This window comes from Sceloporus undulatus, chromosome 6 (assembly GCF_019175285.1).
Source record: "Sceloporus undulatus isolate JIND9_A2432 ecotype Alabama chromosome 6, SceUnd_v1.1, whole genome shotgun sequence".
In the NCBI taxonomy this organism is placed as follows: domain Eukaryota; kingdom Metazoa; phylum Chordata; class Lepidosauria; order Squamata; family Phrynosomatidae; genus Sceloporus; species Sceloporus undulatus.
The window spans coordinates 8,211,453-8,355,631 of NC_056527.1; the positions used below are offsets into that span (position 1 = coordinate 8,211,453).

General features: G+C 40.5%; 4 protein-coding genes across 9 annotated transcripts in view; 2 read left to right on the forward strand and 2 right to left on the reverse strand.

Moving 5' to 3' along the window:
- Positions 1-3,031: 3,031 nt before the first annotated feature.
- TTC21A (tetratricopeptide repeat domain 21A) lies at positions 3,032-47,646 on the reverse strand. 5 transcript variants are annotated; one of them, XM_042474525.1, is made up of 29 exons: positions 47,616-47,646; positions 45,604-45,733; positions 44,616-44,729; positions 43,419-43,585; positions 42,082-42,204; positions 40,649-40,806; positions 39,417-39,501; positions 37,471-37,569; positions 36,334-36,529; positions 34,576-34,673; positions 33,413-33,613; positions 32,892-33,021; positions 30,956-31,113; positions 28,910-29,122; positions 27,154-27,392; positions 25,885-25,957; positions 24,803-24,913; positions 23,369-23,507; positions 21,567-21,673; positions 20,222-20,410; positions 16,999-17,109; positions 15,490-15,571; positions 15,041-15,191; positions 13,740-13,904; positions 9,734-9,929; positions 8,935-9,159; positions 5,422-5,542; positions 4,254-4,321; positions 3,032-3,199 (listed from the first exon to the last, which is right to left on the reverse strand). In XM_042474525.1, the coding sequence occupies exons 2-29, from the start codon at positions 45,635-45,637 to the stop codon at positions 3,122-3,124; spliced, it is 3,831 nt and encodes a 1,276-aa protein (XP_042330459.1). In that variant the 5' UTR covers positions 45,638-45,733; positions 47,616-47,646; the 3' UTR covers positions 3,032-3,121. The 5 variants fall into 5 exon arrangements, with proteins under 5 accessions (XP_042330459.1, XP_042330454.1, XP_042330457.1 ...); XM_042474520.1 differs by lacking the exon at positions 47,616-47,646 and adding an exon at positions 47,389-47,489; XM_042474523.1 differs by lacking the exon at positions 47,616-47,646 and adding an exon at positions 46,810-46,913.
- A 143-nt stretch (positions 47,647-47,789) lies between these two features.
- Positions 47,790-64,465, forward strand: GORASP1 (golgi reassembly stacking protein 1). 2 transcript variants are annotated; one of them, XM_042474526.1, is made up of 9 exons: positions 47,790-47,952; positions 53,616-53,696; positions 56,174-56,377; positions 57,393-57,479; positions 58,453-58,583; positions 59,570-59,714; positions 60,766-60,901; positions 61,779-61,931; positions 63,027-64,465. In XM_042474526.1, exons 1-9 carry the CDS (start codon positions 47,887-47,889, stop codon positions 63,287-63,289), a joined length of 1,266 nt encoding a protein of 421 aa, XP_042330460.1. In that variant the 5' UTR covers positions 47,790-47,886; the 3' UTR covers positions 63,290-64,465. The 2 variants fall into 2 exon arrangements, with proteins under 2 accessions (XP_042330460.1, XP_042330461.1); XM_042474527.1 differs by lacking the exon at positions 47,790-47,952 and adding an exon at positions 53,375-53,507.
- Positions 64,466-68,014: 3,549 nt separating this feature from the next.
- WDR48 (WD repeat domain 48) lies at positions 68,015-103,983 on the reverse strand. The gene is made up of 19 exons (XM_042475074.1): positions 103,821-103,983; positions 91,728-91,868; positions 91,098-91,176; positions 88,821-88,903; positions 88,247-88,376; positions 87,130-87,218; positions 85,551-85,652; positions 85,069-85,293; positions 84,377-84,451; positions 83,744-83,846; positions 81,749-81,846; positions 80,287-80,394; positions 79,251-79,347; positions 78,431-78,526; positions 77,302-77,407; positions 75,404-75,491; positions 71,235-71,311; positions 70,932-71,124; positions 68,015-70,261 (listed from the first exon to the last, which is right to left on the reverse strand). Exons 1-19 carry the CDS (start codon positions 103,866-103,868, stop codon positions 70,166-70,168), a joined length of 2,034 nt encoding a protein of 677 aa, XP_042331008.1. The 5' UTR covers positions 103,869-103,983; the 3' UTR covers positions 68,015-70,165.
- An 8,566-nt stretch (positions 103,984-112,549) lies between these two features.
- Positions 112,550-144,179, forward strand: part of LOC121934317 (sodium channel protein type 5 subunit alpha-like) — a 40,579-nt gene continuing 8,949 nt past the window's right edge. Inside the window, exons 1-23 of the mRNA XM_042474698.1 lie at positions 112,550-112,575; positions 113,980-114,258; positions 115,863-115,981; positions 117,443-117,532; positions 118,826-118,954; positions 120,725-120,816; positions 121,998-122,201; positions 122,786-122,861; positions 123,899-124,043; positions 125,319-125,513; positions 127,404-127,586; positions 128,621-128,723; positions 129,307-129,536; positions 130,256-130,414; positions 132,145-132,555; positions 134,186-134,617; positions 136,313-136,417; positions 136,516-136,624; positions 137,747-137,901; positions 139,384-139,557; positions 139,843-139,974; positions 142,898-143,125; positions 143,776-143,832. Coding sequence (XP_042330632.1) covers positions 112,573-112,575; positions 113,980-114,258; positions 115,863-115,981; positions 117,443-117,532; positions 118,826-118,954; positions 120,725-120,816; positions 121,998-122,201; positions 122,786-122,861; positions 123,899-124,043; positions 125,319-125,513; positions 127,404-127,586; positions 128,621-128,723; positions 129,307-129,536; positions 130,256-130,414; positions 132,145-132,555; positions 134,186-134,617; positions 136,313-136,417; positions 136,516-136,624; positions 137,747-137,901; positions 139,384-139,557; positions 139,843-139,974; positions 142,898-143,125; positions 143,776-143,832 — 3,810 coding nt within the window. The 5' untranslated portion in view covers positions 112,550-112,572. The remainder of the gene's footprint in view (positions 112,576-113,979; positions 114,259-115,862; positions 115,982-117,442; positions 117,533-118,825; positions 118,955-120,724; positions 120,817-121,997; positions 122,202-122,785; positions 122,862-123,898; positions 124,044-125,318; positions 125,514-127,403; positions 127,587-128,620; positions 128,724-129,306; positions 129,537-130,255; positions 130,415-132,144; positions 132,556-134,185; positions 134,618-136,312; positions 136,418-136,515; positions 136,625-137,746; positions 137,902-139,383; positions 139,558-139,842; positions 139,975-142,897; positions 143,126-143,775; positions 143,833-144,179) is intronic.

Below are 144,179 nucleotides of genomic sequence, written 5' to 3' on the forward strand. Positions count from 1 at the left end.
CTGGATGACAAAATGCCCCCAAGCCCTTGCAAACAAACCTTTCTTCTTATCTCAGTGGCCGCAAGCTAACATTCAAGTTTAAAAAAGAAGCACTGGACTACTGTTACGGATGCTTATGAAAACAGCCCATGATTTCTCCTGAGCCTCTCTAAAAAACTCTGAACCTATAAGATGATGAATCTGGTGTGAACTAAACCGGGCAATGTGCAAAAACAGAATTAGGTTTGCTTTGCTTTGACAAGGAAATGTACATTTTTGTTTTATAATGTTGAATTTGTTGTACCTGACATCAGTGAAGATATGGAACAAAAGGATGGCCAAGTAACGGACAGGAACTGGCCTGTATGCTAACTCTTTTTACAGCAAGGGAAAAAAAGGATGAATATAAAAGCTCCGAAGCTAATTTGGGGCCTGAGGGCCTCTTAGCTGAAAAATTCCTATGGCTCTTGGGAGCTTTAATCCTCTTGATACACAGACAACAATCTCTGCTTTCTGTCAGTAGCTTTGGGCTCCTAAAGCTACTGTCTGATTTTCTTTTAGCAGAACATGCGGGGATTGTGCAGACTGAAACCGAGGTTAAATGGTCACACATGCAAAATAAATCATGACGGAATTTGAAAAGATTTTGTCCCCGTTGGCAATGAACTGGAAGGCAACACAGTCAAGTATCAACTCGTAACGTCCAGTTCTTCTATACCTTGGTGATTATTCATCCAAAGTTAAGCACTTTTACATCACATTGTGTGGAAGTGAAACACTCGACGCATGGTGCACTCTCTCTGCTGAGAACTAGAAATGTGTCTACCCTGGTCTTTTTTGTAATACTCTGAAATCTAACAATAGTCACACCATAAATGGTAGCGGTACTCTGTGTGTGTGTTGAATTTATAGATGATGATGGTAATAATAATAATAATAATAATAATAATAATAATTTGTAACCCTAGATAGACAGATCTTTGCAAGCAAATCCAGACCTACTTGAGAATTTCCTCATAATTGTAGTCCTAATGTACAGCAGAGTAAGCAAATTGTGGCTCTTCTCCCCATCTGCTGCTCCTGAGACAACTTTTTTCCCCTCCCTCCTCCCCAGAGTCAATTGCCTTTCTGAGGCTCCATTTACACTATAAAAATAATCCAGGATGAATCTGGGTTATTTCCTTGGTGTTCACACTCACCTTGAATGCACTCAGTGCACTTTTGGGGGAGCTATAAAAAACCACTTAACCTGGGATATTTGATACTGGGTCCCCCCACCCCCTGAGTTTTCCTGAAAGATCTGCATCTTTGGCAGTGTAAATACGCTTATGAGTCAATTCAGATTGCTCTGTGTCATTCAAGGGAATGGAGGCGGCTCTATTTTACCCCGAAATGATGGCATGTGTGAATAACAGAAGGGTTAAAATGACTTGGAGAGATTCGCAAACCCAAAGTGTAATGGGAACAACGATCCAGATATGCATCAGCACAGCGATCTGCATCTCCTGGGGACAAAACACTGAGTGTGAGTGCTCCCCAGAAACCTCCATGAAAGAGGCAATCCACCTTTCAAACAGACAGCTGTGCCTCTCTGCACTATTTAACATTAAAAAAACACAAGCAAAACCCAAAGAAAAAACCAGAAGTAGACTTCTAGGAGCTTCGAGGTTTGTTTGTTTTTTCTTTTTGGCATTTCTGGAAGTCTGTACAGCCCTCAAAGACAGAAAATTGGCCCCATCCTGCATGTACAGGATGTACAGCTGCAGTTGCCCATCCTGGATGAACAGGAAAGATTGGTCAGGCAATTACAAAGCTCTTGGGGGTTTACTGTTTTCCCCAGCCTCCCCCGTCTACTCATTAAGCAGGAACACCTTGTGCTTTCATACATAAAAGCCAATGTCTTAATACCTAGTGCAGGTACTTCAGGAAAATGGGGGGTGACAGTACAGTATCTGCAAAACCTAAGGCTTGGAGCCAGTGATATCCTGAACCCATGTAGTTGGGGGATGCAATAATATGACCCTGTACCTATCGAACACCTGAACTGTTCTTTTACTAAGCTCTAGTTTAGTTGTGGGACTTTCAGAACTTGGAAAGGTTATTTTTGACAAGAGAGGTTATGGGCGCTGTAGAATTCCAAGAACTGCAATTACAAAAAGTAACTTTCCCCAATCATTCCTTATGCGTTAAGAATGTCCTTCTAACACCCATTTATCTGAGCATTTTTAACTAAGTCAATTTTATTATGGAGTCTCTTATGACGTCTTGACAATAGCCCCTCCGTCCTCCAAGAATGAGTAAAACAGAACTTAAGCACCGCCATAGATAAGGCTCTACTTACCACTGACCTACGTCACTGGCCCACTGAAGCGATCAGAATAACATGCTGAGGGTGTATATATGCTAACCAATTTGATGTGCCCTAGGACCGTGGGTGTGATTTTTTTTCTTAAATGGCAAAAAGCCATTTGTGTCCTTGCAAACTCATTTCTGGCTATTGCTTCAGGGTGCAATATTCATTCTAAGTCCACACACTGGATGCTCCAGATGTGACCACCTGCAGTGAGTAAGAGGGGAGAAAGACCCCTGCCGCTCCTAACTTTGCCCATGCAAAAAGGCTGCTATGTGTGCGATCTTGACTAGGCTCTCTTGTCCTTTCTGACAGACCTTTAAAGGGGAAACCCCCAGCTACAATACATTGCCTTACTGCATTCCCTGTACAAGCCCTTGACCATCTTGTAGGGGGCAACAACTCACTCTCCAAAGACTGCAAATTGTGAGGCTCTGCCAATGCTCACTAAACTCAGACTGAGATGGCCAGGAGTAAGGGTAGGGGCTGGAGAGAAAAGAGTCCAATAGAATCATGAATTTCATTACATTTCATTTCCATTTCATTTATGACGGCAAATAGCCAGCATAAAGCGATGAACTGAATCCCAACAGGGCATTGCTATTCCAACAAAACTGCAGCTAGGGCTAATTTCTTTCCCACGAACCCACTCAAGCACAGTTCTATAGCTGCTTTTCATGCTCCCAGTTATGGAATTTAAAATGGTTTTAAAACAACTTTATTGAAAATTATGCCCTTATGTTCCAACTCCATCAACAGATTTTTTCAGATGCCAGAGGCACATGACATAGTCTATGGTTTAATTGCTGCTTGGGCTTTTTCCAAAATTTCTTCTCTAATCTTTGGATAATCTGGGCATGTCTTCAGAACCTTTCATAAAGAAGAAGAAATGATTAGCTATTTTTGAAGACATATAGCAAGAAACCACCACCATCTGTATCTGTAGCTGCCATAATGTAGTTTGGCTGGGATTCTGTAGAGATTTATCAGGATACACTCAAAGAGGAGATCAGCGAAGACCAAGAAGCTCCCTCAAGAGTCCTGATATTCGCCAGCAAAGTCCTGCTTCAGGGCTGTGCCAGATGTCATAACCACAAACGAGAACCGCAAAATGTAGGACAGGCAAGAAAAGTGTAGAAGGACATTACCAAATAAAAGCTAAAAACACTCTTATAAATCAAATTTCATTTCATATGGTTTGTTCACAGCTATGTTACATATGCTGTATTTTATTATGCACTCAACCATATTTTTCTGATCAACTTATCTTCGTTAAAATTCCTCGTTGGCATGCAATACGCTTACAGAACTCTGAACAAGACAAGTGTTTTAATATGGGGAATTTTATGCAATGTATTTTGTATTTTATCGTATGTTATAAACCGCCGTGATTGCAGGAACGGCGGTATAAAAATAAAGTTTCATTCATTCATTCATTTAAATTGTACTTTATGAGCAACAAACCCTTGACTGAATCAACATTTAAATTATTCCTTTCACTTGTCTGTTGTATTGAAATTAAGGGAAAAGGCCTTTCAACATTTGCATTGTGTCCTCAAGCAACCCATTGCCTAACATTTTTGCTGTCCTTTCCTCCTCCAAGAAACACATGTGCCCTGAGCTCTGTGGGCAGATCTTTGTTGCTGCTGCTTCTAGGAAAAAGAACTTTAGAATAGGAAAGGAGGATGTCTGGTCACCCTGGGTATGTTGGACATATTCTAGGGCATACTAGCAGTTTGCCAGGGTCCTTGCAGGCCTAACCTGAGAATTAAAAAGAATCACTTATATTATACAAAGATTCCTTGGTGAACTCACAGGGGTTGTGTAACTGTAAGATCAGTGAGAAATAGGTACCTTAAGAGCAAAAGCACTGACAACTCTGATCTATAACACAGAACACTGAATTACACTTTAGATGACTTACATCATGGCATACATCTATTGCTTCCATGTATCTTTTATCTTTTAGATAGTTGAAAGCAAGCTTAAATCCTAGAGGAAGAAAAGAAAAGGTCAGTGTTCCGTGTAATATCAAGTGTTCAATAAAAATGAAACTGCAACAACCATTTCGGAGCATAGGCGCTTGCTATTGTTGAACTAGAGTTCTATTGATTTGCCAGGGATTGTGGTCCTTTTAAAAATCTTTTTAAAAAATCTTTTAAAAGAAAGAGCTGAAAATGATCTCTATGTATGAACAAAATGAATACTTAGGTATTGACTATATTAAAGCAGCAATCCTCTACATATTTATCTGGGAATAAGCTGCACTGGACACAAAGGGTTTTACTTCTCAGAAGTTATGTATAAGTTACATAAGAATCTGAGGCCATACAAGTTAAACTTGAAAATAAACTACATCACAAAAGCACATTTAGTGAGCTGGAGAGTTTTAAGGTACATGCAATACCAGTGACTACCATGACAAATAATATTATTGATATTTTGCAAAATTGATATTTTGTACCTCAGCTTTTATTTTTACAGTACAGGTTTCCACAAGTGGTGCAGAGCACACAATAAAACAGAAGAATTGTGATTTCAGCAGTTTTCCACAGTATAAAGGGCAAAACGAACAAAGGGACTAACTTGTTAAATACAGAAGTGACCTCAAGAGATCAGAAGGAAGCAAAAGGCATAAATACACCGATCCGAGGAAAAACTTGGGGGGGGGGGGGGAGGCTGTATGAACTTGCTAGCTCCCCACTGTTCTCTCTCCCACCCATCATTTTATACAAGTGTATAAGCCTGCATTGCTTCCAACATTCCTCCCATCACAGACAACATTAGAAACCTGCGAGGAGGCAGAAGAAAAAGCAAACGGCCACCAGCATCACCTATGTTTTTATAGTCTACTGTTTTTATAACATAATTTCATTCTTATTGGCCTATGAGAGCCACCCTGGAAATCTTGTTGGCTGAAGAGTGTGATTAAAATCTTTAAAGAAAGAAAAAAAAGAGAGAAGAAAGAGTTGGATGCAGCTTAGTTCTCAGTAGACACATTTAGGATTGCACTGCACAACCCCAAACATGACTCTCTGTTCCTCCCTCCATCCAAGGAAGTGGGGCCACCAAACAGTAATGCCTTTACTTACCAACAGCAGGATTTGCTTGATTACTATATTTCCAAGCTAATTCATAGTTAGTTGCAGCATCTTTGTAAGCATGTTCCTTTTCTGAGATATATCCCAAGCACTCATAAGCTTTAGCACACGACTGAAGAGAAAAATTATAATGTAAATATATATATATATATATATAGAGAGAGAGAGAGAGAGAGAGAGAGAGAAAGAAAGTAGTAGTAGTTTACCAGGGCTTTTTAGTTCTTAATGAGGAGCCAGAAGCATTAAGAAGCTACAATGCTCAGCAATTTCCTTTCAATAAAACGTTGGCGCCTAAAGATAGTCAGGGGGACAGTTCTGTTCTTTGTGACTCCAAAGATTAGTTTGGAGGAAACAAGTGAAAGCTGAAAGGGTGTTGTAAAGGGGCCAAGAACCTCAGAAATTAGACCTGAAAATTAGGCCTGAACAAGCATAAAAGTAAAGCATGCTAAAAGTAATTGAGGAAAAGTAAAAGATGTTGGCCCAAATTCTACATTACCTATTTAGTTATACAATATTTCCTGGTCCAGCTCCTCCAAATCTACTTTAACAGGCAGTAGTCACACTGACAGATGGATGTCTATTCACCTGATGACCCAGGTGCAAGTGGATGACATTTCCACCTGTTCCTGCAGTCTAGGACTGCAACAAAAAATTGTGATGGGATCTTGCTTCTGATCATCTCAGCCTTGCTTGCCAGTAAGGGAGGGAGCACAAATATTATCCTCCTGTACCCCAGTCACCAGCTGAACAGACCTTCATTTCTCAGTCCAGCTGCTGCCATGATCCCCAATGGTTCTCCCAAACCTACTTTACCAGGCAGCAGCTGCATTGAGAAATGGAGGTCAGTTCATCTGGTGGTTGTTACTATGCAGTGTTAGTGAATAGGGAGTATTTACAGATATGTAACTCAAGGTTTCCTGTCCCATAATTGCAATACAGAATACTGGCTGTTGTATTCAGAAGAAGTGATTCTTCTAAATATGAGCTAAGTATTATATAGTTTGAACACCAGAGAACATTCAAGAGCAAGCCATTCTGAAAATATTTAAAAAAACAAACAAACAATAATCAGGATCTCAATCTAGATTTTGACCATGAATCACTCTAGTGTCTAAATCAAGAGTTGGCTGTTTCTCTTTAAGAGTGGGAACTTCTTGTTCTACAATAAAATAACATCTCCTCACAAGGACGTAGCCAGGATTTTGGGAAGGGTGGGGTCAAGACTAAGTGCCACCATTTTGAGAGGCTAAGAGCCCCCCCCAAGACACAAAAAGAGGGTCGAGCGTTTACCCGCGACACCTTGATGGCACCACTTTAACTTCCGTTATGGCTTCATGCAATGGAATCTTGGGAACTGTAGTTGAGTCATCTGTCAGGTGCCACAACAAACTACAAATCCCAGCATTTCATAACATGGAGCCAAGGGCAGTTAAAGTGGCATCAAACTGGATTATTTTTTCAGTGCAGATGCAAACTGAGTCCTTCCTCTGAAGGTGTTTACATCAGATAAATTCAGCTCAATAAAGCAAAGTGCAGCTGCTCAAGCAATGAGCGGCAGCCACTCTGTTCATGCTCAGAGACACTCTGCTCATGCTTTGAGACACTGTATTCCAACATCTGAGCTGAGCTGCGAACCCAGGCTGCATCCACACATTTCATTCCCACTTCCAAGAGGGATTTTTAATTTTGAGATACACACACACACACACACCTTTTAATTCCAAGACCTACCTACCTATCTATCTATCTATCTACCATAATTTTTAATTCCAAGCCTTTCTTTTTATATTAAACAAACCCCTTTAAGAGAAACCTATTTTGGGAGAAAGGCAGGGTATAAAATCAATCAATACAAAATTATTGTGCAATAGTCCATCAGTGCATGGCTTGCATTATAAGACTTTATACCTTTATACATTTAAAAACAATTAAAATCACAGTAGGCTCAGAGTGCTACAGAATCATGGAATCATAGAGTTGGAAGAGACCCCAAGAATGGCCATCCAGTCCAACCCCATTCTGCCATGCAGGAACTCCCAGTCAAAGCATCCTCAACAAATTATGTAATGGAGGTGTCCATCTACATTGTAGAAAGATATACTGTAGATTAATACTATGGAAAATCACCACCTTGAGTCTGTATATTGGGAGAAAGGCGGGATATAAGAAAATAACAACAACAACAACATCTGGGTATTGTAGTTTTGTGAGACATTTAGCATTCTTTGTCAGAGAGCTCTGGTGGCACAACATACTACAAATCGCAGGATTTTCCATAGCATTAAAGCAGTGTCGAAATGGATTATTTCTGCAGTGTGCAGCCTTATTAAACTGCAGTTCCCATCAGTCTGTGGTGCTGCTGGATGATAGGACTCCACAGCCACGATTCATCATCTTAGATTGATTCCATATATTAATTAATTAATCATAAAATCATAGAGTCAGAAGAGACCCCACGAAGGGCCCTGATCCAGTCCAACCCCATTCTGCCGTGCAGGAACTCTCCATCAAAGCATCCCCATTGACATGCTGAAAAAGGGCCAGCTAACTGTATTTTATTCTATTTGTCTTTTAAAAAAGAGAAAAAACAAGGCTGGAAGGAAGCCTCTTGCCTTTTTGCATCACAGACCCACCTCTTTTTTTGTTGTTGCAAAAATCCAGAAATGACTGTTTTTGAAAACCTGAGTCCATTCTCAGGAGAAATGTCCAGAGCAGAGTCTGAGTCTCCTTTCTCTGGACTTCCAAAACCCCAAACTGACCCTGAGAGCATCTGGTCTGACCCCCAACTCAAGGAAACTTGGGAATCCTGAAGGTTTAGATCAATGACTGAATTATTGAATTATACAAGGCATAGTGGTCTCAGGGTTTTGCTGAAGCTCAGTATGCAGAAACACAACATTATTTTAAAAATATAGTGCATTAAATTACCTTCAGTCTATGTCTATGAGATGCATATGAGACATACATGGATCCCATCTCCCAGTATAATATCCCATTAGACATAATACTGTATATCAATATACCAAAATCTGAAAAACTCCAAAATCCAAAATACATCTAGTCCTCAGCATTTTGGGTAAGGGACATTATTATTATTATTATTATTATTATACTATATTGTACATGGATATAACAGCTAAAAGTTAGAAGTCACCATTTCCTTCTTTTATTCAGTTCTCCCTGAGGGAGGAAGGGGGGGAGGAGGAGGAGGAGGAGGAGGAGTGGAAGCCAGACTCTGAAGGAAACGAAAGCGAGTCATAGGGACTCCCTCTCCCTCTCTCTCTCTGTCTGTCTCTCTCCCCCTCCCTCTCTTCCTCCTCCCTCCCCCCTCCATTAAAGCCACGGAGCAGAGGGAAAAGAGGAACTTTTGTTTTGTCTTTCCTCTGTTCCCTCGCTGTGGTTTTAATGGAGGGGAGGGAGGAGGAAGGAGCTTGAACGCCCCCAGGACCTGATAGGGGGGGTTCCGACCCCCCAACCCCCCCTGGCTACGTCCTTGCTCCTCACCTTATTGTACCGTAGACACCGTCTCACTTGCTCTATTGCAAGGTCATGCTTCCCAGTAGAGCAGTAGATATCTGCTAACAAAATCCAAGCCTTTTCTAACTCATCAGCATCTCTCAAAGTCCAGTTCACCTTAGTCAAGCGCTTCAACTGGGTCCTGGCTTTAGGTATATGTTTAAGAATCACATTTGCCTGAGCCATTGCCAAAATGGCTGGAACACTGTCCCTCTGTTAAAAAACAAACAAACCAAAACCAAAAACAGATTGTTCACAAGATTGTTTTTGAAGCCCTGATTTTAATTATGATTTTCTATTTGGGATAATGTTTTTCATCTCTGTCTCAATGAAAACAGAGTCCAGCAGCAGAATTTCACAAAACATGTCGTTCAACCCTCGGTAGTAGATCTTTTTGTAGTTTCTACAGCCCTTCCCCTCCTGATTTTATGCCCCTTGGTTAAATGAACATGTTTAAAATACTTTTGATGAAACAAATATACTCTGAGCTTGCCGAGGGTACCTTCTCCTCACTATTACTGCCAGTCTATACATATAAAATTAAAAAGCAGAATTCGCTTCCAGTCAGAAAGGGCATAGCTTCCAGATAGATGGAAGCAGCGGCAATTTCTGTTTTTAGTAATTTAGCATAACTGCCATTTATTTGATAGCATTCAGAGAACATTGTCAAAGCTCTAAGAAAACTCATTCTTTGATGTTACCTTACAGTGGTATTCCTGTACTGTTACAAAACGTTTTGCTGCTATTTTGCACCAGTTGTGTTTGACCACCAATTTTCTTACTTTACCTCATTTTGGCCCATTTCTGTGAATACTTTCAGGGCCTTCTCTACATTATGTCTTTCTTTTGTGGCCATTAAACAGTAGCTCTGCAACATCTCCACTTGATTCTGACCCTCCTGGGAGTGAGGGTAAAACTCCTTCAGAAGCTTCTCAGCTGTGCGTATCCCATGGTGTTCAGATTCTTTCTTTTCCTTTAGACTACTGTGAAAAGAAAGTGTGTGAAGTTTCCAAGACTATGATGTGCTGGATAGCATTAAGGAAAACAGCATTGACCTCCACTTAGTTTGATAAAGGTAGTATTAGAACATGACTTGGATAACTCCTGATCAATATACAAAGTATAATTTTCAGAGGTATTAATCCTAGGATAGGGAACTGCTATATGTCCTGTGGAAGGTAGTATGCAAACTGCTCTCCTTTTGGGCAGCTACTCAGAACAAGTCACTATAGCCAGCTCTGAATGAAAGAAAATAACAGGTTGCTGATCTGTAACTAATTCTTTCAAGGGTCATAGAATCATAGAGTTGGAAGAGACTGCAAGGGCCATCCAGTCCAACCCCATTCTGCCATGCAGGAAATCCAAATCAAAGCATCCCCAACAGATGGCCATCCAGCCTCTATTTAAAGACCTCCAAGGAGGGAGACTCCACTACACTCCGGGGGAGTTTGTTCCACTGTCGAACAGCCCTTACTGTCAGTAAGTTCTTCCTAATGTTGAGGTGGAATCTCTTTTCCTGGAGCTTGCATCCATTGTTCCGGGTCCTGTTCTCTGGAGCAGCAGAAAACAAGCTTGCTCCCTCCTCAGTGTGATATCCTTTCAAATATTTAAACAGGGCTATCATATCACCTCTTAACCTTCTTTTCTCCAGGCTAAACATACCCAGCTCCCTGAGTCGTTCCTCATAGGGCAAGGTTTCCAGACCTTTCACCATTTTAGTCGCTCTCCTTTGGACACATGGCTCCAGTTTCTCAACATCCTTTTTGAATTGCGGTGCCCAGAACTGGACACAATATTCCAGGTGGGGCCTGACCAGAGCAGAATACAGTGGCACTATTACTTCTCTTGATCTAGACACTATACTTTTATTGATGCAGCCTAGAATTGCATTGGCCTTTTTAGCTGCCGCATCACACTGTTGACTCATGTTCAACTTATGGTCTACTTGGACTCCTAGATCTCTTTCACACGTAGTTTCATTCAGCCAGGTGTCACCCATCCTATATCTGTGCATTTCATTTTTCTGCCCTAAGTGCAGTACCTTACATTTCTCTGTGTTGAATTTCATTTTGTTAGCTTTGGCCCAGCTTTCTAGTCTATTCAGATCATTTTGAATGTTGGTCCTGTCCTCTGGAGTAATTATTCCTTCTAATTTGGTGTCATCTGCAAATTTGATAAGTGTCCTCCCAATTCTGTCCTCCAGGTCATTGATAAAGATGTTGAATAACACTGGGCCCAGGACAGAGCCCTGTGGGACCCCACTGGTCACTTCCCTCCAGGAGGAAAAAGAGCCATTGTTGAGCACCCTTTGGGTTCGGCCGGTCAACCAATTACAGATCCATTTAACAGTTCCTTTGTCTAGCCCACATTTTACAAGCTTGTTTGCAAGAATATCATGGGAAACCTTGTCAAAGGCCTTACTGAAATCAAGATATACTATATCCACAGCATTCCCTTCATCTACCAAGCTGGTAATTTTATCAAAGAAAGAGATTAGGTTTGTCTGGCATGACTTGTTTCTCTGAAACCCGTGTTGACTTTTTGTGATTATGGCATTGTCTTCTAGATGTTCACAGACTCTCTGTTTAATGATCTTCTCTAGAATCTTTCCTGGTATTGATGTCAGACTAACTGGATGATTATTGTTGGGATCCTCTTTTTTCCCCTTTTTGAAGATGGGGACAACGTTTGCCCTCCTCCAGTCTGCTGGGATCTCTCCTGTCTTCCAGGAGTTTTCAAAGATTATTGCCAATGGCTCCGATATTACATTTGCCAGTTCTTTTAATACCCTTGGATGGAGTTCATCTGGTCCCGGAGACTTAAATTCATTTAGATTAACAAGGTGTTCCTCTACTATCTCTTTACTTATTCTGTGCTGAAATTCCCCTATTCTGTCCTCTGCTCCATTATCCTCAGGTTGAGCACCCTTTGCCTTTTCTGAGAAGACTGTGGCAAAGAAGGTATTGAGTAATTCTGCCTTTTCTCTGTCTTCTGTTAGCATTTTGCCATCTTCTCCACGCAGTGGCCCTACCGTTTCCTTCTTCTTCCTTTTGCTGCGGACATATCCAAAAAAGCCCTTTTTGTTGTTCTTAACCTCTCTAGCAAGCCTGAGTTCATTCTGTGCTTTAGCTTTTCTGACTTTACCCCTACACATGCCTGTTATTTCTTTGAATTCCTTTTTTGTGATTTCCCCCTTTTTCCATTTCTTATACATGTTTCGTTTCAAACTTAGCTCAGTTGAAAGTTCCTTAGTCATCCATCCTGGTTTCTTGAGACATCTCCCATTTTTCTTTCTCACTGGAACTGTTTGAAATTGTGCCTTCAGTATCTCTCTTTTGAGAAACTCCCATCCGGTCTGAACTCCCTTCTCTTTTAGTATTTCTGACCATGGGATCACCCTCAATACTTCTCTAAGTTTACTGAAATCCGCTCCCTAAAGTCTAGAATGCGTGTTTGACTATGCCTGGCTTCTCCTCTCCATTGTATAACAAACTCCAGGAGAACATGGTCACTTCCACCTAAGGATCCCACCACTTGCACCCCATTAACCAAGTCATCCTTGTTGGTTAGGATCAGATCCAAAATAGCTGCCCCCCTTGTCATATATGAACTTACACATAAGGATTTTATACCTGTGCAGCACTACAACTGGCACATTTAGAGTTGTGCAGAGGTTTGACTGGAACTCCACCCCGATTCTCCATATTGCACTTCTAAATACAGGGTAGTTTCGTCCCATCCTCTTTCTTTCAGTCAGTTAGTTAGTTATATAACTTAGTTATGAAGAGTGAGTAGGATATAAGAGGAGGTTGTTCCATAGCCCGGAGCAAAGGAGCCATAGAAAGGGCCTAGGATGGTTGTTGAGGAAGAGGAATAGTTGTAATGTGAAATTTGAAAAGTGGAGAACTGGTGCCGCATATACAGTACCAAGGAGAGAGGAGGCACTGAAACATGGGCAGAAGGCAGAGCTGACATATTGTAGCTATCAATCCTGAGCTTGATGTCTTATTAGTTGGTAAATGTAAGAATTTACATGTACATTTTGAAGTCCCTGCTTGGTGAAACTCCAAAAGATAAAGCAGTTTTGTTATGGTGGCATCTGCCCAGAAAAATAAGGTACTGTGAATGTTTGTGTGAAGGTGTTTATCTGCCCCATGCAGAAAGTGTACAGCTTAAACAGGGCCTTAGAAGACATCACCATTCAGGCTCAAGCTTTCTCAGGGTTAATGAAAAACACAGAAGTAGAAAATTACAGAAGACAGATGAAAATAGCTTAAAATGAAAGGAAAAAAAGAAGTAATCAATGGCAAAAAGGTACAAAGAAACTACTCAGCATCCAACGCTGTTCATGTGGCAGATAAACAGGGACTGAGGGGAAGAGGCTGAGGGGCACCTAGATGTGTGCTGTGGAGTTTAGGAGCTGGGTTCTCACCACAACTCTACTCAGATCTAGAATGTTCTGATTATTGCTCTGCACAGGTGCAAGTCCCATATAGTACCTGTCTCTCAGAGAGATGACATAAAAGAACTTAGTGTTTCATACATGCTGCATTCATTCACAGATATTAATGCTTGCCTTATCTATAATAGTTTGGATGGAACATAACCCTAGAACAATAATAAAAGTCTGAATGAAAGAGATAGTATTACAGAACTCCCTCCCCCTCTACTTTCACTGATACTTGTTCTCCAAGTATATCTGGAGAAGAAAAGGAAGATCATTTCCAGACTGTTAGTGTTAAATATATTTAGGAATAGGAACATGTTATTCCACTTTAGGACTTTTCCTTTACCTGGCATCCATGGTATTCTGATTCTCAAATGTTTCTCCACCTATTATCTCATTATCAGGATTTAGACATATCTGAATCATATAGCTAAGGGCTTTCTGGCCCCAGTCACTATCCTTGCGAGCTTTGTTGAAGAACTTCAATGCCTGATTAGGTTGCGTCATATGCCTGTTCGTGAGGAGAAAGTATTTAAGACAGAAGTGCCATTTGAGAGTTTTGGAATCATCAATTCTGCTATCAAGAATGTATCCACATGTTCTATTTCACAAGGGAATGGCCATAAGTCAGTACAGAATCAAGTAGGCTTAATCTCATGCCAGTCATTGAGTTTAGCTGCACTTAATTTTGTATTGAAGCATGGGTGATAAATCTGGAAGAGGCACTCTATTTCCTTCTATGAGTGTAGAAAAGAACACATAAGTCTATTCAGATTAAAGACACTTACTGAAATATGTGCACTTGCCAAGATTTATAAACTGTAAACATTACAGGATATCCTAGAATTTATTTGGACATGAGTTGGAATAAAAATCTGATTCATTTTGAAATCAAGAGATGACACTGCAATAAGCTTCTTGGGTCTACTTGCCTCCAGTTCTTTTTGAGCTGGAATCCGGAAAGTGAGGCCCTTGAACTGCATATGTCCCCAAGGACATTTTTAAAGGACTTATCCCTCCCGGCACTAGAAGAAAATAAAAATTCAGCCAAGATGCTCCAAAAGTTGAAAGAAAAGAAACCAGAAGTGGATCTCTGGCCTCTTGGAGTTTTGATTTTTAATTTCTTTCCAAATTTCCATCCCTGATGTGAGGCCTGGGGGTAAAAATCTCTTGGATGATTCCCTTCCTGTTGTACAAGGGCCAAATAGACAGTTGCAAGGGAGAAAGGGAATCAGATTAGGATCATGAGATTGGAATTTCTTCCCATGCTGTTGTGCAGTTGCTAATGGCCCTCCCAACACTATTTACCTCATGGGGAACCTTACAGATATATGAACGAAATATATGCATGATATGTGTAAGTTGTATGTATCAAAACAGAAGCTTGGACAAGGAGAGCCTTTCTACTGGGAAAAAATTCAGTAGGGAAGGTCTATTCCTGCCTCTTTGCACTTCCATAGTCTAAATCCTCATTTGTGTCTCCCCTGCCACTCCGTCTCACAACAGTTTCTCTTTTTTAAAGCCACAATTAAATATATATATATATATATATATATATATATATATATATATATATTTAGCACGCACACAAAGTGCAATTGACCTTGAAGTCTATAATATATTTAAATATTGTTCTGTACAACTTGCCAGCAATAAAGTCCCATGCAATAGTTATAACCAGGTTCCAAAGGTATTCGAGTTGATTTTTTCTTGGCCAGCTCAAAAAAATGTGTAGCATCTGCAAGTTTACCACTTCTTCTCAGCAAATCAATCAGACTCTCCATGACTGAGAAGTTATCTAAAAGTGTACAGAGAATGTTTTAGTATTTCCAACCAAAACACATTTGAGTATTTCCAGGTCTTTCACAGATAAATTCTTGCTGACATACAAGATTGAAACAAGCAGCACTCCTTAGATGGAATGCAAAGAAAATACCCAGATACACATATGTCCTTTCATCAACAGTTCTGGTTTTTACTGTACGAACCTGATGTTATTGTACTTTAACTTGTTTTATTGTGAGCTGCTCAGGAGGGCCTTTTAAGGACCTAAAGTCAGCATACAAATGTTCTCATTTATTAATTTAAAAAAATACCTGGTGTTTTCTCCAAAACGTTTCGGTACAGGCTTATAGCTTGTTCATACTTCTCTTTTCTAAACATAAGGTTTGCCATCATCTAGCAAAAGAGCAGACATTTATTACTTAGAGCAACTAAATTATAATGCTCTCTTAGTTTTCATAAAACTTTGCACAAGGCAGAGAAATGGTTAAACATTCACCAAGAACGATTCAGTGTTAAATGTTCTTGAAGCAGTAGATATGTTAAAGATATCCCTGGAATTATATCTGCTATCCCAATCCTGTTTTGATGATAGCCTTACTGAGTTAGAAGAGTCATGTATATCTCCTTCAATCTACTGAGAAGTGTGGTGAACAAACCAACAAGCCAGCCAGTCACCAGCCAGAGGCCAGAAGCAGTTGGTTGAGTCAATTGGGTTTTAGAATCCTGAGAGGAAGGGGAGTCTAGTGAATGACTGTTGGAAGAGAGGTTCCAGAGAGATAGTCAGGGATGGTTAGGGGTAGAGTCTTATAGGAAAGGGCTCCCTACCGTTATATACATCCAGGGACTCTAGGCAAGAGAGTAGCTGGAGTGCAATATCCTGAGGGATATTTTAAGTGGTGGCTGTGAAACCCAAGTTTAAGTGGAGCAAACTGATAGTGGGACTGTGTGAGTCCTAGATAAAGACAGACAGTGTTCTTCGTTGAGAAGATTCTAAAATAACTAGTAACTGTAACAAGCTGAAGCTAAGTAAGAAAGTAACAAGTGCATAAACCATCTGAGCAAGTATCATATTTTCAAACCGTTGTTTTAAATAAAGTTTTATTGTTTGATTGAAAAAGGACACGTCTGGAACTTAAATCATTACCATGCTGCTAACACTACCAAACCAAGTTTAAAAATACAAGCAGTCTTCACAAAACACTGGTGGGGGTGGGGGGGGATAAGAGATCCCATGGGCCCACTATCACAGAAAAGGACTGTGGTTGCGCATCACAAGAAGTCTTCTAAAATGAGTACTGAATGCCACCCAAAACCAATTATCTCTCAGATAATGATTTTCTTAAGACATAGTGCCCTGGAGTGTTAACATCCTTTTCCAAAGAAAATAGTGAAACAAGGCAAAAATAACTTCTTCTGATCTATGATGTTATTGTACTGGATGCATATGATGTATGCAAAGGCACTGCAGGCAGACCTTAGTTCATAGATGATCTGTGTCACTGAGCCTTCTGTCAGTCAAGACTGCTATTTAGACCAATATGAACCTCGGCTTCAACCCTTTCCCATATGCATTCTCTACAGCTGTTTCAGAGTTCAGAATGAACAGAGTTCAGGGGCTCTTCAGTTCATAGAATCGTAGAGTTGGAAGAGACCACAAGGGCCATCCAGTCCAATCCCCTGTCATGCAGGAAATCTCAACCAAAGCATCTTCCTCCCATCAGGTGGCCATCAAGTGTGGTTATCCATATAGATAAATCAAGTCAAAAAGAGTGGTTCTCTATAGAGCAAAGGTTAAGTTTAGTAAGAGTTAAAAGATGTACCATTGTTCCAACTTCATTGGTTTCATCATCTTGAAGCAGGAGAGTAGAATAATGCTCACACTGGTCCAGATCCCCTTGCAACAAATACAGGTGAGCTAATTCTAATATTATCTGAAAATAAAATGAAAGCACAACTTAATTAGCACAATAACTTTAGGGATGGTGCTGATTATTTTGTCAGATATCCAGTTATTTCTCCATACAATTGCATTTAGCATCCAGAGTTGTGTTTTTTTTAATAGCATCATTTGATACCAGACTGCAGCTGTTAGTAGGGTTCTTAACATAAAGTAACTTCAGTTTTATGCAGTCTATGGCGCGTTACAGACAGCCCAGAAAGGGCAGTCTCGCACCGCTGCCGGTTGCTCCTCTAGGGAGCCGCAGCAGCCAAACCGCACGGCTCCCTCGCGGAGCAAGAAGAAGCGCTAAAATAGTGCTTCTTCCTGGGCCCTGGAAGAGGCGCTGCAAGGCGTGAGGCGTGCACTCGCGGCACCACTTCTGGTGTGCGACGTCTGGATGCTGCGCATCCGCGAGGTCAAAATGGCAGCGCCCATCTGTATTATGCGCGAAGGGCAAGGCGGATCAGGAAGCGCTGTCCCTCACACGTAATGACGGCGCCTCAAGGGGCCCATCTGTAACGCGCCTATATCTCCCTTCCTTGCTTGTTACCCATCAATGTGTTCAGAATTATCATCATAAGAAAGCTGATAGCAAGAAAATAAACTCATTTGAAAGGTGGTGCTTGAGAAAAGTTCTATGGATAGTGTGCACTGCTAAAAAGACAAAACAATGGCGGGATACAGACCGCCCCTTTTTGGCGGTCTGCACCCGCCCCTTTCCCTGATGGATCGGGGCCTGAGCAGCCACAGTGGCAGTCCCAGAGGCCCCAATCAGCCGTTTCTCCAGGCCTCGGGGAAGTGGCAAAACGACGCTTCCCTGTGGCCTGGAAAGGGGTGTCCTTGGGGCTTGGCCCTTTTCTCTTCCATATCACTGGCACAGCCGTGTAAAGGCTGCGCCAGCGATACACACAGTGAAAAGAGCTCCATTTCGGAGCTCCTTCCAGCACTGCTGGAAGGGCGCCACAACTGCCCTGCAGCAGCGTGAGCACGTCATACCTGTGTTGTTTAGCTGTGGCGCGGGCATGACGTCGTAATGGCGGCACCCATGTAGACAGGGCACCACCATTTTGATGCCGCAGTTACATGCAAAGGTTGCGGGGCATCTGTAAAGGACGCCCCGAGACAACCTTAGCACATATCCAGGCCAGTGCAAAGTGGCGGTCTGGATACTGCCATTGAATCTTAAAGCAAACCAAGCCTGAACTCTCCCTAGAAGCTAGGATGATTAAATTGAGACTGTCATACTTTGGACATAACTTGAGAAGGCATGACTTATTAGGAAAGGCAATAATGCTTGGTAAGGTAGAAGGCAGTAAGAAAAAAGGAAGACCACATTACAGAGAGATGGACTGAATCAAGGAAGTCATAGCCCTGAGTCTCCAAGACCTGGACAGAGCTGTTGCTGATAGGGTGACTTGGTGGTCTTTCATTCATAGGGTCGACATAAGTCAAAATCTATTTGACTGCAGTTAACAAAATTTTGTTGAGATCTCTTAAAACTTGAGCTATAGATGATCCAAACAATTTGGAGCATGCACTATTGATTAAAAATGTAGTGTTTCACAGAATCAGACTTATCCATTCAAGCATTCTTTTTCTAAAAAAAATGTTTTAGGAACCAGCATAGTTAATTAGTAAGGACAAATTTTCTGTATCAGCTGTTTCAGTAACAATGCTTAACTTAAGTGTGGTACAGACCGCCAACAAGCAGTGTACCAGTGACGGTATTAGGGTTAGGGAGCACACACCATGTACACACTCCCTAACCCTAATACATGCTGGTGGCGTGATAATGGCAGCGCCCTGTGTTACATGGGCACCACCATTATGACGTCACAGATGCGTTGTGTCCATATGGCATGGCGTGTGTGTGATGTCTTCATGCTGCCCCAGGCTGCTTATGGTGGCCTGGCTGCGGCGCGAGAAGGAGCTCCTTCTGAGCATGCGCCTTGTTCCTGCAGCCACAAAATGGCTGTGGGAATGACACCAGGTAGAAAGGGGCAAAGTGGCCCCTTTCTCCCATGGCTCTGACTCTCAGGGTGTCCAGGGGCTTGAAGCTCCAAGGACACCCCTTTTCCAGGGCACAGGGAAGCGGTGCTTTGCTGCTTCTCCGTGGCCTGGAAAAGTGCCAGATTGGGGCCTGTGGGCTGTCGGTATGGCTGCCCTGGCCCCAATCCTCCGCGGAAAGGGGCAGATGCGGACCACCTCTTTTCCGTGGTCTGTACCGGGCCTTGGGTCCAAAACACACTACAGAAACAATCCAGTTTGGGACCACTTTAACTGTCCTGGCTCAGTTCTATGGAATTCTAGGAACTGTAGTTTTGTGAGTCATTTAGTCTTCTCTGTCAGACAGCTCTGGTACCACAATAAACTACAATTCCCAGGATTCTGTAGCACTGAGCCAGGGCAGTTAACTCAGTCTCAAATTGGATTGTTTCTGGAATGTGTTTTGGACCTAGGAAATCTGTCCTGGCCATGTGCACCCGCAGAATAGGTCTGTGTGTGTATATATGGGTATGTGTGTTGTGTCCCTTCCAGTTGTTTCTGACGTATGGCAATCCTAAAATGAACCTATTACAGGGTTTTCTTTGCACGATTTGTTCAGAGGAGGTTTGCCTTCCCCTGAGTCTGAAAGTATGTGAGTTGCCCAGTGGGTTTCATGCCTGAGCTGGGAATCAGTCTCTGGTCTCCAGAGTCGTAGTCCTACACTCAAATCACTATACCATGTTGCTTCCTACACAATGGACCTCCTTCCCCCCATGCAGCTGATGACCAGCAAAACAGATTTGCAGTGTGGAGTTATTATGTGGCAATAGTGTCACAACTGTGACTAAGCAATTATGAATATGCTGTACCTGTTTTGTATCCACAATTGCTACTTAGTCGTGATTATGACACTATTGTCACAATCATAATTCCCTCTCCAACCTAATTCACTGGACATCAGCTTCATAGGGAGAAGAAGGTCCATTCTGCTGGTGACTGAAGCATAGGTGAATGATGTTTCCATCATTGGAGGGTCAGGCCAGGAGAGGTTAATAACTACACAGTTGATGCAGAACACTGGCTTATATCTTTAAACTGGAGATTAAGATCATGCTTACCTTACTGTTCGTTGGAACACAAGACAGGGCTTCTGTGTAGTACTTAACAGATTTTTCATACTCCTTCTCTGCTCGGTAAAACTCAGCAAACTGTACACAGATCATCAATGCCACTTGTTTCTGAGGAGGTATTAATTCAGGCTGTTCCACACGGACTCGCTTCAGTATCCTTTGTTGGATATCATATGCCTGAAAAAAAAACAAATAAAAAGGCATCCTTGTTAGTACCATTTAGACATCAGGCTAAGAGCTTCTGGCAGGCATCTGCTCCTTGATTTGTACTGCTGGCTTTATTGCTCAGGTTTTACTACTAGCTTTTAGTATCATTGTAATGTCCTGGCAGTCCAATATTTTAATATTTTAATTCTATTCTGGCCAATTTATTCTTATAGTAAATGCTATTGGTTGTTTTTGCTTTTATATTGGTAAATGGCCCCAAGGCAATGTCAATTGGGCAGTATATGCACATTTTAAATAGACAGATATATACATGCCAAGTCAGGTTAGCACAGAAATCTTCTTCCCCAGTGTTCCTCAGGCAATTACCATATTTTTCTCCATGGGCTAAACTGTTTCTTTATTCCCTGGAAATTTACCAGAAACTGGTAGCCAATGGCCTGTGGACCAATACCAGTCCTTGGACCACTACATTGAGTAGCACTGCTGTAATCTATCCATCCTGACACCTGAAAGTGAAGCAGATCTGACAACCCTGAGCTGGGTTTATCCTTGACTGACTTCAATCCCAAGAATCTTTAAGGGGATCTTCAAAGCAAGGAGATGTGGTCCACTGAGAAAACCCCTTCCGAAGTTGTGATGTGAGGATCAAAATAAAGTACCAGAGAACCTGGGCAGAGCTCATGCAAATTACCCTAAACAATGTGACAAGGTGGCAGGTGAAAGTCACAGCCAATTAAATATGGTAGATTGGAAAGGGAATGTTTATATGCTGTCTAGACAAAGCTTGATGAAGACTGCAGCAGATCTTGGAAAGAACATGCCCCCCATGCCACATGTCTTCTTGGCCTCTGATTGCCCAGACATCCCAGCAAAAAGCTAGATGGACTTACACATGTGCACACCTTGTGTGATTTCTACTAAGCCTCTGTGAAAAGATAGTAACCATCTACACCTCCCCTGCACACCTCACAGATCTGCAAACAGGGGCCTAGGTAAGTCTGAGATCAGTGCCTGTTGCATTAAAATTAGCAGGGAAAGTTGTTACCTGGTTCAAATTTCAGCAACAGCTAAATAAAAGACTAAAGGTATATTTATATGTCTGTTGGTCACCACCTTTGAAACATCTTGGAGAGTACATTGGGCTTCTACAAAGTTGGCTTTTTACCTTGTTCAGAGTTTCCAAAACAACTTCTCCTCTTTTAGTTGTCTCGTAAACCTTCGCTAGTAACATCAGGTTCTTAACATCCTTCATCATTGAAGGAAGATCATCAGCTAGAAGATGGAAAAGATACAATCATTATTTGGTATCACCTGCACAAGGGTATAATGACCACCACCACTACTAGATAGTAGCTGCAGAGAAATGGTGTTGAATAGTAGGACTGGTATGTAAAATGAGTTGTGATGGATGACTGTCAGTTTTAATATCATCGTTTGTCACATTTATAATGAAGTTGGACAGCCTGAAAAGTCAAAAACAAACTGACCAGAATTACCCAGAGGGCCTTCTCCACCGCTGCTCCAAAGCTATGGAATGACCTGCCAAAGGAGATCTGCGACATTTCTACTCTTAAGGCTCTTAAGACAGATCTCTTCCGGCAGGCCTTCCCTACCTAGTTCCTCTCCCTGTTTACTGTGACTTACATTGCTCTGTCCACCAATTCTTCTCTTAAATTTAATGGGAAGAATTAAATTAAAATTAATTAAAATTCTTGCCTCGAGAAGAAGAACCCTCTCTCTGCACCTACTATCATCATCAGATCTAGGAGGGAGTGAAAAAGTCAGGCCCAGTTCTATCAGGTCTAGCTGTGAATTCTGCAACTTATGTCACTCTCTTTTAGCTTATTGTATTGTATTCCTGTATTTTTATTGCTGTAACCCATCTGGATTCCTTGTGATTGGGTGGGCTATAAATAAATAAATAAATAAATAAATAAATAAATATTATTATTGTGAAATAAGTTAAACTAACAGCCTGTACAGACTGGCATTATACTACAGCTTCAGGGCAGATTGGGGATGTGGCATCCAGATGGCGCAGTGCCAAAAGGAATGCCAGAAGGTGTTGCTACGGTGGCAAAGTCGCCCTTTCCATGGTGCAGAAAAGAGCCGCTTTTTGCAGCTCCTTTTTGAGTTGCGGAAATGCCAAATGTAATTACTGTGGCCCTGATCCAGCGCTGAAAGGGGTGGCCCCTAAGTGATAAGCAGCTGCTCACGATTACACAGTTGAGATTCATTACTGAGTTGAGGTTTGCATTCACAGGCCCTTTGAACTACACATTTACAGCACTGTGATTCTACTTTAACTGGCATAAACTTTCTATAGACTCCTGAGATTTGTAGTTTGGTGAAGTACTAGAGTCCTTTGGTAGAGAATTCTAAGTACCCTCTCCCGTTGTAAATCCCAAGATTCCACAGGAAGCAGCATAGCAGTTAAAGTGAAATCGTGCCACTATAATTGTGCAGTGTGAAAGGTCCCAGGTCTTTCCAGTCTTAGTTTAATATTTTAATCACTATTCCATGCTAACTCAACACAAGCCTAGGCGGTGATCTGCAACACATAGGAAGACTAACATAACCCAGATAACATTGTGAAGAATCCAGTTCTGTAGCCCTGTCTTTGTAGACACCATGGTTCATTTATTAAGGGCATTTGCATTATAACATTCCACTGGTGCCTGGCATTTCCAAAGAGGAGGTGAGTGGTGTCATGCAGGGTGACATGAATGACTACCCCAACCTCTTTTCAACAAATGAACTGTCAATACACTGTTCTGAAAGAAGCAAAATGACTGAATATCTGGTTATAAAATAAAGATTCCTCAATGTAGCAATGTTTTAGGGCCATGCCTAGTGTGAATTTGCTCCCACATAACTATTTGGTAATAATTATTAAACATAACAGATTTAACCCATAAGACAACACTAAAATTCCAGTAAAACACAGTAAATAAAGAGAATTATTACCTGGGTCATGATCAAGTGCCTGATTTAGTACTTTCTCTGCTTTGCCAAACTTTTTGAGCTTTAAGAGGAGATCAGCAAGATCATGACACAAGAAGTCCTGCTCGCTCATCTTGAGAGCAACTTCATAATAATTAATAGCCTAAAATGGATCAATAGATTTCAACAGACTGAGTACAACTGTAGATTACAAGAGAACATCCACAAGGTTTAAAAGTCATGCAATATTATCAGAGTTAAATTATGTCTCCCAGTAGACTTTATAATAGCACTGCAACAGATACAGATTTTTCCTGCATATAAGACAACTTCCAGGTGAGAAAAAGATGACCTAAAGGAAGTCATAAAACTGGGAAAATAATCAAGCAGGGGTTGCATGTTTCCTTTTCTTCGCTTATTTGACACTCATGCTAGCTGTTTAAATAATAACAGCTTTTTACAAAATACTTTGTATTTGTATCTTGAGGCTAAAGACTGCATTTCATCTTTTTGCTAAACCTCAAAGAATTTTGAAAGTTAAACAAACCAAGTAACTATACATAGGATTGCATTCAATTCTTGTGAATTTAACTGCAAGATTTTATTAGCATTTTTGCTTTGTTTTGGAAGGGTATGTTTTATGATGGATTTTTTAACAAGAAAGTTTTGCACAGAAATAAAAGCAAAAAGATGTGTGTGTGTACATCATCATTCTCCTGGGCTAGACAATCATTTGAATCACATGCAAATTTCTTTCTTGGCACTTATAACTCTGGAGCCAAACAGAATAATCCCAGGTTACACTTCCCAGTACAGATCTATGTTGGTACTTCATTCCTTGGGCAAATTAAGAATAAAATAGCAGTATATTTTAGAATCATAGAATCGTAGAGTTGGAAGAGACCACAAGGGCCATCCAGTCCAACACCCTGCCATGCAGGAAATCTCAATCAAAGCATCCCTGACAGATGGCCATCCAGCCTCTGCTTAAAGACCTCCAAAAAAGGAGACTCCACTACACTCCGAGGAAGGAGTGTGTTCCACTGTCGAACAGCCCTTACTGTCAGGAAGTTCCTCCTAATGTTGAGGTGGAATCTCTTTTCCTGCAGCTTGGATCCATTGTTCCTGGTCCTGCTCTCTGGAGCAGCAGAAAACAAGCTTGTTCCCTCCTCGATGTGACACCCCTTCAAATATTTAAACAGAGCTATCATATCACCTCTTAACCTTCTCTTCTCCAGGCTAAACATCCCCAGTTCCCTAAGTCGTTCCTCATAGGGAACGACTTAGGGAACTGCACTTATTTATCTGCAGTTATTTTATCTTCTGTGAGGTGCCTTAAAATCCAAGTGCATGGGAGAAAGACAGGATAGAATGAAAATCAGAGTAGCTGGGATAATGATGATGTTGCTGTTTCTCTGACTTGGACCTTAAGCAAAAAAGAACAACCTATTTCTGGACCTTGTTATATTGATGAGTGTAGACATAGGCTTGCCCAATTTTTCTTGCTACCGTTGCATCCAAAGGGTTCTTCTTTTGAGCTGCTTCATAAACTTCCAAAGCTTTCTCAGGCTAAAATAAATGACAAAAAGGCTGTTGTTACTTTAAAAAGGTAAAGGTTTTCCCTTTGACAAGATTGTCAAGTCATGTCTGACTATAGGGGGGCAGTGCTCCTCTCCATTACTAAGCCGAAGAACCAGGGTTGTCAAAGACGGCTCCATGGCCATGTGGCCAGCATGACTGCTTGTATTGCTGTTACCTTCCCACTGAAGTGGTACCTTTTTATCTACATGCACTTTTATGTGCTTTCAAACTGCTAGTGCAGCACAAGATGGGACTAGTGATAGGTGCTCACTCCGTCATGGGCCTCGAACTGCTGATCTTGGAATCATCAGAGTCGATGTCTTAACCACTGAGCCACTATGTTACTTTACTATACAGTTATTTTGGCATTTCTTTCTTTCTTGTTCTCTGCTACCTCGAGTACAGTTGGCCCTCCGCATCTGCAGTTTTGACTATGCAGATCTGATTATTTGTGGTCCTCCAGCGCAACTCTGCTTGATATTGACCATGAAGATGCTGGGGGACCTAGAGATTCCTAGAAAAACCACTTCTCTAGGCATGTGTAGGTCCTCCAGTGCGATTCTATAGTCACCTTCCAGCAGATGTTGAAACAGAGTTGTGCTAGAGGACCCAGATATTCTTAGAGAGGTGTCCTCTCATGTAAAAAAGTGGCTTTTTTATTTGCAGTTTTTCCACTTTCATGGGGGTCCTGTGCCCCAACCCCAATGAATGTGGAGGGCCCACCGTACTTACTATTACTTAAACTACAACAGCTACCATGCTGTTTACCAATAGTAAACCAATGGCAGCAGCAGAATTTACAGAAAGCTTTGGAATATTTAAAGGGTTTCACATAATATTTAGGAAAGACTGACTTTACTGGTAATGTATTCTCTTTCTCATATACATTATGGTATGATGCTGGGAAATGACTATATTAATTACTTGATTAATTATTTAATTAATTACTAATCACTAACCTCCTGAATATTCATATAGGCATCGCCCAAGAGAAGGCTCGTATGAGGACTTGGTAAATTTTCACAGAGCTCACTAAATAAAAAGAGGCATGACATTTACATTGCAATACAGCACAGGTATACTTAGAAGTCCCATTGATCTCAATGGGACTCACAGCTACACATGTGTACCAAGGATGGAAATTGTTCAGTCACCTAGATGCTGTTGAACTGCAGCTCCCAGCAGCTCTAGCTAGCATAGCTAACAATACACAATACTGGGAGATGCCGAGGAACAGCATCTGTAATATGACTTGTAATATGACTGAACAATTCTTATCCCTACAATTCTTGCCCCTGGAGTCTAGGATTATAACCTTAATAAATGATAAAAAACAAATACTGGTGTAGGAAATCTAATTTTGTTTGTTCACAATCAAAAGATTTTAAAAAGTGACATAGGAGTTTTTAATTACAATAGCTTCAAAAATAAAATGGGTCAAATTATATATTGCAAATTTCAAAATAGGACACACTGGTACATTACAGACCGCCCAGAAGGGGCGGTCTGCCGCCGCCTTCATTTGCAGCGCAGAGGAGCCCCAGCGTCCAAACCGCGAGGTTCCTCCGCACTGCAAATAAGAAGTGCCAAAATGGCGCCTCTCTTTGCAGCGCGGATATGATGCCACGAGGCACCAATGGCGCATGCACAGCGTCATAAGCGCCATGCGATGTGCGGATGCAGTGCGTCTGCTACGTAAACATGGCGGCCCCCCATGTGGAACAGACACCGCCATTTTGTACGGACCCGGTCCGTATTAGGGTTAGGGGCGTCCGGAAGTGACGCCCCTTTCCAATCCTAATATGGACCCAGTCCGTACTTTATGCCCGTTTGTAACGGGCCACTGTGTCTCAAAAAAATGAGGTTATCCATTTAAACTCTGTGTTCCTTCATTGGCCAGAATCAAGCCGGCAAAGAAAAGGAACAAAATGATATTGGAAAACTGGCCTTCGTATAACCTCACATCCTATTATTTGGTTACAGTCATGTAAAGAGCATAGAATAATACCATGAATAAAATTTAAAAATAAACAACTATGCAAACTGCACTACTTTTAGAGTAGAGGCATAAATCCGTAACTCAGAAGTGTATGATGCATTGTAGCTTATGAAATGTGTGTCTGAAAGTCCCCAAAATGAATCTTGATCAATTTTTTTGGATCCCTCTCTGAATCTAAAGGAAAACTGAATTCTTGCAAAAAAGTAAAATTAACTTGAAACAACATTACCAATAGCATCCAATGTACAATCTTTTATCCTTTCGAATCAGAAGGTAAATCTGAGCCATCTTTTCCTTAACTTCAGTGTAATATGGCTGCTTTGGTGTGACATTCCTCAGCATGGCTAAAGCTAAATCCACCTCTCCTTTACTGATAGCCAAATCTACATTAGCAACAGTGACACGGATTTCTTCTGGTGTTCCACTAAATTCATTAATCGCATCTTGCATTATCTTAGTAGCCTCATGCTAGAATGTTAAAACATGCATTAAAATATTTTACAAAAGTAAATACGTACTTCTATAGCAAGATGGTAATAATAATGATTAACACTATAGAACTTCTAGAATGTTTTTTAAAACCCATATTTGTTATGCTGGTAATTCTTACAACAGTCTTGCCAAGTGGATCAATATTACTATCTGCATACTGCAGACAGAAGCTGAAAATAGTTTGTTTAAGGTATAACGAGACTTCTTGCGTCAGTGCTCAGATTTACTTATTATGTTCATAATTATATTTCTTACATTCTTTTCCTCTAATACATAGATAGAAGGCTGAATACAAATCCACATGAGTTCCCTGAATGGGAACTCAAACACTCCACAGGAAATAATTTGACATTCTGATTTACAGCTATACATAAAGCAAAACTGTGTGATTTTAAATGGCTTGGTGAATACCAAAGGAATGACTGGAGACATTTTTCAGATTACAGGAATTACGGATTTATTCTGTAACCAATTTGTATTATTTTATCTATTTATAAAACACAATTGTTGGATTCTTCACTTTCAATGTACCTAATATACACACCATACAGTGGGCTCTTGGTATCTGCTGCAGTTTGGTTCCAGGACCCCCTGTGAATACCAAAATCTGTGGATGCTCAAGTCCCATTAAATACAACGGCATAGTAAAATGGTATCTCTTATTTAAAATGACAAAACCAAAGTTTGCTTTTTGGAATATATATATATATATATATATATATATATATATATATATAATATTTTCAAATTGTGGATGGTTGAATTTGTGGATAAATAATCAGTGGATATGGAGGGATGACTGTATTTAAAACAAGAAACATAACCATATAAAAAGGCAATTGAAAACAGATAAGCAACCATCCTAAAAACAATAGCCCCAAAATATCAGCTAAACAGCAGGGTTCTAGTACAAGAGTTTTTAAGTCTGGGGCAGGATAGGCACACTTCATATTTGCAATAACTTCTTTTTATGACACCTCAAAGCTACCTGCTGGAGATTCATGCAAAGGATATATACCTAAAATTAATGAATTCTGGGAACCATAACACACAGTATCTGCTCCTGGTCCACAGCCCTCTTGGGAAAATAATACAGTCAGAAAGATGGGAATTTGTTGTTGTTGTTATTAAACAATTGAGAGTCAAAATGCTTGTCAGGAATCACACAGAGATCTACCAGTATTCTCTGTCCGCTCTTAGTGCTAATTAAAGCAGCTAAAGAAGCAGATAAGGGTGAAGGTGGTATTCTGTATATGCCCTTCAGACATAAAATTATGCCTAAGGTGGTCCAGAGCCATCAGAAAAAGTGCAATAAAAGCTCTCCTTGCCAGTGGCCCATTCGGGACCATGACATCTGGTTCCATGGTCTCAAGCCAAATGGGGGGTATCCAGGACTGCTCCAAGTTGGCCGTCTGCTTCATCCCTGAGTTAATTTTTATAGGGTCTTATTTCTTTTTACCGTGATGAGGTTATATATGTATAACCTTTCTTACCAATTCTCCATTGAGTCGAAGAGCTTCAACAAGTTCCAGGTAGATGGAGACTTGTTCACTTGTAGATATAGGGGGTCTTTGGCCTTTCGTAGTTTCTCCTTTCATTTCAGGTAAATTGACAAGCATTTTTAAGGTTTTAATGGCTTCGGGATACTCCCCAGCTTTATTAAGTGTTCTAGCCTTGATGAAGTGATACAGTGGAGAATCACGAAGCTGGTAAAATATTAAAGGGTGACACTAGTAACATAAATCAACTACAGAGTCATCCTGAAAACATTAGATCTGATATATTCCAGCATATTTCAATTCATGGTATAGACTAGTGCTGTGGCTGGATTCTAAGTAAAGAAAGTCAACACAAACTTGTAGTGCTTGGAGGCCTTAAAAAGTAACATTACTGTTACTTTTCCAATAAAAGGACCAATGTTCCTTTTAAAAAATAACGAAATGAATAACATTAGTGTTGCATTACAATTGTGGTTACCTTTCATTCTACTTAGAACAGCATGAGATGCTGTCTCTCCTCCAACAATTACACCATCCAAGATGTGTGGGAAGCAGCTGCCCACATTTAATGGTGTGCTTAGACCACTGGCGCCTTGATGTGGTAGAGTGAGCTGCATGGTGTCTATTCTATTTACTACTTTATGGACACCCCACCTTTTGCCTAAAGTTGGAACAACATTTTTTTGCAGGTGAAAAAAACCAAAACACAACCACACCTTACTTCTGATTGTGATGTCCATGTTCAGTAGTAGGTTTCCAGTGGAAACAAAACCCCATCTCTTGATTCTATTTTCAGGGGTTTGGACTACCTTTTTACTTTTGGGGAGGCACTTGTGGAGTTAGGAGAATTTACAGTGTATTTTACCACGAATTTTACAATGGGCCTGAACAGACAGGCCAAAATAAAGCTGCTTCGGATCACTTTGGAGATATGCTGTTTAAATGATGATAAGAGTCTGGAAGCCATACCAAAGCCCTGCTCCAGTCCTAAGGACTGGAACGTGGCTTTGGTGTGGCTTCTGGACTCTTAGGATGTATGCATCATTTAAACACCATACCTCCAGAGTGACCCGAAGCAGCTTTATTTTGGCCTGTTTGTATGGGACCGATGTTAGCCAGAGGACTTTTTCTTCAGCTGCCCCTAGACTGTAGAACGAACTGTTGGAAAAGATTTGAACATGCTGTCTAAATTTACAACAACATTGAAAACCAGTCTCTTCTGGCAGGCCTATCCAGATGATTTTTAAAATGGTAAATTTTAAATAATGAATTTTCAATGTAGATTGTTTTAATATGTATGTGTGTTGTTTGCTCTTTTAAACTGATGTGTGTTTTAACTGATGGTGTGTTTTTAATTGATGGATATTTGTTGGTCTGTTGTTGTTTCCTACATCCGCTCCATATGGAGATAATGGGGGTATTTTTAATGCGGTGTTTTTTGGTCAGAAATTATTTTAAAAAATATTAGGGATACTGGAGTTTGCGTTAACTTGGCAGCACTTTCTCAAATGTCCAGTAAATGGCGAGTGTTTCAGTGCCAGAAATTTCTGAAGTTACATTGCACATAGGCCCTGAAGAAGCCATGAGAACAATACAGGCTGAAACACATTTGGCCTTTTGTACCAATAAAACATCCATCAGTTGAGCATTTTATCAAGTGCTCCCTCGCTTATGCAGTGTAACAAGTAATATAACAAGTAATATATCAACAATCTAGCAAGCTGCTGCTTAGACACATGCAATGGTAATAAAGTGCCTGGTGAGGCAAGTGACAAGTAATGAAACAAATTACATTTGAAAAGTAACATTCTACACACTTTAAATCAGGTATGAAAAGGAAGTTAGGAAAGAAACCACTTGAATATACAAATAAGGAATTCAGCTTTAATCTTTTAATCTCCTGTTCTGTTCTTCCCACAAGTGGTGGTCACAAACAGGAGATTACTTGCAAATGAACTTGCTGCTTATAAGTAGATGCAGTGCCAGAGGAAAAGAGTAGACAATTCTCATAAGTATTTGAAATATTTTGCTAAGGCTCACCTGAAAATTGTAGCTAACCCCTATTTCCAGTGAATGGGCACATTCTTTGATATTTCCTTGAGACAGGTGAATTTGGGCCATAAGAAGATTAGCATCTGTGGATGTTGGATCCAGCTCTAAACAACGTTGCAGGGTACCCTGGGCAGTTTCTAATTCTCCTGCAAAATAACTCAATATTTTTGTTCTAGACATTCTTTTCTTACAAATACTGTTATGCAACAATTCCCAAAGGCTATCATGGACCTTCCTCAGTAAGTGCCCCAGTTTGCTAACTCCATCATCTATTACTCATTGACTTTGTAATATGAAGACAGAAGTAACCTTTTCAGAGCAGTGGGATGAACTAGAAATGTGTTCATTATAAATGTATCCTTTTCCTTCTTCAGAGTCTTATATAAAAACTGGTCTTACAAATCTGTAGTATTTTTAGCTTGAACTGATGCTGCAGGTGTATTGGCAACTGCCGATACCATAACAACTCTTTGAACTTCTGGAGTATTTTTGGCATGATTTTAAAAAATGTTTGTGGTACCTGTTTTAATAAACCCATACAATGACTATTAATTTAAAAAAACCCAGACAACTTAAGGAAGCAGTAAAAGAAGCAAGGTGAACTGGCATCTTTCTTAGTGCTGTATTTTTATATTATGCTAATTGCAGCTCTAGGCATCAGCTGAGAAGAGAGGAATTTAGGAAGCTACCTTCTATTAATAATAATAATAATAATAATAATAATAGGATTTATTTATATCCCGCCCAATCACTGGGAATCCGGGTGGCTTACAACAGTAGGGAAATACAAAGCAATAGCAATAAACAATACTGTAACAATAAATATAAAATAATAAAACAAATGTAACATAGCAATACATAGCAAAAAACATATTAAAATCTATTATTAAAATCTATTATTTGTTCATCTAGCCCAGCTCTGACTACTCTGACTGGCAGCAGCTCTCCATAGTCATAACACAGTTTAGCACTTAACACAGCCTTGTCATTGTCTAGCTCAGCATCACTTAACATTTGTTAGGCTGGCTAGGGCTAATGGCAACTGCAATCCAACATCTAAAGTAACTGATTCCCTACATTGGCTTACCTGATCATTTTAAGTGGAAGTGTCAAGGAAACTACATTTTACTATGCTTTTTACATGAAAAGAATTCAACCTCTCTTTGGAATATAGGCCCTTAACATCTTGAACCCATTACAGTGACTAGCAGGTTCCTACCGCTGAAGAGAGTTGGTTTGGACAGCCTTGACTCTGAAGGTAGTGGGCCTTGGAAAAGCAGTGCATACATTTAGTAAAATATAAAATAAGCCACACAGCTAGACAACTCCCATCAGGAGGAAGGGGTGCAAATCACTCACTTTTTGGTCTCAGATTCATCATAGGGGCTTAGAAAAGAAAATGAGGAAGTTCAGCGCACCATAGTTTTTTGTGGGTTTTTCGGGCTATGTGGCATCTGTGGCTGGCATCTTCAGAGAATGCCTTCCCAGATTCACACAGTATATATATACCCAACTCCTTTCCAGGCAAGCATCTCTGAAGATGCCAGCCACAGATGCTGGTGAAATGTCAGGAAGAAAATCTTCTAGAACATGGCCACATAGCCCGAAGAGCCCACAAAAAATTATGGATGCCGGCCATGAAAGCCTTCGACTTCAGCACACCAGTTTACCCAGGAACACATGACCTAGCTCAAACCTTATGCAGGAGAAGAGAGGGCAAAAAACCTTGGTACTCCTTACAAAATGTTCTCATAATCACCACTTTAAAAGGTGACTTGACAAAGATTCCTTCTAAGCCTTTCATTCTCCACTTTAATCATTAAGTTTGTCAAGATTTTTTCTTAAATATTAACTGAATAGTGTTAGTGATCTAAAATCCAGGTGTCTTTTTATTCTTTGAATAGGTAATCAGATATGAACTTACCTGATAAATATTTAACCTGTGCCATTAAAAAAAGAGGTTCTATCATCCCCGGAGCTGCTTTTACAAGTGGATTCAAAATAATAGTTGCTTGCTTAAGAAGAGAAGATAAAACTTGACCAGGTAACCGTGGCTATTAAAAAAGAAGTAAAATTATGTCTTTTCTAGAAATACATTTCTTTCATATGCAATTCCCAACAATAACCTTATACTGTATTGCTTTTTATAAGCCTCAGTCTGGTTAGTCATCACACACATAAGAGCTTATAGAAACATTCATGATAATATGATATATTATTTTATTATGTATATTATAGAAGGGAGGATACAGTTTTATGTCTTCTTGAAAAGAAGTAGGGTGATGGCATCCTATACTATCACATGCTAGTTCAACCACTGACCGTAAGTCTCTGGCAACCTCTCCTCACCAGCAAAATGTCCAGGGAAAAGAGTGCTCAGCTGATCCCCCTTCCCACAAGCCCTGGTGTTCTGGAAAGTGGGGCATAGGAAACAGGATTTCCTACCTGTTTGGGACAGAAGACCAAATATTCTTTCACAATTTCAATCAAAAACATAGGGTTGAGCTTTTCATAATATTCAATGCTCAAAGGAAGATCATGCAGAGTAGAAAAATGAAGTTGTGCAGCTTCATTCAGAAGGGCACTGGCAGTTTGCTCATTCTTGTTTTTTCTTGAAGCCATCACAGCCTGAAGATAAGCTAGGGCCTGTGAAACACAGAATATGAAACTTTTTTGTACAGTAGTTTTGTTATCGCCTTACAGCTTCTCTTTGGCTAATATCCTAGAAGATCAACATAGATATGCAAATAAAACAGTGTTCTGACTTGAGTAACTTTAGTGAGGGCTAAATGATCTCCTAGCTGCTGACCCAGCTCAGATTTTCAGAGCCTAATAAAGTTAAGTGGGTGAAGAGACAGCAGTGGCTAACATCTGAAGAAACATCTGAGAATTGTGTGAAATAAAAGCTAAGAGTCTGAGCACCCAGACATGCAAAGATCATCAGTGCAGTCACATGCCTCAGCTATCTCATGGTTGGATTACTGTCATATGATCCATGTGGGACTGCGTTTGAAGTGTGTTTGGAAACTTCAACTGGTCCAAAAAGCTTCAGCCAAATTGTTAACTGGGACTGGTTACAAGAGACACACATCTCCCTTGTTGCAATGGCTTCACTGGCTGCCAGTCTGTTTCCAGGCACAATTCAAGTGCTAGATTTTACCTATAAAGCCCTATACAGCTCAAATCCAGGTTATCAGAAGGACCATATCTTCTCTTATGAACAATCTATGTTTTAAGAACTGCTGGGAAGGCCCTTGTCTCTGTGTCCCAGTACCTGCACATATATATATTTGGTGGAACATGGAAGAGGGCCTTTTCAGTGGTTCCCCCCAGACTCTGGAACTCCTTTCCCAGAGAGGTTACACTGGTATCTTCTCTGCTTTATTTGTGCAGACAAGTAAAGACTTTTCTGTTAAGAGATTGACTGGATTATTAATGATATGTTTTTCATTTGTTACAAGCTATTTTGATTCCCAAACTGGGAAAAAGTAGAATAGAAATAAATATTACTATCACCATCATCATCACCACCACCATCATCATCATCATCACCATGGCTTACAGTAAATGTATGAAGAAAAAATCTAAGAAAATAAGTGTAACCTAACTGAGGTTTTTCCAATGGATTGCTGAACTTCCTTTAGGAATTCCAATTGTTGTTCTGCTTCTTCTAGCTTCCCTCCAAGCATTTGGCACCATATAATCCCTGTAAAGTAATGAAGCCAGTAGTAAATAAGATTTTCATAAATAAAATAAACTTTTAATTATAACCACATGCTTTAACTGTGAATCAGAAGCTATATGTTTGATAGTACTGTCAAATTACATTATTTCTATAGTGTAGATGTACCCACAGACTGTATAAATGGGGATAGCTTTCTCAGACACAGGACAGATATTGAATTAGGTGGCTTTTTGTCCAGCTTTTACTCTCTGAAGCCTTCAGAAATCTGCAAAAGCCAGCCTATGAGTGAAGGAATATAATCTAGATGCTTGTCTGTTAAAGGGAGAATTAGGAGCAGGATGAAATAGAGTTACTGGGCAGAGAAGAGTGAAAACCAGTGAGCAAGAGAGGAATGGATATGATCTGAAGAGTGTTTGGGAAGCTGCAAGTGTGGACATTGTTCAGGAAATTCATGTATATCATTTGTTATACCATGTGTTAAATCTTTACTCCTTTTATTTTCTACAACATTAGGAGGAACTTCCTGACAGTAAGAGCTGTTCGAAAGTGGAAGACACTCCCTCAGAGAGTCATGGAGTCTCCTTCCTTGGAGATCTTTAAACAGAGGCTGGATGGCCATCTGTCAGGGATGCTTTGATTCTGAGTTCCTGCATGGCAGGGGGTTGGACTGGATGGCCCTTGTGGTCTCTTCCAACTCTGTGATTCTATGAATTATATCTGTTTGTTTAAATTTAAGAACTGAAAGGGGAAACTAGTCATGATTTACAACACTGAACTCACTGATCAACATCGCCACTTGTCCAGTATTGTGGTCACCTTGAGGCCAGAGTAATAGATCCAGGGAAGGATCCTCAGTGTAAAAGGGAATGTGAGAAATAGAAGCCCAAGGGCCAGCCTGGATAGAGGTTCCACCACACTGAGCATTTGAGGAATATCTATTTTCATACTTCCAAGTTTGTTCTCTAGAACCAGAATGGGAGAGGTTTCTCAGACTGCTGCAGTCCTGACAAGGCTGTCTGTATTTCAGTTTATAAACTTATCTGCTCTATGTATCCTTTGTTTGTTGATGAGGCACTATATAATCTCTTCTCCAGCCAACGTCTGATGTAACATCTTGGCCTATGTTCATAAAAGCCAACCTGGTGTTCCTTTTATCAGACAGAACAGCCCTTGGAACTAGTAAGCTCCAGGTAACACTGTCATATTCTAAAAAAGAATTAGGGGTGAGAGCAATATCCTTGGGGTAGTAGCTAATGTTTTTAATTTTAAGGACATATGTGTTTCTTTAGCAACTCTTTACTTTAGCAACCCTTTAGCAAAGTTTTTTAAGTAACAGAAAAGGAAGAACTTAAAAAAAATTTTTTTGCATCTAAATAGTAACTAATTACAGGCCGAGGAGACAGGAATGAGGCGGGATTTATATTTACTTTGTAATGACTTCCCAAGTTTTGCAGGGAAATTATGAAAACTATGCTGTTTGTGTATGACTCCACTATCCACCTTCATCAGATGTCATCTACTCTATTTGGAGGATATGTATGCCTACTCCTTACACCTCCATGAAGTAAAAAGGATTCAAAGTTTAAATAATGACAAGCCTAGAAATGACTTCAGGAAAGTATAAAGCAAATCTGAAGGCAGACAAATACTTATTTCAACAAACAAATCTTTAAGAGCCTACCTGTCAGTGACTCAACAGTATTTTCATCCAACTCTGTAGCTTTTCTATACCACACAGAAGCTTCCTTCCAGTTCTCCATGAGGATTAGCAGATATCCTAACTCATTTGCAAAACATGCATCGGAAGATAATAGGTTCATGCCTGTTTTTTTAATGAACTCATACACTTCCTGTAGGATATCTTGATTTTTCCCGGACTAAAAGTTAATTGGTGGCAGAGGGGAAAAGACATGCATATAAGGCGCATAGATAAAAATAATTCTGTAGTATCTTTAAAACTATCAGATTTAGCATGATCTTTCACAGATTACTGTCCATTTCTTCAGACACATGAAGTACAATATACATCACTCTATATAAATACAGTGAATATGGTTGTAGGGGGTAAGATATAGTGAAATGGGAAGCAAAAAATGACAACCGTATTAGTAACGTTAGTCATCAATGTTCAGAGGAGTACTGAGCATAGTTAGCATAAACATCTTGGTAATAAATAAGACAGGTAACAGACAAGTCTGCTAAATTGTTCATTATCCTGAAGTGTTAAAGCAATGAGCTCTGCTTTCAAGAAAGGTTTGCTTTATTGTGCTTTGTTTCACTCTGCAGTCTTTATAAACATGTTTTGGCTATACACAATACCTCAATGAAAACCACCCTACATGCAGTGTGCCAGGAAAGGACTGCCTCTATTTAAACCTTTGGTGACAGACTGAAATCTGTGAATGTATTTTAAGCTTCAGTTACAATACTTTTGTAGTAAAATAGTCCCTGGTATGAGCTTCACAGTTTTCACTGAAAACAGGAACCATGTATGTGGTGAGACATACATTTCAAACATGACTGTTTGTTGTTGTTTGGAAAAATTAAACACAACTAATTTATAAAAACGTTCATCCCACCTTACCCCCAAAATTTTCGGCAGCTTACAAAAATTAAAACAAATACAGATAAAAGTACACATAAAGTCAGAAATAAAAACCTACAAAAAGTTACTGTTAAAATTATTTTCCTCATATCACATAAGATATTATTAGAAGTAAGGAAGTGTATTTCAAACAGAGAAAACATCAGCAATAACTTTGACAACACATTATTACTACGGAATTCAAAAAAAATATTAACATGACTTTGCCCTTACCAGTCTACTGATCACTAACATTTTTTGAAGATGAAGTTCTGATCTCTGAGGCTCTTTTATCTCCAGAGCACCAATAAATTCTCTTAGTGTTTCTAATGCCTACATTAAAAACATCCATATTATTTTAACATCTGAGACACAGATACTTCTGAATAATACAAAATGACTCAGTGAAGAGGACTTAGGGCCAAAACAGACTGGCAAAACCCGTCGGCTTCAGGGTGGCATGGGGGCGTGGTGTATGCACGCTGCACACCCCAATGCTGCCTCCAACCAAGCATCATGCCACCCCGCTAACCACACAGCGGGCGGCATCATGGTGTTTCTGTGGCATGGTGTTTACACATGCCACACTGTAGAAATGCAGAAAAAACGCTGCCATGGCATTTTTTTCTGCCCCAAAAATGACTGACATTTTGCCACTTCTTTTTGGGCTGGAAAAACGCTGGATCAGGGCCACAGTGTGCAGTTCTCATGACTCTGATCCAGCGCTCAAAGGGTGGTGTTAAGCCACCCCTTTATGGCTGTCTGTTTTGGCCCAAAGACTTCTATCTAGTCACACGTTTGAAAGTGCACCTTCATGAGAATTAAAAACGTGATCTGGCAAGCTGTAGCAGCTTATACTCAACAAAGTAATTTTTCCTGGCCTGACCCCTCCAAACTTGCCAGAAACATCATTCAACCATGCTTTGATGTTTCATATTCATGATCACTACTTAGTCACAATTTTGACACTATTGTCATGATCATAACTCAGCCATCCTCATCAGCTTTACTGGGCATCAGTTGCATGGGAAGGAGGAGGTCCATTCTGCTGATCATCAGAGTACAGTTGAATTATTGTATATACTCAACTATAGGTCGATCTCATGTATAAGTCAAGGGCAGGTTTTGGGGCCAAAATTATGAATTTTGATATGACCCATGTATAAGTCAAGGGTAAAAGTTAGGGGCATGAAACAAAGTAGGTAAAATGAAGGAAAGAAAAATGATGCCAAAGAATTCTGCTATTATTTCTGGCCTTTTCTGCATTTCAAAAAGGCCAGAAGCGCACAAAGGAGAGAATAGAGGGGGTTGGTGCTACTTTTAGTTTTCTCTGGGATGGACTAAGCCCTTTACTCAGAAGGAAGTTGGGGGGGTACAGACCGCCGCTTTGCGGCGGTCCGCGCCACCGCCATTTGCTCCGCGCGGGAAGCCGCAGCAGCCAAACCGCGCGGCTCCCGCGCGGAGCAAAAAAGAAGCTCCATTTCGGAGCTTCTTTTTGCGGCGCCTCAATGACGTCGCGAGGCGCCTGGCGCGGACTCGCGACGTCATAGGCGCCGCGACATGTCTGGACGCTGTGCGTCCAGTACGTAAAGATGGCGGCGCCCATGTAGAAGGGGCACCGCCATCTTGTACGTATACAATACGTACTAGGGTTAGGGGGGTGCGGAAGCACCGCCCCTTCCTAACCCTAGTACGTATTGTATACGTACTAAATGGCGGTGTGTATCCCGCCATGATTTCTATTTTGAGCTAAGGTGCAACACTTGCATTGATTGGCCCTATGGATAAGTTGACCCAGTTCTTTGGGGCCAATTTTTTGACTCAAATTTCTAGACTTATATGTGAGTATATACAGTATGTTTCTGATCAGGTTAGTAAAAGTTACTTAAGTACTTAGTTAAGTACTTACGTATAAGTTAATGTGGTATTCTGGCCCTGAGTTTTGGGATAAACAGCAACAAGTTCTGAAGTATGTTTCAAACCATGGGTCGTATCAATGTAAATTATTATACAAGCATGTTTCCAAGTGCAGAAATACAGCACAGCACATATTACCATTCATAATGATAAGATACTTACCACATTATTGTGGACAATGGAACCATGAAGGTTACAATTATTTTAAAAGTTCACAACACAACTCTAACAATACAAATATCAAGAAATACATTAATACTCACCATGGTTTTATTCCCAGTCATAGTGAGATGGTTTACAACCAGGTGCTGGAGTCCATCTATATCATTGGGTTCCTTGCTTAGGATTCTTAAACAATATTTGTTTGGAAATATTAGAAATCAAAGTGAATTAGAGAATATACCAACTAGTTCTCTGTTACCAAAAGCAAAAGACTGTTACACAGCTGCTTTGTGATAAAAGATGGTAATAAATGGTTTGTAATTAATCTTACAGGTTTTTTAAAAAAAACTAATAAGTGGAGATATTTCTACCCATTTGTCTTGGGCAAATTTTTTTCTCCCTCTTTTTTAAAAAATTAAGGACCACTTTTGAACTGATATTAAAATGAACCACACATAAAAGTAAAGGGAATTCCCATCTGAGAATTGGGAAGAGAAGGATGTTGTTAAGCAGCTTGTCGGTTATTGTGTAACTAGAATACTGGACTAAATAAGCCTGTGGTCTGACTATCAGGACTCTTCTTATGTTCTTAAAAAGGCTTAAGCGTGATTAAGAAATCAACCAATGTTCATCTGAAGCGAGTAATTCCAGTTGTAACACAGAATGGGACATTTCTTTTTGTCATTATGCTGATAAAATATTCTCAACAACTTGGAAGGAAGCTATAATAGAATACACCTCTGAGCAAAAACGTGACAAAATTATATGCTTATTTAGAAAAAGTGTGTCCTCCTTCTGATATTAACACAGTGCCCAAGGCAGCTTACAACCAACTTAGAGTATTTACAAAACCTATAAAATGTAACAATATATAAAATAAAGAAACAGAAACATTACATTCAAAACCTAAGAACCAAGGAATCTTAATTTTAGGTTGTACATGCTTTACAGTTATATCATTCACGATTGTTTTAACCAGTTTGAAATTGTTGATTTTATTGTAAACCACCCTGAGATCTTTGGATAAAGGAAGGGATAGAAATATTTTAATGAATAAATATAAACTTGATCTTTTAGAATCTAGCTGTTTATTACTTCCATCTATTGAATCAAGCAAAGACGAGCTCTTATCTGTCTAGCTGATTTCTTTCCAATGGATATAAAAATATCTATCAGAGAGATCAGCTGAAGCAAACAACATGGATGGCCAAACGTTCTGTAAAGGGCAGCCTCTGGCCTTTATGTTGCCCACCATTAAGAAATTTGAATAATTTTAAATAACAATATACCATCACACTTCCCAAATGCTTCCATAGTTTAAAAAATCTCCTACCTTTTACTTTCTTCTACACTTTGTTCCCAGTCTTGCAATGCTAAATGTAGCTTCATCTTGGTGACAAGGGCTGGTGTGAAAGAAGGGAAAGTCACCACTAACTGGCCAACTATTTCTAGTGCCCCTGAATAATTCTGTTGCACCATAAAATATTTTGCCTATAGAGAAAGAAAAGAGGTGGAAGGGAAAATGATTACACAGTTAGCAAAAGGCACCCAGGTGACCCTATGCCACTGTGCTACCCATAGGCACACATGTGGATCACAACATAGACCCCATATGGATTTTGCTCTCATGGCCACCACATCACTGACTAAAATAATTCCTTTGATTTCATCATGGTTTTGCCAATCAATTTTACTTCTCAAACAAAAGAGAATATAAACTTTGGAAAAATTTAGTCAGCAACTATATGTAGCAGTAAACATCAGCAACAGTATGTATCAGTAAAAAAAATGCCTAAGAATAAACTAAAAAGAAGCACATGTTTAATTTAATTATCTGGGTTACAATATTTGAATGTCTGTGGTTTTTTATTGCTATGGGTTTTGTTTCATGTATGTTAGTATATCTGGTGTTGTCTTTTGAACGTATGACACAATTCTAGTTGATGGAAAAATTAATCAGTGTGTCACTGGATTCCCCTCCCCTGTCAAAAAACAATTTCCTGAGAATCTCAGTTTGTGTTTAAAATAAACAAACTTTGTGCTCTTATTACTGTGAAGATGTGCTTGAAAGTGTCCAGGCATCAACAACATCTGCCGAAATGTCAAATATTTCCAAAATATAGAGGGCAGAGCTTGGTTCTTCCATCTTTGGACAGTGGAAGGGATAGACATATTTTAATACGTAAATAGAAACTTGATAATACACTCACAAACTTGACCTTTCCCTCCATTACTAGAGTAAACAGAACAATTGCCATTCCCTCAACAAGACGATACACAATATTCTGTTCTGTGCATGTTTTTTTATGTAGGTTGCAGAATCTGGACTGCCTGTGAGAAACTTGTTTTTAAGCATGGATAAACTCAGACCCAGATATTATATCAGCACTGCTATTAAAGAAATGTACAGTTGGGGTTCAATTTTATTCTTTTAATGATAAAATCATCTTTGATCACTTTTGATGTGTTTGGCATGCATCTACTAACTGTGTGAACCTATGCAGATTTATTCATACATCTCACTGACTTCAGTAAGATTCATTTCCATTTTACACAAGACTGCAGCCTGAATTTGGCTTTATCAATAAGCAGGTTCACCTATGCATATGGATGCACATATATCCTTTGATTTGAATGGGTTCTGGTGGGGTCTTTTCTGCAGAGGACAGGACTATAGAATGTTTGGATTCTGATAGCCTTAAGTAGTTGTTATACCTCCAAAATAAAGAAAATCAAAGTAATAAAAAATGGAAGTAAATAGTCTACCTTTCCCATCATCCCAAATATATCTGAGTTGTCCTGATTCCCTTCATCTAGATACTTGATAGACTTCTTAACAGCATGTGGTTTGTCAGATGTAACATATATCCATCCTTTCAAAACAAGCCCCTGAAAGTTTAGAAAAATAGTAGGTTGCTTACCTATAACCTGTAACTTTAAATAAAACTTATATGTAGTGTTATCCCTAAAATATGAGGCTGAAATTCTTTTTGCTAAACTATGCAATAATAATCTGCTCCTCCCAACATTGCTCATACAAACTGCTATGGAGTCCCTTAAACCCATGGCTCTTGATTAATGTTTACATTTCACTGTTAGCACTAGACCACAAAGCTAAAATAGTGAAACAGGAGGGAGGGGGCAAAGAAGAATGGCATCACCCTAGGTGTGAGTTGTCATTCTCTTGCTGCACCAGCTGATTTGATGGTCTAATCTGACAGCCTCTACAGACAAACAAAATACTTTGCTTAGTGGTGGGTTTCTGCGATGTGCTTACCATTTTCCCCCTGAAGAATCAGATAATATTCTGCTAATTGTTAATGTTCTGATTGTTTTTGTTCATTTTTGAAGCTGATTAAAAAAAAAATATCGTGTAGCACATGTAATTCAACTATGGAAAAAAGAGAGTGATAAAAACTTCACATAAGATATGTGGTAGAACACCTCTCCTCCTCTGCTACATCTCTTCTGGCTAGGCAGCTATTTCAGGTATGGAGTTTAAACATTCATTGAATATATGCAGTAGAACTCCCTTTTCCAGTGAGACCTAATCCTCACATATTCAGAGCTATCACCCAGCCACCATGGACACTGGTTCTGCTCACAAGGATATCTGGGGAGCCAGTAGTCCAAAAGAGGGATTTTCCCAAAACACTTCTGAGTTTAAGACAGTTCCCCAACTGAACATACGTTACGTACCATCAGCTCTGCCAGCACTGAACATCTGTTACCATAAGAGTAACACTCTTATGTGACTCTGGCTTTCTTGAAGCAAGTGACTGGCACTGGCAGAACTGACAGTGTACCATCTGTTCAGTAACATGTGCACTCACTATAGTCACAGAAGCCACAGCCTTGACTGCTGGATACAGATGTGTGTTATTTTCTCCCCAACACCTTTTAGTGTGAATGAATTGGTCCTGATCCAAAGTGGTAACACATGTACAGAACTACTGTATCTGCACAATCATCACCTTGGTAAGACTGAGGGCACAATACCTTGCCAGTTGATACTTTACAAAGAATTTCAAATGACCAAGAGCACATTTAAAACAGATGCTGAACTTTAGATGACAGGAACAGCCTCATTTGCTTTACTCTACCTCTCTTGCACCATTAGATACTTTCAGCATTTTGTCGACATACTCTTTTGCTTTTTCGTGTTTATTCATAAGCCACATAAACATTCCAGTGTAATACAATGCACTGCTTCCAGCAGTCTTCTTCATTTCCTTTAATTTGGTTTCTAGATCCAAAATGGCAGAGGAATCTGAAAGTTAATAAGGCATACTATAGTATCTGTTTCCATTATATTCCACTTGTTTTAAACCCAGGTAATACAAGCAGTCCAACAAAAAAACAAACAAAAAAAAACCCTTCTGTTTCAAGGTGAATCAAGTTGAAAAGCTCAAAAGCAAAGCATATAGCTATGCCAAGTGACAAGACTACTGCCAAAACTCAAACTCTATGTTTCTGAGGGTCTCAGCAGAAGCGCAGTGTGATCCATAAGTGAGTCCGAAAAGAATCTTGATTTTAATCAGAGACAGACTCAAAATTGAAAGGGTTTGATCCTCTAGAATTTTTTTTATTTACCTTCTCAAATAACGTATTTTTCACACAATACAATTACAGCACTTTGAGGCCACTTCAGCTTACAGGATTCTGGTATTTGTAGTCTCTCATTACTGCCTGCTTACATTATAAATCCCAGGATTTTGTGGGATGCAGTCATGGCAGTTAAAGTGGTACCAAACTGTGGGCCTTTAATTTCCTTTAATTTGGTTTCTAGATCCAAAGGCTCCTTCCCACCCTGCTATTATTGTTTTCTGTAAAAACAGGAACAAACTGCATTTGCTCTCTTAGCTTTTGCACTTCCAAAACTAATGTCAGGAGTGGTTTACCACTGCCTTCTTCTGTGCAGTACTAACAAGTGTTAGTTATGGTGCCACTGTTGTTGTCTCTGAGAAATCCTCTGCCAGTGTCTTCCCCTATTACTCCTGCTGCCCAGTTGCTGTGCAGCACAGTCTGGCTCCTCAGAAAAAGCCTGTCTGACTAAAGAAACCCTATCAGCAGCACTGTTACTGTCAGCATAGCCTCTTGCTTCACAGGTGCACATAATCCCACCAGCACAGAAAGGCAGTGCTAGGGTGGGTGATGAATGGTGCAATATATATATATATATATATATATATATATATATATATGTATATAGTTATAGAATCATAGAGTTGGAAGAGACCACAAGGGCTATCCAGTCCAACCCCCTGCCATGCAGGAAATCTAAATCAAAACAAGCTTACCAATATTTTCACATCTTTTGTGTGCATAAATGAGACCAAGGAGGCAGCATAAAGAAACATCTATGTGACGTTTCCGGGCATTTTCAAGGAGCGAGATGCCTTCCTGGATTCGGCCTGCAAAAATATAACTCATTAATTAGGTTATAGCAGTCACTACTTTGAAAACATATCAGAAACATGTCTTTTGGAGGAAAAAGTCAGATTCTAACCTTGTGTAGCACAATCCTTCACATGTCTATTCAAATGTAAGTCTCAATGAATCTAAAGGGACTTATTCTGGTTAAGCATGCATAGGATTATAGGTTTAGAGTGGTCAGATTGTTATAGTTCAGTTTAACAGTACACCACTAAGATATCATGGTAGACTTTATCACTTTTTGCTCCAGATATTAGTCTGAATGTAGACCCTGAGGTCATGTAATCTCCAGCTTTAAAATATGATTTACAGCAGGGACAGTTATGTGATGCTTTCCAGACCCTGATATGTTCAGATTTTCTTTAAAAAGCTTTCTAGTTTAGCTTTTCTAAAAAAAAGTTTCTAGTTTGATTTCCCTTAAAATGTAGATCTGACATCTTTGAAAAGAATAGGTATTTTAGCTCAGTTTGGCTTTCAGGCTAATTTTGTACTCAGGATGAAGTACATTTATTGTTCCTACTGACACTTCATGAATCAGCTTCATAAATTGCTCAAAGGATGCCTATTTGGAGGTGCCAGGCTTTTAATTTCAAACTAATAAAAGTAAGTAGCATCTCTGCATTTCACAAAACTCCATGCGATCATTCCACACTTATATCCTGTTTCTATTCCAGACCAATCCGTTATGCCTCATTTCAGTTTGAATCCACATTTTGGGTTCAGTCTATGTACCTTTGAATAATTTAAAAATTCTCCTAAACAGTTAGAGATATGGGCAACATTCAGTTTGAGCCACAAACAAAAACAGGAAAAGGCAAGTACTTTCCACCCTTCCTTGGTGTTATGATTTACCGAGAAGCAAGGTTCCCAATCCTTTGAAAAACATCAATACTGCATCATGAGGATGTTTTGCCAGTTCAACATTTGTCACATGAACGACATGGTTGAAGTATTTTTCTTGAGCATAGTATAGAATTCTAGCCTAGAAAGGGAAAGATAAGAGACGGGAATTCATCTTTGTTCAACTCAGTACACAAAGCAAAATGACCACACAAAGGCAAGATTGCCAAATCTACCACCAGACATCTTGTACCTTTCAGAGGACTGCTAGACACAGTTACTTGGGCATAAGCCTCACTGAACTCAGTGGGTCATACTTCCAAGTGTCCGCGTATAGCATTATACGGTCAAACTGAAGTTTATTACAAATAGATCTATGCCACTTGTCTGCGGCACAAACAAACCCCATAGCATTTTGCAATGATACACAGACCAGAGCTGGTCAGCTTTGTTTGTCCCATGGCCAGTTCTTTGTTGAGTACTTGTCCCAGTGTGTACTTTCATGCTGGTGTCAAAAAATAGCCAAAATGAGACAAGAGGCTATATGCCTCCCTAGACGTTAGTTTCCCTTTATTTGTGCTAAAGCAAGTGTTTTGGTGTGGCCTCCCAAAAGTAAAAAAGGTGTCTGAAAACCCCACAAAGAACTATATAACTATGCACCTGTTGCACAGCATGGATACCCTATTGATATCAGTAGCTCTAGCAGCAGTCAATGGCACGAAAGTGGCCAGGGTTGTATCCCCACCATATAATAGCACTTTGGCCCCATTTTAACTACCATGGCTCTATTGTATAGCATTCTAGCGTCTGTAGTTTTGCGAAGGGTATTTCGAATTCTTCAGCAGAGCTGCCTAGAAGGGACTGAGTAGTTCCTCACTCCCCAACTACAAATCGCAGGATCCCACAAGATCTTGGGTGTTAAAGTGGGACCAAACGGATCCACACTTCCAGGTGGTTTTTGAGGTAGTGCTTTCTTCTGCCTAATTCTTTTTCTTTTGTACAGATGATGCCTCAATGGCTTCAATCCAGAATAAGACTCTTGTCCTTATTATGAAACATCCTCTTATGAAATGCCTTCTTTCCCCCTGACTACTGCTTTTGATACTTGGCTGCTGGTTGAGGGACTGTTGGAGCTGGATTCTATAAATTTGCATCGACTTTCGCCAACCTATATATTATATTATTATTATTATTATATAGGTGAATTTAGTATATTACCACATTATGATTTTAGCATTTTCGAATCCTCGCTCCAAAGGGCCTGCCTGAGGTTTCAGGTGGCAAGGGAGCCAAAGCCCACTGCAGAAATAATCCAGTTTGAGACCACTTATAACTGCCCTGGCTCAGTGCTAGGGAATCCTGGGAAATGTAGTTCTGCAAGACATTTAGCCTTCTCTCTCAGAGAGCTCTGGTGCCACAAGGAACAATTCCCAGGATTCCCTAGCACTGAGCCAGGGCAGTTAAAGCAGCCTCAAACTGGATTATTTCTCCAGTGTGTTTTGGTCCAGTGCTGTGTTTAATCATCCATTTTTTAATTATAGCGCTGATGGAAGAAAGGGCACCAAAACATTATTATTATCTCAACCATTATTATTATTAAAACAATGGCAAGGCAGGTCTTATATTTGTAATTGTGTTTTGGTAACAATTATAATAATAACTAAAATAATGGCAAAGCAGGTCTATTATAAAAGCCCTCAAATAAAGAAGAAGGAAGGGGCAAGCCTGACTGAATCCTCCTCCTTTGTGTATATATATATAAACAATGACCACTTTTGAAAAGGGAGGCGAGGGTACCAGCGCCTCAGGGCCGCCGTTCGCCATTTCTCTGACTGGATTTATAGAAGAAGAGACTGAGGCGACCGTTTAAACCACCAACGGTCACACCTCCTCCTCCAAAATCCAAACTAGCGCATGCGCAACGTCGCCAATACAGTATTATTTTTTTCTCGACCCGTCAATCAAAAAGCGGCACCACCAATCACCGCCCGGCGTGCCTGGTTACCGTTGGCCACGCCCCTTACCTTGGCCCCGTTGCTAGACGCCTTTTTTGCCTTCGTCACCCCTTCTCCACTAGAGACCCCGCCCCTCACGCGGAAGGGGGCGGGGATAGCCTCGACCTATAGGGTGCCAGTTCGTCATCTTTCACTGGCTCCGCCCCTTCTCCGCTTGACGGACATTCGTTGCTCGCGCATGCGCGGTCGGCGCTGCAGTGTTGGAAGTGGCTGAGGGGAGAGGATGAGGCGGTGATGGAGGCGCCTCCGCGGGGCTCTTAAGGCCTCCGTTTCCTTGGCCATGGGGCTGGGCTCCAGCTCCGAAGGGGCCCCCGACGGCGGCTCCGAGGGCTATCACGTCCATGGGGTAAGCAAGAGGGGGTTGGAAACAGTGGGGTGCGTCTACGTGGTGGAAATAACGCGCTTTGACACTGCTTTGAGTGCTGTAGCTCCTTCTTATGGAACCCTGGGATTTGTAGTTTCGGAAGGTCTCCTTCAGCCTTCGCTGGTACCCCGCCGAACTACAAATCCCAGGGTTCTGTGAGCTTGAGCCATGACTTGGATGAAAGGATTGGGAGCATACTTATCAGATTTGCAGATGGCACCAAATTAGGAGGAGTAGCAAATACCCCAGAAGACAGGATCAAGATCCAAAATGACCTGAATAGACTAGAAAGCTGGGCCAAAGCTAACAAAATGAAATTCAACATGGAGATATGTAAGGTACAGTACTGCACTTAGGGCGGAAAAATGAAATGCACAGATATAGGATTATGGGGGACACCTGGCTGAATGAAACTACGTGTGAAAGGGATCTAGGAGTCCAAGTAGATCACAAGTTGAACATGAGTCAACAGTGTGATGCGGCAGCTAAAAAGGCCAATGCAATTCTAGGCTGCATCAATAGAAGTATAGTGTCTAGATCAAGAGAAGTCATAGTGCCACTATATTCTGCTCTGGTCAGGCCCCACCTGGAATATTGTGTCCAGTTCTGGGTGCCACAATTCAAAAAGGACATTGAGAAACTGGAGCCATGTGTCCAAAGGAGAGCGACTAAAATGGTGAAAGGTCTGGAAACCTTGCCCTATGAGGAACGACTCAGGGAGCTGGGTATGTTTAGCCTGGAGAAGAGAAGGTTAAGAGGTGATATGATAGCCCTGTTTAAGTATTTGAAGGGATGTCATATTGAGGAGGGAGCAAGCTTGTTTTCTGCTGCTCCAGAGAACAGGACCCGGAACAATGGATGCAAGCTCCAGGAAAAGAGATTCCACCTGAACATTAGGAAGAACTTACTGACAGTAAGGGCTGTTCGACAGTGGAACAAACTCCCCCGGAGTGTAGTGGAGTCTCCCTCCTTGGAGGTCTTTAAATAGAGGCTGGATGGCCATCTATTGAGGATGCTTTAATTGTGATTTCCTGCATGGCAGAATGGGGTTGGACTGGGTGGTCCTTGTGGTCTCCTCCAACCCTATGATTCCAAGGTCTTTAGCCTTCTTTACACAAGAGAAGGGCTGGCAAGCTGCAAATCCCAGGATCCTGAAGGCTTGGGGTCATGGCAGTTATTATTGTTGTCACTTCCTGCCAAGCATTTTCAACTGAGGTTATTCCAGTTAAATGTTTTTATTGTTATTATTTTGTATTAATGGGAGGGAGGGTAGACAAGTGGGGGTTTTGGGGGACGGTTTCATTATTATTTTCTGTGACTTTTGTATTTGAGGTTTTCCTTGCTGTTACCCACCTCGAGCCTCAAACGGGAGAGGCGGGATACAAACAAATATTTCACTATTGTTGTTGTTATTATTATATTTATATTTATTTATATCCCACCCTTCTTCCATGCTTGGGACTCAGGGGGGCTTACAACATTAAAAAGACACCATACATTTAAAAACATACAGAAATAGTATGTTAAAATAGGGTTAAATGACTACAACAATTAAAACAAATTCAATGATAAAATATCAAAATGCTTTTAAAAAGATAAAAATGCTTAAAATGCATTAAAACAATATAATACCCCCATCCATAAAGTGGTGCCAAATTGCATTACTTCGAATTGCTTTGAATTACATCTACATTACTGCTTCTAATTACTTATTATAAAATTATTATTACTGTTATTATTATTATTGCTGGTAATGTTAAACTGTGGAGTAAAGCCAGGCTTAATTGTGCATCACGAGATGCAGTGAATTCAGTGCTGGTGAAAATCTTGACTGGAGCAGATAGGAATCTTGCATAGTATCATAGAGTTGGGAGAGGCCACAAGGGCCACCCAGTCCAAAACCTTTCTGCCATGCAGGAATGCACAGTCAAAGCACTCCCTGTGACAGAAGGCCATCCAGCCTCTGTTTAAAAACCTCCAGCGAAGGAGACTCCACCACTCTCCAAGGCAGCGTTCTTACCATCAGGAATTTCCTCCAGATGCAGAGGTGGAATCTCTTTTCTTGTCGTTTGCATCCGTAGCTCTGGGTCCTATTCTCTGGAGCAGCAGAAAACAAGCTTGCTGCATCCTCAGTTTGACATCCCTTCAGCTGTCTCAACTAATGACGTGACGTATTTTGTTATCAAAACGAGGCAGTTAGTCTTGTGATTTGCTCTAACTTGTCGTGCTAACTAGTCATGTTTTCGCTTATTTCAGACTTAATGTATTAAGGATGAGCTAATTGATCTGTGGAGTGGTTTGAGTGTTGGACTATGAATCTAGAGACCAGGGTTCAATTCCCAGCTTAGCCATGAAGCCCGTTGTTCAAGTCACATTCTCTCAGCCTCAGGGGAGGGCAATGGCAAGCCTACTCTGAAGAAATCTTGCCAGGAAACCCCTATGATAGTTGGAAGTTGGAAATTATTATTATTATTATTATTAACCTTTATTTTTGAAGCGCTGTAAATTTACACAGCGCTGTACATACAATCTTTTTAGTTAGACGGTTCCCTGCCCTCGGGCTTACAATCTAAAAAGACATGACACAGAAGGAGAAGGGAGTGGTGAAGGGAAAGGGTAAGAGGTCCAGCAGTTCCTCTCAACCTCTGAGGCCTGGACCAAGGCAGATGGACTGGAGGGAGGGCTTGGCTTCAAAATGGATGGTTAATCTTCTTCCAGGGAAAATACATACTCACAAGTAGGATAATACATATATAGTACATAGCAATACAGGAAATGGATCGATAAACAGTCAACAACAGAACATCAGATAGTAAGCGACAATTATGCGATGCCTGGGAAGGCTTCTCTGAATAGGATGGTTTTCAACTCCGTTTTGAAGCTGGTTAAGGAAGTGATGGCTCTTGCTTGTGGGGGAAGAAGGTTCCAGGAGTGAGGGGCAGCAAGTGAAAAGGGGCGAATCCGAGATGGGGCAGAGGAAATCCTGGGCTGGGACAGCAGACCTTGACTACCAGAACGGAGGGCCCTGGTGGGAAGGTGAGGAGAAAGAAGGTCTGATAAGTAAGGAGGAGCCAGTCCATGGAGGGTTTTAAACGTCGACAGCAGGAGCTTATACTGAATGCGGAAAGGGAGAGGGAGCCAGTGAAGGGATGCCAACACAGGAGAGATGTGGTCAGAGCGGTGGGTGGAAGTGATAATGCATGCAGCTGAATGCTGGACAGAGATTAAAGTACGGAGGTGAGAAAGAGGAAGCCCAGCCAGGAGGACATTACAGTAATCAAGTCGTGAGATCACTAGGGCATGGACCAGGATCTTGGCAGTAGAGGCGGAGAGATATGGTTGGATTTTGGCAATATTGTACAAAAAGAATCTACAAGCCTTGGCTGTGGTCTGGATCTGAGGGATACACGACAGAGAAGTTGGAAATGACTTGAAGGTGCACACAACACACAATTAGTCTGTCTACCCAGTCTATCAGCTTACACTAATTATGTCCAAATTTCATTTGGATCCAAGACCTAGCTTCTGTTGGAGTAAAGGCTGTCTCATATCTTTTAAAGCACATCCGCACATGTAACTGCTCAGCTCTTTCGATAACATTCCCTGATTTTTTGTGCAGTGTGCTAAAAGGGCTGCCCCTTGGGAGAGGAACTCTGTTAGTGCTTGCCTTGAGTGTGTGTCTACCTTCAGGCTACTTGTCCAGCTCCATCAGGACTAGCCTGAAGGAAGGAAGAGCCCTCCCTCCAGTCCATCTGCCTTGGTCCAGGCCTCAGAGGGAGAGAACCACTGGGCCTCATCCCCTTTCCCTCCACCATTCCCTTCTCCTTTTGTGTCATGTCTTTTAGATTGTAAGCCTGAGGGCAAGGAACTGTCTGATTAAAAATAATAATTGTAAGCCGCTCTGAGAGCCATTAGGGCTGAAGGGCAGGGTATAAATACCTAAATAAATCAATAAATAAGAAACTTATGACAATCCCATGAATTTCATAGGGTTTTGCCTAGATATAGCCCTGTTATTTTTTCATTGACTGAAGAAATATCTTCTTTCCTCACTTGCATCTGTGGTCAGTTGTAATATTACCAAAGGGAGAAGACCTACTAATCTTTTTCTTCACAGTCATGTGCAGTTAGATTTAATTTCAATGCCATCTTTGTGTTCCTGCTTCAGAGCCATCTGGTAAACTGCGGGCCTGATCCAGCAATACCGTTTTTACTATAAAATCAGACATACAGTCTTTGAATAATCAAACACATGCTTTTCTCAGCTCTGTATAAACAGGACTCCTAAATACTTGTTGCATCTGTATGTGTATAGGATATAAGATGGAGCAGAGGGAAATGTTTCTCACTAGCCATTTATCATCCTTAAAACGCTGGATTACTTCAACTGACGCAGCTGTCACCACTTGGCTATGTGGTTTAAATGTATGAGATCCAACCTGTTTATGTGTTGTCTTTGGCCAAACATATTTTTGTAAAAAGAGAGATCCTCACACACACATAGATATATTTATTCCCATTTGTAGACAATGACCACAGTTTATTTTGATGAAGATCATACAGATCTTTCTCTCTCTCTCTCCCTTCCTCCTTTTCTACCCAGTCATCCTGCCCTGGGGATATTCTGGAAAACTATTGTGAGTGCAGTGTCTCTGTAATGTGTCTATGTCTATGAGAAGAGTTTGTGATTTGATCTTAGAATGGTCTGTCCTGTACTTCTTTTTCTCCTCTTTTGTGCAGAGACTATGAACCATGACAGTGGAAATGTTATGATACTTTCTTCAAGGACCTGAGTCCTTTAAAAGGTCCCTCGTATGCTGCTTCTCTGCTTATTTTTAAAAAAATTTGAACCCGCCTCTCGGAACATGGTATCCTCATTCAAAGATACATAGCCACGTTAATCTGGAAAATCAGCACGCAAAGAGATCTTGTAGCACCTTTGACACTAACTGAAAGAAAGAAGCTGGTACCATGAGCTTTCAAAGACTTGAGCCTCTTTCCTCAGATGCATTTGGTGGAGAGGAAAGCCCAGGGATTTGGCAAAAAAAGAGTGAAGTTATAGCTGTAAACTGGGGTGGGCAAACATGTCCCTCCAGATGTTTTGTGCATACAGTTTCCCTCAGACCTAGCCAGCACAGAGCAATTACAGTATGGGACTTGCAGTTCAATGTCATCTGGAAGGCCACAGTTGCCGAGCTCTGCTCTAAACTGTTAAGATCACCCAATTTGATTGTAGGCCTCTTGTTTAACTGTGTCCTATGAAACAACTTTAGGAAATGTTTAACCCAATATGTCATTGCTTTCAAAATAAATAACAATGATTTTGTAGTCTCCAGCAGGGTTTCATGAAATTCCAAGAGGAGCAGGACTGCTTTGCACACTAAATTCCCATTTAGGTTGCCTTGTGACTTCAGTTTGGGTATAGAGGAGAATTTTTTTAGCCTGTTTGTTGCAGTGGTTGACTGTGATACTTCTGTTCTTGGCCAGAAGCAATTCTTCCAGTTGTTGTGACAAGCTTCTGATTGCTTAGCTTGGAAGTATGCTTGCTATGGACCCTTTCTGCCAACTTAATTTAGAACACGCATGCTTAACAGTGACATTCCTTTTCATCCAGTTCATACATGTGTTAACTGCTATTTTTACAGGTCCAAGAAAACTCGCCGGCTCAGCAGGCTGGATTGGAGCCATTCTTTGATTTCATTTTGACAATAGGACACACTAGACTGGTAAGTGACTGGCACACAAGTCTGTCTGAGTCTGTTGTTCTTGCAGATCAGGGACAGCACTTGGAAAAGATTACTTGTTTCAAATTACAAGTCCCAGAATTCAGCCAGGTAGCCAGCATGGCCGATGACCAGCAGACAGGGACTGTTCCTTATTGATCGTATTTGAACCTTTTTTGCTGCACAGCACAACATCACTGGATATGCTGGCTGGGGGATTCTGGAAGTTGTAGTCCAAAATAGTACCTTTTGCAAGTTATAGCCAACTGCCAGTTCATCAGACATGTGGATTGTAGCCACAGTTGGTAAATATTTAAAATATCTAAATTTGTTTTTAAAAATCTGTTAGTCTTTCAGAAGCCTCAAAGCTCTCTTCCCTTCACATTATTTATAAGTTACTTATAAATTGCATTTTTGTCTTGTTCAGTTAGCCCACAAGGGTTACACAGAATCACTAAAAGACCAGTTTCCTGCAGGCTTGCAATCTGAACAGATGCAACACAAAAGGAGAAAGTATGGAAAGGAAATAGTTGAGGAAACAAGAAGTGTTTTCATAGGGTCACCTCTTACCTCACTGTCTTCATCTGCAACCCACTGGAATTTGTAATGTCATTTCTGGCAGACTGCTTTAGGAGGTGGCGGGATTGAGGTGCTTCTAATCTTTTTTCTTGAAAGCTCCTTCTCCAGCCCATGGTGGTTGACCACAGCTCAGTATTGTTTCAGGTTCCTTAGCATTTCAGCAGGTCTGAACAGAGAATGGTTGGTCAATATCTGGCACCAGCTTAGGAAGGAGTAAAGTTGTAATTTGGGGCCTATGGAAGCACAAAAGAGCCCTGTGACCTTTTCTATGGGCCACAGTGGCCTATGAACAATATCAAATAAAATAAAAAATAAATCACATTTGCAGATTTTGTCTGCCTTTCCCTTCTGAACTTTGGAAGGATTTGGGAGTGAGTTCTGTGACCTGACTTTTCCAAATTACTGGAATTCTCATATTTCCTGTAAAATAAGTGAAAAGGATCCAGGGATCTTAGTGGATCACAAGTCAGCAGCATGATGCAGTAGCCAGAGAAGCCAAGCCATTCCTAGGCTGCATCAGTAGGAGCATAGTGTCCTGACTGAGAGAATCTATAATATCACTTTGTTCTGCTTGGATCAGATGTTCCGAGAAATACATCAGATGCAATCCTGTTGATGAGGCTGAATTCCTTCCCCTTTGGCATGTACAGCTGGGCAGAATTACTTTCAGTCATCTGGATTTTTTTGTGTTGCAAACAAAGCCTAGTTTATGAGAAACCTGTGGCATACTGTGAAGGGAAGGTGCGGAGGGTGTTGACACTGGTTCCTGTGTCATAAAACCTGTTTTGGGTGCTTGTTCAAATATGACCCTGTCAGTAATTAACTTGTTCAGAGGGGCTTGGCTCACATACAATCTGGCAGACAGATAGAGTCTGTTTTCACTTGAGAAAGGCAAAAAGAATCGGGTGTATTGCTCCCTCTCCACTTTTTGCCTAATCTGAGCTTTGCTTATCTAGAATTAATTTCCCCCTTTTTAAGTCAGCTATAGTACAGCCAAGCCTATAATTGTTATAGTACTGTTCATATAACATACAAGATAAGCCACATAATATTATAATGAGAGACAGTGTTAGCTACTCGCATAGGGAAGAAACTCTGTCCTTTATGTCACTAGTGTGAGATGTGGTGTGCCTTTCTCATGATATACATTTAATGCACGCTTTGGCCACATGTGATCACTGGTTTTTTTGTGGCCCACGTTCCTCTGCCTCTGATGCTGCTATTGAAATTCCGTGCCCCTCTAAAGACCCCTGACCTTTTCAGAATCTTCTTAGCTTTCCCTGCTTGAAGGGAAGGCGATACTCTGCCTTGCCGCTTTATGGGGTTCTACAATGCAGCAGGCCACACTGGCATTTTTCCGGGAGCGCAGAAAGTGTGAATTCTTGCCACTAAATTTTGATGGTCCTTTGGTGACAGCAGGAGCCTTGGGAGCAGTCCCTGACAACAGCTGTATGTGGCTCTTTATGGGTTGGTGTGTATGTGCAGCTTAGTCCCTTGACACTGGGAAGTGCTCCATCTGTAGTTTAATGAATGAATTTAAACTAGTAACCATCACCACATCTTGTGATTGTATTGCTCAAGAGTGGTTAGTCTATGTGCTCCTCCAGATATTGTTGAACTACAATTCCCAGTAGCCAGTGGTGAGGAGTGCTGAAAATTGCAGTCCACCGACATCTTGAAAGCTAGATACTTTGCATCCTTGGTATTGCTCATTATTTCTTAGAAAGGAACAGAATCGCAACTGTTTCACTGTCGGGGATCATGTCAGTGCTCTGACTTCAGTTTATTCCATTAAAAAGCACCCTTCTGTCAGTTATTTGAAAATTATTTTCTGAACTTGAGAGTCTGTTGGCTGATGTATTTGAAAGCAAAGTTCTGGTATCCTCCTTTCCTGTGTTTAGAATAAAGAAGGTGACACCCTGAAAGATCTGCTGAAAGCCAATGTGGAGAAGGCTGTGAAGCTGGAGGTCTATAACATCAAAATGATGAAAGTGCGTGAGGTGGAGGTGATTCCTAGCAACATGTGGGGAGGGCAAGGCCTTCTGGGAGCCAGCGTGAGGTTCTGCAGTTTCCAGGGTGCCAATGAGCACGTTTGGCATGTGCTGGTAAGCAAGAAACTTAATGTATTTGACTGCCATGAAGCCTTTGAACATTTCAAAGCATTCTATTTTTATTGTTGTATATCACACCTTTTCATCAGCCCTAGAGCAAAACCCAGCTTATCAAAGCGAATCAAAGCTAAAGTAGATACACTACAGATCATACAAAAGTACAGATCATACAAAAGTTAAAATATAGTTAAGCTATCATCATAACTGAACAAACTGTTAAAAGTGTTCGTTGTTGATTTGCCATCAAGTCATTTCCAACCTATGTTGAGATGTTTCTTGCCAGCATTGGTTCAGACGGGGTTTGCCATTGTCTTTCCTCTGAGGATGAGACTTGCCCAAGGTCACATAATGATTTTCCAGGGCCAAGCCCTGGTCTCTCTGAGTCCGAGTACTCAAGGCATTATACTGTATTGGCTTTCCAGTTAAAAGCATGCCCATTTTAAAAAAAGGGAGGGAGCACAAAAACAAAATAGACAATCTAGAATATCCTTACAGACTTCTTTCCCCTGAGCAGTCAGCCCTTAAGGGCTTGCTGAAACCAAAACGTCTTCACCTGCTTATGGGAGGAGAGCAAGAGGACATTAGTCTAATATCACTAAGAAGGGAGTTCCAGAGCCTGAGAACAGCCCTCTCCCTTTTCCCCACCAAATCTACCCGTGATGGTAATAGGACAGAATATATTTATTTATTTATAACCATGGGAAGGATCATATGTGTTCTCATCTGTTAGAGGACACCACTTGGGCTTGACTGGTTCCTCATATGAAACACCTAGTGTCCTAGCACATGTCCAGCTCTACCATGCAGCATCGCTTCTGGCTGGGATTAGCAAGAGCAGAACCTTCTCTATGAAATGGTCCACCACTAAGGATTTTATAGTAAGCATACACTTACCAGCACTCTTGGGAGGAAGAGTTTGCAAAACAACGAATAAAGACCATTTTGGGCTGTTTGATATATTGACTTATCAGTATAGGTGTTAACATGGCTGATGATTGTCTTTCATTAGGATGTGGAGCCAAGTTCGCCAGCAGCATTAGCTGGCCTGAGGCCATACACAGACTACATTGTTGGATCGGATCAGATACTGCAGGAGGTAAGTGGGTTGTGGATTGTAGACAGCACTGAGAGATAGTCACAGCAATGGGCACAACTAGGAAGTTTTTTTTTTTGTTGAAAATATTTACTACAGTAGTTATATCCTGCTCTGTATCTGTGGATCTCAGACTAGCATACCATAAAATCAGTTTAGAACAGTTCAAAGCAATAGGAATAATTTTAGAAGATTAAAAGCATATAAACCATATCTCCCAGCCTTAGACTATGCTGCATATGCACATTCTTTTCTTCTGATCAGTCTCTTTGCTGTGATAATAGTTCAACATTTCTGTGTAAAACTTTGTGTAAAGATCCATCTTCCATAGTTTGCAAGGTTTCAGAAAGATTCATGTTAAATGGTAGAGGAAAACACAAAAGGCTGGATCCAATCTCCTTAGAAGTTTGGCCAAAACAATTCCTTCAGAAGAATGAAGATATAAGGCCCACAGTCCCATGCCTATTTGCTTCCATAACAAGGATGCTCTTCTTTCTCTTCTCCCTCACGCATGTGCTGGGCCACTTGTTCTCTTTTACTTCCTTACTGCCCCACTGTTTGTCCCCTTTTTGCCCCAGCATTAGTGCACAGAGAATTAACAGATGAAAGCATTGACCCATGTCCAACTGTTATGATTTGTATTTTGACAGTTTCATGGAGTGTTTTGTGTAAGTATGTGTGTGTTGTGGGGAGAGGGGAAATAGAGAACATATTGCTAATTCTCTGCCTAGGCAAGTCCTCGTATAACTTGTTACCCCTTATGCTGTGGGACTAACATCTCCCATTATGTCCTGCTGGAGAACAATGGGAATTACGGTCCAGCACATCAAGAGAAGCCTGGATTGAGGGTGGGCTGGCCTGCTAAGACTTCTCCCCCCCCCCCCCCCCAAAAAAAAAATCTGGAAAGTGAAAATCATATAATGAGGAAACCTAGTTTATAGTTATCATGTTAATAACAAAAGTATGTTTGATACAGTCAGAAGATTTCTTCTCCCTGATTGAGTCCCATGAGGGCAAGCCCTTGAAGCTGATGGTCTACAACACGGAAACAGATTCCTGTCGAGAGATTTTTGTCACCCCAAATGGAGCCTGGGGTGGAGAAGGAAGGTAGGATATGTGATTAATGGGATCCATCATGGTAGATAAGGTCAGGATTACTCTCAGCTTGCCATACATTGGCTCTTGTTATTAAATCATAACTTGTTGCTAGATGTTTGAAATAATTTTTGAACTTTACAGTGCCCTGTGAGTTACAGTTTGCTTTCATGTCAGTCTGTCAAGAGACTTGGCCCCATGAAATCTACAGAGTGGGTGAGATCTTCATACTGGAGAGCAAACCATTCCTGGTGTTCATATTGCTGCCAGGTACACTTGGTCAGGCAACAACAAAGTGCTGGGGATGCAGAGAACATTGAAGCACCACAATTTTTGTCCAGAGGGCTTACATTCCTTATATTTGGAAGAGAAAGGTAGAGATTGAAAGCACAGGGAGGGTTTGATGGACTAACAGACACCCTAAAAAGCATGAAAGTTTAACTGGTCCATAGAAAGCTGTGTGAGAAGAGTGACGTGGTAAGAAATTGGATGGTGGGTCCTGGAATATGGAGCAATGCAGGAGATGAGTGTAACCTGAGGCCCATACACATCTCTGCTACTCACAGCAATTGTGTCCTTTCTCCTGTTGTGTTTCTACATGGCTCCTGTATTGAAAATGCAATTTGAGTGTTAAAAATGTGGTTTGGAGGCGAGAAGGGGATTGAGTCTATGATTCCATTATTTGATTTTCAGTATGGAGCACAACTTGGGAATGTTAATGTGAGTGCTAATGTAGTATGTTGCTCATGTCTCACTTTAGTCTCCACCTAGTATGGTCAGATGGAGATGTTGACATTTCTAGTCAGTGTGCAGGAGATACACACTTGTTTAGTCCTTTGAGATGACGGACGAGGAAGAAGTGGATAGGGAGCCATTCTTATGATTTGACTAACATGGGCGACTATTTGCTCTGGTCTCATTTTATAATCCTTCCAGTACAACAAGTGAAGCTACAAGTCTGTGACTATCAAGGCATTTTTCTTTACCTTCTTGTAAAGTTTAGGGTGTGGCATTGGATACGGCTATTTGCACAGAATCCCAACACAGCCTGCTGTGCCAAAGAAAAAAACAGAAGCTGGTGCCTCTTCCCCTTTGCCTACAGAGGACATGCCTGCAGAACCCCCGTCCAATGGCTATAGAGAGGTAAGCCTTTCAGAATGAAGGATGATTCTAGCTGCTCTAACATGCAACATATTTCTGCTACCTAATACTCCCCACATTGCTGTGAGCAAGTCATTATCCTTTCTGCTCCCCTGCATTCTTAATATTTATAAACTGCTTAGATCTAAAAGTTTCAGAGGAGTGTACAGCAGTCCTGAAGTACAGAATATAAAATAAATGCATGAAATGAATACGTTGTTGAAATTGTCTACAGTTTTTTTCAGGTAAAACTGATACTTTATTAATGAGCTGCATCTTCTCCCCGTTTGATGAACCTCACTGGTCTCTAACTTTGACAGGCATGAGCTTATACTGTTTGCATAGGTAGAAATAATATTATTCATTTCCCAGTAAAAAATGGGTTTCCTAGCTGTTGGAAAGCCCCACCAGGAAGGACATTATTATTATTATTGTGTATTTATATAGCATCATCTATGTACATGTCTCTTTACAAACAAGATAAAACGTTTATAACCATTTCAATATAAAATACTAAAATACACAACTACAATAGAATGCAAAAAAGGGTCACACACAACAGATAGAAAATGCATAGGGAGCAGAAAGGTTTTTGTGCAGTTTTCTTCTAGTATTTAAATCTCAAAGTATTCCAGATGATTTTCTGCAGCGAGGAGCACCTGACTTTTTTGTGCAAAAGGAAATTCTGTTTTCTGTCAGAAATAGTGTTTTCTGCACAGGAAATGTTTTTGCACAAAAATCCATGTTTTTTTGTGCACAGAAAAATTCTCTGGGGTGCTCAAATACAGGGACAATACAATGCAAAATTACTTGTTTTCTCCCACACTTGGGAAAACTACAGTAATTACCTATTTTTGCATGAAAGGGCAAAATAATTGAAGATTTACATTCCTATTTCCATGCTTCAGAAAGGAGATGGTGAATTAGGTATTTGGGGAAATGTCATCTACCTTCCCTATAGGAGTTCTGAATAGCTGTGTGTCAAATGTTCCTAATTCTGAAAAATTTAATCTCTCTCCTTCTTTAATAAAAGTGTTTTTCTTTTTATTTCCAGGCCCCTCTGTTGGCGGCTAACTCCCAGAGTGAAGAATCCACAAACCTAGATCACAGTACCACTCAAAGTGTGAATGTGCATCCAGTAGAAAATTCTCTTCATCCACCTCCTCCTGTCCAGAGAGTCATGGATCCAGGTATTTTAAAACATACAAGCCTATTTGTGCAAAAGTGTGTCAAAAGAAACTGATTTTTTTTAAAAAAAAAATTGTGTTGACAAGGCAGCTTTTGACATGTATTTTGCTTGTACAAGGAGCAAGGAACAGGGCAAGTCAATGAAAGGAATAGGGACTTGAAAACTATCTTCAAGGCACTTAAGCACTAAGATTTTTAAGAGCCACTCCCCCCCCCTTTTTTTTTTTTTCCTGTCATATCTCAAAAGTTGAATTGGGAAGAACTGAGATTGATTGGATCAGGGATATGTCAAAAGAAATGTAGGAGAAATTAATTTTTCCCCATGGGGCTGTATGTAGCTGACCAAATAGTTAGAACCTCAGAGGGAGAGAAGAGGAGCCAGGCACAGTTCCATTGTGTCTTGACGCCGGTAGTTGATGAAAGGTCCTTTATTCCAACTGCCCTGGCTCTGGCCTCCAAGCAAGACAATAAATAGGTAGGCACACTCTGTTGTGCCCTCATTGCAGTGGCTGGTGAGAAGGCCTTTTCTCCATTCCAGTCACCACCGTTGTGGCCTCTGAGGGAGAGAAGAGAAGGCAGCATCTACTAGACTTAACCCCTCCATCTCCTTTTCCTCGTGTGTTCTGTATTTTTTAGATGGTAAGCCTGAGGGCAGGGAACTGTCAAATCAATGATTTGTAAGCTGCTGTGGGAGCTTTTTTGAGTGAGGTGCAGGGGTATAAAGGCTGTAAATAAATAAATACAATAACTTGGGCTCTCTTTAATTACAAGTCATGTTAGTGGTATTTAGGGAAAGGAGGAAGTTTCATTTTTAAATCAGTAGCTTTCAGTACCCTAATAAATTACTCACTGTGCTTCCTTATTTTTCTCCCTTTTCAGGTTTTATAGATATGTCTGATGCTTCTTTTCCTGAATTAATTGACTTAGTGAAAACAATCAATGTGCCTTCTTCTTCTGCTCCTTTGAACTTAACAAACACTCTGACAACAAGTGACAGCTCAATAACCCACAGTGGAGCACATCCATATTTTGGTAAGCACATTTTAAAACCATTTTCTTTAAAAATGTGTGATTGAACTGGAGACAGCAATTGCAGGCAATTTTTATTAACGTGATTTTTAGTAAACATTGGCAGTTCATCTCTGATCCACTGCACTGATGCAAATGGTTTAAAGAATCATAACAAAAGGGATACATTAAAAAAATCATACAGTGTCACACTACTATATTGACATTGCAAGCAGACTGAGCAAGTCCTTGCCAAAATCCATAGTATAGAAATATTTTGCAGACAACTAATTACAAAGAGTTTTGTGGCACTGTTATTTTGTTGCAGGACAATTTTATGGGCAGTTTGGCTTGCAAACTGTTGGTTGGTGAATAATTCTTATCTAGTAGTGAGATGAACACTATGCAGCAAAGAGCAGAGGCCTGAGAGCCAGTACCATTGTTCTTTCTGCCCCGACATATAGCTGTTCTCGGAATACAGTTGCTGCCAACTCACCAAAACTGAGTCAGGAGTTACTTGTTCAATCCGTCCAATATTCTGCTGGGGAAGGTTACTGAAACATAAAGAACTCAGCAAGTTATGTGAAAATAGACACCATTTCTTGTTTAACAGGGCTGGTATCCAGGATCACTTACTGCTTTCAGATAGTAGAGAAATCTTGTAGCACCTTTGAGACTAAACAAAAGAAAGAAATTGGCAGCATGAGCTTTTGTAGACATTGGTCTACTTTCTCAGCTGTTATCTTTGAATGTTTTCAGATGGGTCTGTGCCATTTTCCCCAATCACAGTTAGGGACGTTATGCATATGAGCCACTGTGGGATTTCTATTGGTGGAAGAAAAAGAATCCATCCAAAATAGAAAGGGGACTCTCCTTTCTTTTTGGGGTTTCCTACAAAGGAAGCCCCTGTGCACCCCAAAAATCTGCTCCAGAGGACTGGGAAAGACACTGGAGTTTGTGTTTGGGTAGCTTTTAGAGCTTGGAAAAGGAGGTGAAAAAACACCATGCTGGCCCTGCACAAACAGCACTATGTTGTATTTTGTTCAGTGCTTTGGGAAGTACCAGCACTACTATTTACTGTAATCACGATAAATAAAATTGTAACTTGTGTGTTTCCAGTTTCAGAAGATTCAGTATCTTATCCAGAGGGTGTGTGTTCTCCGTCGGAGTTACAGGAAGGAATGCGTTTGGATTCTTCTGTATCATCTCTTCCTAAGAATGTCTCCATAAATGCCCCATCTAAACTTGATGACGGTGCTCAAGAAACTGATTTGCTCCCAGATGGGACTGAAAGTTCCCCGTTGTCCAAAACATTACAATGTGACAATGATGATGGAAGGGTTGAGGGACTGACAGAAGAAACTTCATATCCCTCAAAGTGAGGCCCTGCCTCATGCTTTAAGCATACCAGAACCTACAAAGCTGATCCTGGGATGCCCAAAGAATTCATCACAGCAAAATCCAAGGTGCCTCCACTAGCATTGCCCTAACAGGTCACCACTGGTTGTTGGGACATAGGCAATAATACTGACAGTTTGAGAAAGAAGTTTTTAGATAAAGTGGTGTTTTATAGGAATTTTGTCTTGATCCTATAAACAACTACCTAGATGGCTAGCAGTAGGAAGCACACCAAGCTCTTAATTTCAGTTGAGCTCTTCATCTCGTTGTTTTAATTCTAACCATTCCTGCATCCCTGAGTTAAACAGAAATGGTTTTATTTTTTAATCATTTTATTTAATTCCGCAAAAGTAATTCTTATAACTTGACCTCGTGTTCTGGACACTGAGGTAGAACCTGATTCATAATGGAAAAAACATATTGAAATGTTCTTTTGGATGCTTAGGACATGGTCCAGGCCTGTACACCCACACTGTTAATATTTAACAGATAGGTGGGTGTGTTTCATGCAATTATGTGGATTAAGATCATGTAACATCTGCCTCACCCTTGCAGACCTCACTTTCACATCTGAATGTGCTACAGACACAAGCAGTTCTGGCAGGGAATAGCTGTGCACAAGATAGACTGGATCATGCCCTTAGACTGAACTGTACTTTCAAACAACAAACAGCTATTTACTCTCCTGTACAACTGCTTGCTTCTTGAAGCAGAAATATACTTTATCGACAACAGAAAACTTCCTTAGGAAGAGTAGTTTAAAGGTGCAAATACTTTAGCAATTTAGTTTTTATATTTACCTTTTAATTGGGAATGTGCGTTACTCAAACGGTTCTCCTGAGCCTTTGTCCACCACTTAAGGCTGAGATTATAAGGACATAGCTGATGAAATAAGTTAACATTTCATTAACCTCCTTGAAAAATCAGATGTCTGTGTTCATTTGAGGTGTATGCTGATGAGAAAACAAGCCACTGCATTTCTCAAAGGAGGTGGCTGGTCTCTCTTTGACCTTTGGCACTACTGAAAGTGAACATGTTTTCTTTCAACATGAATTCGTTTAGCACAGCTAATGCATATTCTGAAATGGGTTTTATAAATCACTAGTTTCACAGGTTCTGTTTCCTGGAAGATTGGAAATAAATACTTTTAAGGGTTTAAAGCCAAGTTCTTTTTTTCCAAATCTCTAACTCTGGAAGCACTCTTCAGCATGACTGGTTCTCCTTCCTAATGGATGTATTATAATCGTCTATTTACCAAGCTCTTACAAACATCAGTGGTTGTTTTAGCAACCTATTGTCTAATTTCAACAAACTGCTGCTTTCCTAGTTGAGCTGGACATTTGCATCCAGCCTTTTGCCTGGAGATGAGCTAAGGCACGGTGTGAGGTCTGGCAACCCGATTCATAAAGAAGTCCCTACCACCAGAGGCTTAGCGGTGCCCTCTTTATGAGCAGGAGTACAAATCATGCCTGGGGATTATGGGATTGATATTACAGTGCACAATGGAGTGGTAGGTTTAGGAATGATGGGACAATCATTCTATAATTTCTGGCCTTGTTTGAAAATACATGTTGTGTGCCTTCAAGTAGTTTCCAACTCATAGTGGCCCTATCACACCGTTTTCCTTTGTGGCTGAGAGTACAGTTTACTCAAGGTTCATCCAAAGGGTTTCCAACTCTGGGATTCACACTGCTCCAGGGCCCTAGTCCAACACATACACCATGTTGGAGCTCAGTTACAGGCATTCTTGCCCTATCATAATGGTGAAATTCTGCTATTTTACATGACTTCTGCATCAATCCATCCTATTTTGTAGAGGGGAAATAGTATGCTACAGTAGTCAGTCCAAGTCTGGTTGTGGCACTCATTGCCTTGTATATGAAATAAATTTGTATGCAGAAACGGGATGAGTTCTGCACATGGAACTCCTCAAAGGTATCCTTCCTTTAGTGGTCTTAGTGAAAACCCATTTAGAAAGTTGGCTGTGCCGCGTTTATTTTGGGACTGTTGCTTTATAACTTGGGGAAGGAAGATTGGGTGAGTATTCACCCTTTTCCTACCCTACATTAGTGTTCACTGCTAAGGGTGCTTGCATTATGATCCCACTTTAACTGTCATGGCTACATCCCATGGAATCCAGGAATTTATAGTTTGGAGAGGTACTAGAGCTGTCTGCATGGGAATCCTAGATGCCACTCCCATAACCACCAATTCCAGGTTTTTATATAACTATGGCAGTGGAGGTGGAATCAGCACTATAACTGGTGCTCAGTTCAAGCAAATGTGTTTCATTTTAAAAATTAAGTACGTGATACAATGGTCCTCAGCTACAGCCCTGGACATTCACTCTGTTTTGTAGATCCATTTGACTGAAAAAATCTCGTCAACAGAGGAGTGAGGTCATAATGAAATCTAGGGTCTTGGGAGACAGTTTTCTTTAGGCAATATTATGTCTTACCCACTCTCAAAGAGAAAACAGTCATATGCATGCCTTCAGTACTGAGTATGATATGGTGAGATGAACTGCTCTCTATGTCCAATATAGCAGAGTGTCCATAGTTCAGATTGTTACCACTAAAGAAGGGGAGGATTCCACCTTTTTGCTTCCAAACAGCTGTTTGACTACCTGCATATGCATTAGGGAAAAAACTGAGATGTCAATTTCAGCGGAAATTCCTTGGGGGGAAAAACAGGCTCCAATAAGGGTGCAAGTTGTAAGCTGATTTGAAGAGCCGCTCTCATCTTAAAGCAGAAGGCATCACATTTAACACCGTGCTCATGTTTGTAAGACCTGGAATGTGAGATACAACAGTACACATTCAAGAACTAATGAGAAAGAGTAAACTGCCTTAAAGCAGACGGCATCTTCACATTCGACACCATGCCCATTTTCATAAAAGCACTGGGATTTAAGATACAGCAATACACATCCCAGACTTGAGGAAAAAGTAAATAGAAACAGCCTTAAAGGAAAGTAATAGAGCCACTTTATTCTGCTTTGGTCAGGTCCACCTGGAATATTGTGTCCAGTTCTGGGCACCACAATTTAAAAAGGATGTGGAGAAACTGGAGCAAGTCCAAAGGAGGGCGACCAAAATGGTGAAGGGTCTGGAAACCATGCCCTATGAGGAAAGAGTTAGGGAGCTGGGGATGTTTAGCCTGGAGAAGAGAAGGTTAAGAGGTGATATGATAGCCCTGTTTAAATATTTGAAGGGATGTCATATTGAGGAGGGAGCAAGCTTGTTTTCTGCTCCTCCAGAGACTAGGACCCAGAGCAATGGATGCAAGCTATAGGAAAAGAGATTCCAGCTCAACATTAGGAGGAACTTCCTGACTGGGTTGTCCGACAGTGGAACACACTCCTTCTTCGGAGTGTAGTGGAATCTCCCTCCTTGGAGGTCTTTAAATAGAGGCTGGATGGCCATCTGTTGGGGATGCTTTGATTTGGATTTCCTGCATGGCAGAATTGGGTTGGACTGGATGGCCCTTGTGGTCTCTTCCAACTCTATTATTCTATGAACTTTATTTGTAATGGGTTCTTATTTGAACACAACTTTCTAAAAATTTCCATTTTAGTCTATCTTATGGCTCAATACTTTAGTTCCTTAGTGAAAAATAGTTTTTACAGTTCATAGTTGTAAGGTTTTGAGAAATAGGCTAAGAGTGTGAGAGGTATATAGACTGCATGCAGCAGAGTATATTCAGGATCAACCTCCTACTGAAGATTTTTTGTGTGCATCTATATACTGCATAATCATAAAGGTTTGTTGTTGTGTGCCTTCAAGTCATTCCCAACATATGGTGACCCTAAGGCAAACCTGTAATGGGTTTTCTTGGCAAGATTTCTTCAGGGGAGGCTTGCCATTGCCTTCCTGAGTCTCAGAGTGACTTGCCCAAGGTCACCAGTGGATTTCATGGCAGAACTGGGAATCAAATCCTGGTCTTCAGGGTTGTAGTCCAACACTCAAACCACTATGCCACGCTGGCTCTCTATCATAAAAGTTGATGAATACAATATACAGAGATGTGCCCATCTCTAGCAATACCACTTACCTGCTTCAGAAGGCAGGCAAGCCAGCAAGATTCCCTTCACTGGATTATCTGGGCTTGGCTTTTCTGTTTCTTCCAGGAAGCTGCTTTAAACTGTGCTAGACCACTGATCTGTCTCACTTGTTTGTCTACATTGACTGGCAGAAGCTCTCCAGAACTTCAAAAAAGAATTGAAGCAAGGACCTTCTGTATGCAGGATGTGTGCTCTCCCTAAAAATTACCATTGAAAGAAAGCAGCAGAGCCAAGTTCTGTAGCCTGCCTTGAAGACTGTTTGGGGCGGCGGGTGAGAGCAGCAATCATGACTGGGTAACTTACAGATTTTTCCATGCTGGACTGCAACTCCCAGCATGAATCACCTTTGCCTCTGAAAATTAGGGCTGATTAGAATTAGTGTTTATCATCCCTGGACTAAGTAAAGCCATACACAATAGAAAAACTTTATATGCAAAGCAAACACTGCAGCATGGCCTATACACACATCCATAAGGTATAAATGTAGTCAAGTTTTGCCATAGTCATGTATTAGAATCGCCAACTTTTCTTGCCAAACCATATTTAAGATGCTTTGCAGTATGTTGCTGTTCGACTTCTTAAATTTTCTGACCAAATCTTAAGATTATTTCTTTTCTTTAAAAAGAAAAAGACCAGATCTACTTAGAAATGTTACCTAAAGTTTTTTCTTTATTTCTATACAACTGTGAAATACATGTTTGTCCTTTTGGCATTGCAGGCCCTCTGTCAATCTTTCCTGAAATGACATTACTTGGACTGTAGGGAAAAAAAGAGTTGGAATCTTGGCTGATTTGAAAAGAAAACAAAAAGAAAAGGAAGGTAACAGGGAGAATTAAATGAGTTTTCAGTGAAGATATGAAGGAGAGCACAAAAGCCAGAATTTGGGGGGGGGGTGTCTATTAAGAAATACATTTCGGAACAATTTACACTTCAGTTTAACCAATGAATTTACCCACATCACTAAATGTGCTGTGTAGCACAGATTGTGGCAAACTATATGTCTGTACACACAAACAGGATTTACAAAATTGGTAATACTGAAGGAAAAGGTATATGCGATCTTCAGTCTGAACCAGTAAGCAGTGACATGTCATCTAGAGCACAGATGGGTAAAAGATTTAGGGTCAAATCCAAATATTACATTTGCAACATGGTAGTCACTTTGACAACTGGGAATATGTATAACAAAGTTCTATACAGTTCCTCATTACGTGAAGCCAGCCCCCCCCCCCCCAAAGAAACTTATCCAAAAGGTGTTGCTTACTATATTCCTCTACCACACTCAGTGGGAAAAAAATCCCCTTTAAAAACCCTAAGTTGAAATACCCAGAAGGCTATTATGAATGAGAATAAATTAGGCTTTTACAACACTTTCGGATATTTTTCTCTGATGTGGTTGGCACTGTTCTTGTTTCTGGACACACTGGCACTGCCAACTGCTAGGTCAGTTGCCCAGATCAGCTGCCTGCCCCTACGGTACTTGATTAGACAAGTTACTGAAGCAACTCCCATGTTGCAAAGCCAGCATTTTGAGTTAATACTTCATCTGTCCTCCTTATGTCATGTTGGCCATATTTTTGCGTCTGACAGTCACTATAAACGAAGGGGAGAATGTTCAATTTTTGAGAGAGAGGAAGCACACTCTAGTTTTACTTTACTGCCTCATGAAAAGGCACTTGTGCTTCTGTTTCAAATAAGAACCATTTTACCATCAGGATGTTGTTCCAGTTAAAACTTTAAATCAAAGACAGCTTTTCTTGCCCAGACACTGAAGTGTTGCCTCCCTCCCTGCTATAATAAGTTAGATGCTACAGTAAGACAGTAATGAAAATATGTAAAAGCTGTAAAATGTTTTTAGAAACAGTGAAAAAGAAAAGCCAAGCTGTACACAATGTACTAAAACAAAAATATCCAAAAAATGCATATAAAAAACCACTGGAGGAAAACCTGCAAATCCTTTATGTTATCATGACTACAGTATTCACTGCAAAGTTTCTAGTTTGTGAAACTGTCAAACAGAGATCACAGTTACTTGGAATTATGACCAGTGTGTCATCTTAAGAGAAAGAATGGACAACAGAAGTTACACTTTAAAAATTCTAGTTAGTTGAAATATTTCATCATGATGCACTGCACCATTGTACTGACCCTGTAATCATACAATCTACTGATTTTTTTTACTCCAAGTACCAAAAATGGTTTCTTACAAGATCACAGCTGAAAGACAATCATAAACAAGCCTAAGGAAGTTAACCCCTTCAGCTTACATTAAGGGCTCTGTTCTACTCAATTATACAACAGTTCTTTCCTCTTTTAAAGTAGATTTGTCTTGAGAAGTGGCCAAAATTTACTACGTGGAATGTATTAACAAAGTACAGCACATGCAGTTTTTTACACTGTGAACAAGTTATCAGCAGGGCTGAGAAAGTGTTTCCATACCAAGCTTCAGCAGATGAATCTATGACAAATCTTGGAAATAAAAAACTGAAATAGGAACCTCACAGACATCTGCACTGGATCATCTGGTCTCTGTACACCTCACACCAGGAATCACTCAAGGGCTTCTCACATCACTCTCACTTGTACCTTGATAAGGACAGACTTTAGTTTAGGTCATAACAGATTTGTCTATATTACAGATTTATTAGTCACTTCAATTCAAGTAGACTCTGTCCGCACTGAGGCATTAGAAGTGTCAGATCTATCTTAGGGTTTCAGTGGGCTTCTAGAGCACTACAGCTGGAACCAGTACAGGAAGCTCAAGTAAGTTAATAACCAGTTGGGTCCAATACTTGGCTCACGTTGATTTCTGACGGTAGTGGAGAGTCAAGTCACCACCACTCTTCCATATGAAGTGCTTGACAGTTCGAAGGTCCATATTTGGATCCAAAACCTGCCACAAAACAAAGTTTTTGTCAAGGTCACATCTAAGTTCTGATTTCTTGTCAAATGCACCAACAATTTACAAATGCATTCCTAATGTATCCCAGTATATGTAAGATGCCCCCTTCTTGCTCTGCAAAAAAGAAAACATCCACCTGCCCCTATCTCAAGGAACACATCCTTTACTCCTAAGACTTTGTTCAAGGAAGACTAAGGTCTTTCAATATGCAGGACAATGGGAGGTCAAATTATGGCCAGGCCAAACCTATTACACTAGAAGATTAAAAAAGGATTGCTAGCATCAGACTGTTGGACTTTGCAAAGGAAATTATGGCATGTCCCTTATGATAAGGTAAGTGTCATTTTCATCCTGAAGCAATAAATAATCTCAACTGCTGAGAAACAAAGCAGTTACTGACGGGGAAAAATGTTATTTTTGTTTGGATACATTTTCAAATTCTCAAAATGTAGGAGACAAAATATATACTCTATTCCACCCAAATTTGAGTTCTGCTGGGACACTTTTCCGCATGGCTTCAAGATTTCTGGAAATTTTGTCTGATGAAGAAGGCCTTTCTCCACATTATCCACAAATCTTGTTCTCCTTTTGAGGAACTCAGAATGGCATATGTAGGTATCCTGTGGGCCCTCCCAACTAATGGCAAGGTCGATGAGAATACCTGGTCCTGACATAAGAGTTCAATTTTCTCCTCTGCTAGAACTGCAATATCCTCTTCTTTTTCTTGTTCCCCAGCTTTTTCATTATTGGAAGAGCTAGTTGTCTGTGATTCATTGTCCAGGTTTATTATCTTTTCATAGACATGCTCCATCACCTTCCTGACTTGCAACATGTCACTGGCTGATAATCGGTCCCTATGTTGGGGAAAAAGAGCAAATTTAAGAGAAGAAGGCTTAGCTGGCTCAGATTTGTGTTTCTATGTTCCTGTAAACCAAAGGTGCTATTGCTCTCTGTTTACACTTACTTCTTTAATGTTTTTGCTCCCGAAGATGAATGAGGTTGGAGGTAGAAGGGAATCTTGTTGAATTTTGGCATATTTTTCTATAAAAGAAACAAACAGAATTAAGAAAAACCATTATATTTCACCTATCATCTTGTAACAAATACATTTCGATCTATACATACACCTAAACTGTATGCATTTCTCCAACATTTTTCAAGACATTTTCCAGTTTGATTTTAGCTAGCAAACGAATTCATGCTGCGCTAATCAGACAGAATAATCCTCCTCCCATTTCCCCCAAGTTTGAGACTCAAGGTGTCTTACAAGAGATTAAAAAAGCACAAGTTAAAAACAAGATACAAAACTATTTTTAAAAACAGTTAAAAACATAAACCATAATATACCCAAGCTGTAAAACAAACACACTCACACGCCACAGGCAGAAGTAAGAAAAAAAGAACTACAAGTATGCTGTATTGATATGGAATCCAATAAGGCCCAAATGAACACATCAGGACATTTCAAGTTTCCCAATATAGCTCCTTGCGCTAAATTCACAGCAGTAACTGAAGATCTTCCAAGCTTTTCTAGCCACTTGATTGGGAGCATTGGGGTTCTAGTATTAGGAAGCTATTTGGGAGGTCAAACAGATGATGTATGTATGCAATTGTTCTCATGCCTGGGCCGGGGAAGGAAGGGATAACACCATCACGAGCGGAGCTCCTATTGAGGTAGTGTGGGGCAGGGGGAGATATGGCGGTGGGAGAAGGGACTTGCGTTCCAGGGGAAGGAGAGATCGATGCATCATATCTATCCCTCCTTCCTGTCCCTATCCCAACCTTAGGAACCTGAGGGTCGCTCCAGCCGTGCCACAATCCCTGTCGCTGCTCCTGTGCAATGCCAGATCAGTAAACAACAAGACCCACATCCTCCACGATATGTTGGAGGATCAAAAATGTGATCTGGCTTGCATTACCGAGACCTGGCTTGGGCCTGAAGGAGACGCTGTGTGGGCCCAGGCCCTGCCTGCCGGGTTCTCGGTGAAGGACCAGTGCAGGTTAGGTGGGCGGGGGTGTGTGTGGCCTTGATACATAGGAACACCGTGTCCCTCACCAGGAACCACATCCGACAGACGTCCTATATTGAGTGTATTTACCTGACCCTAAAGGCTAGGGACAGTCTAGGGATTCTGCTTGTGTATCGGCCACCCCGTGCATTAGCGGACTCCCTTAACGAGCTGACACAGCTGGTCGCTGAACTGATGTTGGAGACGCCCAGGCTTCTTGTCCTGGGTGACTTCAACATCTCCCTCACGGCCAGCTATGTTCCACCCGGTGCGGCTCGGGAATTCATGGAGACCATGGCGGCCATGGGCCTGTCCCAGCTGATACAGGGTCCTACGCATTGTGCGGGTAATACTCTCGATTTGGTCTTCTGTTCGGATGCGGAAAATCCGTGGGCGGAAATAATTAATATTTCCCCCCTGTCATGGACAGATCATTTCCTGGTAGAGGTGAAAATCAAGGTCGCTACCCAGATCCCCCCCGGGGGTGGTGGACCTGTTAGGATGGTCCACCCTCGAAGGCTGATGGAACCCAAAAGGTTCCAGGAAGCCTTAGAGGGGTTCATGGTTGGTAGCGACGGCGACTCTGTTGATGCCCTTACCGGTATTTGGAATACCGGTTTGTCTAGGGCTATACACAGCATCGCTCCCAAGCGCCCTCTCAGGCCTGCTTCCAAGTGTAAGCCCTGGTATACGGAAGATCTCCGGGCGAGGAAGCGGGAACTGCGACGGCTGGAGTACTGTTGGCAGAAACACCTTTGCTTAGATGACAAGGCTCTCCTAGCCCAATTGTTAAAGGACTACGGAGAGGCGATACGAGCAGCAAAGAATTCGTTCTATGGTGCTCGTATCGCGTCCGCAGAGTCACGTCCAGCAGAGTTGTTCAGGGTGGTCAGGGAGCTAACTCAGCTCCCTCCCGCCCTGAACCAGATCCTTGAACCTTCTAAGGCCTGCTGTGACCAATTTAATGACTTTTTCGCGGATAAAACCTCTCGTATAAGCGAAGGTCTTAATGCTGACATTAGAGCAGAACCTAGAGTAGAGGTATCCGGAGCCTCCGTGGACTCCATTAAACTGGATCGGTTTGAGTCGGTGAGTACCGAGGACGTGGACAAGATCGTCGGAAGTGTCCGGAAAACAACCTGCTCTCTCGATCCCTGTCCCTCGTGGCTAGCGGCCCAGGGGGGGCCGGCGGCAACATTATTGTTGCACCGGATTATTAATACATCTTTGAGGGAAGGGCAATTTCCATTGGAACTTAAATTGGCCATTGTAAAACCGATACTAAAAAAGCCCTCCCTCGACCCCCTGGTACACAATAATTATCGGCCAGTTTCGCTGCTGCCATTCTTGAGGAAGGTGATCGAGAGGGCGGTTGCGATCCAGCTTCAGATGGTCTTGGATGAAACTGATTATCTGGACCCATTTCAAACTGGCTTCCGGGCGGGTCACGGGGTTGAGACGGCCATGGTCGCCTTGGTCGATGATCTCCGTCTGGGCATCGACAGGGGAAGCGTGTCCCTGTTGGTGCTCTTGGACATCTCAGCGGCTTTCGATACCATAGACCATGGTATCCTTCTGGGGCACCTGGCAGAGGTGGGAATCGGGGGCACTGCACTTCAGTGGTTCCGGTCCTACCTCTCTGGGAGGTCCCAGATGGTGCAGCTGGGAGACGTGTGCTCCGACGAGCGGGCCCTTAAAACTGGGGTCCCTCAAGGAGCCATTCTGTCTCCCATGCTATTTAACATTTACATGAAACCGCTGGGAGAGATCATCCGGAGACATGGGGCGTGGGGTTATCAGTACGCTGATGACACCCAAATCATTTTCTCTATGTCTCCGACTGATGCAGTGACCGGGGATGGGGTCTCTTCTCTCGTGGCCTGTCTAGAGTCAGTAATGGGCTGGATGAGGGAAAACCGACTCAAGTTGAATCCAGAGAAAACGGAGGTACTAGTGATAGGTTCTCCTGGTCCAGGAATGGCGGTGGTTCCACCTGTCCTGAACGGGGTCACGCTCCCTGTGAAGGACTCCGTGCGCAGTCTGGGGGTGCCTCTTGACTCGTCGCTTCACCTGACTGCTCAGGTGAATGCGACGGTCAAGAGCACCTGTTATCAGCTTCGGCTTATTCGCCAGCTGCATCCATACCTGGCCCAGAGGGACCTAAAAACTGTTGTACATGCTCTGGTAACCTCGAGATTGGACTTCTGCAATGTACTCTACATGGGGCAACCCTTATACCAAACTCGGAAGCTGCAAATGGTGCAGAACATGGCAGCCCGGCTGGTCACTGGCGTTTCTAGGACCAGCCACATAACACCGGTATTGAAAGATCTCCATTGGCTGCCCATCCGCTTCCGGGCTCAATATAAGGTGTTGGTGATTACCTATAAAGCCCTAAATGGCTTGGGTCCAGGATACCTAAAGGACTGCCTCTCCCCGTACATTCTGCCTCGCACCCTCAGAACGTCTGGGCAGCAATTACTGAAGGTCCCTGGGGCTAGATTATCCTCCACCTCACGGAGGACATTTTCCACGGCTGCCCCAGCCCTTTGGAATACGCTGCCCACTGAGCTCCGCTCGACTACCACCCTGGCCCAATTCAGGAAGGACCTGAAAACCTTCCTGTTCCAACAGGCATTCCCCGACTAAAAATCCTGTGGGCCTCCCTCCTCTTTCGTGGCCAAGAGGTTGGGCTAATGGGGCATTTTAGCCTGGTTTTTTAAATTGTAATTGGTTGTTTGATCTGTACTGTATTTATTCTGTTTTTAACTATTTGCTGTAAGCCGCCCTGATCTTGGGAAGGAGCGGGGTACAAATAAAAACTTTATTATTATTATTATTATATTTTATAATGTTATTCTTTCTTTTACAAAAAATAAACTACCAGGTAATTCACAAAACAATGAGAATATTTCAGTAACACTCATGCAACATTATATATAAGTGCAACAACTGGAATCCAAATTAGATTTTAATTTTTTTCAGACTGTGGCAAATAATAACAAAAACTGTTCATATTAAATTAAGAAAATGTAGGACATTTAAAATTTAAAACAATAAATTAAATTAAAACAAGAAAACTGCTCTAAACTCTCTTGTGTTCTCAGCAGAGGAAGACACTTACATCCACAGTGATGTCAATTACCCATTGTGGCACAGTTTCATTAAGGAGCATGGATTCAGTTTCCCCACCAGAATCCCGACACAGCAACCTAAGCAGAAAAGAGTTTTGAGATGTGAAGTGTCATAGATTAAGAAAATAATCATTGAGTACTTTTCAAGTCTTTCAATACTTCCAGGGGTAGTTGTGTTGGTGGCCATGTAACAAATCTAATAAAAAATCCACCAAACAGCATTACCTTTATTGGCCAACCAAAATGCACAATATACATGTTGCAAGCTTTTGAAACTTCACTGGCTTCTTCATCAGCCAAGGGGCCTGTGACTTTATGAAGGATGGAGACATACTGGATTGCAAAGGATGTGTCTTTGTTGTGTTGCAAATGGATGTTAAATTTCCTGGACTTTGAGAATCTCCCAGTTGCCACATGGCCAGAAGGAGGAGGTGCAGCCTGAATGATATGCCCCTCCATACCATCTTAAATAAGAAGAGAAACAGCAAAATGCAGGCCTATCACTAACATCCTCAATTTTTTTCTCCCGTTTCGTTTGTAACACCTTGCCTGATAAAGAAGCCAGTGAAGCCTCAAAAGCTTGCAACATGTATATTGTGCATTTTGGTAGGGCAACAAAGGTATCACCTCAACTTCACACTGAAACCAATTGTTTTATTTTATAACAACTTAAGGCAGTGGTCTCCAAACTGTGCTCTTTAAGGGATTTTGGACTTCAGCTCCTAGAATATTGGCCAACATGACTGACTTCTGGGAGCTGAAGTCCAAAACCTCTTAAAAGGCACAGTTTGGGGACCAGTGGCTTAAGGGGACCTCCTAGTTTTACAAACAAGAAAATGCTTGTAATCTTTTTTGTGGTGTCAGAAATATATCCTGTGCCATGTCAGAAAGTAATATTTAATGATGAACTGGGAGGGGAAGTTGGGTCCCAACCCTAATATTTAGCCAAAGTTTTGTACACTTTAACACAGCATATAAAACAGAACAAAGGAACACAACTGTAGCATTACATCAATTAAAAAACAAATCAGGTGTTAAAGTACACATTTAAAATGTATTTGCCTGGTGTTGGAAATGTACTGTAGCAGCCACCAGATTGACCTCTCTAGGAAATTAGCAGGGCACCCATGGGGAAAACGCTTCAGACATTAGGTGGCTTCATGTGGCCTCTTGGGCTACAAATTGTGCACCACAGCTCTAGATCTATTGAAGAAACTGGGGAGATTTACTATAGAAGGCTTTGCTAAGGGCTTCTTCCTCCTGTTGCAGGAGAGCAGCATTTTAGTAAATCCATCAAAATTCTTCTGAGAGCCAGTATACACTTCAGGAAAATGTTATGCTTTTCTCCTTGATAATATATAGAGTGCCATGGATATTTTACAACAGACTGCACCCTTGTGAATCATCTTGCTAGTGTTTAAAGGTAATATTACTTAACATGAATTTTTTATTTTATGTTTTATCTTATTTTATTGTATTCTCTATGTACATATTTTTATTGCTGTAACCCGCCCGGATTCCTTGTGATTGGGCAGGCTATAAATAAATAAATAAATATTATTATTAAGTGTTCAGAGTGCCCCATTTATATATTCCCAATAATCCTTACAACAGTTTGTGGCCTCATATTGGAAGGAATAGTAGGGGGCTGAACCTGTTTAATATGTTCATGGCAGAGGTGAGATCTGAACCACAGGTCTCCCAGCCCCACAGATCAGTTTCTTAGCTGCTTTGCTACTCTACCAATAAAAACCAAATACCTGCCAGTGATTTTAAGCTCTGCAAATTCAGTGGCTATCCTTAAAATCGCTCAATCTACATCAAAAACATGAACAAGCTAGCCAGTTCCCCCACCCTGGTCCTTAACAGTGTTCTTTTTCAAATGTACCTAAATAATGTGCGTCCTCCAGCTTCACCAAAAATAACTGGCGTGTGTGGTGGCACTTGGAAGTACCCATTTCCTTTCTGAACCCTGTTTTCATGCTCACCATTCACTGTTACAAGGAGGGAAGGCAAACACAACCCAGTGTTAAAGAGCACAGAACAATCCAATTCAAGACAAAAGATGTTCCATTTTAATCACAACAAGTGAATAGACAATCTAACATAATTTCAACAGCAGCATCAGGGCCTCACTATATATGACATTAAATCAGGGGTGGGCAAAGATAGCTATAAGCTCCATGGGGCCATTTTGTGGTCTCCAATGCTCTCAAGGGATAAAGCAAATGCCCCAAGATGTCCTCTAGGTGACACGGAAGCATTTTTAACATTTATCATTTTTATCAGCTGTTTCCCCAGATCATTTCACTCGGGCACCTTGTTATTAAAAAAATTAAAAAGTTCATAAAATGCCCTAGGGATCTCTGACTGCATGGTGAAAATGCCCCATAGAAGACACCTTGGGGCACAAGCTTGATTCTTTTCTGCAGTGGGGGGGGGGGGGAATGTAGCTCCATAACCTATGACAGCTGCCACCCTTGCAGTGAAGGCATCACTTGCAGCAACATCAAGGGTTCGTCATTCATTAAAACCAATCATTCTCACTTTGGTTAGGGACCACAACACAAGAAAGGCAATTTAACCCCACTACTACCGTTAATTTTTTTTCCTCACACTTACAAATTGCAACACAAAACCTCAACACCCACAGAAGCCTTTCCCCCTATTTCTACTTACAGCACAATGAGAAGCTTTTTATCATGGTAATAATGAAGGACAGAAGGAGTAACTTCTCCTCATGCACACTATGGCCCTGGTCCTGACCACCTCCTTGATGCTTAACTCTTCCTCCCCAACTGCTGTTGAAAATGATATGATATTAAGCCCCTAATGAAAACACAAACTACCACCCATCCAAATTATCAGATGTCTGTAAGGATCAGGAAAGGATTCCTCACATCCATATACCCAAAGGTTATTACATATGCAACAAAATATTGTCAAAATGATCAACCAACACAAAACACATAGAAGAATAAATCTAACATCCTCATACTGCTCTGATAAATACTTACCATGGTTCATTTCATTTTCTTCTTCATCCATGGGATTGATGTGTGTTCTAGGCCAATACTCTAAGAGAGCCTGCAGTAAAAGCCCTCCGAGGTTTACTGCACATTTTAATACAACAATAGAAAAAAAAATTGGTGATGCTCACATACATTTTAAGTTTGGAAAGAATTCTATTGAAGGTGTTATTAGTATTAGCCATAAACCTTTAGGCTGGGAACCAAAAGAGCAAATTGCTAGCATGGCACAGCCAAGCAGCCTGTATGTTTTTTGAAAAGCATTTTCAACTGCATGACATCAACTACTTTTGAAACTGAGAGGACTTTCAAAAACAGATTTACAATGAGGCATTGGAATCTGCCGTTCAAATAGTTAAAATCACTAGAAATACCCAGATCCTTGTATGCATCGAAAGTAGCTCTTTGGATTGAACAAGCTTAATCAAAAGATAACTTTGCTGAAGAGCACTTGTTCAAAATAGAAGTTGAGCTACTACAAACTGGACTGACTACAAGGTCAGGATATCAGTTCCAATCTATGCAAAGAAAAGACCTTGCTACAATTTTACAGATTGTATCTCAAAGAATAGTGTAGAATGGTGGACCAAAACAAGCTGAGGAATTTGAATCTAGGAAGGGTCCAGCTTCTAGCCCACACCCACCCCACAAGCCATCACACAATAAAAGCCATGTCAATTAAATCTGAATATAGAAAATTCTGCCACAAGTACTTGACAGAAAAATCAGTTACATAAGTTTAGTATTTCCACTTCCTGGGATAACATAATGTAAGGTCTACCTTTTTATCAAGTAACAACACACTCACATTTTGGATCAGATCCATCTGGACTACTAAACCCAGCATCTTTTGCTGAGACCCAAGCTGCAAAGCAGTCGCTCTCATCTAAAGTAATTGTCAACATCTGTCAAAAGAAGATCATTGGGAGGGATGTAATATAAATATTGCATTAAGAGCAAAACCTGTTTCTTTGCATTCAAATGCATGCAAAGCTTTGACAAGACACCTTTAATTTACAAAGGGATTACATGCAAAAATATCTGTTACCTCATCATTACACGAACATTTGCGTATTAGTTTCAGTAGGCCATACAATAAGATATGCATACAGTTGTGGCTGCCAGAACAGTTACTAAGTGTATTACCAGCATACAAAACACTACCCAATGAGGACAATAATGTGTTTTGAAAAAAACATATTCCAGGTTCAAATTTTTACATTACAGAAAGTTAGAAACTTTGTACATATAGTAAAAATTGATAACTGGCTGTCAAATACAGGGACAGACAACCTACAGCCCACATGTCCCAAGCCTTATTTACCACCACCATCCATTTTCTATTGCAGCAATTAAGAAAGCAGCATTTTCCTCATTTTTTCCACCAGAAAGACAGCATATGGTTACACAATCTTAATTATAAAGAGGTGATGACTTTTGCTGCAATCATGGTTGGGTCATATAAATATCTCAAACTATGAACATTCCTTGGACAACTATTAAATCCATTTTTTCAAAGTGGAAAATGCGTTACTCAATTATGACTTAGGCTGCATCCACACGGCAGAAACAACCTAGTTTGACAGTGCTTTACCTTCCATAGCTCAATGCTATGGAATTTTGGAAACTAGTTTGTTGTGGCACCAGAGCTCTCTGACAGAGAAGGCTAAATGTCTCACAAAACTACATTTCCCAGAATTCCATAGCACTGGGCCATGACAGTTAAAGTGGTGTCAAGCTGGATTACTTCTGCCATGCAGATGCAGCCTTAGAGAGACCTAGAGAACACTATCCAACCAAAGCTCAAAAACACACATAATGTAATGTCAAAATGCAACTCTTACCCCAGTTTTTAAGTCTACTGAAAACCAATTTGGCACATAGACCATTTTAAACCTTTTTTTAATTTCTTCTTCGAAGTCCACCTTCCCAAGGTCTTCTACTTTACATGCCTGTATATTAAGAAATCAAAGCAAACAATGGTTACTCGGTACATAAATACCAAGTAAAATGCTATTCACTCCTGAACACTTTCATGCTTGCTTTATCTTCAATTAAAGCACTAGTGGACTTCTAAACAAAAAATGTTCTCATGTTGATGTACAATATATTTTTTAAAATACAGAATTTAAACTGCCCAAAATAAAACCAAATAGCAGTGTGCTAAGATTGAAAAGCACTGAAAACATCTCTTAAAACATTTGGGAGAATAAAAAAGTCTTCACCTGGTGGTAAAACAAATATACTGTAAGTGAACAGAAGTGTTTGAAGGGGATAGGTACCTTAACGTTTAAAGCCTTCTCTCTTTAATCACCCACCTCACCTTATCTGGCAGGGGAACTCTGAAGATGGCTTTAGAATACAGTATGATGTGTGATCCAACATGATGTAGTGGTTTAAGCCCTGGACTACAACTCTGGAGACCAAGGTTCAAATCCCAGCTCAGCCATGGCAACCCACTGGGTGACCTTGGACATGTCACATGCTCTCAGGCTCAAGAGAAGGCAATGGCAAACTTCTGAACAAATCTTGTCAAGAAAACCCCGTGATATGTTTGCCTTGATGTTGGTGTGTGCCTTCAAGTCGTTTCCAATTTACGGCAACCCTATCATAGGGTTTTCTTGCAAAGTTTCTTCAGAGGGGGTTAGGACAACTTGAAAGCATACAACAACAAGGAATGCTTATCATGACCAAGAAATGTGAGCACAAGGTACAGTTAGACACTGAGCTAAAATTGCCAAACTGCTTATTTGCTTCCACAAAGAAAAAGATCCATTTCACATTAGGCAAATGGGTGATCCTCAGACACACATGGAGATAAAATTTCTATCTATCCCTCTGACAGCACAGACAAAACAGCCATTACCCTCAGCAAGCTGCCTCTCTAACCCTGGGATAAAACATACCACCCTCTCTAGCCTATCAGGATGCTCCCCAAACTCTAGGCTTTTAGCCCTTCTCCTGAACAGCTTACCTTTCTTACTTCTGAATGCCTCCAAAAGAAGCACAGAAACATTGCATTATTTTTATTTTTTATTTTCTAAGAATGCTTCTGGGACCCATATAGAACCACAGGGAAAAGGAACAGGGTTAAAGTTCAGTGAGTTATTTTGTAGCATACCATCCACTAATTTTTAAAGTTCTAAAAAATCAGAAGATTTTAACACCTGGAAGGTGTTAAAGAAGTGTGCAAGGAATATTGATGCCCACAGGCATCTCACTGGAGACCCCTAAACTACTTTGTGTGGTGAATGAGTTAACATAAAAGAACATAATCATACATATTAACCAACCACTTCCACCTACCTTTAACACATCCCAGTATGCCACATTGTTGTTTGTGTCTTTGGTTAGTATGTGTCTTTTGTCATTGAGAATGTGGCACTGAATAATACTAGCACCCCCTAGTAAGAAGAAGAAAGCATAACATATGATTTAGTCGATCCATGCAAATCTAACATAGGAACAATGTGTAACAGACCAAAGTATGGGGAAAACACTGTCTTAGATATAACAGGAGAAATTAATATTTTGCACCTCTCAGTATAGTATGTATAAATTTTATACAGTTCAGATTCTCCAGTCAGTTTCTTAAAAAAAATAAGGGGGGGGGGAAATAAACAAGGATTTTCTCAGTTATGTGTGTGGGGAAAAAAATCAGCTAACAACTTGCTGGTGGGTTTCACCAAAAGCAGCCAAAGCTTGAGAAGGGGACTTATACCTCTGTATTCCATCTTGACTGGTTTTAGACAAAAGAGCCTCTGACTTTCTATGACAGCTGAGCAGAGGGCAGATAAGAACCGATAAGATAAGTTCTTGCGGTGATTTACTATAAATCCATAACCTATTTCTGATTCTCAACAGTTTTTAAAAAGTTTATCAGCAATAAGATGACTCTCCCTTTAGATACTTACCACTGCTGACGTACGAAAAGCCCATGGAAAACCATGGAAAGCAGCTTTAGAAAGGGACTGTGGGATACATTCATTTCTGGCACTGTAAACAAATTCCATGTACTCACTGTTCTCCTATTTCTATGTACTTTGTACTAGGCTCTAGACATGATAGATCGGGGGTTGGCAACCTCTGGACCGCGGGCCGGATGCTGGCCCGCGGCAGGCCTGCCCACCGGCCCCCTGGCTGCTGTTTGTTGCCGCGCTGCGGCAGCCGCCCATCACCGCTTTTCTCCGCTCTGGGCGCCGCCATTTTTGGCGCGGCCAAACATGGCTCCGGCGCCCATAGCAGCCTCCCATCTGGGGATCCTATGGGACGCCCACCATTTTGCCGCCCCCCCCAACCAAAATGGACGGCGCCCCAGAGCGGCAAAAAGCACCCGCCGCCCCCGTGACGGGTGGCTGTGGGCCTCTCGGAGTGCCCCGCATTTCGCCCGTCGCTGGGGCCCTCCCGTAGTGCCCCCCCCCCTCCGCCTCAGGCGGAGAGGCGGCCTTACCCCCCTCTGCGGGGGCCTCCTTTGCCGTCGCACTACGCCGGGCCCCTCCCCCTTCCAGGAAGGCTCTCTCAGAGGGCCCCGCGCCCCCCCCGGTGCAGGGGGCCTCTGGGGGCCCTTTGCCCTCCTTTCCCTCACTGGGGCCCTCCAGGAGGTCTCCGAGGGCCAGCAGGGGGCCCTTCTGGGGGGCCCTTTGCCGTCCGCTGTGGGCCCTCAAGGAGGGTTCTCAAGTGGCAGCAGTGGGCCTCTGGGGGGCCCTTGCCATCGCTGGGACCCTCCGCTCCGAGGGCGGCAGGGGGCCTCTGGGAGGCCCGGTGCCGTCGCTGGGACCCTCCAGGAGGGCTCCGAGGGCGGCAGGGGGCCTCTGGGAGGCCCAGTGCCGTCGCTGGGGCCCTCCAGCGCTGGCGGCCCCCACCAGCTTTTTTGCCGGTCTCTGATGGGGCCCGGGGCCCCGACAGGGGCTAGCAAAGATGAGGAGGCCGGGCCCCCTGGAGGGTGGAAGCTCCGCCCCCGGCATGCGGCCCCGCCCCTGGAGGGTGAAAGCTCCACCCCCGGCGCGCGGCACCGCCCCGGAAGGTGGAAGCTCCACCCCCGGCTTCGGCCCCCCAGTCGCCTGAGGGACAGCAACCCGGCCCCCGCTCAAAAAGGTTGCCTACCCCTGTGATAGATCTTTGGTTTCTAGCACAAAGCTTGAATTCTGTCAAGTCCCCCTTTTTAAGGAACAGATGAACAATTTAACCAAAGATGATGCAAAGATTAAACGTGGTCCACATTATCTGTTTCTGTATTACCTGCCATCCCTGTCAACCCTAGAGAAATATTCTCAAGTAATTTCTCCAATACACTGATCTTACCTTTGATGACTTGGTCAGGCTGTGTGCATAAGGGTGTTATAGGATTGGTACAGTCATTGTCATAGTCACCTGATGCTCTGAAGTTGTGAACTCCCTTCAAAGTCTAGAAATGTAATTGGGGGAGGAGGAGAAGGGTGGATAATTTGAGCCTATTGTAAGACACAAAGATCTTTCTCATTTGTCTGCTCCCCTTCTACAAAATAACATAGATTTCCTGTCAAACACAGACCCCATAGTGGATTTATGAAAAAATACCATTAGTTCAAAATGAATAGTAGATCAGGAATTACTCTGAATGCCATTTACTCCACCTCTGTAGAGACAGAACTTTCCCTTACAGTCTTTACAACTCAGCCAACATAAGTGACAATATCTATTTAGAGAACACAGCACCAGAAGAAGAGATGATGAATTACAGTGTAAAATAGACTCAGGAAGCTGGAACAAAACTCAGGTCATGCCACCTCCTACTGGACATGGTGCATGAAGCAGTAGAGATGGTATATATGCTGTTTATTTTGGTAGCATGGATAACCACTTCTTCAACTCTGTGACTGTTCTTAAAATAAGATAAAATAAATACATGCACAGTTCTACAATAAAAACGCACATAAATGTGCAAATTTTACTTACCCATTTATTTACAGATGACTTAGTTGTTGCAACCCACAGTGCCGGAGGAGGATCAGCTGATCTATCTAGCTCCATCTGAGTGACCAAGAAATCAAATATTAGGACAATCTGCTGATCCACGCTTGGAACAGTAGAAATAAAATCTGGCACAAAATTATGTTTTAGGTCAGAAATCAATGCTACCAGTGGAGATAACTGCACCAAGTTTTCATGCGCAGAATGTTTTAACACTGGAGAAATTTAAACAAGATTTGTACATATGTTTATCACAGTTCATAGCACTTGTTGTAACATTTGTTATACATCACAAAAATGAGTGTATATATCAAAATGTACAAAAAATATTTACACCAAAGAAGTTCATTCTAGACAATATGCAAACATAAGTATTATTTCTCATGAAAATAATAAATTTTGGCCATAAAAATGACATTTCAAGCATTTCAAGTTTGTTAAACTGACAAAAATATCACATCAGAAAGAAAATTACTGCAAGTATTTATACTTCATCTTCTTACTGATGTAATCCAGCAAATTATGAAGTTAATCACCAGCTACACTTTTCTCACAAACATTCCTTAGATTATATTATGCTTTTTTTACAATAGCCATCCTTGATGGGCAGAAGCAAAAGATGATAAAAGATCTTCTGATACAAAGTTTCATCAAACAGCATAAACAAAGGATACTACCTTAAGTACGGGTGCCTTTTCTTCACAAATCAGCACCCGGATATCAGGGTTCCGTAAATCTGTACAATATATCTTTCTGTCTCTTCCACCTGAATAAACGTGAGTGAAGGCTTCGTTGACCTGCAGTGCCCATACGCCTTCATCATGGACTCTGTATGTAGCTATACACCTTTGCTGACCAAGTGACCAGAGTCTGATAGTTCCATCAGAGCTGCCAGAAAGACACTGCAACAAGAATGACAAACTGAAAGTCATTTTATATCCAGTTGCAACTCTTTGAAACCACTGTGCAAGCCTACTTTTTCCAAAATTATGCTCTACTATCGGATTCTGTTTAGCAATTTAATTTCATTAGAAACAGGAGCTTTCAAAAGAGTTCTTCAATGTGTGCTCTGTACAGCCTATGATGTGGCTTAAGTATTGAAAAGAGGAGAAAATATTACTCCATGGGAGAAATATTTATTGTACAGTACAATGCATACCTGTGTGCCATCTCTGTTCAACAGCAAAGCTTTAACATTGTCTGTGTGTCCCTTCAATTTCATAAGCTTCGCACAAGTTCTTGGATCCCATACCCTCAAAACCTGTTGAGGAAAAAAAATTCCCTTGACATCAATAGAACTTCTAAAATGAGGGTGCCCTAATTTCTAACATTCTTCTTATCCTTAAGATGTTAATTATTTAAAATGCTTCAACTATGTCAGTTCTATTCAGGCCTCTTGAATTGGCACTACCTATCCAAATGGTAGAAAATGATCAATTTTTAATTTTTGTAATCCATTGTTGAATTATTATGCTAAATTGTCATAAAGTCTTTTTCTATGTACCTTTCATCCTCCCGTTGTCTTGATTCACCCAGTCACCATACATACAGATTGTGAAACACTTGGGTGGCAAAGCTGAGGTGAATAGGGAAAGGCAAGTATGTATACTGGTGGACCAAACCATCCCACTATGTGTAATTCCCTCTTGCCAAATACATAGAAATGTGTGGAATACTAGTCCTAATTTAGTACTATTGACACTGACTGGCTACAACCCTCTCCAGGTTTTTGGGCAGAAGACTTTTTGGGGCCCCTCTGAAGAAACCTGGAACCATAAGCATGGAAAGCATGCCCTCTGCCACTAAGCTTCACCCTTTCCTATAGCTCCTCACACTGGAGGAAGGGGGACTAATGCAGGCAGAATGGCCTTGGTAGATGTGGTAACCATTCCCAGCAATTCAGCAGGATATGTCTTCATTACAAAGTCTCTAAATCACCAACCTGCTTGTTGATCAGACAAAATGTCTACCAAGTTAAGTCAAACCAAATTTGCAGACTGGGAAACGCTTCATATCATTGGCAGACCAGATTTGCAGACTGGGAAACGCTTCATATGTGTGATAGGGATTGTTTAAAGAACTATTCATGTCCAAAGAATGGGACACTCAAGCTTAGCAGGAAGGGTAGGGAATCCTCTTCACAATCCACAAGGGGTGCCATGGCTGCTTACCAGCAGCAGAGAGAGGGTTATCCCATTTCTTCTCCACTCCCCACCTTTTTGCACATCCCCATTCCATTCATGCCTCACTCCTGGGCATAACTATTTGCTCCTCTCATAAATTCAACAGATACCTATTGCTAAGGATGTCAGTATGGAGAAGACACAAATGTCCCCTCCCCAATCATTCCTTCACATGTGCTGTTTAGCCATATAGAAGGAAGCAGCTGAGCAGCAGTGTAAGAAAGCCAATGGTACTGCTATTCAGTCAAGTTTTCTCTTTCTAGCTGTTAAGCTGCTTCGCATAGAACAACTAACTAGTGTGCAGACGGAGAGGCTACAAAGGGGCAGGGGGTTAAAATCCCTGTAGTGTTCAGTTGATTAGGGGGAAACAGCTGACTTGTGTGAAAGACAGGAAGAGGCCTGTTGGTAGAGACCAATGGGTAGATGGGCAACATGTGACCACTATTTCCCCATCCTTGCTTTATAATAAAAGCTTCTGATTTCTTCAGAAATTCTACAAACTTCTACCAACTATGTCAGCAGATGGGAGGATGCGAGGCGAGAAATCTTGTTTACCTTTTCAGTGGACCCTGATACAATCACTGTTCCCATCTGATTCATGGCAAGACTGTAGATGGAATCTTTGTTCCCACTAAGGGAAGAAGCTAATGAAAACAAATACAACATAATTTTGGATATAGCACTTCAATGAACTCAGAAACAGCACACACTTGAAGTATACAATTTAACAGCCATATATAAGCTGCAACCCACAAAAAAACACATGGTCTAAGTCTTTTAAAAGTTTACATATTGCTGTAAAATAAAAGCCCTCTTCATTCCATAATTTTTGTAGTATCTAGGAATACTCCAATGGGTTGTTACTTGCAATACTTTGGAATATTTCACTGGGCAATTGCTAGACCAGAACAATGCTCTCTAGAACGCAATTTCACCATCTTGATCAAAACAAAGTGCACACAGGGATAGAAATCATGTAGCTCTCCAGACACTGGACTGTAATGTCCCACACTCCTCGGCATTGGCTATGCTGACTTGGGTTGCTGGGCCTTATAGTCTAACAATTTCTGGAGGGCTACATGATTTCCACCCCTGCTTAAGTGTGGGTCAAATGCCATTTCACCATGTCAGCACGTGGATAAAGAACAAATTATTTTATAGGCATTAGAAAGAACTGCCTTACACTGGGGATACACTTAGATTCCATAGCAATGAGGCAGGGCATATAGTATGCATCCTTCTCCTATATGAAAAGGCACCTGCCAGTTACCACAATAGGCCTGGATATTACACCTGACATTGCTGAACTGATAGCAGTTTCACATCTTAATGGCAGATCTTTCAGTAGTCCTCAAAAGACTAAATTACATTTTATACTTGTTTTTATTTTGCTAGTTTAAAAACTGCAAGTATGTCCTTCAAATGCTTATTAAAGCCATTTCTAATTGTCTGAGAATATTTATGATATTATGAAACACCAATCCTTTTTAATGAATGATAAATTTCTCTAAAATAGCTATAGTATTATCTGTCAACTTTCTAGTATAATATTCAACTGATGAGAAAAAGTGTAATCAGTGAAAACTAATTGTAGGCTAGTAAAATTCTCTCCATATAAGACAAAAATGTCTTGCACTGATCCCACTATTCTTTACTGCACTTGGATACTTACTTGTGACAGTGTTATTTGAGGCAGTCAGTGCTGTTAGTGTATTTACATCCCAGAGGAATATCTGTCTGTCCAACCCAGCAGATGCTACTAATTCTTTATCTTTTGCATATGCTAAGGCTTTCACATAATCCTACAATAAAATATATAAAGAAATGTAACAAAATTATTATTATTAACCTTTATTTATAAAGCGCTGTAAATTTACACAGCGCTGTACATACAATGTTTTTAATTGGACGGTTCCCTGCCCTCAGGCTTACAATCTAAAAAGGCATGACACAAAGGGAGTGGTGGTGGGGAAGGGGCCTCTCTAGTAGGATAATACATATAAAATACATAGCAATATAGGAAATGATTCCATAAAACAGGCAACAAAAGAACATCAAATAGCAAGTGACAATTATGCAATGCCTGGGAACGCTGCCCTGAAAAGGATGGTCTTCAACTCCGTTTTGAAGCTGGTTAAAGAAGTGATGGAAGAATGGAAGAAAAATGGAAGAAGCATGATACATGCAAATTTAAGACACTTCAATTCAACAACAAGAACTGTTATTCATTGTATTTTAGACATTACCTTATGGGTCCTTAATGTTGACATGCAAAATCCTTTATGTGCATTCCATACTTTAACAGTAGTATCAGATGAAGCAGAGATCACTGTAATGAAAAAGTCACCAGAGTGTATATCTCAGCAATAACAGAGTGGATTTGTGTATTATCTTTTTTACTGCCAAGCAACTTCCATGTCTAAATCTAACTACTCTAAAATGCACACAAAACTATAGAAGACCTGGTGAAACAACAGCACCAGAACACTAATTGTTTCACCTCACAGCTTTGTAAAGTACTCTCCCATCAACATAGCTACCAATTAAAGTTAATTTTCTGCCTAATATCGCTGATGTTGTTACCCAGCATGGTAGGTTTATAGGCTTTATCTCACACATTTCATTTAATTGTATTTTTAATATCCCTTGTAAAGGACTTTCCATACTTTTGTGAAGCAGTATTATTATTATTATTAACCTTTATTTATGAAGCGCTGTAAATTTACACAGCGCTGTACATGCAATCTTTTTAGTTAGACGGTTCCCTGCCCTTGGGCTTACAATCTAAAAAGACATGACACAGAAGGAGAAGGGAGTGGTGGAGGGAAAGGGTAAGAGGTCCAGCAGTTCCTCTCAACCTCTGAGGCCTGGACCAAGGCAGATGGACTGGAGGGAGGGCTTGGGTTCTTAATGGATGGTTAATCATTTTCCAGGGAAAATACATACTCTCAAGTAGGATAATGCATATACAGTACATAGCAATACAGGAAATGGTTTGATAAACAGGCACCAAAAGAACATCAAATAGTAAGCGACAATTATGCAATGCCTGGGAAGGCTTCTCTGAACAGGATGGTTTTCAACTCTGTTTTGAAGCTGGTTAAAGAAGTGATGGCTCTTGCCTGTGGGGGAAGAAGGTTCCAGGAGTGAGGGGCAGCAAGTGAAAAGGGGCGAATCCGAGATGGGGCAGAGGAAATCCTGGGCTGAGACAGCAGACCTTGACTACCAGAACGGAGGGCCCTGGTGGGAAGGTGAGGAGAAAGGAGGTGTGATAAGTAAGGAGGAGCCAGTCCATGGAGGGCTTTAAATGTCAACAGCAGGAGCTTATGCTGAATGTGGAAAGGGAGGGGGAGCCAGTGAAGGGATGCCAACACAGGAGAGATGTGGTCAGAGCGGTGGGTGGAAGTGATAATGCGTGAGGCTGAATGCTGAACAGAGATTAAAGGACGGAGGTGAGAAAGAGGAAGCCCAGCCAGGAGGGTGTTACAGTAATCAAGTTGTGAGATCACTAGGGCATGGACCAGGATCTTGGCAGTAGAGGCGGAGAGATATGGTCGGATTTTGGCAATATTGTATAAAAAGAATCTACAAGCCTTGGCTGTGGTCTGGATCTGAGGGATACACGACAGAGAAGAGTCAAAGATAAAACCAAGACTGCGGGCTTGCTGGACTGGTTGAATACAAATGTTGTCCACAGAGACAGAAAAGGAGTGGTGAAGGGCGGGCTTAGGAGGAAAGACAAGAAACTCTGTCTTGGACATGTTGAGCTTCAAACGCCGATGGCGCATCCACTGCGAGACAGCTGTGAGGCAAGACGAAACTTGCTGTTCAAGCCTTGGAGAAAGGTCAGGGGTGGAAAGATACAGCTGGGTGTCATTGGCATACAGATGGTAGGAAAAGCCAAAAGAGCTGATGAGTTTTCCTAAGGACAGTGTGTAGAGAGAAAACAGAAGGGGACCCAGAACAGAGCCCTGGGGAACTCCAACAGATAAGGGAACAGGAGAAGAAGTTGCCCTCCCCCCCCCCCGCAACTACTGCAAAGATCTGCCAGACAAGTAAGATCTAAACGCCAGTCGAGAACAGAGTCTGAGAACCCAAGGTCAGAAAGTATATCAACTAGAAGACAGTGATCAACAGTGTCAAAGGCAGCAGACAAATCAAGAAGGATGAGTACAAAGTAAAGGCCATTAGCCTTGGCCTGTAAAAGGTCATTCGAAATCTTAGTGAGAGCTGTCTCAGTAGAATGTCTTGGGCGGAAACCAGACTGAAAGGGATCGAGGATGGAGTTGGCTTCAAGAAACTCAAGACAGCGTGAATAAACAACCCGTTCCAAAACCTTAGAAAGAAAGGGAAGAAGAGAAATCTAGTAGGTCTATTAATCTTCAGATAAACACAGCTAACCTATTTACATGGCTTAGACTATTGAGGCTGTATGTGAACTGTTGTGAGAATATAAATATTGAACATTAGGATAAGCAAATGATTTAAGCAACAAGTCACATACTGTTCAAAAAGTTACTTACAGGTTTTGCCATTACAACAGAGTACAATATCATTCACCCAGTCTGTATGATGTTCCATAGAGGCTATATAGGGGTCTTGCTGCAATTTAAAAGAAGAACAGAAAAGAAAAAAGATTTATTCTAAGTTCCTCCTCCTACTTCACAGGAAATCTCTTGAGCCCAATCATGAACTCAGCTGATCTCCTGAGGCTATTTGTGACCTCTATATTTCAGAGCAATTACTTTCAACAGCAGGTTGAGAAGGAACATTACTTAGTAGATTCAGGAATGAAGCCAAACATGACTTTCCATTATATTACTGTCAGTATTTTAAAAAGCTATATACCAACTCTAGGAAAGCAGATGACTCTGCTTATCTGAAGGACTTCTTCTGGGAACTGGTATATTTCCTATTGGCCAACCCCACAAACCACTATAGCTTCTCCTAGTTCCTAATGGTCATCTTTAAAAGAGAACCCACAATCCCAGAAGAAGCCAGGTGATAAAAGTATTCAGATACCACAGAAAGTTTATAAAGTGCTTGGAAATATAATACTGATGCTGAGGCCTGTATAAAAATTTACTGGCTATTTTGACTACACCCAACATTCTAAGAGGAATGCTTTAAACTAACATCCAGACTCAGTTTACCTTGTGTTGGTTGACGCTCCATATCCTGATGATGGAGTCTCGTCCTGCTGTAAAAAGTCTATTTAATGCTGGGTCCAGCTGCAGTGCATTTACTCCATTCCGATTGTACTTCTCCACCTCATCTCTAATTACATAGGAGACCTAAAATGTGTTGACAGACATCCAATTAAAGCATTAAGAAGCTACAGAGAAGCATTTCACCCTACCCATTTGTTCTTGACACTTTCCATTTGTTTTAACAGCATAAAAAGCATCAATATCCTATGTATCATACACAGATAACCAAGTAACAGGTTACTCCCTTCCATTTGGGTATACATCACCAAAATGAGATTGTTAAATACAGTATTATAAATTTCCTATACTTTATGCTAGTCATACATATTTCATTTATTGTATGCATTCTTTTATCGGGTGTCTAATGGCTTTTAGTCAAATACAATAAATGAAATATGTACATCAAACATACAGTAAAAACAAAAACATTTCCTCCCCCGAAATTATGAAAATGATAGAGCAAGAATGCATCTGCTGAACTGAACACTTTGCATTAAACAAGAACCAACAGATGTCATGACCACACAAATTTGCTCTTTAAAAGGGGAGTGTGATGGAAATGCTTCTCCATGGCTAAGTAACATGTTGCCAATATGCAATCTTACTGCATGTTTCTATGGCCACTGGTACTGCATTCACCACAGTGGCAGCAAAAACCAGTCATTTCACATTAAGGGGGAGGTTCTCCTCCTATTTCAGCAAAACAATGGGCATCACCATTTTACTTTCCCTCAGCTGTTACTAAAGTATGCTGTTTGGTGATGCTCACTATATGCATGCACCTTCAAATTGCCAGCCAATTTACTGCAACCCCATGAATTTCACAGGTTTTTCTTAGGCAAGGAATAATCAGAGGTGGTTTTGCTAGTTCTCTCCTCTGAAATATAGCACCTGGTATTCACTGGCAATCTCCCATTCAAGTACTAACCAGGGCTGCCCTGCTTAGCTTCCAAGATCAGATGGGATTTGGTGCCTTCAGGGTACTCAGGAAGCTCACTGCCTACAGCCCTCTAAACCCAGCGCATCCATTTTCCTTCTGATACTAAGGCACAGCTTCTCCTCTATTTCACTATTAACTTCCATGTCTCATCCATCAAATGTTTTAAGGAAGTCATTTCTTACCTGAACTTTCCTCACACTCTTCTTTCCATCTGCATGAGACATATGACTATGAAACACATTTGCATTTTCTTCAGAACCTCCTCCCCCCCCCCTAGCCATTTCCTAAGTACTTGTTCTCATACTACTCTTCCTTCAGGTTATCTAAGGTCCAAAAGACACTGTAGAAATAATCCAGTTTGAGACTGCTTTAACTGCCCTAGCTTAGTGCTAAGGAACCCTGGGAATTGTAGTTTATTGTGGCACCAGAGCCAGGGCAGTTAAAAGTGGTCTCAACCTGGATTATTTCTGCAATGTGTTTTGAACCCAAGTGAGGTACACCCCACTCTTCAAATGGGCTCACTGAACTTGAGCCCCTGTCTTTTAATTTTCTTAGTTTCTATCCCAGAGAAGCTGGCAACTGCGTCCTACTCACAGAAGCAACACTACAGACAGTCCAGCTGCTAGTTTCCACGCTCTAAGTACTGTAATACAGTATTTACATATTTCAGTACCAATCAATTCCCACAAAGGCAAGGATGACAGGAAGAGGACATTTCACAGGATTCACATAAATCCTCTTTATGCAAAGATAATATTGCCAAGAAAGCCCTATGGGGTTACCATAAATAAAAAATGACTTGGAGGCACACAATAAAATGTCTTTAGGCATTAAGGAGCTCCTCCACCACCGAAAAATCACAAACTTCATTTCATTTGTGCAGTAAAAGCAGTTTATATAGTCAGAAGTCAGACCATGCAAAGATGCAAACAGCATTTTGAAAACAGATGGTACATATGTAATCCATTCAATTTTCACTCAACATTACTAGCGAGCATTTGGAATTCATGTATCTTAATTTTCCATACCAGAATAACAAATCCATGTGTGTCTTCCAGGACTAAGTGGGATATCTGAAGCAAATTCTCTTCTTCAAGCATATACTGTACAGGCCAAATGGCTAAAAGGAAGGAATGGCCTCTGCCTACATGGATATTCCTTTGTACCTTCTTAACTGATAACAATAACAACACCTTGACAAAACGTAGGCCTGTGAGTCTAACATCATAAAACCCCCCCCCCCCATTTCTCCTGTATGATTTTTAACACCGTTGCCTGATGAAGAAGCCAGTGGTGCTTTGAAAGTTTGCATAATATATTTTGTGCATTTTGGTTGGCCCAATAAAAGTACTGCTGTTTTCTGGATTTTGTATGTTATTGTACTGTTAATGGTCTGGAATGTACACTGCTGTAACCATTTAGCTTCCTTTTAATCATTAATAAATACTACCTTTTCCAAACAAGACCAATTTCAGCAACTCAGTATAAAATCCATGCCCACTTCTAAACATGCAACTATTTAAATGTATAATTCCTTTGAAAGTACACTCCACTTAGCAGCTCTGCAATGGCTCTTTAAGTGACATACTGTATGATTCAAATACAACTTAAAGCAATTTGAAAGAGTATTTCAGCAACAGGCAATTATGGTTTGGAGTAAGACTGGGCACACTGGCCCTCTGAACTCTACTTATAACTTCCAATAGATGATTCTCTCAAGATAATCTAAAGTATAAACAGTTTGGGAGAGATACAATGAAGCTAAACATTAATTTCAAACCTGACAATAATAATTGTATGGCTAAATCAAATTTCTCAAAGAGTATTATCTGCTTTGATAATCAATTCATCCATGCTGTACAGATGTAAGTAAAGCTAATTTGTAATTGGTTCCAAATTTCATTATTAATTAATAATTAATTCATTATTTTCTTATACTCACAAATTCTTCTTGCTCTTTTCCTTTAGGCCAGTTTGCTAATGCCTGCAGCCATCATTTTCTGTCACTATGCCACTAGTATTTAATTAACTAGTATAAAATGATGTTAATTCTAGTCCAACCTTTGCATTCATGCCAAAATCACTGCAATTAGAAAAAGCGCTTTACCACTTACAGGTAGAAAGGAGTATTGCCAATTCAAGGACAGAATTAGTTTGGGAATGGAGGTGGGAGCAAAAAAGAATAAAAGGCCGTGTAGCTTCTGCCACATGGCCTTTTATTCTTTTTTGCTCCCACCTCCATTCCAAATGTGCAAAATTCTAATACTTTCTTATTCAAAATGTAAGTTATGAGGTCTAAGCTATGGACCAAATATTTGTGTGTCTCTTCTACACGAAAAAGAAGGCAGTATGTATATACCTATTCCAAAGCCAAAAAAATTCAGAGCAGCTTATGGTTTCAGACAGGTGCTGACAAGCATTGTGTTGTGGTTTAAGTGTTGGATTACAACTCTGAAGACTAGGGTTCAAATCCCCACTCAGCCAAGGAAACCCACTGAGTGATCTTTGGCAAGTCACACTTTCTCAACCTCAGAGGAAGACAACACCAAAGTGCCTCTGAACAAATCTTGTCAAGAAAACCCTGTGCTAAGGTTGACTTATGGTCACCCTAAGTTGGAAATGACTGGAAGGCACACAACAACAATAAATCCAGAACACAACTTATGGGGTTTTCTGGAGAGAAATACTTTTGACTTGGAAGATATGCAGCCAGATGATTCCTCACTCTACAAGTGTGATCTGCCACAAACTGTTGCAGTATGGAATACTATTGTTTTTTGTGGGGTTTTCAGACTATGTGGCCATGTTCTAGAAGAGTTTCTTCCTGACGTTTCGCCAGCATTTGTGGCTGGCATCCCAAAAACCCACAAAAAACTATGGATGCCTGCCATGAAAGCCTTGGAATACTATTGTTTAGGAGTGCAGATATTCCATCTCCCTCCTTTCATGTCAGTCCACATTCTGTCCACTAACCATGCTCAACCCTCAATGGGCTTTTTGGAGAAAGCATTTCTCCTCAGGGTTTTTTCTGCGGAAATGTTTTGTTCTCACCAAAGTGTGTTAGTGCCACATTTTTTCTCTTTGATGCTGTATTACACATAAAACACTCAAACAACTCAGCTGACCATTAGTATATACCATGGATGGAAACAATAGATGATCTGCAGCTTAAAATGTCACACAATTTCTAAAGCCCTAGATGTGCTGATGCATTTGGCTAATAAGCTTTATAGATACAATTGCTCCCACAATAGTGTAGTACGTAATATGGAGAGAGGCCATTAGTCCATTTATTCCAGCACAAATCTCTAAGCAATGCACCTAACAGCTGCTAATGAGAATAAGCATCAGCAATGTGCAATTTGCTAACCATTGGCATGAAATTCCAAGCAGTCACATGCTTATGAGTAGGATGTTTCATATGCATCCCTGCATTATGTAAAGATTTGATCAGTGATCCAATTTTACCTGTACAGCAAGCAGGGGCTAGAGATGAACCCAAGTCCTCAAATACCAAATGGACGTTTTACATCCCTTTGCCAGTGGTCTACAAATACATTATTTGTCTCAATATCAATATCCCTCTCGAAGTCTTCCAAAGTTGTAGTCTTCTGGGGAGAATACAGGAGATTTCTCTTACATTCTGGTATTGAGAAAAGTTGTTGTTCTGTGCCTTCAAGTTGTTTCCTAATTATGGCAACCCTAAGGTGAACCTACCATGAGGTTTTCTTGGCAAGTTTCTTCAGAGGGGGTTGCCATTGCTATCCTCTGAAGCTGAGAGCATGTGACTTGCCCAAATTCATCCAATGGGTTTACATGGCCAAGCTGTGATTCAAGCTCTAGTCTCCTGAGTAATAGTCCAACACTCAAACCACTACACCACACTTGCTCTCTATTGAGAAGACTAGGACCAGCAACAATCTATCCTATAATATAGGCTGGTTATACCTCATATAGAAGACCCAGACTTTCTTCCAAGGCCTCTGTGTTGCTTGGAAGGGCAAAGGGGAAAGCAGAATCGTCTCTGCTATGCAGTGAGGTCTGGAGATGGGGAAAAGTGGGCATGTGAACAAAAAAGCTGTCATTTCCTCAAGTTTTCTGAGAAGTATAGCTCAGTGATGGTCTGTGGACAAGTGCCAGGCTGAGAGCTGTTGGCTGCCTGTCTATGGCAAGCTTCCTGGAAAGAAACAGCCATAGTCAGCAGTAGCAAATATGATGCTGATTCCTGGCACACTAGGAAAGAAATACTGCTAGTCCTCCATATCATATGCATTCAGAAGCATTGGTATAGGCGACTGTGTGTATGTGCCTTGAAATTGCCTGTTGACTTATGGGCACCCAATGATTTTCATAGGTTTTTCTTAGGCAAGGAATACTCAAGGGGTGGTTTTGCCAGTTGCTTCCTCTGAAATGTAGCTTACAGTACCTGGTATTTGTTGGAGAGCCAAGAACTAACCAGGGTTGATCATGGTTACCTTCCACGATAAGACAGGATCTGGTGCTTTTAGGGTGACTTTGAAGACAAACAATTCTCTTGTCATTTGTAAATGGGCTTTAGAGAAGGGAAGAAACTCTCGCTATTGCTTTCCTTCTCTAAACTGGAATGCAAGGAGTCCTTCAGAAGCAGGTGGGAGTCCTCCCTGCTGTGACTAAAGGAAATGTGAATGCCTGTCTAATGTTACGTTTTGTACGTTTGCATCCAACTGTATTCTTGGTGTACAAAAGGGAGCTAACAAAAAAAGATATGCCTGTTACAGACTGCCAAAATAAAGCTGCTTCGGGTCTCTGTGGAGGTATGCTATTTAAATAATGCATGGGCCCTAAGAGTCCGGAGGTCATGCCAAAACCACACTCCATTCCTAAGCACTGGAGTGCAGCTTTGGTGCAGCTTCCGGATTCTTCAGATGCATGCATCATTTAAACAGCATACCTCCAAAGAGACCCGAAGCAGCTTTATTTTGGCAGTCTGTAACAGGTCATAGAGAACTAAAAAGATAAATGTATAATTACACATTGACAAAATATGTAGAACAGTCAGCAATAAATAAACCTATCTGCAGTCACACACTCACGCCCCCCGAACAAAGAATACCACCTCTCCAAGGGCTGCAGACAGGATTTGGCAGACTCCGGGGCAGTACAGACTGGCACTTTGTGCCGGCCTGACTGAGGAGTAGGGCTGAACTAGGGTTGAGGGTCCACATGCCCCCAGCTCTAGTTCCGCCGCTCGGCCAGCGTCATGACACACACTGTGCCCAAATGGCGTGCACCATGATGGCGCCCTTGGCATGCAGTGCCCAATGGGCGCTGGTCGGAAGAGGCATCATCATGGCACGTGATCGCACCAATGATGCCCTTTCCAGGAAGCTGCCTAGAGCGTGTGGATGCTGCAGCACCGATCCGGGGCAAACAGGGGCGACGTTTAGTCGCCCATCTGTATAGCCCCTCCATCAGCAACTACATCAAGAAGTCACGTGATAATGAGTTAGTAAAATTAAAACTAAAAAAAAAAAAAGTGGGTTCCCCTATGAAGGATATGCCATAGTGTTGGTGTTAACTGCCCTCAAAGTGACCTCAACTCATGGCGATCCTGTAGATGAGACATCTCCAAGACATTCTTATCTTCTACCTCTCTGCTCAGGTCCTGCAGACTCAGGCCTATGGCCTCTCTGAGTCCAACCTTCTGGCGTGTGATTTTCCTCTTTTTCTACTGTTCTCTAGTATTTCCTAGCATTATTGTATTTTCTAATGATTCGTGCCTTCTCATGATGTAGCCAAAGTACAACTAGTTTGGATGTGATTTGTTCTAGAACCCATTTGTTTGACTTGGTTGTCCACAGTATCCTCACCACTCTTCTCCAACACCACAACTCAAATCAGTTTTCTTCTTATCCATTTTCTTCACTGCCCAGTTCTCACATCCGTACATAGCGATGGGGAATACAGTGACTTGGCTGGTTCTAACTTTAATCCTCAGTTGTATATCTTTATACTTTAGGATATACTTTCATAACTGCCCCTCCTAGTTCTAGTATTCTGATTTCTTGGATGCAGTCTCCGTTCTGATCAATGTTTGCTCCAGGATGAATCCTTGTAGATCTTCCATGGTCATTATTTTTGTTTCTTTGATATCCAACATTAATCCAACCATGGCACTTTCCTCTTTGACCTTCTCCAGTAACTGCTCCAGGTCTTTCTTTCTGCTAGCAGTATTGTCTCATCTGCATATCTTAGGTTGCTAATGTTTCTTCTTCCTACCTTCACTCCTCCTGCCTCTGAGTCTAAGCCTACTCTGCGTATAATGTTTTCTGCATACAGGGTGAATAACCAGGATGACAGTATGCAGCATTGCCTGACCTCTTTAGGAACTATTCTGTTTCTCTATACTCATTTCTGACAGCAGCCTCTTGAACTGAGTATAGGTTATGCATCAGGACAATCAAATGTAGTGGTACTCCCATTTTTTAGACCATTTCATAGCTTTTTGTGATCTATGCAGTCAAAGGCTTTGCTACTCTAAAAAAACAAAAACAAAAGGGGAGGGGGCTCTTTTTGTGCTCACTTGCTACATCTCACCTGGAGTAAGAATCCAAAACAGAATCTCTGAGATAGCTCAGAATGCACTCTTGGGAAGGTGTGGGAAACAATTATCTTTAAGACATGTAGGCCAAGGACCATTTAGGACACATAAGCATATTGAACTCAGAAACTAATGACTGGTATAGACAACCCTAAAGGGGTGGCTTGATGCTGCCACTTTGATCGCCTGATTGGGGACGCAATAACCACATGCCGCAGCCCTGATCTGGTGTTTTGCCAGCCCCAAAAGAAGAAGGCAAACTGCTGCTCCTTTTTGGGGCAGAAAAAAGCTGCCCTTTCCGCCATGGCGGTGCCTTTTCAGTGCTTCTGCAGCATATAAACGCTGCACAACTGCCTGCCACCTGAGTGTGCGGGCAGCGTGACGCTGGCTTTGGGGCAGCATCAGGTGTGTGGCATCTTAACACCACGCCCCCATGTCACTGTGTTATGCCAGTCTGTTTTGCCCCCATGAAAACTAATGAAAACAGATTCAAGTATATCTTCAGCCTCAATTGGGATGTTTTAAATTGTTTTAGAAATGCATCTTGTACTGCTGCAAATCTAAAATACCAACAAACAAGCTCCTTTCCTCTTCTCTGTTTTTACTCAATTTGTGTTAACATTCATCTTCTGAGTTTATTGTTACATTCATGAGTTAAAAAAATAATCAAAGAATCTAGTATATGGGAGTCATGGTTCAGGAAATCTGAATTCAGATTAGTTTATTCAATTTATATTCAATTTTTATCTAAATGTTTGTAATGAAATTGGCATGCAAACATCTTAATCATATTAGAACACAAGTTCCAATATGGTTTGTGGTAAAAAAAAAAAGTTCTTACCCCTCACAAGCAGAAAAGCAGTTGAGCGTATGTGTGGTTTTTGACTGAACAAGAAGCAAAGGATTAAATCACCTCTCTGTCTCATAAAGTTACAACATTTAAAAGCGAGGAAGGAACATATATCTCCATGCAAGTTCATCACTGTTAATAAAAAGATGCTGAAACAGCTTAAAATAAGGATAAAAGGCAGCCTAATCCCATAAGAAGCTTGGAATGTGGGACTATATCACCAAGTACTAAGGACTGGAAGAAATATCCCGAGTTGCCTCACACATCTATGTAAATTCTGATTGAGAGCCACTTTTGAGAACCATCTCTTGCCTTACAAATAAGTCAGAAATACATACTACACAAAATGAAGTGGATGAAGAAATAAATCCTAGATTACTCCACTTCAGACCTAAATCCAGCATGACTACTTAACATAAACCTTCAGCACTCTACATTGGGCAAACAGGCCACTCTCTGTGCCAGAGGAAAAAGGGACATAAACTGGACAATTCAAATGGGAATATACAAATATCAGTTGTTGAACACTCCAATATTTCTGGACTTTGCATCTTGGAGAGCAGAAGAGCAAAAAACCTCAAAGGGAGATTGGAAAGCGAAACAGAAGAATTGGGATATATCCAGATTCCTGTCCATTGACAGTGGGTTGAACAGAGAATGGATTATAAGACCAGCTAATATCCCAGCCTCCTGAAGGCTCTGTTTTATCACATCTCCTTTCTGGTTCCCAGACAGTATCACACAACATGCCAAGAACCCTTTCCACTATTCATATGGTTATCCACTCATCTTAGATGAGGCAATATCTTTTCTCTCACATTCCCCTACGAGACCATCTTTAAAACTGAACTAGTCATCAGCATACCCACCTTTTGCATTTCTATTATTCACTCACCCTGCCCATTCACAGCCATGATACTTCTTTTCATGCATCTGATGAAGTAAACCCAGTCTATGGAAGCTATGCCACAAACATCTCTCACACAGTTAGTCTCAAAGGTGCTATAAGATATCCTACAGTGAATGGGACTTCCATCAGAACTGAGGTTCCATTGATAGTGGCCTGGGACAGATGGTCCTGAAGTGACGTGCCGCTGGCGATAATAGGGTTAGGGACCCTAACTCTAGCACAGCATGGCAGCATCATCATGGCGACGTCCTGTCCACATGGGTGCCACCATCTTGACATAAGGGACGCGCAGCATATACACGTTGCTTACGTCACCAGCGTGCCAATGGCGCACTTGTGATGTGCGCCGTAAAAAACCCATTTTGGGGGGATACTTTTTACTCCAGAGGGATGCTGCGCCATTTGGCTGCTGTGGCGTCCCTCCAGCGGAGGGAGACAGGCCGCGGGTCTTTTTCAAAGGTATGTACCAGGCCTTAGTCACTCTGTTCTAAATGGAGCTAACATTAAATGTAAGCCCAAGACAGCAGGTAATCCATTTTCAGTGTTCTCTTCACAAAAATACTGCCTGGGTAGCATTTCTATTTATCCCATTTATATACCACCAAGGAGCTCAAGACAGTATACAACTGGCCAGCCATTTGAATGGGGGATCCGTTCCAGACCCTCCTCCCCACAAAACAGAAAAAAACACCATAAGAATTAATGGAAGTCGCCCCTCCACACATAATCGAGGCCACAGACCTCAGATATGCAGGTTAGCAGGGAGTGACTGTACAAGAATCTTGTCCTCCTTTCATGCTCACATCAACCTTGTGAGTCCAGTTAGGCTTAGAGACAGAAAATGGCCAAAGGTCATATAGTGCCCATAGTAAAACTGAATTTAGTTCTCTTGAGTCTGGCTTCCAGTTTCATATATCATGTGAAGAGTTGGGGGGCGGAGTGAGAAGCAGCAGCACTTAGAAATGTACACATTTCCTTCTTCCTAACACAACCTGAAGCGTTAAAAATGCAAAATGTCACTTTCCAACCCACCAAGCATGAAGACCGAAAAGGATCCAAACGGATAGGATCTGGAAGTCATGCTCTATTAGGAGTGGCTTAGGGACCCAGGCATGTTTAACCTAGGCCTGGAACAGATGGGCCAAATGAAGCAGCTTCCAGCCACTTTGGAGGCATGGTGTTCAAACGACACATGTCTCCAAAACATTGAAATGCCATGCTGACATCAAAGAGGAGCTGGGATAATTCAGCTCCTGGTGGAGCAGGTTGGGTCCTGCGGCCGCAGCCCACTTTGGAAGAGTCAGCACCATCCCGATCCACTTCTGGCCAGAGCGGACTTGGGCCAAACCTTCCTGCCTTTCTGCTCCAGCCCCCAGAGAAGAGAAAGTTAAGCGGAGACATGATAGCCCTGTTTAAGTATTTGAAGGTGTGTCACACTGAGGATGGAGCAAGCTTGCTTTCTGCTGCTCCAGAGAATAGGACACAATGGATGCAAAGTACAGGAAGAGAGATTCCACCTCAACAATAAGAGCTGATTGACAGTGGAAGACACTTCCTCAATGGAGAGTGGTGGAGCCTCCTTCTTTGGAGGCTTCAAAGAGGCCTGAATGGCCATCTGTCGGGGGTGCTTTGATTGCAAGCTTCTGTATAACTGAATGGGGTTGGACTGGATGGTCCTTGTGGTCTCTTCGAAATGTAGGACGCTATAACACACATTGGACCCCTGAACAGACAGTGTGGTGCAGTATTTGAGAGCTGAACTAGGATTCTGGGAGATGAGCATCTGAATCCCTGGAGAACTGGAGGACCCTCTGTCAGCAGTGTTTTGATTGTGTCTTCCTGCCTGGCAGAAGGGGGCTGAACTGGAGGGCCCTTTGGGTCTCTTCCAACTCTAGGCTTCTACGATCCTAAAGAGCAAAGATATACAACTGAACACTAGAGTTAGAATCGTCCAAACCACTGTATTCTCCTCCACTTTGTTTGGATGCGAGAGCAGACAGTGAAGAAACCAGATAAGAGGAAAATCAGCTCATCTGAGATGTTTTGCTGGAGAAGAGCACTGAGGAAACCATAGATGGCCAAAGAGACAAAGAAACAGGTAACTGAAGAGATCGAGTTGGACTGGATGCTCTTGGGGTCTCTTCCAACAGTAAGAGTCTACGACTGGAGTCAGGAATATACTTACCAACATCACAGATTCATAGAGTTGGAAGAGACCCCAAGGGCCATCCAGTCCAACCCCATTCTGCCATGCAGGAACTCTCCGTCAAAGCATCCCTGACAGATGGCCATCCAGCCTCCGCTTAAAGACCTCCAAGGAGGGAGACTCCACTGCACTCCGAGGAAGGAGTGAGTTCCACTGTCAAACAGCCCTTACTCTCAGGAAGGTCCTCCTAATGTTGAGGTGTATCTCTTTTCCTGTACTTTGAATCCATTGCTCCAGGTCTTATTCTCTGGAGCAGCAGAAGACAAGCTCGCTCCTTCCTCCTCAGAATGGCATCCCTTCTAGTATCTAAACAGAGTGGGAATAACGGGAGGTTCGCCGTCCCTCCCGACGCTCTCCTTCAAGGAAGGCCTCCCGGCCTCAGCCCCTCGCTCTTCCCGCCAACCCGCCTCCTTCCTGGCCCCCTCCCGCCTCTCAGAACCTCTCCCCGGCCTTTACGGAGCCCTCAGGGCCCGGCCTCTGGCCCTCGGGGGCCCCTCCTCGCCCCGTCCTTCCGGCCGCCTTCCGCCTCCCTCGCCTCCGCTTCCCGCACCTGCACTTTCCGCCGCCCCGCCGTGTTCTGTCGGTGATGAGCCGCCATCTTGCATGTTGACACTCTATCGTCATGTCCGGGAGGGAGGGATTTGAACCGGCCCGGAAGTCCCGCCCTCAGGCGCCGCTATCCACCGCCCAGCCCTCCTCGCTTCCCAAACGTTACAGGCGGAAGAGGGAAGAGAGAGGGGCGTGGCCTGCGCGGTTGCCACGGCAGCCGTTGTGACGAGAAGTTTTTTTTCTCGCGAGACTTGGCGCACGCGCTGCCCGTCACTTGCCCCTCACTCACAACAGGAGCTCTGTGGTGCGTGTGGAGCCGGTCGCAACCTCCCGCGAGACTTGCTGCCGTTTTACTCGCGAGACTTGGTCCGCGCGCGCTGACCGTTGCTTTTGGTCCTCTACAGTTTTTTTCTTTTGAGAGACTTCAACTCCCAGAATTCCTGAACAATTAGCATACCGACTGGGACTTCTGGGAATTGAAGTCCAAAATAGCCTGTTTGAGGACCTTTCTTATTTTGAGCTCTTTTGTTGCTCCTCCTTTCATGGGCTTATTATTATTAATTATTATTTAATTTTGTACCCCGCCTTTCTCCCACGTTGGGGCCCAAGGCGGCTCACAACAAGCCGCCTTGGGTCCCAACATATTATATATATATATAATATGTTGTGAGCCGCTTTGGGTCCCAACTTGAGAGAAAGAAAGGCGGGGTACACAAAACACATCAAAACAACACTTTAAAAATAATTAAAATAACCCAATTAAAACAGTAAAAAGATTTTTTAAAAATACAATATATATATATATATATCCACACATTAAAACAGCACTTTAAAAAATTAAAATAATCCAATTATTAGATTAGGGAGGCCCCTTCCCCCCCACTACTCCCTTCTTTTGTGTCGTGTCTTTTTAGATTGTAAGCCTGAGGGCAGAGAACCATCCAATTAAAAGGTTGTATGTACAACGCTGTGTACATTTACAGCGCTTTATAAATAAAGGTTAATAATAATAATTAAAAGAGTAAAACTTTTTTAAACGCAACATATATATATATATATAACATTAAAACAGCATTTTAATAACAAAATAATCCAATTAAAAAAGTAAAAAGGTTTTTTTAAAACAACACACAAAATTTAAAACATATAAGGTTAAAAATAATCTAAACCAACCCCCATCCCAAAACAGAACCAGGCCTGGATGATTTTAAAAAGCTTGCTTGAACAAAAATGCCTTTGCTTGTTGTCGAATGGCCAGCCAGGCCCAGCAGGGAGGAACTGGACACAGGAGGATTCCTCTAGCTGAGGGAGGCTTGGCCAAGGCAGAATAGAGTGGCACTATTCCTTCCAGTCCAACAGTCAAAGCACTAGACCACACTGGCTCTTGTTTTGGGCTCTCTGAGGACCAATTCTTGTTCCTAATGGCGCCAAAGTGTACCAGTTCTCCATCCCTAAAGTTACCACCTTCCAGGGGAATTTTTTTCCCTCTTGGATGCCCACATTTTAGTAATTTTTCATGTAACAAGGCCCAGGAGAGATCATTCCTGTAGCTGAGAAACCTGCGACATACATTTATTAATACAATTGGCCCTCCTTTTATTCAGAAGAAGTATAAATTCCCAATAGCAAACCTTGATTTTCCATTTTATATAGGAGACACCATTTTGCTATGGCATTGTATTTAATGAGACTCAAGCATCCATGGATTTTGTTATTCCATGGGGAGGTTCTGGATAACAAGGACCCACTGTATTCAAAGGAATATATGACAGTAGGGGTGTACAGTATTTGCACTTCAGAAATAAAGCAGTTTGATGCCATTTTAACTGCCATGACTATCATAGACAATCCTGGGCTTTGTAGTTTTGTGCAGCACCAGGCTGAATACCTTGCCAAACGACAAGTGCCATCTTTTCACAGGATGGGGCCATGATAGTTAAAATGGTGTCAAAACTGCTTTATTTCTGCAATTTGGAAGACCTGGAGGTTATACTCCTGGAACTACAGGATGTGTATATGGATGGAGTGATTTGACTTCACGGACTTTCTCCAGCTCTTATTTATTCAGTGTGTTTCAACCAATGTTTTTCCTTACCTAGTGCAACATTGTTTTTTTATATAAAAAGAAAAATAAGTACTGTTCTGGACAGAATGTCCTAAGTAAACAACCTACTAATAACTTAATTACGAAGCACAGCATTTCTTTTTTTTTTAAAAAAGGAATAATATCAGAAATATTGGGCAGAAAGTCTCAAGCTCTTCTAGACAAAAGCAAGTGCTAATAGCTTTTGAGAAAAATAGCTCTGGAGAACCAAACAATGGCATTCTTTTTATTGCTTTCTAGTGCAAAAAGCAGTTTATATTGTTCTTCTCTGATTGTTCTGAGACAGGTTATTACGTCTTTAATTCTGTCAAATGTCTGATAAAAATTGTATTGACAGCTTTTTGAAAGTATGCTTTAAAACATTCTTGACTTTTTTTTTAAAAAAAATAATCTTGCTAGTTTTAAAAATTAGTAGCAAATTGAAACCCATACTTTGGGTACAGTTGGATGTCATATTTATTCAGAAATGAGTTACCGTGAGTTCAATTTGATGATCACCCACAAAATGCTGGATCATAGCTCATCTTTAAGGGTATTAATATTTATTTAGGTTTCCCCTTATGATTAGGTAGAAGAAGCAGCCAGGGAATGGTTGACCCCTTGTTAGTCATTCCCCCCAAACTCCTGTCCGCTTTACTCTCTTGGGCGAGAGAGGTCTGAAACATGCTGCAGAAATAATCCAGTTTGAGACCGCTTTAACTGTCCTAGTTCAGTGCTAGGCAATCCTGAGAATCGTATTTTGGCCACAGGGCTCTCTGAAAGAGAAGGCTAAATGTCTCACAAAACTACAGTTCCCAGAATTCCCTAACATTGAGCCGGGGCAGTTAAAGTGGTCTCAAACTGGATTATTTCTGCAGTGTGTTTTGGACCCAAGGGAAACAAAATAGGACGGTGTTAACTTCAGGGATGGAAAATTGGGACACTTCAGCCAGCACCATTAGAAACAAGAATTGGTCCTTAGAGAGCCCAAAGTGATAGCCAGTGTAGTCTAGTGGTTTGACTGTTGGACTGGACGTAATAATGCCACTCTGTTCTGCTTTGGTCAAGCCTCACCTGGAATCCTGTGTCCAGTTCTGGGCACCGCAATTCAAAAAGGATGTTGACAAATTGGATCGTGTCCAGAGGAGGGCCAACAAAATGGTGATGAGTCTGTAAACCATGCCCTATGAGGAGATCCAGGGAACTGGAGAAGTTTAGCCTGGAGAAGAGAAGGTTAAGAGGTGATATGATAGCCTTGTTTAAACATTTGAAGGGATGTCAATATTGAGGATAGAGCAAACTTGTTTTCTGCTGCTCCAGAGAATAGGACCCAAAACAATGAACCAGAGTTGTGATTGCCACACAGCTTGCCTGGTGCCCCCTGAACTAGTCTCTTGTCCATGGTTGTGGTATAGAACAGTGCTACTCAAAGTAGTGCTCCATGGACCACTGCTGGTCCCAGAAGAGTTTCAAGAAAAGGGAGAAGCTATTGTAGCTAGTTGGCACAAATATGATGCATGTTGTACACCAGCATGATGTAGTGGTTTGAGTGTTGGACTATGACACTGGAAACCAAGTTTCAAATCCTAGCTTGGCCATGTAAAACCACTGGGACCACACTCTCAGTCACAGAGGATGGCAATGGCAAACCACGCTCAAGAAACACGCCAAGAAAATCCCGTGGTAGGTTTGCCTTAGGGTCACCGTGAGTCAGAAACAACTTGAAAGCACACAACAACAACTGGCAGCTCAGGGAGGATGGCATTCCTCCTTGTCAAATAGCACAAGAAACCTGGTTCCACCCATAGTATAGTGGGCCTTTGTTATCCGCTGGGATTTAGTTCCCAGACCCTTTGTGGATACCAAAATCCATAGATGCTCAAGTCTCATTAAATACAATGGCAGAGTAAAATGGTGTCCTGTGTATAAAATGGTAAAATCAAGGTTTGCTTTAGGAATTTATATATTTTTTTCAATATTTTCAAGGGGTGGATGCTTGAATCGTGGATAAGAAATCTGTGGATAGGGCCATGCTGTCATAATAGTGTACTAATACAGGCAGTTTTATTAATATGATCCTTCTCATTATTTTTTCCCTTTGACGATTAAATGGTTTACATCTCAGTATGCCTGCCAACTCCTGTTGAGTTCAAAGGGGATTCCTGCCAGCTGCATACTTACAGTATACAATTGCATCCTAACAGTTTGATGTACAGAATTAGCAGGTGATGCTTCACCATATCATGGAAGTAGACATTATCTGTCAATGGCTATTTAGTTTTACCACTAATGAGCAGAGATCCAGTTCAGAAACTGACAACCTTACAACTATAAGCAAAAAAGCTAAGTGAGTTTATATAACTATAAAAACAAAATCCCACTACACACATACTTGTATCTTAGTTAGGGCAAGAAGCAATTGTACTATTCTGAATATGCCCAATCTTGTTTAGATTTCAAAATTAACACACAGAATACTATTTTTCTCGAATGAGTCTAACAGTATAATTTAGTTTGGGCATTGCTGGTAATGACCAGATGCACTGTTTTATGTCCTGCTGGCTCACTGCATGCCTAACTCCAAACCAGGAGCGGAAGGAAAGGCTGTGTAAACTGTAATGGGTATTCCCTATCAAACACTTAAACTGCAGTCATGAAAGGGGACAGATTGTGGTCTTGTGTTTTAAATCTAGGCCTCATTCCTACTATGTTTTAAACCAGTTTGCAAATTGGTTTGGAGCAGTTTAAATGACCCTTGGTCGCACTTGAACTGAATCACTGAAATGATTCAGAGAGGGGGGCCATGCACTAGACTCATTTAACCTGCATTTTTTAAATACTGATTTTTTTTTCTGTGTCTTTTTGGATAAATTGATTCCACACAAGTGTGAACCAGATGCAGATCAGAATCAATTTCAAGAATGATTTGAAGAATTGAATTCATGAATCGTTTCGGTGTCTGTGAATGAGATGCGGATCAGAATTGATTTATTATGACATGATAAGGGGTCACCGGGTGGGGAAGCAGAAATTGACCTGTGTCCACCCACCTTTCAACCCTCATACAGAAGTGTGTAATTGCGATTGTGGTGACGGACAGAGAGAGAAAAAATCTCGCTGAAAACACTTCAAATTGAACCAAGTCATTTGCCAATATGAACTTCAAGTAGGTTATTTTGAGAGACTCCCGCTGGAAATGGTTTAAATTGAATCAATTCATTCGTCAATGTGAACCAGAAGTGGGTTATTTTATTTTATTTTACAGCAAGAAAATGCTATCAGGGCATTTGTAGTGTAAACCACGCTCCACTGCTGAACCGATCCATTGACTTGGATCCCAAAGTGATTTATTTGTAAGTGGGAATGAGGCCCTAATTGTTTTATTGTTGTGTGCCTTCAAATCGTTTCCAGCTTATGGCAACCCTAAGGCAACCCAATAATGCAGTTTTCTTGGCAAGATTTGTTCAGAGGAGGTTTTCCTTTGGTTCCCCAAGGCTGGGCGAGTGTGACTTGCCTAAGGTCACCTAGTGGGTTTACATGGCTGAGCAAGGACTCAAACTCTGGCCTCCAGAGTCATAGTCCAACATTCAAACTACTACACCACACTGCCGCTCTTAAATCTAATTATGATATATATTTTTCTACAGTATTTAACCTGCTCATCTATATGCATTCAGTCTAATTGCCTTTACATGGAAACTCACTGAGTGACTTTGGGTGAATTGCACTCTCTCTGTCCCAGAAAACCCTATTAGGGTTGCCATAAGTTGGAAATGAGTTGAAGCAGGGACGTAGCCAGGATTTTAGGAAGGGGGGGTCCAGACTAAGTGCCACTATTATAATGGGGCTTGGGTGTGGCGGTGCAGCAGCACACACCATTCATTTTTCTAATGGAAGGGGGGTCCAGACCCCAAGAATCCCCCCCCCCCGGCTACGTCCCTGGTTGAGGGCATACAACAACAAAAAATATATTATTCATATACAGTGAAGGAGTATTTAAAAAGGAGAAAACACATATTCAATCAATATCAAAGTAGTTGAAATGGAACTGAAACCAAATGTTACATAAAAGGCAGTGCTGGCTCACTGAGTACATATTTAGTAGGCTTCAAGACAGACTATCGTCTAATTGCCCATTTCCCTTGTTTCTGATGAGCAAAACCTTTTTATGTTATTAGCTTCACAGTGTTTCTACAGTGGTGAAATAACTCACCCCTATTGAAAAGTTGATAATGTAGAATTATCACCATCCATTTGCTTCCTCACATTACTGTATTTTGTTTCCTGTAATAGCTGCTGAAATCCCATTTATTTATTTCGAGTGAAAAACATACTCCACCCCTTCTTCGCATCCCCATTCCACAACAAGTCCACACAAATTGCATTTTCAACATCAGTCAGCAGCAAAAACATTTCTTCAGAATAATATGGAATCTGATAAAGAATAATTAAGTATTTGCTGCTTTGGAAGAGATTAACTGGGGAGAACTCTGTTACATTTCATTGAGACTCGGAGAACCTGGATGTCGCAAGACAGAGAAATGTAAGTTGTCACAATGTCAAAAAATGCTTTCTGCGAATTATGGGGCAAACCTGTGAAACAACAGGGACATTTTTTCCCCATAATCAGGTGAATGTGATTTTAAGCCACAATAAGATTTATAAATATGCATATTGCCTTATATCAGTTTAGGAGAGAGGAGCTTAGAAATCATTCCTTCAAATATGATACTGTATTTGATACAGAATCCTAAGAAAGAAGTACAGTATTATGTTATTAATATGTTTGCAACTCCCAAGAGTGATATGCACAGGCTTTGCAAGCAAGAGAATAAATGTTTGTGAGCTGCTAAAAATTGCTGATTGTTTTGGTTTTAAATTTGAATTTAGGATTTTACTAACCTGTAGATTTAATAGTTTCACAGCATTATTTTAGGAAAACACAGTCCTGTTTTCTTTGGGGGGTAATGTTGTACATTGATACTTTTCTGTTACATTGTCTTTATTGTTATTCTTGTCTTGTTCTTTATTTTTCTATATGTTTTGTGTAGCATCCCGGTTTGAGTACAGTGCTTACTGGAAGCCATTGTTGAGCAAGCAGACTTCTCTCACAACAAGACTCCCCAGTGCCTTCTCCCTCCACAGTGCCTCCCAACCTCTTGGAGCAGATATGAAGGGCATACAAGGGGCAACAAGAGGGATGGGGATTCTGTTCCACCAATTGTGTTCATTCCACTGTTGGATTTCCCTTTCCAAATTTCACCTGAGATTATACACTTGAGGTTTAAAGCCAGATTCTTTTCATCAGTGTAGTCACCAATGAATCTCTTTGCCATCTTTTTCTAATTCAGTGCACGTTTTCTCATTCTTAATTTTACTCTAATTTCTTGTTTGTGTTCACTGTCTAGTTATAGCATATCCACCTACCTCACTAAGTACAATATGTGTAGGCACCTTTCATTGTGTTTAATTTTATTTCTGTGGTTGCTTTTAAAAAGAATGAATATGAAAACATGATGAATGTAGATTAAGATGGCCATAATTGCAAAACACCTCTGTGGAGACATGTGTGTATATCTAAAATGAAACCTCTGGCTGGCTAAAGACAGAAAGTTTAGCTGGAAAGCATCTCCTGGTAATGTCTTTCATATAGCACCCATTTGGGAAATAATGTGATTCCATTAATGGCACCTCACAAGTGTCAAGAATTCTGATTAAATAACTAAAATACTGAATACCTCCAGACCTTTTCTCTCAGGATGTGGTCATTTGGCCAGCATGGCCGCACCGAGCGCTATTACCTTCCCACCAAAGTGGCTCCTACCAATCTATTAGCATTTGCATGCTTTCAAACTGCTAGGTTAGCAGAAGCTGGGACCAGTAACAGTAGCTCGCCCCTTCATGCAGCATTCAGACCTCAAACTGTCAACCTTTTGATCTTCCAGTCATCAAAACTGGCATCTTAACCACTAAGCTATCTCATTCCACATCTTTGAAAAATACCAGGCAGTATCTTCCAGATGAACATCCTTTGTTTGAAAGCTCCCCATTCTTTTAGACTTGGTAGATGAAGGGAATGCTGTGGATATAGTATATCTTGATTTCAGTAAGCTTGTAAAATGTGGGTTAGACCATTCAGCTGTTAAATGGATTTGTAATTGGTTGACCGGCCAAAGGATGCTCAACAATGGCTCCTTTTCATCCTGGAGGGAAGTGACCAGTGGGGTCCCACAGGGCTCTGTCCTGGGTCCAGTGCTATTCAACATCTTTATCAATGACTTGGATGACAGAATTGGGAGCATACTTATCAAATTTGCAGATGACACCAAACTAGGAGGAGTAGCTAACACCCCAGAGGACAGGATCAAGATTCAAAATGACCTGAATAAATTAGAAAGCTGGGCCAAAGGCAATGGCTTTGATGATTTTTACTTCAGTGTTCATTTGTAATTGTTGGAAGCCGCTTTGATTGTTTCTTACAAATAAGTGGGGTATAAATAAAAGTTTTATTATTATTATTATTATCATTATTATTATTATTATTATTATTATTATCTTTACACTTTAGAATCTTGTCTAGTTTTTTTCACAGCTGTCCCTCCCATTACTAGTCTTCATCTTCTGATATCTTGAGTGCAGTCTCTGTTCTGATCAGTATTAGATTCCAGATATGGTAAATCTTTGACTACTTCAGTTTCTTAATTTTCTAGATTGAATTTATGTAGATCCTCTGGTTTTTGTTTTCTTTATGTTCAGCAGTAGGCCTGCCTTTGCACTTTCTACTTCAACTTTCCTAATAATTATTCCAAATCTCTGCTAATTTTTGCTTATAGTATGGTATCATCTGTATATCTTAGATTGTTGATGTTCCTTCCTCCTTCTGAGTCTAATCTTGCTGTACGTATAATATTTTCTGCATACAAGTTGAACAGATAGGTTGACAATATGAAGCTTTGCGTGACACACTTTCCAATTGGGAACCATTGTGTTTCTCCATATTCTTTTCTAACAGTAGCCTTGTGTCCTATTATTATTATTATTATTATTAACTTTTATTTATAAAGCGCTGTAAATTTACACAGTAAAAATCCTAAGTACAGATTCCTCATCAGGCCTATCAAATGTAATTGACACTCCAATTTCTTTAGGAGCATTTCATTGCTTTTTGTGATCTATGCAGGCAAGTATTAACAGCCTGTGAAATCCAAGATTTTTATTCCACATATATGCCCCATGATTGAATAATATGGGCCATAGCAATCTGCAGGTGGTTAAATCTGTGGATTGCTGGCCTGCCGATGCAGCAGGCCCTTTCAAAAGGACATTAAGCAAATTTCAGTGACTATCCCTTCACCCAAACAAGTATTTTCAATTTAGTAAAATCAGCATCCTAAATCAAATCATCAGTCTAGAACAGTGGAAACTTTTGTGTTTCAGAATTTTGTGGAACCCTCCCCCAGAATGCCAGAAACAGAATCAGAAATGTTCTATATAGGAACAAGATAAAAACATAATTAAAAGCATAGCTTTTACCACCATATCTCGTCTGATCCTTAAACAGTTGAAGTAGTTTAGAATTTATACACTATTTCACATACTGCCTTTCACATACTGTATGTCCATGGTTTTGAAATAGTGCTCTGGGAAATCCAAGAGCACCTGAATGAGAAGAACAGTAATGATAGGCAAGCTTTCAGGAAAGAAAATATGTCATCCATAGTTGTATTCTCATGTCACAAATCCATTCTGAGTCAATTTTGGTCTAGAATTTCAAGCTGAAGTTATGAAGGCAGACCATTTGTTCTTATTTTAAACTATGTGATATGACAACTTTTTGGGAATCCTGTGTTGAAAAGTGGTATATAAATACGTTAAATAATATGTGCAGCTCTGATTTCTAGTTTGTTCTTATTATGTCCTATGCAGTTGATTTTGACTTATGGTACTTCTGTGAATGAGAGACCTCCAAAAGTGCTGTTTGCCACATGTATTATGGTATTGGTAGTCTTTCCAAAATGACTTGAATTACTGTTCTATGATTTGTAATCAGAATATTTATTGTTCTTCTCTACCATAGCAGTGCAAAAACATGCCAAATTTTTCATTTTCGGCGGCTAATAATTTCCTCCGTTTCACTCCTGAGTCCTTGGATGAAATTAGAAAAAGAATTGCTGAGAAGAAACTGAAGAGGGCCAAAGCCTTGGAGGAGGGCAAGGGTGAGCAGCAAGAAGAAAACCTTCAGCCACAGCTTGATCTGAAGGTTTTAAAAAAGCTGCCTCACATTTATGGAAAACCCCCTCCCTGGCTCATCGCAGAACCACTGGAAGATGTTGATCCCTATTACAAGGATCATGAGGTTATACCTTTTTTTTAAAGACATGTTTTTGTATAAGTTATTTCCATAAGAAAAAAAATAAAGGTGCTAGAGATTCTTACTGAAGCAGCCAGAGTGTAATATACAAAAGATCCAGATCTCATGCCATATATTTCAGAACCAGATTGGAAACATTACTTAATGTCTAGCAACTTGTGCACATTCAAACTGAACTATAGGTTAGATCTTATGGCCAAGACCCAGTTGAGTACGTTCACCACCTCTAAGAGAAGGCAATTCCAGCTAATTTTATATATACAGTAGTCCCTCGGGTTACGAAATTAATTCGTTCCGCCGCTCCGTTCGTAACCCGAGTAATTTCGCAACCCGAAAAGGCTTTTTTTAGCGCTGGAAAGCCGCTAGCCGCGCTTTGTGGTTTGAATTTCGCGCCGAAAAAAAATTCGTAACCCGAAAAAAACATCGTATCCCGGAACAGTTTTTTCTAATGTAACTTTTTCGTATCCCGGAAATTTCGTAACGCGATCAATTCGTATCCCGGGGTACCACTGTAGCAGTATTTGCTGTAGCGATAAATCATTGATGTTGTTCAAGATGCACAAAATCAAAATTTCTGAGGTAAGCCTCAGGCAGTGGTGGCAGACCTGATGAAGCAAACTTCAAAACTAGTTCTGCCTGTATTATATAGAGAGTGGGGGGTATGGCGGGGTGCTTGATTATTATTTTTTTAAAAAAAGAAGGGATGCAGAGTAATTTGCCCTTTTTGCTTCTAACTCTGATATCATTTTTGACAGACAGTGATAATGTCACTTTTCTAGCAGCTGCATTTTGGCTCATAAAGCAATCTTAAGTGTGGTGGGGATTCTGATCTGCATCTGGTTCAAACTTGCGCGGAATCAATTTATCCAAAAAGACGCAGCACATGGTCTAGCACATGTTTCCCCCTCTCCAAATTGCTTCAGTGATTCGGTTCAAGTGCGAAGCATGGTCATTTAGCTGGTTCAAACCAATTTGCAATCTGGTTTAAAAGGTAGTGGGAATGAGGCCAAAATAGTGTCATGCAGACCTATTTCTGTGTATGTATCCCCGACTCAGTTGGCTTCCCAGTTTGCTTTCCTGCAAGATCCCTACAAGCTCTTTCTTCTTACCGCTGCCATAAAGCCCATCAGCATGGCACAGACTCACAAACTATGACTTACTGGAGAGGAAAAGAATGAGAATATTGATAATTCTTCCTCTCAGAGGTCCTTTTTTGCTTGTGAAATTACCCCCCCCCCCCACACACACACATGTACATAACATGGGAGTTTTAGTCACTGATCTTTTCTCATCCTGGCTGGTTTGATTCTCATGGGAGAGCAAGAGGAGTCCCTGTTTTATTTGCCTCTTTTTTGTCACTATGATGATGTTTTTACTACAGTTCTTCACAAAAAGAATGAGCTTAACTGCTCTGGATGCTGGCAACTGCAGTGCAGACTGTTTTACTGTTCCCCTCAAGTTAATATTTCTGAGGTTGCATTTGGTTTATAGCTGTCAAAGTTAGTTATTATATGTAAGCACACAACATTATTTCATCTTATTAAAATATGTTATAAATAATTTAATAAGCATGCACATTTATTTCACAGACCTGCATGGCGTTATCAGCCAGGAGAAGAATCTTCCGATTTACTGCCACCAAAGCATTATTTTTATTTAGTCCTTTTCATCCACTGAGAAGACTAGCTATCAAAATTTTGATACATACATATCCTTCCATAATAGTATGCAAAGGAATCTTGTAGCACCTTTGAGAATAACCATGAAAAAAAGTTGTAGCATTAGCTTTTGTAGTTTTGGTCTACTACCTCAGATCCATGGAGTGAACTGATGCCCAGGATGGGCCTTTATAATCAGATGGTCAGATGTGAATAGCCATAGAAATGCAAAACTTGTTGTATCACTCTAATTCTCTCACTACTTTAACTGGAAATTGCTAATAATAATAATATATAGCTACCAGTAGTAATTCCCTAGGATTGCCACAGCCAGCGAGGAGAATGGGTAAAGAGGTGTATTCCAGTAAAAAATTATGTGAAGACTTAGTGGGTGGGTTTTCTTCATGTTTCAGCTACAACTGATTACTTCATATGGAAGTGAATTTTCTTCTAGTTAGAATGATTATTGACCACAGAGGTTAATAGTTTTTTGTGGGTTTTTTGGGCACAGAGGTTAACTTTGAAACATTTGGCTGAACACACATATTTGTTTTATTAAAACCCTGTGTTCAGCAGTTACCATTGGGATGGTAGTCAGAGTTTTGTAGGTGGATTTTATGGAGAATCAATTTTTATAGCCAAAGCTTGTAATATTGTGGACCAAATGTCTCATTTAAAAACAATTGTAACAGTGACAATAGATGGGATGAAGTACAATCCACAATATTTTCAGTGACTTTTCAAGTGAGAATTAGCTGGTAAAGATGCTCCAAGAGGAAATATGCCATTTGGTTACTCAGAACTGGCTGCAATGTAGGCTCAGGAGAAAGAGCCACATATATTAATAGCTTTATACAGTAAAATTCTTTATTTGTTATCAGAGCTAAGGTAAAGAAAATATGCTGCCATAGAAATTGTGCTTTACTTTGGTTTGACTGTAAAACTTTCTTCTCTATATCCATCAATTCCTACCCATTTCTTACTTTAATTTTTGGATTACATATAAATCCTGTTCGGATGGTCAATAGCATCATACTGAATGCATGGAAGAAAGAAACTTCATTTAATTTGTAGGACTTTACACATTTTTAGGCCTTGAATTGAGTAGTGTTGACTATACTTTATGGAACAATCAGCCCCTGACCCCAATCTTTTTTTTTTTTTTTGTTAAACCTTTGAGGACTCTAAATTTGTGTTAGGCATGATGTTATTCAGCAAATTGCTTTCTGTTCAGAGAATGTGAAATGAGAGTCTGTAAAACCTGCTTGCACCTGTGCTGGTTCTGACTAAAATCTGGATTTCATAACAATAATTATTTAGGCCAAACAAGAAACTATTAGATTTAAAATTATGAGAATTTTAGAAACGCTTCCTTAAAAGCACAATAGGAAGAAGCAGTATTATTCATATTTCTTTAGGTTATTCATATTTTACCCCATAAAACATGGTGAACATATCAGTAATTCTTTCTCCTTTCAAGAAAAATGCTATTTCCATAACTCATTATTTACTTTGTTCATTACATTTATAACATGTGTTGTTCTCTGCAACTGCATATTTATGACCTTAAACGAACCACCAAATGACTATAACATCGCTGAGTAAGTATCACTGAACACTTTAATGTACTTTCTTCAAATAGCGATAACTGTTCTAGTGGACTGAATTAGTAAGAAAGATGAGACAAACAATGGTAAAAGACAGTAAAGTGTGGCATGTGGGAGTTATGAGCTTTATGTAGCACAATGGCTTTTTTTTTGGTGATCTTGTGTTTGGAGATGGACAGAGATGCAGTGTTAGACAGCTGACCATATCTCCTGTCTTTAATTTTTTTTTAATGAAAAAAAGATACTCAGGGCCCAAACAGATAGGCCAAAATAAAGTTGTTTTGGGCCACTTTGGAAGTGTGCTGTTTAAATGATACATGTGTCCTAAGAGGCTGAAAGCCACACCAAAGCCGTGTTCTAAGGACTGGAGCACAGTTTTGGTACAGCTTCTGGCCTTTTAAGATGCACGTGTCATTTAAACAGCATACCTCCAAATTGACCTGAATCAGCTTTATTGTGGCCTGTCTGTTCGGCCAGTTAGACCCTGCTCTTATTGTTTATTGTGCAAGCATAATCTAGAAACAAGCTCAGAGGTGGAAATAAGCTAAGATTTAATGATATAATAAAATATAACTGCATGTGTCTTGTTCTGGAACTGGCTGTCGTCACAGGCCTTGCCAAGGGTTCTTTCCCCAAGGGTTCTTTGATGCCGAATATTGATATTACTGCCATAGTATAAGCTTTATGCATTCTAGCCTTTTCACTGATAGGGCTTAGCACCCATCACAGCCAGTGGGAGAATTACAAATTCTACCCAGATTTATCATTTGGCTGGCAATCAAATTAAATCCCCATTTAGGCTGAGGTGCACTCCTTGCAGATGAGTCCCATGGAGGATGGATGCCAAGGGTTATATAGTGAAGAATCAGACAAATAAAATCAAAGTATGTAAGCATGGCCCATCTCCCAACAACAGCCATGAGAACAGTATAAGCAGGTCAGCAGCTGAGAAAAAAATTGTTCTCCTAGACCATTCCCACCTTTATATCTTTTCCTAGCCTGCAACTGCCAAGCAAATGTAAACTGTATCCAACAAAGTCTGGAAGTAAACTCTTTCACATCACAGTTCAGCTGTCAGCATTTGGCTGGGATGTTAACAAGGGCTCCAGAAACCTAGCTTGCTCCAGCATCTTTTCACTGTAATGCTTTCATAATGCTATAGAGCGGCCCCTGGATATGTTTTCTTTTTCATTGGTTTCTTTTGGGAGGTAGCAGAAAGAATATGAAGTGAGATGGATCCCTCCACACTTCCAATTATTTTGCTTTCTTTGCTGCTTTGTTTTTCAGGATTTCTTTCACAGTAGTTTACACAGTTGAATTTGCAATAAAAGTTGTAGCAAGAGGATTTGTTTTGAATGAGTTTACCTATCTTCGAGATCTCTGGAATGTCCTGGATCTTTTTACTTTGATTATGACGTAAGTTCTGCTCTCTCCTTTGTTGCAGGTCAACAGTTCCAGAGGTGGAGGGCTAGGTTAGAATTTTTCTAATAGATTGGCTGTTGGGACTTGCAGTCTAACAGTATCTGGAAGACCACTTGACTCCTATTCCTGGTGTAGACTCTAACTTTATGGATGCTTAGTTTTTTGTGGGTTTTTCGGGCTATGTGTCTAGGTTCTAGAAGAGTTTATTCTTGACGTTTCACCTGAAGATGCCAGCCACAGATGCTGGCAAAATGTCAGGAATAAACTCTTCTAGAACATGGCCACAAAGCCCAAAAAACCCACAAAAACTATGGATGCTGGCCATGAAAGCCTTCAACTTCACATTTATGGATGCCGTTTCTATGTGATTCAAGTCAAAGCTAAAAAGCTCTGACTTTATGGATGCTGTTTCTATGTGATTATGCAAAAGCTACAGTGATTCCTAAACTTTGGTCCTCCAGGTGTTTTGGACTTCAACTCCTAGAAGTCCTAGCCAGCTTGGCCAACAGTCAGGAATTCTGGAAGCTGAAGTCCATAACATCTGGAGGACCAAAGTTTGGGAACCACTGCACAAAGCATCTTCACCTATTGAAGAGAGAGCCAGCATGGTGTAGTGGTTTGAACATTGGACTATTACTCTGGACACCAGGGTTTGGATCCTTGCTCAACCATGGATACCCACTGGATGACCTTGGGGGATTTATGCTCTCTCAGTTTCAGTGGAAGGCAAAGGCAACCCCCCTCTGAACAAACCTCACCAAGAAAACCCCATAGGGCTGCCTAAGTGTGCCATTAAGTTGGAAATGACTTGACAGCACACTACAACAATCTTTATATGTTTTAAAATTCCAGAATAAATGCAAATGTCAGAATAATATGTGTTCAGCTTCGTACTCTTTCAGCGTCAACCAGAAGAGATCAGACAGCTAAATCAGCTGTCAGAAACATTTGAAGACCCATCTCTTCTGGCAGGCCTATTCAGGCAGTTTTTAATCATGAATTTTAAACATTTTTTGTATGTATTATAATATAAATATTGTGTAGAGATGCAGCTTAATATGTGTATTTTGTATAATGATTGTGTTTTAACTATGTTGTAACCTGCCTCAAGCCATGAGGAGAAGCAGGTAAGTAATAAAATTATTATTATTATTATTATTATTATTATTATTATTTACTTTAGTGATTTTTGGTGTAAGAGAATGAGTTTGAAATGACAGTGTGGAAGAAGCTGCATTTGCAATAAACGGAGGCACAAAAAACCTATACTGCATAGAAACTATATAGAAAGTGCCATTGGTTCCTCTAGCTCAGTTCTATCTACACTGACTGGCAGAGTCTCTCCAGGTATTCACAGAATGGTTCTCTTTCCTAGCCCTCATTTGAAATGCTGGGAATTGAACCTCCACCAATGAGTTATGGCCCTGCCAGAAAAGAATCTGTGCATATGAAGCTTCCTTATTCAGAATCAGAACACGGGCCCATTTAATCTGTTTACTAATAGAAGCTGCACAGAATCTTTCTAGGCTCTACTGCCTAGATGCTTGGAATGGAATTTGGAATGTTTGAAATGCAAATAGTGTGTTCTACATTTTCGTTTTGGCCCATATGACACACAGTTTAACGATCAATGTAGATGACAAGTTGTGGTTTCCTACAGAAGACATGAACATATCTATCTGTGGAAAATGGAAACTAGTTTCTAATAAACTCACAAAAGTATCTGTTGGCCAATTTTGATTTAAATCTGTTTGTAATTTTCAGATATGCATCTCTTTGTCTGCCTTTTGGTAGCATTTCAGCTCTTCGAAGTTTCAGGGTGCTAAGAACGTTGAAAGCTGTTTCTGTAATCCCAGGTGAGAAAGTTTGTGTTTTGTGTGTGTGAGTACCGTACTTTTGCTTGTTTACTAAATTTGTACACAGTCTTTAATTTTAATGCAGTTTAGTTTACAAGGTGTTTACAGAAAAATAAAGCAAAATGACAACAAAACAGTTTAAAAGCAATCCATTGAGAAAAAAACAATAAAACAATAATTTTATTGTTAAATGCTTTTGGGTCGACCCTAATTCATGGTGACCCTGTAAATGAGACATACAAAGATCACCTATCCTCTGCTGCTCTGCTTAGGACTTTCAATCCAGGCCCACAACCTCCCTGACATCCCTAGCATTATTGTCTCTTCCAATGAGTCATGCCTTCTCAGTATGTGGAACAGCCTGAGTTTTGTCATCTTGACTTGCATGGAGAGTTCAGACTGAGTCTGTTCCTGGACCCATTTGTTTGTCTTTTTGCCTGTCCAGGTATCTAAAAAGTAACATCCAAGAAACACAAAATCTTACCCAACACACAACAGCAATAAAACAACACACAAGAGCTATAAACATCAGATCTATAAAGCAAGAGAAAGTATATCAAACAGAAGTGTCAGGCTAACTAAGACCTCAAGCAGATGAGCAAAACCCACCATCTTTGGGCTGATCCAAAAGTGTGGCATACAGATAACACATACCCCTGAATTGACTAGAAGCTGCACCAAGGCCAATTAATGTGGTTCAAAGCCGGCCGCAAAAGGAGCGACGAAAATCTGTTTTGTTCTGGACTATGATAACAGCTAGCCTCAGGATTGGAGTATCCAGTTGCTGTAGTCCCATGCTGCTCAGGGCTCGATCGGGGCTGAAGCAGCTTCAGCTTTTCATGGGCAACTTGACATATAAATGTGTCCATCAAGCAGCCAGTCTGTTTGACCCCTAAGCATAGCAATCCTAAGCACTAATTACATTTGTGGGAGTAATATACTACTATTACTACTTCACAGAGGCTGTTACATCCTATACATTGCCACTACTTCCCCAAACTGGTTCCCTCCATATATCTTGAAATGCAATTCCCCAAAGCCCCAGACCAACTATTGAGATGGAGGATACTCAGTATGACACAGCACCTAAACACAGCAGCTGAGAAGTATTGTCAATGTAGTTGCATTTTTTTCTTCAAGTGTTTGTTGCTGTATTGTGTTATTTTCTTTTCTTTTCATAGGGTTGAAAGTAATTATAGCCTCACTTCTTCAGTCAGTGAAGAAACTTGCAAATGTGATGCTGCTCACAGTTTTCTCCTTGGCTGTCTTTGCCCTCACTGGCCTCCAGCTTTTTATGGGCAACTTGAAATATAAATGCGTCCATCAAGATTTCATCAATAAAAGCTTGAGCAAGAACAGTAGCTTGTGTTTGTTAAAAGATCCAGGTAAATTATATTCCTTTCCTTATGAACACAAACATTTTAAACCAGTGGTTATCAAACTTTGGTCCCATAAATGCATTGATCTTCAACTCCCAGAAGTCCTGCCAGCATAGCCAATGGTCAGGGCTTCTGGGATTTGAAGTCCAAAACATGAGAAGAATGAAAGCTGAAGAACCATTATTGTATTTAATTCCTTGATAAGCAAGTACTTAAAAAGAAAGCAATGCTAGTATTGTAGCCTTTGTCCTAAGAGACTGACTAGAGCCACTGTGGCATAGTGATTTGAGTGTTGGACTGTGCCTCTGGAGACCAGGGATGTATTCCTTGCTCAGCCATGAAATCCACCTTGGGCAAGTCACATGCTCTCAGCCTCAGGCAAAGTCAATGACAAACCTCCTCTGATACATAAGAGTGCTTCAGCAGAGTGCTTATGCTAAATTAGCCTTATGGCAACCCTATGAATAAAAGACATCTTTCAAGAGACCCACTCACCAACTTATACACAGGTGATAAATATAATAATAATATGGTCATTGTCCTTCAATGTAGGAAGATGTTTAAATAATTTTTATTACTTTTGTTTCCAGAAAATTACTCAATCTACCAGAAAACGGATGACTCTTCTTCTCCACTCTTGTGTGGATACACCTCAAATCCTAATAAGTAATTAATATACTTTCAAAGTTTAGACAGCAGTTGTGGGGTAGGGGTTAGGTTTAGGACCAGAATCTTATCATGGATTAATTCTTTCTCTTTATGCCATATTCCCTATGAAAGTTAGTCCCCCAGCTGCTGACCTTTGTTGCTAGGAGCATGTCCAGGGTGTGCTGTGTCTCTATGTTCACTCTCGAAGGTGAAACTTATTATAGTTCCCCAGAGGAAATTCATTCCTTCTTCCATTTCCTAATTGCTCACAAGTCAGAGCTTCCCCAACTCTGAAAATAACCCAAGACAGGCCTGGGACATACAGAAGTGGAGTTAATGTGTGTTTGGCTCCAAACTGGCTTGTCTTTTTTCCTTCAGTGAACAAAAATATAGAAAAGAAGCCTCTTGCTATAAGAGAAATGACAGGTTATTTTCAGAGGGGGAGTCAATCTAAGGAGTTTATCACACAGAGTTTATCCCATGCAAAAACGGGATTTAAATCAGGAAAATCCCGCAAAAGCAGGATATTTTTCAGACGATGTCAGGGGCATCCCTCACAGAAAGTAGACATGTTCTGCAAAAGCGGGATTGTTTTCCATGTCGGGGACACTGAGCATTAAGTAGACATTAACCCACAGAGAAAGTGGACAAAATTGACCGCTTTTTACTTTCAGAATTTTTGGGAGTTAATGCTGAGGACATTTATATACATTCTGTTTAGATGTGTAAATAAAGTAATCTATGGCAAAACCCCAGAAATCTCTACAGCACACACGCTCCATACATGGATGCACCATACATGGCTTCCACTTTACATGGCGTGCGTGCGTGTGTGCTGCGTGGTATTTGCCTTCCCGGGGGGGGGGGGTCTAGAACAGATCCCCACATAAGGCAAGGCTCCACTGTAACCTCATTAATTAGAATTTTCACCACTTTAAGAAATGGGATTGCAGGCTTAGAACAATATGATCATCAAGGTTCACTGAATTTTTGATGGTGAAGTAATTTATCTTTTACTTGAAATTGATTAGTAACATAATATCTGTTATTAATAGAAGTGAATGCAGAACAAACTATTTTTGTGTGAAACATGGAGATAATCCTGACTATGGATACACAAGTTTTGATCACTTTGGGTGGGCTTTCCTCTCCATGTTCCGACTGATGACACAGGATAGCTGGGAAATACTCTATCAACAGGTAAGACATTATGTAACTGAATAGTGTCTGGGCTGTGTATAAACATATTGCTTTTTAAAAGCTTGGATAAGTATTCTATACGTTGTATTAATTCTTTAATGTTATATTTCCTGTCTTCCTGAGTTTAACAAGAGCAATATGAAATGCATTGTTAACTCTGACAATATATACTAATTCAGTAATTATTCCCATTTTCTTTCTTTTTTTACAAGTTCAAATGATATTTATTTTTTTCTTCTATACAGGTTGAATCTCCCTTATCCACAATTCCAAAATCCAAAATATTCCAAAAACTAAAACTTTTTTCATTGGTGGCTGAGATAGTGCCAACACTGCTTTCTGACTATTCAGTGCACACAAATTACATTCAGGCTATCTGTATAAGGTGAATATTACATTCAGGCTATCTGTATAAGGTGAATATTAAACATAAATTAATGTTTAGATTTGGATCTCATCTCCAAGATATCCCATATTGTACATAGATGCAAATACAGGTATTCTGAAATCCATAAATAAATAAATAAATAAAATCCAAAACCCCTCTCCTCCCAAGCATTTTGGACAAGGGAGACTCAACCTGTATATGTTTAATCTCTTGTGGATATGTTTTTAAGTCTCACTGATTTGATCCTCAGCGGATCAAAATGCTTATAGACAAAAGGACTAATCAGCATAAACAATGCATTAACACACTGATCACATTAGTACATTAGTCATACCATTTCTGGAATCATTGCTCTATGCTAACTATCCTGACATAGATGATGGCAGTAGAAGGAAAAAGGCTATAAGTGTATTAATCTAGAAGGAAGTAAAGAGATGGAAAAATAGGCTGTTTGGTGCTGGCAGATTTTTTCTGTGTTTCCCCACCACCACTGGAAGAGTGTACCTGCACAAACAAAATTCCAGCCAGTAATGCCACAGGTGAATAATAGAGGTCTTCAGGAGGCATCTTGTTTGCTGCCCATTTTTGAAATATATTAATGGCAATTCTGTGCCCTATTTACAGCCCAGTCTCATCCCTTTGGCACCCACAACAGTCAAGACAACTCACTGCAATTGCAGCTAAAATGATAGTCTGCAAACACTACCCACCTAGCTATTGGTGGAATCAGACTGTGAAGTTAAAACTAGTTCTTTGTTTTTTGGACTGAAAGAGAAGGAAGAAGAGGACAATAATACATACATGCATTTAACCCAGTCCTATATTAATACTGCTATATATTTTAGGCATTCTGAAATGATATAAAATAATGTAATCTTTCCTCACAGGTTTTAAGAACATCTGGAAAAACATATGTCATCTTTTTTGTGATAGTCATCTTTCTGTGCTCATTTTATCTTTTCAATTTAATCCTGGCTGTTGTAACAATGGCATACGATGAGCAACACAAAGCAACACTTGCACACACAAAGGCAAGAGAGATTTTGCTTCAGAAAGCCAAAGAAGTATTAAAAAAAGAAAAGGTTTGTAAAAGTGCTATTACTGCAAATACTAAGCCCAACTTCTTATATTTTCTTTTCATTGTTAGTAATGGATTAATATATGTAGTTATTTTGTTTAAAATGGAGACAGAATATTTAATACATTTCTATAGTAGAAAAGATATATATGCAAATATTATCATATGAATAAAATTATATAGAGTAATGTTTTTGGTGGTGCTGGCAGTATCTACTGTACAATGAGATCTTTGGATGCTCTTGACTGTGGTTTTTGAATGTAAACTCTGTGCTGTGATACACTCACACAGCCCATAGTATGTATTTATGTAAAGCATATATATGCTACTTTTCAGCAGAAAGTTCTTAAATGTTTATATACTCAAGGGTGGCTCATGGATATCAATGTAAAAAGTTGTTTACACTCTAAGTAAAACCAGACTTCTCTATCTGTTGATTTTCCACCATTGAATAAGAAACAGACTCCTTCAAGAGAGTATTAATTAAAATAGATTGACAAAGCACAGAAAACTGTCTTTTTAACATTGCTAATGAGCCACTCCTTTGCTAAAATTTTCCCCAAACACTTTCCCCTTTGGCAAACTCTGGAAATTTGAACATTCTTGGTTTGGTGGTCATAACCAGTAAGCATACACATGGAAACATCACTTAAAGATCCAATAAGTGTGCTTCTGACAACCCATGCAAGTCATCAGGAGTGATTTACATGTGTCTTGTTTTGTTGCTAATGGCAGGCCTCAGGGTGGGAGGATCTGCAAAAGAGGATGAGTGTCTGCTTGATAGTGCTCATTGTCTGCAATACACATGCAAATCACTGCTGCCTTTCCAGGTCACACAATATATATACCCAAGTCCTTTCCAGGCAAGCATTCTCTGAGGATGCCAGCCACAGATGCTGGCGAAACGTCAGAAAGAATCTCTTCTAAAACATGGCTACATAGCCCGAAAAACCCACAAAAAAACTATGGATGCTGGCCTTGAAAGCATTCGACTTTACATGTTCCCTCATTGTTCTAGTAAAGTTCTTTCCCAGAGGCTTTTTTAAAGACATATCTGCATACTTCAAAGTTATCCTGACTCTGCTGATCTGCTCTGTTCTTTTCTTAACTGCCTTGAGTTTTCTAGAATAAAGGTAGGCTATAGATGAATGAAGCTTAGATCAGTTTTAGTATATATGTTGATTTCTGCCCTCATCTGGGTCTAAATCCAAACAGTAGGTCCACTGAATGGGAACATGGGCAACTTATCTTGGAGATGAATGTACTCAAGGAAATGTAGAAGTGGTTAACAGTATCAAAGTAAAAAGATCAGGGCTGCTGTTGGCATGCAATTCTTCCCAGCAACACAGATAACATTGTCAAAATCAGTAGATCAAGGCTACCTCTATTGTATTAAGTGTGAATAGTAAGGAAAAATGAAAGATGCCTAATTTCACATTCCCATCTCCACCATTAAGGATCAATAAATTCTGTAGTGCATAAAACATGTTACACATTCATAGGATTTGGATTATGGTCTGAGGTAGTATAGGTTTATAGATCTATACATTGTAGCTGACATAATTGCTGCTGTCTTGAATCCCATTCATGAAAGAAAGGTGGGATAAAAACAAAGCAAAAAGTTGACAAACAGAGTTTCAAAATACCACAAGTTGAAACTGACGATTCCCACATAGAGAAATACATGTTATGCAATGTGGGAAAATATATACCTTATCACCTTAACTATTGTTCTAAATCAGAAGCAGAAGTTTATTTACTACTGGATTTTGGTCCTTATCTTTTCAGTCATAGAAATGGCCTCTCATCTAGTAGCTACTCTTCTTTCTAGATGACTGGTATTTCTGTATCTCATGTTCATATAGTGTGCTTCCTTAAACAACGTCTGTTCCAGGAACGGATTGCCCAACAACATTCTGCATCCATGGATGAAGATGCTGAAATGCTAGGTGTAGAGACCAAAAAGAAAAAAGAGAAGAAAAGGAGGAAGAAGAAACGCAAAGGCAAAAAGTCCAAAACTTATGGGGAAGATGAAACCATGTTCTATTCTACACCTGATAAAAGTCAAAAAGACCTTGTAAGTTTTAACGGCATCAACACTAAATTTGTATGAGTACACAAATCTTCAGTGTTATTCACTAAAGAGCATTACCTAAGGATCAAGCTGAATGTATAAAGTGTGTGGTGGGACATCAACTTTAATACATATAGACCCAAAAAACATTTTTTCTATTTTTTTTATATTCAAGTGAAACACATAATAATGAATTCTTTGATATAATATTTTTATTAAGAACATCATTTGCTTTCTATAAAAAGCTTCTTTGGTTGAGATCCATAGAGGTATTTTGAAATATAACCTAGGTCTATATCTGTGCCAAATCCTTGGTACTGTGTCTCACATAATAGTGATTAAAATCATCATTTATCTTTTCATTATTATACCATAGATAAACATGCCGGCCGAATGCCAGGTTGCAGCATTCTTCTATTTTGCAACATAATCCGCTCTTTCAACCACACTAAAATACAAGGCGAGACATTTAATTTCAAATTTATTAATCCTAATCCAGCTCTTTGTCTAGCATCTTTAAGAACTTTATATTTAATACTCATTTCCCCCCCTGCCACATAAACCTTGACAGATCCATTGCTTAGAGAGGACATTGTTTGTCACAACTAGTCTGGAATAAGTATAACATCTTTGGTAAAACATTCATTTTTATCACTGAAATTCTACCTAACAATGAAAACTTAAGTTTCTCCCATCTTGGTAAGTTTTGTTTGATTTCATTCCAAATCTTCTGAATTCTTCTGAAAAAGTATGCTATTCTTGTATAATAAAACCCACATATTTCACCCTTTTTTCTATTTTAAAACCAGAAACCCTCATCAAACTTACTTCAAATATTTGGTCCCCCTGGCTTCTCCTGTCCTTTATGTTTGCTCTCATGGTTGTCATCAAGTTGGCAAGGAAGCTTTTGAAGCTGAAAGCTCTGTCAGTCAACACTATCTTTGTGTTTATTTCTCGTAAGGAATCAGTCTTCCTCAGCTGTGATTTTTGGTAGTGTCTTTAAATATTAAATGGTCTTTTATTTTATCCAACCAAAGAAAGAGCTGTTAATGTCCTATCAACTGCCATCTGACACTCTTCAAGACCCATTTCAAAGACAAAAATTAACCAGTGCTGCCAATGTCATCAGCAAAACTATGGGTAAGTTAAAATTAAACATAATTTGCAAAGCATCATGTATACATTTGTTTAAGTGTTATGTATAAAATAAGAATAATCCAGATGGACATTTTTTAAAACATTATATACTATTTATTTAAAATTATGTTGAAAAACTCTGGTGAACAGGAATTTCTAAGAAAAATAATCAGAGCAATGGTATGAAAAATTCAAACAGATTTGTGAAATGAAGAATGGCAATATGATAAATGTAGAGATTAAACTCTGAATCTGCACATTTTAGAGAATGATGGGATTTACATATAGTTACATTTGATTTCAGTGTAGGAGTGCAAAACACATGTGGTCATGCAGTACACTGATTTTGCTCCAGATAGACATGCTTCCCCCACTCAGATCAGTAAGTTACCTTCTTCAGTTATTAAACAAAAATCACCATACGAATGGTGGATAGGAATGGCTTGTGTAGGATTTATCTGGTCTTAGTCAGTGCTTTTTGAATCAGATACATGGGTAAATGAAAATATTTAACTGTAAATTTTAAGTAAAGTTGTTCTCATGCTTCATAACTTGGTATACTTGCAATTGTTTTCCCCTTGTTTAGAATGGGAAGAACCAAAACTAGAATTCCCTCCAGGCATGAAAAAAACTGCACAAAAGTATCTCATTTGGCAATGCTGCCCCTTCTGGTTGCAAATAAAGGAAATTATGAAGAAAGTTATGATAAATCCTTTTATGGAACTATTTATTTCACTGTGCATTACAGTAAACACTCTATTAATGGCACTAGAAGACATGCCTTTCCCACACAAAGTGGTTGAACAAGGAAACAATGTAAGTGGTCAGATCTTTATTTAGCGGGATACCAGAAATTACATTTTTACTGTAATCCTATGGAGGAATTTTTCTGCCATTTCTTGTGTACCTTGAACCAAATGTGGCTAGAAATCATTAACTTCCTCCGCTGCCATTTTTTGTGTGAAATCAGACAGTTGCATAGTGTATTGCTGTTGAAAGAAAAAAGATGTGTGGGATGCCCACTTGTTCTTCCATCAGTAAGACTGTTGCTGGTGATAATATCTATGCTACAGTTGAGACAGCCTGGCCTTTTCAGTTTTTCAGCATTAATTTTTTCCCCCATCCATTTGATGTTCATGCCAGTGATTACAGGAACATCAAATGGATGAAAAAAAATTAAAACCCTAGACTGTGGAACAAGCTGCCGCAAGAGATTCAACAGTTGAATACACTGTCTAAAGTTAAAACAGCACTGAAGGCCAGTCTCTTCCGGCAGTTATAGCCGTATAATTTTAAATTGTGAATTAAGATATTGAATTTTAAATGTAGACTGTTTTAAAATGTGTATGTCCTGTCCTTTTAAATTCTTGCATGTTTTAATTAATGTGGATTAACTCATGTTGCTAATTCTTGATTTGTTGCTGTTCCCCATATCGACCCATGGGGAGAGGCAGATTAATAATAATAATGATGATGATGATGATTAAAGTTCTGTATTTACTGTTATGATACCTCATTTGTTCCCCTTCTTGCAGGTTTTTACTGGCATTTTTACAGCAGAAATGGTGCTTAAAATCATTGCCCTCGATCCGTACTACTATTTTCAAGACACTTGGAATATTTTTGACTCAGTAGTGGTTGTTATTGGCATAGTAAACCTGATACTTAAAAAACATCTGTCAATTGTCAGAATGGTAATGATGTGGCTTTTTCTATTATAAGTCGGTGTAAATCTTTCACGTAGGTTTATGAAATGTTGAGCATATGTCTGTGAAGTAATTTTAAAAATGAAGGTAAGGGCATGTATCAAAAGTAAATGGAAAAGTTATACACTTGTCTCTCCCGATTCATGGGGGATCTGTTCCGGACCCTACCACAAATCGAAAATATTGCAGATATTCAAGCCCCATTGGTTACATTTTGCCCCTCCTTGCTTGCCATCCATGAAGGACAAAACCGCAGATCTCAAGTCCACGGATGGAGAGGGACAAGTGTAATTATTATTAGGTAATAACAAAATTAAGAACATGCTTAACATTGTTAAGGGTGCTAAATTTTTGAGAAGTTTAAAAAATAAAACTCTTTTACTGGCTTACTATGGAACAAAATGGTAAATGATGTTGTGAAACTGAAGGTTCACAGGTTCAAGGTTTTGATGGATGAGTTTCAGATTGTTCAATATGATGATGTGGACAAGTTGCTTTGAGAGATGAGGCCAACCATTTATCTGTTAGACTCATGTCCATCCTGGCTAATTAAAGCTGCCAGAGGAAGACTGGCCAGTTGGAGAGGTTGTAAATGCTTCTTTGGCATTATGTTCCAACCTCTCTGAAAGAAGCAATTGTAAGACCCTTATTAAAAAAAAAAACCTTCATTGTGCCCAATGTCTCTAGGTAACTATTGGGCAGCCTCTAATCTCCCCTTTCTAAGAAAGGTCTTAGAGCAAGTAATGGCAACACAACTCCAGGCTTCTTTGGAGAAATGGATTACCTGGACCCATTCCAATCTGGATTCAGGCCTAGTTATGGGACAAAAACAGCCTTGGTCACCTTGATGGATGACCTACACTGGGAGTTGGTAAGGGGAATGAACCCCTAATGGTGTTTCAGTGACATTTGATACCATCAACCATGATATCCTTCTGGGTTGTTTGGCTGATATGGAACTTAGAGACTTGTCTTGCAGTGATTCTGGTTTTTCTTGGCTGAACATTCTCAAAGGATAGTGTGCTGGGGGTCTGTTCTTCAGCCTTTAGGCCATTAAACTGGGATTCCACAAGGGTCAGTGCTGTCCTTTATGCTTTACCATTTATCTACCTGAAGCCACTGGGAGATGACATCTGGAGTTTGGGGGTTGGATTCTGAAAATGGCAGTTTGTTGTGGCACCAGAGCTCTGCCATCTCCTCAGAACTCTGGTGCCACAACAAACTACCATTCCCAGAATTCCATCACATACAGCCATTACAGTTAAAGTGGTGTCACACTGGATTAGTTCTGCAGTGTGGATGCAGCCTGAATCTTCCTTGTGTTGAAAATGCTCATGCATACCTATGCACAAATAGTGTTGGACTAGAATATATACAGTCAGTCCTCCCCATAGGTATGCTTGCCTTAAGTGGTTTTGAGCTTACATGGCCCCAGCAGAAGTAATGGGGCCTGTATCTGCGCCACCATGAGCACGCACCCCATTGTTTTCTATGGGGATGGAGCATACGCTCTTTTCCCCATACACAGGGGGTCTGGAATGGTTGGATCCCCTGTGTATGGGGAAGGCAAACTGTATGTTTTATCTATAGACTAGTATCTTTGTCTGTTTGTCTCTCTTTCTCTCTCCCCCCACCTCCCTTATAACCCAGTATTGGGAAACCAGACTCTAACTTCTGTTATCTGATACTATTTTCTCTCTCTATTCCTACTCCTACAGCTGAGAATCTTCAAGTTGTCAAAGTTTTGGCCAGCTTTAAATAAACTTATGAAAATAATATTGAAATCCGTGGGCCCACTGGGTAACCTCACACTTGTTCTGATTTTCACCATATTCATCTTTGCTGTGGTTGGCAAACAGGCCTTTGGGAGCTATTACAAAAATGTGGCATCTGGAGCAACACCTAACTGCCTCATCTGTATTGATGACAAACTACAAAACTGTAACACAACTAACCAAAAAGTTTGTAAATTACGATGGCATATGGAAGACTTCTTCCATTCATTCCTTATTATATTCCGAATCCTATGTAGAGAATGGATTGAAACCATGTGGGGCTGTATGAAAGTTGCAGGGGAAGGAGGGTGCATTATTCTGTTCATGATGGTCCTTGTTTTTGGAAATCTAGTGGTAAGTAACCCTATATTTTAAGCGATATTTTTGTTGACACCTGTCTCTTTTCTCTGATGATTATAATAGTTCCCTTTATCCTCATGTAGAAGTTGCTGAACAGTTGCATTCAGGATTCTGAGCCTTTTTTGTTACCTTTTACATTTGCTTCTCATCTGTCCTTAAAAGTTTGAAAAGTTTAATCAGTCATCCTATGAAGCTTTTTTTCTTTCTGGATATAGATTTTTACAGTCTTCCTTGATAGTGATCCTGGTTTTGATCTTGAGTTTGTCTGGTTCACAGTCAGTTGGTCTTAGGCAAATGCGTTCTTTTAAATCAGGGGCAGGCAACTGTGGAAGCCTAGAAGCATTAATTCCATTATCCCTGGAAAGCTTGGGAATGCTGCGCCCTTGACTGAATCCATTCCTGCAATAGTACAGTCGGCCTTTCTTATACACGGATTTTTATACACGGATTCAAGCATACACGGTTTGAAAATGTTAAAAAAAAGTATAAATTTCAAATATCAAACCTTGATTTTCCATTTTTTATAAGGGACACCATTTTGCTATTTCATTATATTTAATGGGACTTGAACATACATGGAGCTCTTGGAACCAAACCTCAGCGTATAACAAGGGTCCACTGTATAGTATAGTATAGTTTTGGTCCCAAATGTCTCTTAGGGGACATGGGGGTATTTTCACAGTGTTTTGGGGGCCTCAAGCCATTTTGGGCCCAATAAAAGCCTTTTTAATAAGAAGAAGTGAGACTACAACCCTGGAGACCAGAGTCTGATACCCTGCTCAGCCATGAAACCCACTGGGTGGCCTTGAGCAAGTCACATACTCTCAGCCTCAGAGGAAGGCAATGGCAAACCTCCTTTGAACAAATATTGCCAAGGAAAACTTCATGATAGGTTTGCCTTAGGGACACCATAAATCGGAAACGACTTGAAGGCACACAACAACAACAACAAAGCTAAAGACTATTAGTACTAAATGGTGCATCCCATTTAGATGAAAGGGGCGCGCGCCCATGGCGTGTGCCCACTGCTGTGCTGCTGCACCGCTGCACACACGAGCCCCATTCAAGTGAATGGGGCTCAAGCATAGGCGGAATTCGCCATATGCAGGGGGGCTGGAACAGATCCCCGTGTAAGGTGAAGGTCCACTATGTGTGTGTGTGTGTGTGTGTGTGTGTAATCAAATAATTCTGATTATTATAAAACATAATTTTAAAATACAGGAGCACAGCACACATAATAAAATTCTGTTGTGCCACACGCCAAAGTCGTTCTTAAATAAAAACTTCTTTGCCTGCCAGTGGAGAAAGCGCAGAGAGGGCACCAACCAAACCTCCCATGGGAAGGAATTCCACAACCTGGGAGCAGCCATCAAGAAGGCTTTTTTTGTTGCTGCTGTTGCTGGTTGGATTTTCCAAACTGTTACACGTAGTAAAGTCTGTTTGTTTCAGTGCCAGGTTGCTCAGTTTCTATATTGACATCTGGACTGGCATGTCATTAATTAAACTACTCTTCAGTTCACCAATGCCTCTATTCTTGAACCTAAAGCAGGAAGGCAATGCCTTGTATTCCAATACATTCTTCTCTTCCTTTCTTCATATTATTTCAATGGATTATTTTTCACAGGTTCTCAACCTTTTCATTGCTTTGTTGCTGAGCTCCTTCAGTAGCAGTGATTCAGAAAATGATACCAATGAAAAGGAGCCTAAACAACAAGAGGCCCTGGCTCTTATTCACAAGGGGTTGCAAGCTGTCAAAGATTTCCTGTGGAGTAAATGTTGTAATGTACTCATGCAAAAGCTGAAGAGAGTAAGCACAAAAAATAAGAAAGGGACCATTGCTATTCAAAAGTCTATTGTTACTGAGGCAGAAGAAAGAATCCAAGAGAATTGTGTTACCAATGAAACTTTCAGACTTGGCAAGCAACCACCACTGGATGGAAAACAGGAAGACGTCTGGACATATTCTGATGCATTTGTTTGCATCCCCCTTGCGGAAACAGAGACTTTAAGTGAGGAGGAAGAGTGTGTAATCATGGAAAGTGACTACAGTAAACAGGTATGAGGCTAACTGGGACTGTTTAAATCTAATATACTGCTGAGAAGGAGTGCTTCTAAAGAGAGGGGAATTTGCTACTCACAATTAAAAGACATTGTGCAGTTATTTGTCTTTAAAAAACAAACAAGTCTTGGGTAAGATAAAAGAGAGAAGGAACAGAGGCAACACAGCAACACTGCAAATGAAAGGCACCCATCTGGAATTTCTGGAAATTTCCATGAATGAGAAAAAGCATCTGGAATCTTTCATATATAACATCTGATCAGAGGGAATATTCTTTCTTTTATAATAACTAACAATAATAATAACTATTACTGCTATCAATTAACTGTTAACACTAACAATCTAGCAATCTAATTTATATCAGAGACAAAAAGAGAAAAGGGGAAAAAAGACATATAACCAATACGCAACAGGGCTCTGACCCCTCAGTCCTGGCTGTAATGAAAAGAAAAAATACAAAAGAAAAAAAATATTATTCTCTCATTACAGATCCAACTAAGTAATCCTACTGCAATTACTAAAAAACATAAATACAGATTGTTCCCTTATTAGTTATCTTATTGCCTCCTCTGCTGTCTTTTGTTCTCCTTACCATCCCGTTGGAACTTTCCACTGCCCCAGGAGGTGAGGTGTACTACCCACGTTGGAAATTACTACTGTAACTGATAATTAAGATTCAGTTTTAAAAAAGAAGTACAGTTCGCTCATGCTATACGTGGGCACAACACATGTGGCTTCAAGCTTACGCTGAAGCTGCACAGTAATTGAGCAAATGGCACATGTGCCTATGACACATGTACCATGCCACAAGCACGCACCCCATTGGAAACAATGGGGCGCAAGCATACTTGGAATTCTCCTTACATGGGAGATCCGGAGCATAACTGAAGGGCCCACTGAAATACAGTGTACGAGCAATTTGCCAATTATAACATGCCTTCAATAGTACTATTCTCTTGGATTTGTTTTTGCATTTATTGTCTGTTAAACTGAATTATGTAAGTATATTATGCAAGTTGCTACAGATTTTTGCACATTCACATCTACATTTAATTGTCTTCACTTTTCTGCACATATTTACATCTGTTCTCCCTACCTCTGCTGAAAATTCACAGCCATCCAAACCAATACAAAGCAAATGGACAGACATATATTTGATTATGTGCATCTTTGCAGAAGCTCTGATAAAAACTGCAAAGCCATTTTTACCAGTTTAAGCAGTTTTTTGCCTCCCTCCCCCCACCACAAAAGCCCTGGACTCCTGTGAATTTTGTGTGGCCAGATCGTATTGTAATAGCACAGAATGAGGAGTATTTTAATGGTGTAAACAAGCCCTATACGTCTCTTTCTAAAACAAACCTGAAAATAGATATCTCTACAGTATTTCTTGTGTGATCTAGATAGAAAATCTTGTAGCACCTTTCAGACTAACTGAAAGAAAGAAGTTGGCAGCATGAGCTTCCATAGACTTGAGTCTACTTCTTCAGATCTCAAAGCATCTGAGAAAGTAGACTTTAGTCTATGAAAGCTCATGCTGCCAATTTCATTCTTTCAGTTAGTCTCAAAGGTGCTACAACATCACAAACTGATTTTACAGACTAACAAGGCTATATCTTTGAATTCTACCTAGATCGAAAATGGAAGATAAAAACTTTGACTGTTTAAAATGTGTTGTTGCACATCTTTCTGTAGGAGTACCAGCTGCGAAACAGGAGAGAGATATTCAACAGGTCAAGGCAAAGACTTTCCTCTCAGTATTCTGAAAGATCAAGTGTTTGTTCTTTAGATATTACTAAGGTAAAGCAAACAAAAATGGTCATCACACAGACAGTGACCCTAAAGAATCCATATCCTGAAGACAACACTGATTTTTCTTGTTCTGTTTTCATGTCCAGAGGTTGGATCATGACAGCAGTTGTTCAGAGGCGAGCACAGTAGATAACAGATCTCCTGTTTTTCTTCTGCCTGTAAAGAAGAAGGAGCCTAAGGACTGCTTCCCACAAGGTAAAATGCTGGTTTTATTTGCCTAGAATTTCATTTTGTAAAAATTAATTGATTAATTTTGTAGTATATTATATAATATAGCTGCTTCCGATATGAAAATCCTCATTTAGATGATATGAGGTGAACCTATCACAGGGTTTCTTGGGACTAAACAGACCTGTGTTAAATGCTGGCATCAGGGCAGGGTGGGGCATGGCGTTTTGATGCTGGGCGCCCTGACACTGGCATCCACCACATGCCCAACCACATGGCAGGCGGCATCACGGTGCTCTGTTGGAGCAGTGTTTAGGCATGCTAAGCCAAAGGAGCAGCAAAAAGCTGCCGCTGCAGTGTCAGGGACACCTTTTTGTCGATGCTAAAAGGAGAGGCATTTTGCTGTTCTTTTTAGTGCTGGCTAAGTGCTGGATTGGGGCTGCAGTGTGCAGGGGCTGCAGCCCCAATCTGGCAAGGAAAGGGACAGTGGGACACTGCTCCAAAAGGATAGTCTGTCAAGCCCCTAAGAGTTACCCAGTCAGTTTTCATGGCTGACTGGGAAATCAAACTCTGATCTCTAGGGCTGTAGTGCAGTGGTCAAACCACAAGATCACACTGGCTCTCCCTTGCCATGACTACCCAGGTTCAACCCAGGTCCAATGGAACAAGGAATTTGCAGGGGTGTATCACCTTTTCTCATATTTGCACAGATTTACAAGTACAGTATATAGGTTGAGCACAATCATACCTCAACCTATATAACTTCTCCTGGGCTGGCCTATTACACATGTGATGTGATAGGTGGATTGCAGAGCAAAACTGAGAGAAAAATATATTCTCTTGTTCTGCTCTTAGGCTTTCTTTTTTCGGCTTCTGCTTGACCACCAACTAATGGAAACTGATTAGCTTACTCTAATGAGTAACCACCCAGAGTGCTTTATTCATACAAATAACACTTCTTCTATAGTCTTACAGATACAAGTTGCACATCTGCAGGAACAGGAAGCATAATGTGCCAGGTATAGGAAGACAAGGGGAATAGTTTGCTGCTCTTCTGCAAAGGCATTGGTTGGGACAAATATATCCCTGATTTCCTACCTATTTTCAGCATACAGATCATATTTTACATCCAATTTCTCTTTATTTCAGCTTTGACCAAATTCTTCCCATGTTGCAGAGTGAACACCAATAAATTTCCGTGCAACACTTGGTGGAATTTTAGAAAAACCTGCTACAGAATTGTAAAACACAGTTGGTTTGAATCTTTTAGCATATTCATGATATTACTGAGCAGTGGTGCTCTGGTAAGTTTGTTCTAATAGCCTCCTTAAATGTGAATATTATAACTGCTTGTGCTCTTGTGATTTGCTCTCTTTTACTTTTGCTTCTGTTTTTGCTGAAGTTCCTTTGATAAGATGATACTTGCATTTTTCTATTTCCTGATATTATTTAGTTTTCAAAGAGATAGGCATATTTGTTGGTTTCAGTATAAAATGGAAAAGCAAAGAAATGAAGAGATCAAGCAGCACCTTTGAGGCAAACTAATATGTGCCCACTTCTTGAGATGCATTGTTGATAAAATAAATGGTAAAATAAACCAGTTGGTCTCCAAGTGCTGCTTCATCCTACCCACAACATTATTTTATTATACTTTGAGCATATTCCATGTTAGGGACAGATAATTGCTACAAATATTTTTGCAATAACAGTGGTAAAACTCCAAAGAAAGTACCTTCCATGTGCTCAAAAGTGTATGGTTTGTGTGTATTAAATGGCAACTCCTTATGTTACATTGCAAACCACTTTTGAAACTGAAGGGGATTTCAGAAATCTCATTGAACATGCCTATGTCTATGGGTTCATCTAGCTGTGGGCCATGGCTTCCATATCTGTGGGATGAAAATCTATTCTAGGGTTTAGTCTGGAACTAGCTAGCCATTTGGCTAGCTAGCTAAATGAGCTTGCCAATGTATTGAACAGGCTTCAGCACCATAGATAGCTTCTTGAAAGTTTGGACTAAAACCCAGAACAGATTGAATTAAAACCCAGAAGTCAACTAAGCTGGAAGTCATGGGTGGGAGTACACTTAAAACAATTATTATTATTATTATTATTATTATTATTATTATTATTATTATTATTTACATTTTCTGCCATTTTACCAATATAGGGACTCAAGGCAGCTAAATTTAAAAGGGTACAATTTAAAAACAATATAAAAGCATTAAAAAGTATAGATATAAAGTTCCAAAACAAATGATTTAAAATTTTTAAACAACTGTACATTAAAAACATTAAAATGTATTAAGAACTACATACAAACCTTGATCTGAATTTCATAGCATTTAAAAGCCCAATCCTCATCAGTTTAGAAAATCTGACTGCACAAAAATGTTTTTACCTGCTCCCATTCTGACTTATGGCAACCCTAAGGCAAACCTATCATGGAGTTTTCTTGGCAAGATCTGTTCAGGTGAGGTTTGCCCTTACCTTCCTCTGGTGCTGGGAGAGTGTGGCTTGGCCAAGGTCACCCAGTGGGTTTCCAAGACTGAGCAGGGATTCAAATCCTGGTCTCCAGAGCCATAATCAAAGCACCACACCATGCTAGCTCATCACAGGAGACAGCCTCATAAATGGAACTTCAAATGTTGTAATGATTGCATCAGAAATTTGTAATCCCTTAGAAGAAGTCCCCTGTACAAGCCAAAGGTACAGTTAACCACCTGGTGCAAAGCTAAAGTATTCCACTTCAGAGTTCTAAATTATATTTCATTTTTACATTCCAGATCTTTGAAGACATTTATCTTGACAAGAGAAAACATATAAAAACTATACTGGAGTATGCAGATATATTTTTTTTCTACATCTTTTTCCTGGAGATGTTTCTGAAATGGATGGCTTATGGCTTCAGGTCATATTTTACCAATGGCTGGTGTTGTCTTGATTTCTTTATTGTATGTGTAAGTATTGTGTACGATGCTGTGCTGCATATTGATTTTTGCAGTGATTTTCTAGTCAAAAATACAAATAATAGAAATGTTTGACCCACACAAGTATTAGTGACATAGGGAGGCAGTAATATGGAGTGGAGACTACAGGAATTTTTTCTCTAGTATTCATGAGATTTGTAGCATATGATAGGGATTCCTTTGTAAGCAAGTCAGCATAGAAAGAGTTTTCTTTACAATGTTTGAAAACCTGGACTCCAGCTGTAAACAGTCAATATCTTTCTCCAATGTCTGCAGTTTTCCATTCCTGTGCAAACAGTTCTACAAAAGCAAAAGTATCTGTGTGACAACAGTATCTCCACAAAATCTCTCAGAACTTTGAGGGCCTTGAGACCACTTCGAGCATTGTCCAGATTTAAAGGGATAAAGGTACTGTTTTTCTACATCTGCATGTTTTTAATATTAACACGAAGCTCCCTTTCTATTTAGTTTCCTTTTTTTTTTTTTTTGGTCATTTATTCAAGGAATCTTCTATAATGCATTGCCTTATAAGACATCTATGGTAGTACCTTCTTGGTTCCACTCCTCTTCTCTCCCCCTCCCGCCCTTTTATGCTCCCTTTTTCAGCTTAGTTATATTTTATATATCTGGCATAAGCAGAGTAGATGGCTCGGCATAGGTACACATGGGTCCTGACCCTTCAGTAGAAAGCATAATAATGGAAAGTTACTGATAATGGCTTAGCTGTGAGAAATAATTTCTGCTGGGAAAACTGTTTCTGAGGCTAAATCTGCACTACAGAAAGGATGCAGTTTGGCATCATTTTAACTGCCGTGGCTCTATCCCATGGAATGCTAGGATTTGTAGTTTGTTGGGGCACCAGAGCTGTGTGACAGAGAAGGCTAAATGTCTCACAAAACAACAAATCCAAGAATTCCATAGCATGGAGCCATGGCAGTTAAAGCAGTGTCAAACTGCATTTTTGCACAGTTAAAACTAGTGCACCAGCTGTGCCCATTCCTTGACATGTCATATCTAGCTACAGTGACACATGCCTTGTGTTGGGGTGTGAGTATTAAAGAAAAAATGACAGCAGAGGTTTGAGGAAATTTAACAAAACTTTACTTAACAGAAGTCTCAAAAAGCTGAAGCAAACAGAACAATATGAATAGCACAGTACAAAATCCAGATGCAGCAGCATGCATACAATTCCATGAGGGCAGCATGGAAAGCAGAATTCGATTAATGCTCCCAAGACCCAGTAGACCCATAAGGCAATTATACCTTTCTAATTAGTTAATACAGTCACCTGGTCTACTTAGCTCATTACCATGGTCTACACCTGTCTGCTCACTAGATTCTCATCCAGTCATAACTTTTTACCTGGACACCTTGGTTACATCCTGTTTGGACTACTGTAATACACTCTATGTGGGGCTGCCTTTGGAAACTGTTCGGAAACTTCATTGGGTTCAAAATGCAACAGCCAGAATCCTGACCTGGCCAGTTACAGGGAGTATATAACTCCCTTGTTCAAACAGCTTCACTGGCTACCAGTTCATTTCTGATCACAATTCAAAGTGCTGGTCATAACCTATAAAGCGCAATGCAACATAGGTCCAGACTCTTTGAGAAACCATATCTCCCTATACGAACCTGCTAGAACCCTAAGATCTTCAGGAGAAGGCTTTCTCTCAATCTCATCAATATCCCAGGCCTGCTTGGTGAGGACACAAGAGAGACAGCCTTCTCAGCGGCTGCTCCCACCCTTTGGAACTCCCTTCTGGGAGAAGCAAGGCTGCCCACCTCTCTGCTGGCCTTTCACCAGCAAGTAAAAACATTTTTGTTCAGGCAGGCTTTTAAAAATCATGGCAGGGTCTTGTGGAAATGCTTAAAGTTGTGTGATTGCTTATCACACGCACAAGCAACACACTGTGTATCCGAGGGAGAAAGTAGCATGAATGCAAATTTAATTATCACACGAGTACATACTCGTCAAGTTCGTGATTTCGAATTAGCATGTTTGCACGTGCGGTGAGTGAGGAAGATTTTGCACTTCCGTTTCAATACAAGAGCTTCCTGAGAAACAAGCTATTCCTGGGATCTCACACGTTTCTATTTAGGATGCAACCCATTTGCGTGCGATGTCATGTGAAAGTCTTTTGTGAAATTACATGCAATACATTGGATAACCCCGGATTCTCACTCAGTTAATTTTCCCCACGTGATAAAGTCCCATTTTTTAATAGTCTGATCCTGAGCTGCCTAGCATTTTAAGTGTCAGTATCAACATTTTTAGAAGTATGTAAAAGAAAAAAAGAAAATTCAGTGGGAAAATGTGAGGAGGAGAAAATTTGAAAAGGAACAAAGAAGAGCGATTGAAATAAAATTAAGTACAGTGTCATGCTACTTTACATACTCATAAGAAAATACACTTGTTTACAAAGAAATGCCTGTCTCAGTCCCAAAATGTCTCTTTCACAGAAGGTAGATGTGTATCACTGGTTGTTTAGTGGAAACCATTCTATCTAGGCGGCATTTGGAGAGCTTTTCAATATTAGCTAGTACATACATTAAACAGTGACCTGCCCCAGGAGGGGGACATGGCAGTATTTTGAACTGAGACAAAGAAAGTGAGAGAGCAAAGGAATAAGGTGATTGGAAGCAGCTTTGTCTCTAAGGATCTGCCACATGGTTGGAGCATGTATGCTGCTTGCCTCTGCTTATATATAAATCAAACATTAGAAGATTCTGTAAGTTTCCAGTGATACCTCCTTCAAGAAAAAAAAAGCCCTCAGCTTTTTGAACATCTGGAAAAAAATGAGGAACTCATAAAATATTATCTGGTTTATTTATTTTTAGTTTAAGGAAGCATGCACACAATTTCAAGAAATAATAATAATTATCCCTCCTCTCCCTACGGATCGAAATGGGTTACAAAAAAAAATAGGAAATAAAATACAAAACATAATCAAAACTATACAATCCTCAACCCTCCACCAACATCAAATTAAAACAATCAGAATTCTCAACAGCAAATCTGATTGAGATGACTGACAATCATCTTGCCTTATTTCTTTTATCTTTTGTACTAGAGTAAGGTAACCTCTGTATTCTGGTTTCATGGAAACTGAGATGGTTGTTGGCCAAATCCACCTTCTGAGCTGAACTTTAAAGCCAGGTTCCTACAACAAAATCCATACCACATCCAGTAAATCACCAGGGCTCATTTGCAAACCAGGGAACCATGTAAATGCTCATGTTTGTCATATTGCTTGGCTGTGAAATTTCTTGTTCTCACAGCTGTGTACAGTGAATTACAGATTGTGTATCTTTCATTTTTCTGTTTAAGGTTGTAGTGAATGCCCTTGCGGGAGCTATTCCTTCCATTGGGAATGTGCTACTTGTCTGCATTGTCCTCTGGCTCCCATTTAACATTCTAGGAGTACAGCTGTTCAGAGGAAAATTTTGGAGCTGCAACTCCTCTGTTCCAGTTGTAAACAGGAATGACTGCGTCCAGATCAATGCACCGGTCAACTTTGACAATGTTATGAAAGGATATTTGGCTCTCCTTCAAGTGGTATGTTCAGTCAGGGATATATTCTCTAGCTGTAAAGCAAAACAGATACATGTAGCAAAAAAAAAAAAAAAAAAGGGGGGGGGTCTCTATTCTGATTTCTAAAGGATTTTTATATATTAGTTTTTGCATTAAAAATATTTTTTCCATGCTGTTCCAATATTGGATAGTTTAAATAAACTAGATAGATAGATGATAGATAGATAGATAGATAGATAGATAGATAGATAGCATGACTGAAACATAACCATTATTTGCTGCTGTACACTTGCAAAGTGTGAATTGACAGGATTAAATTTATAACTCCATGTCAATTGAACCTCCTGCTTTTGAAAAATTTATATATGAGAGATATGGAAGGCAGCCCCATCTCTGTTTTTATATACATATGGGGCAGAAGTGGGGGGGGGGGGGAAACCCTAATATCCTTGCCCCATCAGGTCTACTGTGGATCTTAGCAGACAAATGGGAAATAGATAGTAAACCAAATTCACTCTGGGAAACAGAACATTTTTTAGAGAGGAAGAAGCAAATGATGCAGGAATATAATTCCACTCCTCCATCTTGACATTTGTTTCTGCAAAGACAAATTAGGCAAAATCACTAACAAAATGCTTTAATAACTTGTTTTATTTCTATGCATCTTTATCAAGGCAACATTTAAAGGCTGGATGGAGATTATGTATGCTGCAGTAGACGCACCCTCTAATGTAAGTCATGAAATGTTGTTACAGAATTTCTTTTGTTGCATGTTTTATTGAAGAATTTCACTAATATGTTATTTAGATAAAACAGTGTGGTTCTTGGTGGTCTCTGACTGACATAATTGGTTTCACTTTGTGTTTTGTACCAACTTTATGTTGTTTCTGAAACTAAATTTTAGTAGGTTACCATAACAACCTGATCTTAAATTAGAATTTATTAACTAATTTACTGGCTTTCCCCCAAACGGAACCCTCCATAACTCAAACATGTATCAAAGCAAGGTGCATGATGTTATAAAAAAGGTAAAAACATTTTTATAAGCTATCATACTAAAACATCAATACTTTAAAAT

Bases quoted from the DNA above. Each gene is read 5' to 3' on its own strand.
- TTC21A (XM_042474520.1), bottom strand. From the start codon at position 47,415: ATGGCGAACGGCGGCCCTGAGGCGCTG. The intron at 43,586-44,615 runs GTAAGCTTGTTT...ATTAACTTTCAG, and splicing joins CAAAAGATGTGAAAATATTG to ATTCCTCTGCCATTTTGGAT. The intron at 4,322-5,421 runs GTAAGTAAAGGC...TTCTTCCTCTAG, and splicing joins TCAAGCAAATCCTGCTGTTG to GATTTAAGCTTGCTTTCAAC.
- GORASP1 (XM_042474526.1), top strand. From the start codon at position 47,887: ATGGGGCTGGGCTCCAGCTCCGAAGGGGCCCCCGACGGCGGCTCCGAG. The intron at 53,697-56,173 runs GTAAGTGACTGG...TCCTGTGTTTAG, and splicing joins CAATAGGACACACTAGACTG to AATAAAGAAGGTGACACCCT. The intron at 59,715-60,765 runs GTAAGCCTTTCA...TTTTATTTCCAG, and splicing joins CGTCCAATGGCTATAGAGAG to GCCCCTCTGTTGGCGGCTAA.
- WDR48 (XM_042475074.1), bottom strand. From the start codon at position 103,868: ATGGCGGCTCATCACCGACAGAACACGGCGGGGCGGCGGAAAGTGCAG. The intron at 84,452-85,068 runs GTAGTATCCTTT...TTGGTCACTCAG, and splicing joins AAAAGGCACCCGTACTTAAG to ATGGAGCTAGATAGATCAGC. The intron at 79,348-80,286 runs GTAAGAGTTGCA...TTCTTTTGACAG, and splicing joins CAGTAGACTTAAAAACTGGG to ATGTTGACAATTACTTTAGA.